A 117,749-nucleotide genomic window follows, 5' to 3' on the forward strand; every position below is an offset into this window, starting at 1 on the left:
AATTCAGGTAGACTGGCTGCCTCTCTGCCAACATGGAGGAGGAGGGGTGAAAAGTTTTCTGTGGCTCCTTATAGACTCATCCCCCAATCTCTCTCTTAATTCTTTGTTTAGGATGAGCCTTTTTTACGTTTGTCATGGGTCCACCTGGGGGATAAGCTAAGGCCAGAAACTAATGAGAATAATATATGTGGTCAAAGCTGCTCTGCTTAGCATAGCAAGGTCATGGGGGGTGTCCTAAAGTGAGGGGCCAGCAAGTGTGGTGCCACCGAGGGGGCCTACTCTAGGGGCAGTGTCTCCCTGATTCCCTGCATGACCCCATATGTTTACAGAAAAGGGAGCAGGTCCAAGTACCAGTTGGTGGGGCAGGAAAGATGAAAGTAAAAGGGCAGGGAACTCATCTCTGCACTGTCTCCTTTTTATAACCAAGGGAAGAATAAAGCAGAACAACCAACACCCCTTAAGAAAAAGAAGCACCTGCTTCAAAACAAAGGCCTGGAAAGCATGGCCATGTAATCCACTTGGCCTGGGTGATCTTCATTGAGGCTGGGCTCTAGGATCTTGCAGGGGTAAGTGTGTGCAAGAATCCAACCTCAGGTCCCACGTGGCTCCCTATAGGACATCTGGTCCCAAACCAGATTTCTTGGGCTCCTGAGCAGATTTATATAAGTGATTGTCCATGGGTAGTACCACGGCTCTCTCCTTTTATTCCCAACAAAGTGTCACTACCCTTCAGTTCAAAGCTTCCCCTGCCCCCATCCCACCACATTGCATCCACCCTGCCCATGCCACCTTCCACATCTCTCTAGTCAGTCCTTTATTTTCCTATCTTTCTTCCTGTACCCCTCCAAGCCCAGGTCCTGGTCAATGTTCCTTTGTGCCTAGAGCCAGGAACATGGAGGTACAGAAGGTACCTGTACAGACAAATCAACTGGCTAGCAGATGGAAAGAGGGTTGCATGGATGACTGGAAGGTGGACAGAAGGCAGAGTGATATAAAAGCCTGTCTGGAAAGCCTGCCCCCTTGGTAGGAGAAGAAATGGCAAAAGGCTTAGAAGGTATTTGGTTGATGGCCAGCTCAGCCAGTATTCACTACCAATGCCTAGCCCAAAGCTCCCAGAGTCTACACCATGGCAAGATTGAGGATACAGCCCCAAACAAGATTTTCACTGCTCTCTGAGGTTCCCAGGAGGGTAATGTGATTATGAAAAAATGGCTCCACCTCTCTGGGCCTCAGCTCACTCATCTGTGGAATGGGAATTGCAACAGCCCACCTTCTAGGGTTCAATGAGGCCAAATGAGGGCATGGGTATGGAGCTGCTGACCCAGGAGAGGGAGATGTGCACTGGAAGGCATGGTATGGTATGAAGGTAAGGACAGAGACTGGGGGGATCAAGGGACCATGCCAGACTCTTGGATTCCTGCTCAAGGCCACAAGGCCTGCTGGAGCACATGCTCATCTGCCACCTCATATGGGAGTGTCACCACCAAGCCCTTGTTCTCCTGCATCGTCTCACAGATAATCTCGTAGGCCTTCTGGTTCCCAGACCAACAGCGGCGGGCCACCTGTCAGTGGGATGCAAAGAGAGCTATGCAGCAGCTGGTGCCAACATCATCAGCTTACCAACAAGGCATTCTGGACACACTAGGGCTGGGCTCATATCCCATAGGAGACCTTCTGCTATTGGTGGGGTCAGTCTATCCAAGCCCCATTTGATGCTCAGGCCTCCTCCTCTCTTGGCCCAATTACTATTTACCTGCCTCTCTGATCTGAAATCCTTCTGCTCATTCTCTCACTCCATGTAGGGGCACAGGCCAGGCACCCAGGAATCATCCTCAGTACCCTTCCTCTCTCCCCTCATAGAATGGACACCCACCTCAGATCTGCCTTAAAATCTCTCTCCATCCACTTCCTTCTCTCCATCTCCATTGTCAAGTTTCCCTGGATGACTATCATGGCACCTCCCCCTCCTCCCTGCTGCTATTCTTGCCAAACTCCCTTCTCCCACACTGTCCACTGGTCCTCCCATGCCTCCTCTGGTCCATTCTCTCACTGCTTCACTGCCTTTAGAATGAAGACTCCCCTCTGCTGGTGGCTCCCAGGGAGTCAGATCTCCAAGAACCCCTTCACTTCCATTGTCACATTTACTCTTTAAACCTTCCAACGTCAAACTCTTTGGGCTCTTGTGCTCACTTCCCTATTTCACTCACAGCCTCACATACCCTTCCCCATTACCACCTGACTTCTCATTTATTCCCACTTCCTTGTGATGTGGTCCTGAAGAGCATGGAGCCCCTCCACACACACACACACATACACATTCTGAGAGCCCACCCTGGATCACAGCAAAGGTAATTATAGCTGCAAAGCTAATCAGTCTGTACAAGTTCTGCATTCTATGACCCACCTCAGAGATGGTGGAAATACAAGGCTTTAAAAGGAGGCCTATCCTACCAACAGTGGGGCTGCTCTCACTGGAAGGGCAGGTTCAGATGCCAGGGGCCCCCTGTGTGGATAGAGGCTGGAATGGAGGGTAAGGTCAGAGGCTGGGAGATGCAAAGTAGCCTCTGGAAACAGCCTCAGAGAGATGTGGGCAGCTGGTTAGGAGAGACATGAATAAGCAGGAATGGCATGATGTGCTCCTGACCATTTCTGGAGTAAAAGGGGTAGAAGTCTGTCTCAGGTCTGCATTTGGAAGGGGCAGAATCACAGATAGAAAGAGAAGGCAGGGGAGAGACTTGGGGTGACTTACTCCATTGGAGACATCCCAGCTGAGCATCATCTTGGCTTTCTTCTCAGCCTCCTGGGTCCCATCTAGCACAAGACCAAACCCACCATTGATCACCTCACCCCTGCAAGAGGTAAGAGTTTCCAGGTCACTTCTGGGTCCTGACCCTCAAAGAGCAGGAAGAAATGCAAGTGAGTTTTGGAAGGTTCTGGAAGTGTTGTCTGAGGGTGTGTTGTATTTGGCCCCTGGGGTTGGAGTCCATGTCCTCTTGACAGCCTGTGGATGCAGGAGCCTCACAGTTCTGTGCCCTATATTCATGCCTCTATGATTTACTGCATGGTCCTGAGCCCACCTTCAGAATCCACTCATGTGTCACATCTTGCTTGAAGTTTGACCTCCTGAATGTGACATGACCTCCTTTTCCTCTGATTCTTTGGTGGTATGTATGCTTCTTCTTGTATCACCCAATTCAGTTGTCATTCTTCCTGATTTTATGTTTATACTCCTTATCTTCCTTATTTTTTTCTTTCTACTTGTTTTAGGTATATTTTGGGTTCCTGATTACTTGAATTGAAAGCTGAGTTGCTTTATTTTCAGCATTTCTTGTTTCCTAGTTAATGCATTTCTCCGAATTTTGTTTTGACCACCTTCTCTAATAGGTGTGATATATTCTTGTGTTCATTTGTTTCTTAATAGATGTCATTTGAATCTTACTTGAGTATGTTAATACTATTCCACTGTCCACATATTTGCCCTGCTGTTTTCTCCATCATTCATGAGGACCTTGTCCTTTCTGGCACCCCTGGACTCCCATCCATACCTTTGATGTCATTACCAATGGCTGGTGGACACAGCCAAAGTTCCTCAGCTCACATCACTATACTCCAGGTGTCCCCTTCAGGTACACACTCATGAAAAACCCTGGATCTTGCCAGTAACTTCCAGGGCTCTACTGCCAAACACAGACACTTGGGACCATAACATACAGCTGCTTTTTGGTACCCAGTGCAAGTAAATTTGCTCTTTTTCCTTCCCACACCCAGAAGGTGCATCTAGTGTTTCTAGTCTCAGATCCTAGTCAAGTCTAGACTGTCAGGTCTTACATTATCTGCCCAACCTGGACCCTATTTATAATTTCAATCAGTTCCCACCAAGAAGGTGAGGAGCCCTCTGTCCCAGGAGCCACCAGTGTTCCCACTCTGGGCACTAAAGCTGCCGCTGCCTGAACCTCAAGCCTGGTGTTGATGCCAGCCTGCACCTGGTCAATCCTCTGCCTTTGAGGAGCTCCCAGCATGTCTTCCACCAGCATCTAGAGTGGGATGCTCTGACTAGATTTAAGGTCATGACTGTTCACCTCTCAGAGGCCAATGATGGTTATCAGAGAAGAAAGCAGAAGGCAGCAAAAGTCACCAAATGAGAACTCTCAATCATAGTGGTCTTTCTGAGTTTAGAACTACATCTTTCATTTTGGGATCCAGAAGCTGAGATGGTCAGAGACCAAAGCTGCTCAGCTTAAGGTATCTTCTGCAAACCTTACCTACAGAGGAGCCCTGACCATACTGAGCCCAGGAAAATGGGGTGCTAAAGACTTGCTATCTTTGCAGCATTTGGGGTTACTCACAGGCAGTGTTTGGATAACCAGCCCTTTGAGAAAAACATAAAAGTTGAACCCTACATCACACATAAAAGAAAAAAAAAATCCAGGTGACACTGAGGAAGGAAATATTTAAAATTTGCAAGATGAATAAAGAATGTTTAGGAGAATTTCTTTTAAAGTCGGGAGTGGGGGGAGGACTTTTAAAGTTACATTTAAAAATATGGATAGCCAGAATAGAAAATCCACCGGATAAAGATGTAAAACTCCCCTGTGAGGAGACAGAGCCAGCCCAGGCACCTCTTCCAGAAAGCCCAGCTGTGGGGGAAGGTGGTTCCATTATAGCCCTGGACAATAACTCCTTAGGGTCCTACTTGGGGCAGAGACTGAGCGATACCATGGAATGAGGCCTGCCCACTTCTTCCCAAAGTGGCTCCTACAATGGCTATCTGGACTCTAGAACTCCCTGCCAGCATCAAGACTATCAGGTCAGCATGGGAATGGAGGGCTCCCCTGCCCGATCATCCTGTCTCATATCCACCTTTCCCATCTCTTCATATCTCAGGTAGTCCTCCCCAATAACCCTTTTGCACACTCCCAACCCTTACCCCTCAGCATCTGTCTCCTGGGGAACCCAGTCTGCACAGATGTTTTAAACAAAGTTGAAAGACAAGTGACAGGAACCCAATACATCAATCTTATATGGGAAATAGATTAAGAATGACTGGAAATTGATAAGAAAACCACACAATTCAAAAACAAAAACCTCAGGCTAGATGGCTCAATTGGTTGGAGTACTGTCATGTACGCCAAAAGGTTTGGGGTTGATCCCTGGGACAGGGCATGTACAGGAGGCAATCGATCAATATTTCTCACATTGATGTCTGTCTGTCTGTCTTTCTCTCTCTCTCCCTCCCTCTGTTCCTCTTTCTCTAAAAAAGAAAATCAGAACATATTCTTGGGTGATGATTTAAAAAAAAAAACACCTCAGAGCAGGCAATTCAAACAAAACAAGAATTTGTTACTTCTCCCCTTCCAGACTGGTAATTCCCATGTTAACGTTCAGTGAGTGATCACATTTAGTGTTGATGAGGTTATGCAAATGGGAATTTTTTTTAAAGAAAAATTTTACTTATTTATTTTTAGAGAGAGGGGAAAGAAAAGAGAAAGAGTGGGAGAGAAACATCAGTGTGTGGTTGCCTTTTACATACCCTTTACTGGGGACCTGGCCTACAACCGAGGCATGTGTCCTGACTAGGAATTGCACCAGTGGCTCTTTGGTTCAAAGGCCAGCACTTAATGCACTGAGCCACACCAGCCAGGACCAAACAGGAGATTTGGTGGTAGCTATAAAAGTTTAAAATTCCAAGCCCTGGCTGGCGTAGCTCAGTGGATTGAGCTTGGGCTGTGAATCAAAGCATCGCAGGTTCGATTCCCAGTCAGGGCACATGCCTGGGTTGCGGGCCACATGAGAGGCAGCCACACATTAATGTTTATCTCTCTCTCTTTCTCCCTCCCTTCCCCTCTCTAAAAATAAATAAATAAATAAATAAATCTTTTTAAAAAAAGTTTAAAACCCCCACTTTTTTGAACCCGAGATTACAAATAGCATGCACATGACAGAGATTTACATTTATGGGAGGTACGCCATGTGCCAGGTCCTCTTCTGGCTCATTTACAAGAGATCTGTGGTAGATTGACACATGCATTTGTGCCAGGCCTCCTATAACCCAAACTTGCTGTGACACCTGAGCAAAGATACTTATCTCTGCTGGGTAGTATTTATTTCTTAGATGGGTCTGTTGTGGTGATTAAATGAGCTAGCACACAAATTTCTTAGAAGACCTCGAACATATTATGCACTATATAAACCTTAGCTATTATTAACTAATTTAATCTTCACCACTAACCTGCAAAGCAGTTACTATTATTATGACCATTTTGTGGATGAGAAACAAAGCTCAACAGTTTAAGTTGTATAGACAAATCAACTTCAGAATTCATGCTCTTAATTTTGCAACAAAATTGTACATACAAAAATGCTTCCTGCTGCAGCACTGGGGGTGAGAGAAATGAGGAAGGTCTATGTGCACAGATGGCAGGAGCCCTCAATGCCCTGGCTGCTCAGAGTGCCTTGGGACAGCAGAATGAACATGAAACATGAGCACTGAGAAGTCTCAACACCCAACAGTGAGGCCCTGTCCCTCCCACCCAGCTCCAATAACTGACTGTACCCTCCCTACAAGGGCAGGAAAACTAACCAGTCCTATCTAAAGGAGCAGACAGACAGCAAGGGCAGCTAGACAGACATAAAATGGACAGACACCTAGTGAACAATCAGAAAGAGAGGCTTTGAGGAGACAGAGGCAAGGAAAGAAGCAGAAAATGACACAGCTGATATTGATCATTGGGAAACAAAATATAAAAACAGGGAGCAAATAAACAATTCACAAAACTAAAAGCAAATCAAGCAATAGCAGAGTAAGCTTATAATTTAGAAACATGAATTTCCATACAACAAAGAAGAAAAACAAAGCTGGAGTTGGAAGCAATTTTTTCCTAGAATAGGAATGGTGGTGGGACAGATTGATTTTCTGGCTGATTTTTGCAGAAAGCTTTGTAGGAGTATCTGACAGATTAAATTATGAACGTGTGAACCTAATGAATTCCGACATGAATCTGAGGTGTTCCCAAAAGAACCCTCAAAAGCACCAGGATACAAGGTATTGATGCCCACATTTTACCAGCTTGCATTTCTGTCCACAGAGCCTGGGGACAGCCTTGGGGGTGGGAGAAACTTGGGAATTTACAGTCCCTGTCCTGAGAGTCCAGAGTATAAGAGGTTAGGGTAAGCAGTGTTCTGCCTGAATTCTGGTCCAACTGCCCCCTGCTCTTAGGCCCTCATGTTGTTGACTCTCAGCTGCTCTGCTCTGTCCCTTCTTGCCCTCTGTTGTCCCATTGGCACTGATGAGTGGATCCTGGGAGGCAACAGATCTGGTTCCAGATCCCAGCTCTACCACCAGTTCTGTGGCCTTGGGCAAGTTACTCCCTGTTCAGAATCTCTCTTCATCTCCAGAACCTTCTCAGTAAATCCAGTGCCAAAAGGCCAGGTACCCAATAACTAGGCATTCTTCTCGTGTCCTGATGTTCTCCATCCTTTGCATCAGAAAGGACATGCATTCCAGTTACATTTTCCATTCATCAGAGCCACCTGATGGAGCTGCAGCTTGAAATTCCATCCAAGCCGGCCCATCATAATGCCCTGGGAAGCTCAAGTGCTGAAACACTTGGCTCTGGAGGGCAAGGCCAGTCTTGATCTGGCTGGCCAAAACAGGCTCAGAGGTCAGTTCCAAGATAGCCAGGCCCAGGGAGCTATCTTCTTTTCTGAAGCTGCCATACCCGCTGCTGCTCTGGGTAGCCAGGAATTGAGCTTGTCCTGGGAGCTGTGGGGTCCCCAAGTGACCCCACAGAGGCAGACACTGCAAGTGCAGTTCCTACAGCATCATAACCTCTTGGTGCCTCAGTCTTCTCATCTGTATAATGTGTTTTCCCTCTAAAATTAAGTATAAGAGTGGATTCAAAGAGTCTAGAAAATGCTTGCCACAGTGTCCATGTGCAATAAGTATGTTATTTATTATTCTTAACAGCAGATGTGAAATTGTAATTTATAATAAGAAATATATATTTGGTCTTCATACCAGTTGCAGCACAGAACTCCTAAAACCCTTGGAACTCCTAAGGTTGGAGAATGATAAAGATTTCTTTTGTTATTTTAATGAGGTTACTTGTGGGCCCCCACATAACAACGGGGGTTTGTTGCCAGGGAAAACAACTGAGAATAGAAGGTGGGAACTTTCAGTCCCACCCCCAGACTTCCAGGGAGGGGGGAAATGGGCTGGAGGTTGAATTGATCACCAATGGCCAGTGATTTAATCAATCACACCTATATAATGATGCTTCCATAAAAAACAAAAAGATTGGGGTTCAGACAGCTTCCAGGTTGAGGAAACAGAATGCTTCCCTGTACCACTGTGTGGGCCCCAAATTCCATAAAGATAGAAACTCCTTTGTTGGGACCTTGTCCAATGTATGTTTTCATCAAACTGTTGATTTGTATCCTTACATCTCTCTTGTGATAAATCAATACTCTGGTTAGTAAATAGGTTTCCTGAGTTCTATGAGCCATTCTAGTAAATTAATGGAACTCAAGGAAGATGTCTTGGGACCCTCCAATTGGTAGAGGATCAGTCAGAAGCAGGCAACAACCTGGGCTTGCGATGTGAAGTGGGTTAAGAACAGTCTTGTGGGACTGAGTCTACAACCTGTGGGATCTGAGGCTATCTTCAGGTAGTTAGTGTTGGAATTGAGTTGAATTACAGGTGTTGGAGAAAATTGCTGTGTGGTGTGAGAACACCTGCACATGTTGGAAGTACAATTATAATGGACATCTTCAGTCAGAATGAGGCCCTCCCAGAAATCACAAATTTCTTAGAAACAGAACTGGCCAGGGCAGAGCCCTCAGCCAGCAACCCAGGGGAGCCAAGAACCCAAGTCTCCTGCCCCCTTGTCTGTCTGCCCTGGGAATCATGGGTGGAATAAAAAGACAGCATTATGAGGATTTCTGAGGAAATATCTGTGAATGCAAAGTGAAAACTGACATAAAAGGGGCAGTCATGATTCTTACAGCCTTTGTGTCCTGTGTGAAAGGTAAGACCCCCGAAGGAAGAGTGGTTTGTTCAAGCCACTTGGTTCAAGCCACCCATCCCCCTCAATGTTCTGTCACTCCAACTTTCACCTTATAGGAGGAAAACATCACAGCAAAGCCCTCAGCAAAGGAAGCTTGGGGGAGGCAGGGCCCAGGACCCTCAAGGGAATCCCTGTGCCTTCCATAGGAGCCTGCACCCTCACCACCCTGTTTTCCAAAACTTTCTTACCAGCCCACGCCTCCACCATTGTGAAGAGCAACCCAGGTGGCTCCTCGAAAGGCATCACCCACAAAGTTCTGCACGGCCATGTCTGTGGAAACAAATGCCACAACCTGTCATTCCCTGAATGAGGTGGGCCAGGGCAAGGCCATGCTCCAACCAGTATACAAGTGGGCCCCACTGGATGAGACAGTGCCATTCAGGCTTGAAGGACAGATAGGGAACTATGGACAGATGACTCTAGAAACAGCAATAATTTATGTTTGCAAAGCTGAGAAAAAGCAAAGAAATTGACAAATGCTCACTCACTCACTATTATTCTTCCCTATGTTTATGCTCTCTAACACTGAATGCCAGACAAAGTGCCCCAGAAGTAGAAATAAAATAGAATTAAAAGGCAGGTGGTAGTGTTTTTAGCTTAGAAATGTAGAAAGACAAAGAATATCACTTCCACCCTTCAAACAAACAAAAGAATGGATGGGGCAGGGTCAAATTGCACATTAAGGATTTATCTTAATCCCATCAGAGAACTGTGGTACCAGGGCAAGTAACTAATTTGGAATATGGGGAGAGATAAGCATTTGCACAGAGAAACAGAGCCCAAACTGGTCACCTTACGAGTGTTTAACAAAGTGCTAAAAGATAAGCATGAGCCCTGTGACTATGAGGCCCATGGGACATGGATTTAAGGAGGTTTGTACTCTCTGGCAGACTCTTACTCTAAAAATTCCACTGGGTGCTCACAGAGAAGATCAAGGAGAATCCTAACAATCCTTTTTTCTTGCTGCTGGGCTGTGAAGATTAGAAAATGCCATGAGCCAAGAAATCCAAGAAATGTAGTTCTAGAAGCTGGAAAAGGCCAGAAAACAGATTCCCCTCTACAGCATCCTACAATATCATGGTCTGGCTAACACCTTGACTTTGGCCTATTAAAATTGACTTTAGACTTTTGGCTTCAGAAGTGTGGAAGAGTACATTTTGGTTATTTTATCCACTAAGTTTGTGGTGATTTATTATAGTGACCCTAGGATACAAACATAAACTGTATTAACATCAGAGAATTTCAGAACCAGGAATATTATAAAAAAATAATAGGGGATATTACATAATGATAAAGAGGTCAATTCTCCAAAAAGATATAATAAACCTAAATGAATGTACACCCCATAACATAGCTTTAAAATATGAAGCAAAATGCTTAAGAATTGAAAGAAGAAATAGATGAATCCACAAATAGATTTGAAAACTTCACTGTTCCTCCTTCAGTAATTTATGGAATAGGCAGAAAATCAGTAAAGATAAGTGACCTGAACAGCATTACCAATCAACCTGACCTAACTGGCATTTTAAGAACAATTCACCAAAAAGCAGCAGGATATATGTTGGCAAGTGCTCCAAGATAGACAACATTCCGGACCATAAAATCCTTAACAAATTTAAAAGAACAGAAATAATACATAGTAAGTTCTTAGACCATAATGGAATTAAATCTGAAAAATCCTCCCAAACTTGAAAATTAAAAAACATACTTCTAAATAACCCATGGATCAAAGAAGAAGTTCCAAAGCAAATTTTAAAATGTTTTGAACTGGGTGAAAATGACAATATATCATATAAAAATTTGTAGTATGCAGCTAAAGCAGTGTATAGAGATAAGTTTATAGCATTAAATACTTATATTAGAAAAGAAAGAGGTATCAAATCAGTAACCCCAGCTTCTACTTTGCAGAGAGTAGAGCAAGTTAAACTCAAAGCAAGCAGAAGGAAGGGCTAAAGATTAGAGCATAAATCAATACATTTGGAAGCAGAGAAGCAATTAAAGGGAAACCAAATAAACTTAAAGTTCTTCCTTGAGAAAAATCAATAAAATTGATAAACTTCTAGCCAACTGATCAATAAAAAAGAAGACACAAATGACCAATATGAGGAGTGACAGAGAGGACATCACAACTGACCTTACAAACAGTACAAAGCTAATAAAGGAATACAACTCTATACAATAAATTAGGTAACTTTCATGAAGTGGACCAATTCCTTGAAAAAAGGATGGTGTTCCTGAATGTTCACCTCCTTCCCCTTGGAACCTGTACATAATGGAAGGAGCCAGGAATAAGAAAGTTACCCCAGGAATAGAACTCATCAGCCATGTGTTGATGATAATTATGGCAGTTGTACAAGCAGTATCAGTGAAGAAAGCAGCAGAAGCTAACTTTCACTGAACACTGGCCATGGGACCTTGAGGTAATGCCAGATATGTATAAATTTATTTTGTTCTTCACAACAAACCTTTGAAATAGGTACTATTGTTGTTTCCATTTTACAGATGAGGACGTTGAGGTTCAGAGACTTTAAGTACCTCACAGAAGATCACCCAGCAATTGATGGGGCCAGAAGCACACCCACATCTAGGGCATCCAACTGTCCTAGTTTGCTTAACACTGGCCAAATTTCAAAACCAGAGGTTCATGTCTCAGAACCCCCTCTCTCTGTCCTTGGTTGGTCACTCTACATCATGCCTCTCAAATGCTTGCACATTTTTTATATCATGACTAACTAAATGAATCAACTGATTTTTAAATAAAATCCAAATCCAACATTAAAAAATTTATAATAATTTTTTGTTTTTCTCACCTGCACAGAAGGCAGAGCCATCATAAATGTTGGAGGTCTCCCTAAAGGGGCTGTCTGTGCCACTCACATCATGGTGGTCTCGGCTCAGGACTACTGGTGCCTACAGTATGCAAGGATACGAGATGTCAGCTTGGATCAGGCCCTACCAGAAGCTCATCAGATATACCTCAGTGGGAAAACAGACCTTTAACAAGAGGAAGTATGGATGTTTTCTATGTCTTCCTGCAACTACTAATAGATTCTACTTATTTTGACCCTTTCTATTCTTTGTGCCCAGAAACCCACATATACTGTACATGTGTTAGTTCACTGAGTCATCTCAACAACCCTATCCAGCTAGACATGACTGTTATCATGATCATTTTGTAGAGAGGAAGACTGAGGCCCAGAGAGGATAAGTAACTTGCCCAATGTCACAGAGCTGGTAAATGGGTAGGCTGAGATTTAAAGACACACACAGCATACTAGGGTTGGTTCGTCCTTCGGGCAGCCTGGCCCCTGAGTCTGTGACACTACTGGGTGCCAGTTTTCCCAGCCCTCCTCAGTGGGAACAGAAATCCATGGACTCCCCAGTAGGAAGAGGTAGCCTGCCAAAAGGGTAATTCCCCACTGCTCTGAATCAAGAGGACCTTCTCTTCTTTCTTTGAACAGACCAAGTTTGCTTCCACCTCTCCACCTGCCTTGGAATCACCTGCCCCAGGTATTCTGGCACCTTCTGGATATTCAGGCCACAGTTCTATGCCAGCAACTCAGAAAGGCCTGTCCTGGCCACCCCATCTAAAGTCACTGCTCACCCTACCCCATTACCCCTACCTTGTCACCTCAACTCATTTTCTTTAACAGAGCTCATCACCATCTAAAATTCTCCCTGAATTTATACATTTAGTTAAAATATATTGTTAGTTTCTTTTTACTATTAAATAGGTTAAGGCAGAGACCCTGTCTATCTTGTTCTTTTCTACATTGCCCTCAGTGCTTAGAACAAGACAGGCACAGAGGAAGTGTTCAATCAATTGATGAATAAAAAAAGGAGGGAGGGAGGAAAGAAGTGAGGGAGGATTAAAATACCCAGTTCTCAGTGCTGATCTCTGACCCCAGCCTGGGTGTGAGTGTGCCCAGAGGGACACATTTGGCCAAGTTATGCCGGCCTTCCCCATGAGAAGATGGGCTTTTGAGAAGTGTCAAACAGTGGTATCCACTGGTGGTGCTCCCTGAGAAAGATCGGGGCTACTGGCCTTGCTACCAGTGCTACCCAGAACCACCCACAGGGACACCCTTCACTTTTATCTACTTTGATTTCCTTTTCATTTCTGATCATTAATATTCCTGGTGCCTTTAAATAAAGGGCTATCATAAGAACTCTGCATGTAAGCCTACAAAACAGAGTGAGAGGCCCCTCTGAACAAGTGTGTCCAGGGGCTCATGTCCTCCAAAGTTGGCAGGACTGATTCACAGGAAAATAAGAAGTTTATTATGATTTTAAAAAGATAATTCAGCAAAGATATATAAAATACTCAGGTGGAAACTAATTTAATCCTCACATCCATGCTTTGAGATTAATATTGCCTCTTTTGCCCTGTCTGACGTGGCTTAATGGTTGAGTGCCAGCCTGTGAACCAGGGGGTCACCAGTTCAATTCCCGGTCTAGGGCACACGCCTGGGTTGCGGGTCAGGTCCCGGTGGGGGGCATGCAAGAGGCAACCACACATTGATGTTTCTCTCACTCTCTTTCTCCCTCCATCCCTTCTCTTAAAAAATGAATAAATAAAATCTTTAAAAAATACGATTGTTTTTTAACAGGAGGGAAACTGAGGCTCAGAGAAGGGACTTGACTTGCCCAAAGTCACACAGGGACCAGTGGCAGAGCCTGGGTTTGAGGGCAGACCCTCATCTCTCCCTGACCCCAACTATTGACCATCAGTTGACACAAATGCAGATGATAGGACCTTGGGGCAGTGATGGTGCTGACAAGAAGGAACCAAAGGGAGGCCCCCACCAGCAGCATGGGAAATGTCACCTTGATCTTCCCATGAGCGATGGCTTGGTTAAAGGCCACAGCCATGGCCACTCGGCCTTTTTGGTCTGAGTATAGGATCCGTGCCTGGGAGCCCACCACCTGTGTAGAGAAAGATAAAAGGAGACACCTCAGTGACCTGATGATACATGGGAGAGACTTGGGTGATATGTACTACTAGCCAGATGGTTGCCTCCAGGAAGGTCCTGAAGGACCCACAAGGTATGTGGTAGCCCTAAAATTGGCAGGCCTGAGGCAAACCCGCACACCTACCCAGCAGGTGGCCACATCAACTCCTCACATGTCCACCTGCAATCTGCTTCTGAGACTCTGACTTATCCATCTCCAGGGATGTTACCTATTATGAGCATTACCCTATTCAAGTCTTTCCCATAATAATATTAACACTACCTAATGCAGTTTTTGATTGTGTCTGGCACAACTCTAAGAACTTTACACCGGCACACATTTGTGAGTTTTATGAGGAACATGCTATTGTTCTAATTGTAGGCTCTATTTTACAGATGAGGAAACTGAGGCCCAGAGAGGTAAGCAACCTGCCCTGGTTATCCAGCCTGTAGGTGGCATGGCTGAGTACCTACATACTCAACCACAAGGATGAAGCACCTATGGGAAGAAGGGAATAGGGAATTGTTCTTTAATGGACACAAAGTTTTAGTTTGAGGTGATAAAAAAGTCCTAGAGATGATGGTGGTGATGATTGCACAACAATGTGAATGTATGTAATGCCACTGAATTGTACCTTAAAAATGGCTGAAATGGTAAAATTTATGCTAATGCATATTTTGCCAGAATTGAAAAAAAAATCTGAAACCAGATGTCTGTAGTGCTGAGGCTCAGAAACCCTGGATTCTTCAAAGAGGATGCAGGTGTTTCCCTTGGCTGTTTGGACAACCTGTCCAGGAATGGGGTGAAAGGTTGGAGGGGCCAGTGATGGGTTAACCTTGCACCTGCCCATGAGCCTCAAATGCAGAACTCAGTCTTAGCTGTTTTGCTTGCAGATGATTAGCCTCTTTTTTCCTCCTGACTTTCTATCCAACGGCCTTACTTTAATCATACCAGTTGCCTTAAATCCTTATGGGGGAAACTGTACTATAGATAAAATACAAATATAAACAGCCAATAGCCTTGGACATCTCATACTCTGGCTGGTCACAGAGACTCCTCTCAGCACCAGGGACTTTATTGCCAAAACATGCATACAAATCACTGGGCATGGAGACAGCAATTTGGATGGACGTCGTTGGACCACAGAAGCACTGGACAGGGAGCAGTGCTCCTCCTGGTCATGTCACCCCCAGGCCAAGTACCCATTAGTCAGATGTGGTGGAAGTGTCTGGCCACTGGGGGCTATGGCCAAAAGCATGTGAACAAAATATCTACTTTTTATTTTGTCCTTGGTACACAAAACCTGCTCTCCACATCAGGGTTTGTGCATTGGCTGGTTTCTCTGCCTCCCCTGACTATCACATGGCTGCTCCCTCATTTTCCAGCTCCCAGCATTTAGATCTGAACTCACAAGGCAGCTCCTCAGAGATACCTTTCTGATCCCTACCCCACATCACACTAATTTTTACACTCACCAGAGCACGGTCACAGTCACAGAAATGAAGCCAGTGCAACCCTGGCCCTGTTGGTGACTCATGCACTGACTGCCATAGAGGGCCCACCCCAAGTACTCCACCACAGCCAGGTGCACTTATCATCACCAGCATCTCCATGGTATGGCTGAGAAGCAAGGTTCAGAGAGGCTGAGCCACTCACCTAAGTCACACAGCTGAGAAGCCAGGAAGCCTGCCTCTTGGGCCCTTCAGGGTCTGCCTCTCAAGAGAACTCTTTGTAGAGTAACTGGGTGAAGAGTGACTTGACTGGTCCTGGTCACTGTCCCAAGCCACCTTTTGAAGGGCCTCCAATTTCTCTACCCAGCAGCCCCCTGGAATGAGGTAGCTGCTGACTCTAGTGGGTCTGCCACTTACTGGGCCTCATGGTGTATGTTGGCACCCTTTGGATCTCTCTTCTACTGGCCAGGCAGGCAGTCTCATGGCCCGCCCGACCCCTACCAAGCTAAGCCCTCACCAGCTGGTGCTTGGCAGCCTCCCGAATCCAGTGAATGTTGTCCTCATACTGCAGCTTCACAGCTGGGTTCACTGTAGGGAGAAAAAGGGAGGGATGTCACAGGCACCAGGAGCTCCTGACCTGAGGTGAAGTGCAGAACCTCCCTCTGTCAGACTGCTCAACACAGGCACCTGTTCTTCACCCATCACTGGAGCCCAGACTTAGGATCAAAGAGACTCTCTCCTCAGCACCACACTAGACCATCTGATTTTTGGAACAAGCAATGCCAATAGTCATGTGAATTAATGCACGTAAGTGTGCAGCCCCCTGCCTGATATATTCATTCCCTCGATAAATATCAATTGAGTGCTATACCAGGCACAGGGAACAGATTGCTGCGGGCTATGAAAAAAAATATGAGTGTGGTGAGGTAGTCACTAGATTGGTTAGTCAGGAAAGCCAAAGTTCTCTCTGGGGAGGTAATGGTCAAGATATGTCCTAAATGCTAAGGAGGAACCAGCTATTGTACATAAGGATTTGAGGAAATAGCACTCTAGGCAAAAGGAACTTGGCTAATGTATGAATGGTATGCAGAGGAGGGTGGTAGCCCTGGAGCTCAGGTGCCACTCCTACTAGCTCATGAGAGCAGACAGTTAAATCTTCAGGAATTGTGTGAGCCAGTGGTTAACACAAACATCATTAAATTTCAGTTAATGAATTCACACTTTAAAAAAGACTATTAAAAAATAAAAAGATTTAAAAAATAAAAAATACAATAAAAATAAATAATAATTTAAAAATTTAAAAATAAAATGTATATTAAAATTATGATAATGCTTTTAAGTTATTACTACTTAATTTACTACCATTTAAGAGGATCTATGCTCTCAAGGTTATCTGTCTAGTGGAAATACTGCTACTATTCCAATGGGAGCCCCATTTGAAATAAGCAACCCTGAAAATATTCAGACCTTGGCCATCAACAGATGCAACACCTCAGGGCTTCTTCCTTCAGGTCTGGTTGTCGAACACCCATCAGCCACCTACTGCGGGCTGTGCAGTTGTTCAACACCGAGAGGCCTCAGGAAGCTTCTGACAAGATTTCCAGGTGAAGGCCCCTGCTTCCCCTTTTTTCCTCTTGAGCCATCCCACTGCTTGGCCCCTCCCATATAGGTGGCCCCACCCACCCTCAGCCTGGTTCCAGCCCTGGATATCTGTAACCCAGGTTACATCTATCCCCTTGAACCCAGATATGAAAGTAGGGTGAAAATGGCCCCTGGGGATTTAAAACAAGCAGCAAAGACTGAACAACCCATACAGGAAACCATCTGGAGAGAAGGCCATCTCTGTACCTGTAGAAAACCTGTAGAGAATTGAGGGTACTCTGACAGATGAGTAAGTTTCATAAAATAACTGCCTTTTCTTCTCTTCTCCAAATCATAAATAACACATTAAATCTACTACACAAGAAGGGACTATGGTTAAACAACCTCCCCTATCCACGTGAAAAGGCAGAACCAAGGCTCCATATCAGAAAAACCATAGATTGACTGGAGAGGCTCTGACATGAAATATGCAAAGTGGGCTTGGTAGATGTGGGAAGCCAAAGGCTCCGAATGGGCACAGAAGGCAACTATAAAGAATCAGAAGCACTGTTGAAAGGCACAAACTGGAGGCGGAGTACCCATTTGCCCACAAGGGCAAGAAATGAGGAGGCAGGAAATGAGGACAGTGGGTGGGGTAAGGGCTTCCCTGCACTACCAGGCAGACAGGCTTGTTATTGGGCATTTTGGGGGCCACTGACTCTTGAGCATCTCCAACCTGACAGCCTTACCTCCACCAGCAATGGCTTCCTCCAGCACAGATGTGGCTAGTTGATCGGTGACTGCCAGGTCCTGAGGGTCCCCAGATGTGCATACCCAGCGGAAAGGCCCGAATCCCTGGGAAAATATATCCCTGCCAGGACAAAGTGCCTAGTCACCTTCTCAAGCTGGTTGTACCCACTGGCTGGACCATGATCCAAGGAGGGGAAGCTAGCATATGTTCTAGAACTAAGGAGGGGGTGAAGGCTGTGTGTGAGTTGGGGTGTGTTTTGGGGGGCATTGTGTGTGGGAATGTGTAATAAATTGGGGAAGGTGGCTTCAATGTCCAGAATTGTTGGAAGCCCGTAAGTCACTAATTGGACAGGAAGTTTCAGTCAGAAGCCCTGCCACCTCCAGTCCCCTTCCATCCTCTCAGCAACTACTACCCTCTCTTTCTCTCTCCCTTTCAGTTACTAGGTCCTCTCCCTCCTCCTCCACCTTCTTCTCCTTCTGCCCCCTCCCTTCAGTCCCCTCCTTCCTTCTCCACTGTAATCCCCTTCAGTTCTCAGTATCCTCCCTCTCCTTCCCCCCTACCCCTGATTTCCCCTTTCCTTTTCCTCCACCCTCCTACTTCTCTTTCCTCTGCCCCCTCCTTACCCCTCAGTCCTCATTTGTCCCCTCTCTTCCTCCCCTCTCAGAGCTGCAGGGGCAGGGAGCTGGGACACAGACAAGAGAAATGTCTTAAGCTGTTGTTATTGAGAACCCAACAAGCAAAACTAAATAGTTGGGAGAAATAGTAAATGTGGGGACTTGGCCAAATTTGCCTTAGGTAAACTGACTTTCCTATGTGAACTCCATGCACAAAGAGGCAGCAGCCTATTCCTTCCCTGGGCTCCCACACTAACCCAGCCCTCTACCCTCCTGCTTCCCTCCTCAGAGGGCCCAGTGGCCCAGCCCACTCTGGCTCTGCCCCCACCCACAGTGAATCTGAGAAGATGTTTGCCTTCTTGCCTCCTTCCCTGTCTGGTCCCATCTTGCCGCACTAGGGGAAGGGACTCTTCCAAAAATATCCTGAGATTTTCCCTCCCCTGCCCTGTATTGCTTGAGCTCAAATTCCTGGCCTTAGTGCTCAAGCCTCTACCCTGAGCCAGTCTCCCTCTGGGTACATTCCACTCCTCTCTACTTGTCCTAGGCCACTGGCCTCCCCAGGCCTGTCTGGCACAGCCAGGTAGGTACAGGGGCTGCAGGGAAAAGCAGGTCTTGGCCTCCATAGATCAAACCATCAGCCACCCACTTGGACCTACAACAATGACTATGGGATGGACAGCATTTAGGGTTATGGGTACTGAAGACTGACGAGTTCACTAGAAAGTAACCTCAGCTCTAGGCCCCTGAAGCCTCCATACCCTCTCATTAAAGCCCTGTACAAGGTCTGTCACGATTTCAGTTTTTTTTCACCAGCTTTTTGTGGTGGAATCCCATGACCTGGTGTGGCCACCATTCTGTGGCCTCACAGCAGAGGTCAGAGGAGCAGCTTTTCTGACCTGAATGTCTAGGACCCAGACACTGGAAAGGGGCTCATCACTTACCCCATAATGTGCTGGACATACGAAGGGTAGCAGAACTCTGTCCTTTTGGCACCTTTCTTTTCTACATCAGCTCCTGTGGACAAAGCACCCACACAGTTTTACCTGAACCGGCTGCAAGCTGGCAGGTTCCACCCAAGGTGAGAACATACACCACCATCCAGATGACAATTTAAAAACAGCCCAGGGAAAGACTGTGGAAGTGCTCTGTCCAGATAGTGAATCATCACCAGGTGTCTTTTCAGGTAAAAGAAGAGAAAGCAAGTACAGGCTGGAGCCCATAAGTTCTTGGCATGGGGCAGGGCAGCATGTACACATGCCTGTGTCTGCTGCAAGTATATCCAGACAGGCACCACAGAGCCTGCAGACTCTGAGGCAGGGGGAGAATTGGTTCCAGAGATGGGGCTGGGAGGGAGCCTTTCCACTGAATATTTTTTATACCTTCCGAATTTTACAATCTATGAATGAATCACCTATTTTACAGAAAAAAAGTCTCCTCCACAAAAAAAGTAAAGCTGCATTTTTTGCAATGGAGCTTGTACATAAGTATTGTGCCTACTCTCTTTATGGTGCTTTATATTCTTAAGGCAAATGGAGAAACTGAGACTAGAGAGGTCAAGCTGGCAAGACCAGCTTCCAGAAGGCCAGGCAGGGGCATAGTGAAACCTACATGCCCTGGTTCCTGCCTGCCCCAGGTCCCTGCCAGGATAGCCCTGGTTGGCGGGGGGGGGGTGGGGGGGGGGGGCCTGCTGCCAGCCCACGGAGGATGGGACCCTCAGCAAGCCACCCTTCTCTCACCTGCTCTCTGGGCTTCCAAGAGGAAAGCATTGCCATAGTCCCAGAAGAAGAAGTTCTCCTTGGCTAGTCGGTTGATGGCTGAGACTTGCCTCCTCAGGCTGCAATGGGCCAGCAATCAGCTTTCAGTTCCAGCTACTGGTAAGACTCTGAAATGGGCCCTCTCTGCCCCATCACTGTCATCCCCAGTCTCACCCCATGGAGGTCAGCCATCTCTGCTGACTTCCATTCAATCTGACAGAGAAGACAGAAACTTGGAGAGGTTAAGTGTCCTAGCCAAGGCCACACAGCTACCGGCTGTGGTCACTGGAGAACCAGGAAGAGGCCACAGCTGCTCAGTCCAAAGCTCCTTCCAGTGTATAGCCCTCCCACCTTGTGCCCCTACCTCACACCCTGAGCAGCCCTGGGACCTGCATCACCTTTCTTGGACCAGGCCCTTGAATGTGGCAGGATCAGAGGCCATGAGGCTCTGTGCCTCTGCAAAGCCAAGCTGCACAGGATAATAGCCACCATTGAATGGGTTGTGGCAGGATGTCTGGTCCGACCCCAGGTCCACCAAGAGCTCCCCTGTCATGTCCAGTTCATGGACCAGGCGCTCCCTGGAGAAGATGTGGTCTAGTCAGTACAGAGCAGCAACTGCCCAGAGCAGGGGCAGGAAGCATCTGGGGCCTGAGTTTAGGGCCTAGCTTGAAGGGGATTGCAGCATGTTATCCAGCCCACATGTCCAGTAGCCAGAGACTGAAGCTAATCATACATGCCTCCCCATACCCCTCTTCCCTCAAAGAACACCTATGGGAAGGCTGCTATGAACTCAGGCCAAGATACAGGTCACAAAACCTGGAAGCAGAACTTCAGTCTACACTTGAAACTGCATTCCAGGAGCACCTGGCCACCACTGGGAATTTGCCTTGAGGGAAAGGTTCACCTGGGGTCCCCAAGGCTGCTGACTCCCACCCCTGTACTTACCAAAGATCCACCACATTGCCATGATAACCAAGACTGAGCACCTCCTTTTTTTCCTTCGCTTTCCTAGAGGACAAAAGAGCAGAACAAATGGTTCCATCACACCTGTCCACAGCCATTTACACTGGCCAACATCCAGGGGACATCCAGATGGCTAGAATGCAGAAGACCCAAGAGGCCACCAAAAGTATCATGGGCAAGTATAGGGCCTGAGATTTAGTGACCTATGAGGTGTGTCCTTTGAGGACCTAGACCATAAGGGAAATGGCAGACTTGAACACCCTAGACAGGAGAACTGAGGTGACAGTGGTGACAACCCTTCCTGAGGCAATACTTAGAATTAGGGCTATTGCTATTAGAACTCTAATAAGGACCATCCTAGAACTCACTCAAGGTGATCCTCAAATCATAAAAGTCACTAAAGTGACTTTTGATTCCACATTGGAAAAATAAAAGTACAAAAAAAAAGAAAATATTTTGGAGAACAGAAAACTTGAATATATAAAGCCTCTCACAGATATGAAAGGTATCAAAAAGCATCAATAAATGGGGCAGTGGGGCACCCACTCAAAGATACAGATCAACTGAAGTCCTTGTTTCGCAGAGAGATGCCAGCAGGGTCCAGACACACTCCTCTCTCTCGGGCACACCAGGATAACAAAACAGGAAAAGGACACTTGGTCGCAGAACAGTGAGGGACACTGGGGAAAGAGGATTGCATTACAGCCTAAGGGCAAGAACAGGCACCGTGAGTCCCCCCAAAATAACTCCATTCCCATCTGTGTCTTCTGCAACTCAGGGAGCAGAAATATGGTGAGACAGGCTGCTTAAGGCAGTTTGTTAAACTGATGTGAAATGATTGTGTGTATGTGTGTGTGGCAGTAGAAGTTAAGGAATTAAGCTGGCCCAAACTTTGTGTGAGTGAAAAGTAAAAGAAGGTAAATGGAAGAGGTATATTTAGATAATGGCAAGAATATCAGAGTGGTTGGAAGTGTGTGAGTGTGTGTGTCTGAATGTGTATGTTGCAAGTAAGTGTAAATGGGTATGTGTGTGTGTCAGAGTGTACAAGTGCATGTGTTCAGGATGCTAGCCAGCATTAACAGGGACAGTAGTCAAATCAGGCAAGAACCTTTAGTGGCACAGTAAGAGTTTGGAATTTTTCCTATAATTAATGGAGAGTTAGTTATCTGGGAGTTTTACACAGGGGTGCAATGTAGTCAAAATAGTACTTTAGAAAGATCTATGTCAAATAATATCCCATCTTCAGAACAGGAATGTTTCTCAAAATCTGTGTGTACTTAAACATTTTCATACAAGCCCCCAATGATTAGAATATTGTAGCCGGGATGGAGAATTATGGTGGCAATGCATCCTCCCCTCACAGGCTCAGTACTGCAAAGCAAATCAATTGAGAGGATGCTTTCAAAATGGCTTTTGAGCAAAAGCTTTAGGGCAGTCCACGTCCCTGCTCCCAACCCATTCCCAATAAAGTACCTCAGAAGACATCAAGCAGGAGGGGAAAAGCTACCCCTGATACCACACAGGCAATTACAATGAAGAGGAAGATCAACTTATATTGAACCTGATGGAGTCACCCTGAGGGAAAGCTCCATCACTCAAAGGTTCATGTTTCCCCAATAGATTCAGTGAGCATCTAGTATGTAAAAGGCTCTGGAATGAGCACTGAGGTCACAAAAGTGAGAGACACACACATTCTTTGCAAAACTATGGCTGAATAGCCCTGACAAGTGTGGCTCAGTTGATTGGGCATTGTCCCACAAAGCAAAAGGTTGCTGGTTTGAACCCCAGTCAGGGCACATGCCTGGATTGTGGGTTCAGTCCCCAGTTGGGGTAAGTATGAGAAGCAACCAATCAGTATTTATCTCTCATACCAACATTTCTCTCCCTCTCTTTCTCCTTTCCTTCCCCTCTCTCTAAAAATAAATAATAAAATCTTTTTTTTAAAAAAAGCTATGGTTCAGTGTTGGGGGGGAAAGTAAGAGGATAATTGAAAATCTATTAGAACCAAGTGTCTGACCACCAAAGTGTGCAAATCCAGGGGTTTCCTACACATCAGCAAGTAATAGTTATTACAAGATCCTTCCTGCTATACTGCTTCTGAGTGTTAACGAAGTGTGGTGGCCATCTGTGGCCAGGTGTCAGACATTGGCAGACCTATTCTGAGCAACCCAGACTCTGGGTCCCCTTCCATGGTCTCCCTATTTTCAATGCTCACTTGTCAGATGTTGTACCTGAGTCTTTCAATGCAGTGGTCCAAGCTGTCAGTCATTTCCATCAGCCAACCTTGCTGGTGGCGTTTCACAAGGGCCGCTTTATCCACCTGTGACCAAGAAACATAAGCCACCCAAGTCACCAATCATCCCAGGGTGTGTCTCCACTAGGTAGGTGCCATACTCTGATATAAATCACCCACTTTTATTTCCTTTTTCTTTTTTTGTGACATTAACCATAGTATTTTAATTCCTCCCCTATGACTCCCCTCTGCCCCACCCGTCCTTACCTCACACCCTCAATCCTTACCCCGCTTTGGCTTTGTCCATGTGTCCTTTATACATGTTCTTTGATGACCCTTCCATTTTCCCCCCTTATTTCTTCTCCCCTCCCCTCTGGTTACCATCACTTCATGTATTTTAATGGTCTCCAGTTATATTTTGCTTGCTTGTTTTGTTGATTAGGTTCCACTTATAGGTGAGATCATATGGTATTTGTCTTTCACCACCTGGCTTGTTTCACATACACTATGCTCTTCAGTTCCACCCATGCTGTTGTGAAGGGTAGGAGCTCCTAGGCTGATTCCAGCACTTGGCTATTGTAAATTATCTGCTGTGAACATTGAGATGCATAGGTTCTTTTGAATTGGTGTTTCAGGATTCTTAGGGTATAATCCCAGCAGTAGAATTGCCATGTCAAAAGGCAGATCTGCTTTCAGTTTTCTGAGGAAATTCCATACTGTTTTCCACAGTGGCTGCACCAGTCTACATTCCCACCAATAGTGTACTAGGGTTTCCTTTCTCCCACAGCCTCACCAGTACTTTCTGTTGGTTGAATTATTTATGATGGCCATTCTGACTGGTGTGCAGTGGTATCTCATTGTGGTTTTAATTTGCGTCTCTCTGATGGCTAGTGATGCTGAGCATCTTTTCATATGTCTCTGGGCCCTCTGTACATTCTCCCTGGAGAAGTGTCTCCCTAGGTCCTTTACCCATTTTTTAATTGGATTGTTTATTTTCTTCGAGTCCTGTGAGTTCTTTATATAGTTTGGAGATCAAACCCTTGTCTGAGGTATCATTGGCAAATATATTTTCCCATACAGTTGGTTCCCTTTTCATTTTGCTGATATTCTTTAGCTGTGCAGAAGCTTTTTATTTTGATGAGATCCCATTTGTTTATTCTTTCCTTTATGTCTCTTGCTCTAGGGGACATATCAGTGGAAATATTGCTGTGCGGAATATTTGAAAATTTCCTGCCTATGTTCTCCTCTAGGACTTTTATGGTATTACAACTTATATTTAAGCCTTTTATCCATCTTGAGTTTACTTTTGTGTATGGTGTTAGTTGGTGGTTGAATTTCATTTATTTGCATGTAAGTGTCTAGATCTCCCAATACCACTTGTTGAGGAGGCTATTTTTACTCCATGTTATGCTTCTGTCCTCTTTCTTGAATATTAATTGACCATAGAGACTTGGGTTTATTTCTGGGCTTTCTATTCTGTTCCATTGTTCTATGTATGTGTTCTTATGCCATTTTTTGAAATGATTGTTCCATATCTGTAAAATATGTCATTGGTACTTTAATAGGAATTGTCTTGAATCTATAAATTGCTTTGGGTAGTATAGACATTTTAATAATGTTAATCCTTCCAATCCATGAATATGGTATGTGCTTCTATTTGTGTCTTTCTTAATTTCTTTCTTCAGTGTTGTGTAGTTTTCTGAGTACAGGTCTTTTGACCTACTTGGTTAAGTTTATTCCTAGGTACTTTATTTTTCTTGTTGTTATATCAAATGGGTTTTTCTTCTAATTTCTGATTCTGATATTTTGTTGTTGGTGTATAAAAATGCCTTTGATTTCTGAATATTGATTTTGTGTACTGCTGTATTGCCAAATTCACTTATTAGGTCAAGTAGTTTTTTTGGTGGAGTTTATATGGTTTTCTATGTACACAATCATGTCATCTGCAGACAAAGACAGTTTTATGTCCTCCTTTCCAATTTGGATGACTTTTATTTCTTTTTCTTGTCTGATCACTGTTGCTAGGACTTCCAATACTATGTTGAATAGAAGTAGTGAAAGTGCACATCCTTGTCTTATTCCTAATCTTAGTGGGAAAGCTTTTAGTTTTTGCCCATTGAATATGATGTTGGCTCTCTATTTCTCGTATATGGCCTTCATTATGTTGAGAAATGCTCCCTCTATGCCCACTGTGCTGAGTGTTTTTATCATAAATGGGTGCTGTACCTTATCAAATTCTTTTTCTGTATCTATTGATATGATTATGTGATTTTTGTCTTTCCTTTTGTTTATGTGATATATTATGTTTATTGATTTGCGAATATTGTACCATCCTTGCATCCCTGGGATGAATTCCACTTAATCATAGTGTATAATATTTTTAATGTATTGCTGGATGCAGTTTGCCAATATTTTGTTGAGGATTTTAGTGTCTATGTTCATCAGTGATATTGGCGTACAGTTTTCTTTCTTTGTTGTGTCTTTGTTTTGGATTTAGGATGATGCTGGCTTCATAAAAAGAACTAAGGAGTTTTCCATCTTCTTGGATTTTTTTGAATAGTCTGTGAAGGATAGGGGTTAACTGTTCCCTAAATATTTTATAAAATTCTCCTGTGAAATCATCCAGTCCAGGGCTTTTGTGTGTCAGGAGTTTTTTGATTACTGCTTTGTTTTCACCATCTGTAACTGGTCTGTTCAGGCTTTCTGCTTCTTCTCCATTCAGTTTTGGGAGATTCTATTTTTCTAGAAATTTGTCCATTTCACCCAGGTTTTAAAAAATCTTGGCATATAGTTCTTCATAGTAACTTCTTAAAATCTTATTTCTGTGATATCAGTTGTAATCTCCCCTCTTTCATTTCTGATTTTGTGTTTTGGGTTCTCTCTCTTTTTTTTCTTGATGAGTCCACTTAAAGGCTTGTTGATTTTGTTTATCTTTTCAAAGAATGAGCTCCTGGATTTATTGATCCTTTGAGTTGTTCTTTTAGTCTCTATGTCCTTTAATTCAGCTCTAATCTTGGTTATTTTCTTCCTTCTATTTGCTCTGGGCTGTCTTTGTTGCTGTTCTTTAAGTTCTTGTAGGTGTAGGGTTAGGTTGTTTATTTGAAATGTTCCTATTTGTTTTTAGGTAGGCCTGTATAGCTATGAACTTCCCTCTTCAGACTACCTTCACTGTGTCCCATAAGTTTTGGGTTGTTGTGAGTTTCATTTTCATTTGTTTCCAGAAGGTTTTGATTTCTCCCTTGATCTCATTATTAACTCACTCATTGTTTAGTAGCATGCTATTCAAGTTCCATGAAAATGAGTGTTTTATGTTTTTTTCCTTGAGTTTGGTTTCTAGTTTCAGGCCCTTGTGGTCTGAGAAAATTCTTGATATGATTTCAATTTTCTTGAATTTGTTGAGGCTTATTTTGTGTCCTATGATGTGGTCTATCTTTGAAAATGTCCATGCACATTTGAAAAGAATGCGTATTTTGCTTCTTTAGGATGAAAGGTTCTGTATGTATCAGTTAAGTCCATTTGATCTAGGGCATTGTTCAATGATGCAATATCCTCATTGATATTCTGTTTGGAAGATCTATCCATTTTTCACAGTAGGGTGTTAAAATCCCCTAATATATATCTAACAAAAGTATTGCTACCTCAGTTTTTTTTCTATCCATTTGCTTGGAGCATTTTTCCCCCAACCCTTCAATTTCAGTGTGCGTAAGCCTTTTGTTCTGAGATGGGTCTCTTGTAGGCGGCATATGTGCTGGTCATGTTTTCTTATCCATTCAGTACCCTATGTCTTTTAATTAGACCATTTAATCGATTTACATTTAAGGTTATTATTGATAGGTACCTCTTCATTGCCACTTTACCCCTTTTGTACCTGTCTTCCTCTCTCTCTCACTGTTTTTCTTCTTCTTCTTAAAGTAGTCCCTTTTGCATATCTTGCAGAGCTGGTTTGGTAGGGGTGTATTCTCTTAGCCTTCTTTTGCTGGGAAACTCTTTATTTTGCCTCCCATTTTAATTGAGAGCCTTGCTGGGTAGAGTAGCCTTGGTTGTAGGCCTTTGCTTTTCATTAGTTGGAATATTTCTTGCCATTCCTTCTGGCTTGTAGTGCTTCTGTTGAGAACACAGCTGGTAGCCTTTTTGTGTGTTTCTCCCTTGCTGCCTTTAAGATTCTCTCTTTGTCTTTGAATTTTGCCATTTTAATTATGATGTGTCTTGCAGTGGGCCTCTTTGTGTTCCTCTTGATTTGGATGCTTTGTGCTTTCCAGATTTGTGTGACTTTTTCTCACATCACATTACAGAAGTTTTCCATCATTACTTTTTCAAATAGGTTTTCTATCACTTGCTCCTCTTCTTCTCCTTCTGGTATCCCTATTACACAGATATTATTCTGTTTCATGTTGTCCTCCAGTTCCTGTAACCCATCTTCTTTCTTTTTGAGTCTTTTTTCCTTTTCTTGCTCTTTCTTTTTTCTACCTTGTCCTCCAGCTTGCTGCTTTGATCTTTTGCTTCACCTAGCCTGATTTTGATTCCTTCCACTGTGTTCTTCAATTCAAAGATTATGTTTTTCATTTCTTCTTGGCTCTTGTTGATAGTTTCTATGTCCTTTTTCATGCTGATATAGTTTGCAGTAAGTTCCTCATAGTTTCCCTGTAGTTTTTGGTAATTCCCACTGAGCTCATAGAGGTTTCTTACATCCACTATTTTGAACTCAATATCTGATAGCGACTTGCCTCTATTTAATTTAGCATTCTTTCTGAGGATTCTTCCTTTCCTTTCGATTGGGGACTGTTTTTTTTTTTCTCTTCCCATTATTTGTGAGACTCTTCTCGATTGCTTCTGCTACTTAAATTGGTCCACTTTGACTCCTTGAGTTTGTAGTGTGAACTTCTATGGTAGGAGGCCTGTGAGATTCAATGGCGCAGTCTCCTTGATCTCCTGGACTTGATGCTCTTGGGATGCCCTTTATGATGTTTATGTTGGCTCTCTGGTTGTCATTGAATTTTGATTGCCCTTCTTTGGTGGGTCTTTCCCTCCACCTGGTTGACTGAGGGTCACTCTGCTGACCACATCTTAAATGTTGTTTTGCAGGTGCTGCCAGAACAAAACCACAAAGCCCAGGAAACAAACCCACATCTGTAAAAATAACTACCCTCCCCTATAATCCCACTATCAACAGCAAATGAACCAGCATTAACAAGGGTGTAAAGAGATTAAGACTATTATTTGAAAGGAAAGAAATAAACTATAGTATCAAGTCCAGTGCCTTAATATGCACAAACTTGATGGACAAGATCACTTTTGTCAGGGTAGATGCCTTCCAATATTCATTCTCCCTCCTTCTTATTTTAAATCAACGGAAGCTGGATTGTGTTTAGAGTGACACTGTGCTCAGCCCCAGGAGATGAGCCATGTCCAAGCTAACAAATATCCTTTCCACTGTCTCCAGCTCCCTTGTAGATAAGAATATCTATCTGATCCAATACTGACCAGAATTTTAAGATATTATTTTTTTTACTGATATAGTCAGCTATAGTTGGCACTGCCCTTTCTCTTTTCTTCCTTTCTTGACTATAGATGGGTTGGCTAGGGCTGTGGCAGCCATTTTGTACCCACAAGGGAAGCCCAAAATAATCTAGAGATATTGGCTCTGGGCTGCTGAACCAATGCCAACACTGTTGGTTATATGAGAAAAATAAAATCCTATTTATGTGACCTGCCATATGTTGGTCTCCTGTTATCTGCAGTCAAATGGGGTCTTAACAAGTACAGCTATGTATGTTACAGGTTTAGTATCAACTAAGTGTAAATCACACTGGCATGTATCACCAAGGCTTTTCTTAGAGTCACTCACCTTCTCTTCTTGTTTCCCTGCATAGCACTACCAGAGAAAGCTGTGACAGCCACTGAGGAAAAGCCGCTACACTCCCCTCTACTGATGGGCAGCTCATCTGCTTCCTACCCCTGATTGTGAACTGTCTGAGTTAGAGGTATCTATGTTCATTTATTCATAACCACTCATTATCTCCCAGCTATATTCCACATTTTCAGTGCAGTAATGGAAGCTTAACCCACAGAAAGTCAGTTTCATGGGATAACATCAACAGGCATTGACCATGGAAAACAATGAGCACTTTGAAGGCAGAAGGGGTACACTGCCCTGGGAACCCACCCTGGAAAGTTTTGTAGAGGGGACAAGGAAGGGCCTAGAGACAAGAGTGTTGTGAGTGTGAGTGGCTCTCAAATGAAGAAGGAGGGAGGTGAGCAGGGATGAGGACTCAGTGCTCCTCGTGTGCTCACCTCTGCTATAACACCAATGCATCCCACGATGACTGAGGCTTTGGCCTGAGCCCCACTCATTCCACCCAGTCCAGAGGTGACAAAGACTTTCCCAGCCAGGTCATTGGCGCCCAGGTACCGACGACCAGCATTCAACAAGGTGAGCTGCAGGGAGAGGAGTTGGGAGCTCACTGTCCACTTCAGGCATGTCCACTTTCCATCCCCTGAGGCCAGGCATGACCTCTGCCTCTTACCACTGTGCCATGGACGATTCCCTGGGGACCGATGTAGCAATAACTGCCTGCTGTCATCTGGCCATACCTGACCACAGAGAAAGCAAGCAAGGGGTAAGCCCAGTGCCAACCCCCCACTTTTGATGGTTTAAAATTCATTTTAATTACTTCCAAATGCATTAATACACTCTTTAAAAAAACAAAAGAAAATATTTTAGAAAAGCTTACAATCCCCCATTTTTGGTACCCTCTGGCCCCTGAGATCTCTTATAACAGATTTCATTCTCTTAAAAACTGTAGTATTATTGGTAAAATCAATAATACTACAGAGAATACTGGAGAATATTTAGCCACATCGACAAAAGTTTAATGTGACCTAGCACTTCCACTTTCCATGCCTATGCCCATATGAAGACATACACAACATTGTTCATAGCAATTTGATTTGCAGTGGTCAAACCCTGAAATGCCCATCAGCAGGAGGAATGAATTGCAGTACATGAACACAATGGAACTCTACACAGAAAAAAAGAAAGAATATATTCCTCCTGTGTGTGATGGCCCTAGCATTGAAGCCTGCCAAGAAAGAGTACATTCTGCAGGATTCCATTCATTTAGTGACCTTCATCTGGGGACTTTACCTGCTGCAAGGAGGGCTGGGAGCTGTGGGAGGCAGGGGTGGAGTTTGGTCTCCAGCAAGAGGTGCCGACACAACTATGCACACTCCAGATATGCACACTGTACTATGTGTAAGTTAGATTCCAACAAACCCATTTAGAACACTGTTTTGCATGAGGAGTTACTATCAGTATTAGTTACATAAATGGCCTCATTCAGTAGGTGTTGTTTCTACAGCTTGTTTTTCCCCTAAACACAAGGGCTGTGGGATTCTTTCCACATCAGCACTCACAGATCCCACTCACTCCTTTGGTGGCTCCAAGTATGCAGTATCAGAAGCCACAGAATGTTCTCTCCCCCATCGATCATCAGGATGGCTCCAATTTTGCTACAGGAACAACGTTGCAGTGAGCCACCTCTGATCTGCCTCCCACGGTAGAAACCAGGAAGCCGGAGTGCTGGGTCATCAGGTACACACATTTTAAACATTAACAAATACTGTGAGATTCCTAAGTGACTGTCCCCAGCAATGCATGGGCATGCCTGTTTGCATTCCTTGGTAATTACCAAACATTTGAATTGCTGGCAATGTAATGGGGGAATGACAACATTGCCTTAATTGTACTCTTCTTTTTAAAAAAATTTTTTAAAGATTTTATTTATTTATTTTTAGAGAGGGAAGGGAGGGAGAAAGAGAGAGAGAGAGAGAAACATCAATATGTGGTTGCTGGGGGCTGTGGCCTGCAACCGAGGCATGTGCCCTGACTGGGAATCGAACCTGCGATGCTTTGGTTTGCAGCCCGTGCTCAATCCACTGAGCTATGCCAGCCAGGGCCTAATTGTACTCTTCTTAAGGTAAGGGGAGTCTCAAGGGAGATCACCACTTACTTTTCTCTCTTATAAATTTTAAGTTCATATCTCTTTTCTACTGGATTCCTGTTGTCCAGGAATTTACCCTTCTGTCTTCTGGATCAGAAGTGGATCCTGATTCTCATAGATCTGTATCTAAATATCAAGTATATCCCATAATTTAGGCAAGGCACTGGAACACTCAGAACCTCTGTTTCCCCTTCTGAAACATGAGGATGCAGTACCCTTACCTTGAAAGGTCATATGACAATTATAAAACAACAGAATAGTACTGATATGATAAACACCCATCCAGGGAGACAAGTGAGACCATTAGAACCCACCTCAACCCCCAGTGTGGGTGTGTTCCCTGGTGGGCCTGCATCCATTCAAGCAGAGTGCCCAAGGGTTCCTTTTGTGCCCCATGCTAAGGGTGTCACCTTTGTCATTTAATTAACTCTCACACTCATTAATATCTCCTCTTTACAGATACAATCTAAGTTTCCAAGGTTATACTAGGACACATAGCAGAGCTGGCTCAATCCTTTGTGTTTAAGTGATCTGCTGCATATTACTTCCAAGATAACTCTTGTAAGTAAAAGTGTGGAGTAAAAGTTTCTTTATCCCAGTCACTAAATGTAGCCCACCCAGCTACCTCCAGCTCCCTCTACTGACCTAGACCCCACCCACAATCTGTGATTGCCTGTTTTCTCACATCCTCCCTAGCACTGGGTATTATCTGTAGTTTTATTTTTGTCAGCCCAACAGTGAAAAGGGCTTTGCTTTAATTAGTAGTTCTCAGGGGTTTTTTATGCAGTACATGTAAACCTTTTCCTATCTCTACTGGTGATCTGCATCTTTTCTTTAGTTAACTGCCTACAGCATCTGGGGCCAACCTTCAGGGGCAGCCAAACCAGGTCCGACTCTGTAGCTTCACCCTCTTTAAACTTCCATCCTGTATCTATGAAACAGAAGCACAGTGACTTGCTGGAGGTCACAAAAGGCAGAGGAGCCAGGAATGGATCCCATCCCTCTGACCCTTGGGTGCTTCCACTGGTACAGCAGAGGTCTTTAAGGCTCATAGTAATAAGAGCAACTATGACTACTAACGACAAACAAAAATAAGTAATTTGATTTCTGATCCTCAGTTTCTTCCTCCACAAAATGGGATAATAAGAGTACCTATATCAGAGGATTGTACAGAGGATTAAACCTATAAATCCTAGAACAACAAACAGTAGTGACTATTATATTATAAAGCCTTAGTCTGAGGCTTGATTTATTGGCTCCCAATACTATGATTTGATTATATTTTACATGGTTATTATCACTCCTAGAGATCCACAAAGATGTATAGATCAGGACATTCACTGTAACACTGAAAACAACCCAAATCAGGAGGCAAGTGGGCTAAATGAATTATGGTGCAATTGAATACTGCAGGTAAAGCAGGAATAAGTTAGATCCATGTTTCCTGAAATGGAACAATGTCCAAGCTATATTGTCAAAGGAGGAAGGCAAGTGCGGAGGCACATAATGATCTGCTTTGTAGCCACTCACATAAGAAATTTGTTTGAAAGGATGCAAGGGAAACTATAAATTGGGGATCTAGGGTGGGAGAGGGATTTCCTTTACACTAGCCACTTTTATAATGTTTGAGGAAAGTTTGCAGCCCAGAGCATGCATTAACTTTATAACAACTGAAATGGCAGTAGTCTGTATCTTTATGGGGTTTGAGTTGCTTATATGCAGGCATTTGTTAGAGCTCATGTAAGATGTGTACATTTCATTTTGTGCAAATTTCACTTCAAAAGAAAAGCCTATAAACAAATATTGAATTCCAGACTATAATATTTACAGCTTACTTTGAAATGCATTAAAATCCAATTGGAAAGATGGATAGACAGAGGGACAGACAGAAAGACATAGATAAAGTGAGTTTAATAGTACATTAATCACAGAATTGTTGGTGTTTATTGTTAATTCTTTCAATTTCCTGTATGTTTGAAATTGTTCATAATAAAATATTAGAAAAAAGCAGGATTCAAGTAGTAGGTTCATTTGCTTATAAGTATATAAAAATTGCAGGCATGTTCATAAAAACTGCTGGGAATATGTAAATATGGAGTTGCTATAGCACAGTGATTGTATTTTTCAAAATTCTATTTAATATTGCTACATTGTTTTATAGTAAAAGTAGAAATATATGATATTTACTGGAATGATATGATGTAAACTGAAATAGAGACTTACATTGTAACCCCCATGGCAAAGAGCTTCTCATACTCGGTTCTAGAAGAATAGTTGGGAATGACCTGGAAAAGATGGACAGGAGCCAAGGGCTAAGGGCAGCATAATGCCCTTGGAAACAATAGGTAAGCAGGTGTCAGGGGCATCTGGTTTTCCCCACTGTCCCTGGGCCAGAACTGTGTCCAGCTGCCCCAGCACCCACCATCCCATTGGTAATGACCAGCCTCGGGGCTTCGGGGCAGCTTGGGAAGAGGCCCAGGGGGTGTCCACTGTACATGACCAGTGTCTGCTCCTCTGTCATCTGTGACAAGTAGGACATTGTCAGCCAGAACTGCAGGGGAGAGCAAAACATGGAAAGCTCTGTAAGTGGCGGACCCACAGTGGGCCCCAAGGTACCCCCAGGCTCCAAGAGCTTCCCAGACCTCAGAAGTCCTGCCAAGTGCCCCATCCCTCCAGGCCTCTGTTATACTCTAATGGCTCCTGGTGCTTCAAGTTAGGCCACTCCTGCCCTTAAGACCTTCCACATCCTCAAATTGTCTCCAGTGCTGTAATCTCAGGCAACAGGCAGGCAGAGACCTGAGTCCCAAGCCCTAGGTTTGTAACCTCCTTCTAGGCCAGAGGACATGATCATGGGTAGGGCCTGAGTATGGAGCCAGGCCTCATAGTCTAATGTACCTGAGCCCAGTTGCTGAACACTTGTCCATTTCCGCCGTAGGTCACAAGCTCCTGGGGAAACTGAAGAAGACAAAGTGTCATCTGAGACAGCAGTCTGGGGAGCAACAGCACCCACCCCTTCACTGGGCTGTATGGGGCAAGGTGGCCGATGGGCCTTTATGAAGGAGTGGTGGGGGCAATGGGAGAAGCTAGAGGGTGTGTCCCACCTGTGATTGGGATAAGGGCTCAGCTTGGGGTGAGGGATAGAGCTGGGTCTGGAGTCACTTTTGGAACTCAGCCTGAGGTCAATGCCATGTGTACATTTGTGATCAGGTTTTGGGGCTAAGGCCAGTGCTGAGGAAGCTCTCACCACCACACAGGGTGGTTAAATTCTAGGACCATATCACCCTCAAGTATAATACTTAGAGATTCACCTTGCAAAGCCTATCTTTTCTCAAATATGGGGTCTGATATACAGACTGGCTCTCAAGGAGGCCCGTTACAGGCACGTGTGGCCAGACCTGAGTCTTGAGCACTTGAGTCTTGGCTTGTCTGACATGCTCTAAGTGTAAAACTTACTCCAGATTTAGACTTAGTGGAAAAAATTGTGAAATAGCTCAATAACTTTTTTTAATGATTACATGTTACAATGATAATATTTCAGATATATCAGGATAAACAAAATATAGTATTAAATCTTTTCTTTTTTACTTTTTCATGTGACTATTAGAAAATTTTAAATTACATGTGTTTTTACTATACCAATATTGGTGTCCTGACGTTGGTGCTGTGCTATAGTTACTGGGAATCTATCATGACTTCTAAATAAAAAGCTTAAACGCATTACATGGGTGTCTCACGTTACAATTCCATTGGACAGTCCTGGTCCCTGTGCTTCAGTTTCCCTAGCTATTACCTGGGCCACGGCAGGATCCAGGTTGTTCATAATCATGTGCATGATGGCTGCTGCGGCTTTTGTCCGGCAAGGGTACTGCTTCATTGGGTAGGCCCTGCAAGGGGAGTCCAGCCACTAGGTATGATGATGGGAGGGTACACAGGTGTGAACAGTGAGACCCAACATCCTGCTGCAGAAGTCACCCAGGAGCTCCCAGTAGGAACCAAAGCCAAATGTCTCTGGTACTCACTTTATGCTTTTTGCCCTCTACCCTTCCAGGTACAGGCAGTTCAGCCCCCACTCCACCCCAGGCCACCCTTCCTCCCTTCTCAGCAGGCTCCCACTGAGAGAATGTTGACTTTGAAGCAAAGCTGATGTCTACTTTCCAGAAGCCTCTACTCTGGGTACAGTTTATTTTTCCTTCTTTCCTTCACACCACCTGTGCCCCTAGGCACCAATTCTACAGCAAGTGCTAGGCAGCAGGCCCCAAAAGGAATGAGGAGATGTGGTTCCTGTTTTATGGGGTTCAGGCCATTCCTTGTGGTGGTCCCAAACAAGTCTGGGCTTTTGGCATATCCAAGAACAAAGATACACAGTGTGATACCTGGGTAGGGCAGCAGCATCTGGGAACTGTGACAAGCACATCCTTCCAACCTACTCCAGAACTGCTGACTGTGCAATGTGGGGTGAGGCCCAGTCATTCATGGCTTCACAAGGCTTTCAGTCATCACAGTTCAGCTTGTGAACTTTGATGGAAGCCTGAGCTATTTGAAGACACTGGCAGAGCACCCTTTAAACCTCTCCTTGCCTTTTGGCAAGACACACATACACACAAAAGCATGAGGTTTAAAAAGGGATTTTGCATATAGTTTGGCTTCAGAATTGCACAAGACCCACACCCCAAGACATTGAGCCAGAGGGACCCATTTAATAAGGATCACTCCATCTTCTGGCCAGTCTTCTGGGCTTCAGCCAGCTCTAGGCTGCAGACTCCCACAGATGATAACACTGTTACCTCCTCTCTCTGTGTGAGGGACAACAACTTAGCATGCCACATCCTTGGGACTCCTAGTGTGGACAGCCTTAATTTCCCCTTCTCTGCTGACTGGAGTTCCTGACCTCCATCATGGTCCCTCCTATGTCTCTCCCTTCCCACTCTGGGCCCCTTTGAAGCTGCACCCACCCACCAGCACTCACCTCATTTCAATTCGGGGGCAGAACCGGTACATATAGATGTGTCCATACAGCCGCAGCTCCTGGGCAAACTCAGGAGCCAGTAGCTCCTGCACATCCGGGGGGAAGTAGCGCAGGGCATTCCTCAGTGCTAGCTGCAGAAGGATAGCAGTGAGGTGCAGCAGGGGTGGGAGCTCAGAGCCAAGCATCTTGTGGCTTCCATAATGGGCCATCCTCCCTACTTGGATTTGCCCCTGCTTCATTTAGAAACCTATGATCCCACCCAGAGACTGCCTCGTTTTCACCCTGGGCCCATCTACAGTGTCACCTCTTGCATTAAGCCTTCCCAAGAGGACTTGCTCACTGGAGACCAGGCTGTTTGACTCTAGGCAAGGACCAGAGTGGGCCCTCCCCTGAGGTTTGTGGCTATAGTGTGAGATGCAGAATCCAGGGGAGCAGGAATAGACCTGCCAGAAGCTCATAGGCCCTTTGTACAAGTGCAGAGAAACACTCTCCATCAATGACCAGCTTGGCAAGTAACCTCAGGCTACATGTGCAGTTCTGGAACTGAGATCCTGCCAGATGTGGGAGGCCCAGCATAGAGCCTAAAGCCAGAGACAGGACAAACCTTCTAAGGGCTCCTATCCAATTAGGGAAAGCAACCCAAACTCCCACACTCCCCCCAACCCTATCACTTTTTTCCATACATCCCTGATGTTCCTGGTCCTACCTCAGGACCTTTGCATGTATCCTCCCTTTGCCTAAACCCCCTTCCCTAATCTGCCTTCTTTTGGAGGGCCCCTCCCTTCACTCTAGTTTCAGGCCAGATGCCCACTTCTCAGAGGCCTGCCTGACATTGCCTTCTTGACTCTTAGCCTCTCTTCCCACCTTTGTTTTCTTCTGGAACTTTTTGCCATCAGACACTGTGATTTGTTTGTTTCCTTCCTTGTTTATCATCTGTCTTGTTAAGATCAAGGAAGCCCGGAGTCCTGGCAGACCCTTTCATAGCTCTCCTCCTTCTGACACCCAGACTAGAGCCTGAGGGTGGAGGCAGGCAAAGTGGAGGAGGTTACTAGGGTGAAAGCCTGGTGTCTAGGTGAACATTGAAGCCATTTATTCACCCAATGGCCATGGAGAACCAACCACTTTGGGGGTGAAGAAAGATGAAGAGCTGGTTGTGGTAAATTTACTCACTCATTCATTGAAAAAATGTCTATTGAAGGGAGAGGTGGTGTGGACTCGAAGAAGACAGGTAACTTTGACACTGGAAGGCAAGAGGTGACAGGAGAAGAAAAAAGGGCCTAGGAATGGGCCCTGAGGACACCAGCCTTTGGGTAGGGGCAGAAGTACCACCCAGGAAGACCATGAGCTAGGAACCCAGCCAGGAGCCCCTGCAGGCCAAGGGCAGAGGCCTAGGAAAGAAAGGACAGTATGTCCAATGTGCCCAGAGGTCAAACACAGTGGGCTAAGACATGCCCTGAGGAGTGAATGATAGGGGTGTCACTGGGGCTTTAGGGCAGGTGGAGCAGGAGGGAGAGAAAGAAAGGGACAGTTCAGGAAGGAACAGAGGGCCAGAACAGGCAAGGGAGAAAATGCCGCCAGTTCAGGTTGTCTCAGAACCTTGAAAGGGTTTGCAGAGCCATTCCCTCACTTAATTTTCACATGGAATAAAAGCACATAACCCCTTCCCTCCTAGCAAAAAAAACGATCAGAAATATGAGTTTCTCCAGAACAGTGGTTAAGAATGTGTCCCAATAGGAGTCTCTCAATCCTGATGGCCAGCAGGCATCACAATCACTCAGAGTGCTGGGTCCACCCCCAAAGTCTCTTCATTTCTGACAAGTTTCCAGATGCTGCTGCTGCTGGTCTGGGAGCCCCACCCTAGGGAACCACAGCAGGAGAGCAAGGAGGATGAAACAATCCAGCAGCTGGGATGACTCTCCCACCCTCACATTGTGTGAAGACAACACAAAAAATGTACTGCATAATTTATCCTTAGACACAAAGTTGAAGCGCAGGTGTGGTTAAGATACACTGTGAGAAGTCAGGACAGTGATTACTGTTCAAGGTCAGGCCCTGTTCTTCCACCTGTGCACGTGGCATTTGGACTACTTTCTGTGAATTTTACACCTTGGCACAAAGGTTGCTTTTTTGTTTGGTTTTGTTTTTTTACTGGTGTATGGCTTCTAATCAGAGCTTGCCAGAGAAAGTGGACATTAAGGAAAAAGTTTCAAAAGTAATATAAATTACACATACACACACACTGCACACATATACCACACAAGACTTAACCTTATTACAAGGCACCTAATATATTCTATCCTAATTCCTTTTATTTAATTTTCTGATGAATATTGGTTGCAACCCCCTTGGTTGATTTTATAGCCTGCTAAAAGGTGACAGCTGCAGTCTGAAACCACTGTATTCACTGTTCTCACAGAAATGTAGGCTTCATTACTGGGACTAACCATGATATTTTACCAAGGTGCAAGATGAAGAAGGCAGGTTTAACTATCAAATGCTTTTGCAAAATTTTGTTCAAATAATCACAGAACTCAAAAACACAACAAATGTTCCTGTCAAAATTAATGGTTTTTAAATTGTGTCAGTTGATAAAAGTAACTCAGCCATTCTATAAAATGTATCTGAAGCCTGTACAAAATTCAATCTGCTCTGAAATGAAGTGTTCATACACATGTGCCATAAATGTAAAGGGAATTCCAGCAATTTCCTGAATCCTAAATGCAGCACAAAAGCTATTTGCCTATTTTTTCCTTGTGTAAGATTTCCATTTTATCACCATTGAATGTTTCATTATTATGTAACTTTGTCTGGCTATGACTTAATGTCAACTATTCTATATCAAGTTTTTTTTTTCTTTCAAGGATAAACTGTACCTTTTTATCTACAATTTCTTGTTTATACTTAGTTTAAGAAAGTTGTCTTCTATTCCATTTTTGTTCAATAACTTTATTCCCTATGTCCATAGTTACATAATAGACATGTGATAATTATTTTTTGAGTGAAAAAATAAAAAAGCAGCAGCTCTGTTTGTTGGCCTGGATCTAATATTCCAAGTTTCTGATGGGGGTTAGTTCTCAGCATTAAAATGAGAAGATGGTGTTCAGATAGGTTGTGTGAGTTGCCCACAGTCCTGCAATAGGCAGGCTTGAACTGGCCTGGGCGATGGCTCAGGTTCCCATGGATCCTGGGAACCTCGGTATAGGAGAAGGCTCAGCAAGTGGAGTGATGGGATCAGCCACTTCCTTAGGAGCACAGAACAGTTGGCACAGCTGAGTCTAGTCCTTGCCTTGCTAACTACTAGCTGTGTGGACTTGGATAGGTCACCCCTGTCCCAGCTTCTTCATCTGTCAGCATGGACTACTCGGCTGCATAGTTGAAAGGATTTGAAGAGATAATGTGCCCTACCTGGCACAGAGTACCAGGCCTCTACCCACCTGTTCTTAAAGAAGCAAAGCAAGGAGCTGGGGAGTATTTCTTGCTTCCTGCTCATGCTCACCTTTGCAACTTCCTTGTTTGCAGGTCTTCAGTTTAATATCAAGTGCCACAGTGGAGAGCCAGAGAGAGCCCTGCTTGGGAATTCACGCTCTGCATGGTCAGCTGGCGTACTAATCATACAGTGCTACCACAAGTTCTTCAGCTCTCCCCGTCTCAGTCTACACCAGTGGGCATGCTATCCAGCATATAGAATGTCAGAGATATATTTCCACTGGTGAAATTGAGGCCGATTAATATGTAATACATGGGACAAATGGGTTCTTATTAGGAAAGCCAGATGTATTCAACACATAAATTGGACAGAATATTCTAGATATCCCTGCACTCCCCAGCTTGCCTAATAAGATCAGTGGCCTGTACTGTTAGAAGCAGAGAACTAATTCATAAAAGGTCCTGTGTTCAGCCATTGTATTGGAGGATTCTGGGCACCTGATGGTGTGGTAAGCAGAATTATGGACCCCAAAGATGTCCACATCCTAGCCCCTGAAACCCGTGAACATGTTACATTACATGGAAAATGAGACTTTACAAGTAAAATTAAAACAATGCTTTTGAGATGGGAAAGCATCCTGCATTATCCAGTGGCCCCAGTGTAATCATAATAGTTATTATAAGAAGAAACCAGAGGGACAGAGTCAGAAATACAGATTTGAATTTGCTGTGCTGCTGGTTGTGAGGATGGAGGAAGAGGCCATGAGCCATGCAATGCAGAAGTCCAGATGGTCTGGATGCTCCAGAAGCTAGAGCAAGGAAATGGATCCCACCGCCCCCCCCCCCCCCCCCCCCCCCAGGAACCTCCAGATGAACACGGCCCTGCTGCATTTATTTTTAAACTTGATATTTTATAATATGTGTAAATGCTACTAAGAGTGTATTTTGAACTTTTAAAACATGTAAACATAAACTGAGACATCTATGTCATTATTTGTACCCCCAAAATGAGAGTCATGATATTCAATAAAACAGCAAAAGAACAAATATGATTTCAATATCAGTGCATTTGCACTAATATTTCTTGCTTTTAGCCCAGTGAAACAGATTTCAGATTTCTGATACCCAGAATTATAAGATAATAGATTTGTGTTGTCTTAAGCCACTATGCTTGTGGTGATTGGTTACAATAGCCCTAGGAAACTAAGAAGGTGGAGACAGAATCCTATCTTAGAAGTAATATTACTTCTGCTAAGACCAAACCTTTCCTGTGTGACAGTTGACAACCTATGAGGATACCACAGCTTGTGACTCCGTTAAGCTCCCAGAACAGGGTGTGTGTGTGTGTGTGTGTGTGTGTGTGTGTATGAGATTTGACCTCTACCTTACTTTCTTTCATTCTAACCTAGCAGTGATCCTATGGGGCAAACTCACCTGCTTGGAAGTTTTCAACTCACCAATTCTGCCAAAATGATAGCCATGATCCAGTTGGTTCAGCCTTGTTTGAATCACCCCCATCCCTGCACCCCTCTAACCCAGCCTCATTTGGGCCCTCAGTCAGCTCTGGCCCAAACTGGAGCCAGACTTCCTGGGTCCAAACTGTGGCTCAAGCTCCTCCAGCTGGAGGAATGGAGCTCCTCCAGGGGCTGCTGCTTCTGCATTCCTCCTCTCCAGGCTTCAGTCTGCACCAGAGCATCTGCTATACAGCACATGCACACACTCCCTCTCTGAGCTTCCAATCCCTCTCTGCAAAATCAGTGTGAGGATAAGCACACACCTCATAGTGCTGTCTTAGGGACTAACTTAACTGACATGCCTAAAACAGTGTCTGGCACACATGCATGCCTTGTGAGTCCTAGCTATCAAAATGATCATCTCCCACACTCATGGCCCTCTGTGCTGCCAATTGTTTCCTCCAGCCTTCCTGCCCCTCTAGGAACTCTGTAAATACTTCTACACTCTCTGGGAGAGTGCCCAGAAACCTTCATGGGATCCTCATTACTCACCTGATAAAGTCCACAGTACTCTTGGCATTCAGGGTCCTCTAAAATCAGGCTGGGCCTGGCTCTCTCTGCATCTAGTTCAGATTTACATGGGGCCACGTCCACCCCTAATATACTCTGGAAATGCCAGCCTCTGCATCTTCACTCACTGCCTCCCATTATGTCTAAGAGACCTTCTCAGATTTTGCAGTCTAAGAACCTTGCCTATGTTACTAAGACCACCTCCTCCCAGAAGCCCAGCTATGTTTCCCCTGTCTACTGAACTCCTGTAAGATGTTGGTTTGAGTACTTAACTCTTATACTCTTGCCCACACATTCGACAAACAACTTCTGGTGTTATTGAAGTCCCAGAAATGAGCCCTCAAAAGTCCCACACTCAAGAAGCTCAGGATAGTGTGTTAGTAGTGATGGGAACCCAGACACATGTGGGAAGTCTTCAGATCTGCTATCTGATGCCCAGCAGAGCCCCTTTAGGTAGGGCAGAGTTCAGAGACAAGGTCAGTAAGAGAAATTGTGTATGGCAAAGGGGAAGATGCTGAAGACATTTCTAATAGAGGAACTGGCCACAGTATGTCACTAAATTTTCTTTAGCACTGTAGTTGTCCTATGCTCATAATGAGAATACAGTGGCTAAGATGTTATACATAGAGCATACTGTATATTTAAACAGAGAAATGTACTTATAGAAGAGCAAAGAATGAAACACATTTTAGTTCATCCAAATGAAATATTATGAAACAGTTAAAAGAATGGGGCAACTTTAAATACATCAATAATGAACAATCTTAAAAACCCTCTAACATGTATAAAATGTTTCTACTTATATTTTTAAGGGCCCACACATAAAATGTGTCTGAAAGGATACACCAAAAAAAAATCAAACTGTGACTTGGAGAGATGAAGTGGGAAACTTACTCTTTTATATTTAACTTACTTATCTCCTATCATAAAATTACCTTTAAAGTTTATATCAAAAGTCAAGGAGACACATTTAAATAAAAACATAGAAAACAAGCCAAAGGAAAAGTATAAAGTGAGCTGCTGATGAAGCTGTTATTGGGTTTGGAAACTCTCTAGGAAAACACTCTCATGTTTCCCCTCTATAAGAGAAACTGTTCTCACATAAAACCTTCTGTGACCAGATGTGCAGGGTTTTCCCACACTGACCAAGTCTCTGATACCAGCTGGGTGTCCCACAGTTCAACTTAATTCTGACACTGTCTACCTGGAGTCACCACAGACCCTACAGGTTAAGGGCTCAAGCCCACATGACTGCCCCCTTCCACACATACTTCAGATGCCAACTGCAAGTCCAAGTTGTCACCTAAGGTGACAGCCAGCCATAAATCGGGATTCCTAAGGTCCCCTCCAGGGGTTTGATAGTTTGTTAGAGTGGTTCACAGAACTCAGGGAGACACTGTGTTTACTGGTTTATTATATTAAGAAAAAGAATATGATAAAGGATACAGGTGAAAACCCAGACAAAAAGATGCAGAGGGCAAGGTCTGGGGAAAGGTTGCAGAGCTTCTGTGCCCTCTTCAACCCTGCTCCCACCTCCACCCCCCAGGTAAGGGATTTTTATTGAGGCTTCAACACATAGGTATGATTAATTATTAATTCATTCTGCAGTCCCTCTCCTCTCTCTGACTATGTGGGGTAAGACTGAAAGTTCCACACTTTGCTAATTGTAGCTTGGTCTTTCTGGTTACCAACCCTCATCCAGGAGCCCACCTAGAGTGGCATCCTTAGAACAAAAGATGCTCGTAACTCCTATCATGCAGGAAATTACAACTGATTTAGGAGCTCTTGTCAAGAACTGGGATCCAAAACCAAACATTAGCAGGAATTGGATAGGGAGGCAGATATACATGCATGTATATTTCTTATAATTTCACAGGCACCAGCTGAAGTCTGGCTAACCCTGGCATCCAGACAGATTTAGTCCCTTCAAAAGCTCAAACTCCCCAGACCAGCAAGTCACCCCTACTCAAGAGCTTCGTGACCCTCAAGCAGATGGCAACAAACACAAGCAAAGCTGAGGTGGCCCCTGCTCCTCAGGCTCCCAGGTGCCCTCCTCCCAGCACAAGATACCATGGAAGCTGACTACCAGCATAAAATCATAAGGGTATCATCAGAGATGTGCAGGTGGTGGAGCCCTTCAGACACTCTTGGTCAAAGGTCGAGGCACTGGCAGCCAGCAGGGAAGCAACTGAGTGGGAGAAAACATGAACCTTTGTTTTGACAAGGCTGAGCTGGGCCAGATAGAACAAGCTATGATGACGACGATGATAGATGGGGGATGGGAAGGGCAGAGTTCCCTGCCCCCACCCTTCACCAAAGCCCACTCCTCTCAGCCCTACCTGCAGCTTCCTACCTCCAGTGCCCACCAGCACCTGCCCCCACCATTCCCTAGTGCCCCACAGTGCCCTGTTTACCCCTTTGTGGGAGGCACTTAGCAGAAAGTGGAGGGGACAATCTCCCTAAGGGTAGCAGTTTTTATTCAGGGTGGGGTGGTAGAATTTCTCTCCTAATTTCTGTGCTTAATATTTTCTACTTTCCCTCTACTCTTCCCAAAATTCTTAAGTATTTTGAGTAAAGAAGATGTAGGGGAAAACTATTTATATAACCTTGTACTTTGTTTCATCTGGTCTCCTTTACTACCCTGTGGTGTAATTATTTTCTTCCCCAGTTTACAGAGGAGACAAGTGGGATTCCCAGACAGTCTGATTGCCTGAGGTGCTGGCTGGAGGGACTGTGGGAGATCAAGTAGGGGTGCCTGGCCTCCCAACCAACTCTCACCAGTAACTTCCCCATAAACGAAAATAAGAGCTGACCTACTATAGGGTAGAATTTCAAAGTTATGTGCATTTCTGGGTCAGGAAGGTACATGTTTTGCTTCTGCGTATTTGGGGCACTTCACACTGGCCCCAGTCCTCCTTGGACTGGAAGCAGTCATGGCACCACCACTTTCTACAGACTGAGTGACCTTGAACCTCAGGGTCCTTATAAATGGGGACCATAATCCCACACCCAAGGGTGGTCACTAGGGAGAGACTGAGGGATATGGGATGTCATGGAGTCTGATACAGATGGGTTCCCCCACCCCCACTGGGATCCCCCCACCCTAGTGGAAGCTCCTAGAGACTTTGGGCCTCAGCTCCTACAGAGAGAGGAAGTAGGGAATATCCACCAAGAACCACCCAGAGGGCAAAGGGTCCCGGCAGGAATAGGGCTCAGCTTCTTACCTGCTCCTCTGCAGGGCTGAGGCCAGGGGTCCTGACAGGGGCATGGGGTACCCCAGCCCAGCGGCCCTGGTTCTCCGGGAGGGGCCACAGGGGCAGGCCAGAGCACAGCACCTGGAGGCTAGACATGTCTGTCTAAGACTGAGGTGGAGGTTGGTTTAGTGGAGAGGTCAGGGAGAGACTGGGCAGTCAAGGTCTAGCTAGGAGGGAACCTCCAGCCCTAGCCACCTTCTCCAGCCCCTCATTGGGCCCAGGGCCTGAAGTCACATGTAGGTCACAGAGTCACTGGCCGCTAGGCTGACTACAGTGGGGAGGGGCAGTGTTCTAGGGAGAGGCAGGCTTAATACAGGGGAGATGGCTAGGTGGGGGTTCATTTGCCCTATTAGTGGGGCTTGAGTGGGTTGTGAGTTTAGGATATGACTTTGGGGGCTGGTGGGGCTCTAATACGTATTAAGCCAAGGAGACAATGCTGGGGTTTGTGTCTTTATGACGGGGATATGATACTGAATGTGGCACAGAGGGAGGAATATGTGTAGAAAGCAGGCAGCGCCTCTTATACCACTTCTCCCTGCCTCCTGTTTGTGGCAGGGCATGGTGGGGGCAGTGTGTGACAAACCTGGCAGCAGCCCACCCAGCAGCAGGTGTATCCTCCTAGTCTTTCATTCTAGTGCACGCTGTCTCATCCCTTCCCAAAGCTCTGCAGATGGCTCTCATCCCAAATCCCATTAATGACTCTGAGAGAAAGTACCCCTCCTTAGTGCTGTGTTATGGACAGAAAAGTAAGGCCTAGTCTCACTCATATAGCCAGGAAGTCACTGCACGCGAATCCCAGTGGTCCTGGGAAGCAGCACCCTTGGATGGGAACCTAGCTCAGCTCCAGGCCAGTCCTGTGGCCTTGGGACTAATCCCAATCTACACAAATGGGTGATAATTAACCACCCAAGCTGTGGGAGGTACAAACTGGTTATGTAAGCACCCAGGGCAGGACCTGAACCAGAAGGTGAAAAGATCAGCTAACACCTTCCAAGTGCTCACACTTCTGAGCACACCACATGAACCAGTTCATTTTGTCCTCTCATGGACTGTGGGCTTCACTGTCCTATTTTATGGATGTGGAAACTGAGGTCTAGAGAAATGATAGGACTTTCCCAAGGCCACACAGCTAGTAATGAGTAGAGCTAGGATTTCAACCCTTGGATCTCAGAGGCCTGGCTATAGCCCTTCTCTAGGCTACTCCTGCTCTGGCTGGCACAGTGATCCTGTGATTGCTGGGGTCCCCACCAGCAGAGAGGCTGCTTTGAAGGGCAAGCAAGCAGAAATACACTCTTGTTTGCTTCCCACCATTCATTCATTCACTCTGTCTTTCAAACAAGATTGACAGAGCACCTTCCTGTACCAGGCCCAGTTGATCTCCCCACCCATTCTTGGCTGCTCCCTACCCCACCCCTCATGGCATGCACTATACACATCTTGACTGTCAGTTGCTGGCACTTGCATCTTTCTGTTGGAGGGATGCTTCTGGTTACTTAAGGCTTGCTCATCCAGCTCAGAGGTGGGCTGGAAGGGCTAGAGAAGTGACAGCTCTTCCCCAGTTGCCCTGGGAGTATCCAGCAGACAGTGACAGGGGAAATGGAGGTAGTGGATAAATATCCCAGCTCCCTCGGCTCTCCCCAGGGTGTGTAGGTGAGTGGGTAATAAGTCTGGGGAAATGTTCTGTACTGTCTCCAGTCTCCCAGCAGAACTGGACTGAGTCCTGCCACTCCCAGTACCACACCCTTAACTGGTGACTCTGCCCTCCTGGCCCCACAACCTACTAGCTGACTAGACAAGCTTCAATAAACTAGCTGTACTTAAACCTCCCCTCAGGACTTGTTTCTGGGGAAGCTTCTTCATGTGAAGCTTCTTCAAGAGAAGCCAAAATTCTAAGTTTGTGTGAAATCTCCTGACTTTAAATGTTTGTAACCAATTAAAAAAATTGTAGACTTTGTATTGAATAAGGTGAGTGGCATGTATCCAATGCCCTGCCTGTGATAATGTGCTATATACTCCGCAAGAAGTCATCACTGGGGGAACAGGGCACATGGGATTTCTGTGTTATTTCTTACAACTGTATGTTAATCTACAAGTATTCCAAAACGAAGAGTTTAATTTTTTTTAATTGCACAAGCTATTTAAAAGAATGAGGATCTCACAGATGGTAACTATGGCCAATTGATAGATTCAAACCCTGGCTACACCACTCACTAGCTTACGTGTCCTTCGGTTAGTTACTTAGCCTCTCTGCCTTGGTTTCCTCATTTATAAACTGAAGGTCTTAGAATAGTGACTGGCACAGAATAAGTACCAGAGAAGAGTAAAGTATTGTTATTTTCTAATTGTTGCCATTATCAAAAGAGCAAGGAACAGAGTAATGTATGTAGTACAAAATACACAGGAAAGAAAAATGTATATATATTTACCTCTGAGCAACACACAGGAACTGGAGAGAGATGGGGAGGGAAGGAGATTTTCACTGTAAAACTCTAGTGTTTTCAACATTGTCAATGTGCTAAATAACATGGAAGAATACACTTCAAAATAATTTTGTTATGTATATATGACCTCAATTTTTTTAAACAACTGGTGTTTTTAAAGTTGGAGCCTTGGATGAACCAAATAAATAAATCTTAAAACTGGTAAGGAGTAAAGAAAGGCAGGCAGGCACTTCAAGCTAACCTCATGTACCCAGGACTCCAGGCGACTCAGATCCACTGACCACTGAGCTCCAGTGTGAAAGGGTTCCCTCAGGGAAAGCCATGCAGGCCAGCCCAGTCCCAGCTGCCCTTTAGATGTAGCAGGATGAGAACCCTAGTGAAAAGCACCCAACAGATCCACTCCCCAATTCCTTCCCCAAATTTGACCCACAAAATTGTGAGCAAAATATAAAATGGGTTTTTTTAAGCTGCTAAATTTTAGGGCAGTTTTTTACTTAGCAACAGCAATGGATCCCTGCCTCAGGGCCCCCACAAGGGCCATTAGTCTTTCTGGAAAGCTCCCCCTCCCTGCCCCTATATCTGCATGGTCCTCTTCACCTGATTCACATTTCTGCTCAATGTCACCTCCCTGAAGCCTGCCACTACTACCCTTGTGTGTGCAACATACACACTGCCCACTTCTTTATTCTGCTTTTATTTCCTTCACAGTACCATTTACCACCTGTCATAATTTTATATATTTATTCTTATTTTCTATGCCCTCCCCCATCTATAGAACAAAGCAGAGTGTATCTGCCTTTTTCTCAACATTGGAGCCTTAGCACAGGGTGGATATTCAATATCTGTTGAGTGAATGAATGCATATGAACCCCTGTGAGAGGGCAGAGGCTGCAGAGGGCTCTTTCTTAGGCAAGCTACTTAGGCCCTGGGCTTCTGGTGGGGCATTTTCACCCTCCTACCCCAAGACTCAACACTAGGGCTCCATCCACCACGGCCCTCCAAGGATTTTTCTGGACAAGGATGAGCTGAGATGTTGTTCTCAACTTTGGCCACCAGGTGGCAGCCCAGGAAGTCAAGACCTGTGCCGTAAGCACCCCAGGGGCAGGGACTCCTTATAGAGAATGCCTGTCTAGCGGGAGGCTCCAGAATGCAGGTGTAGATTAGATCTGGGGCTTGCTGAGGGTGTGGATGACTGGGAATTCCTGGGTCCCGGGACCACAGTAGCAGCAGCGTTGGCTGAGGGCTAGTCCAGGAGTGAGTTAGAAGCTTCCCAAGGCTTTCTGTCCAAGTCCCCTGGAAAGCCATAATAAAGAGCTTCTGGATTTATTTGAGAGCTGTGTTTCTCATCCCTCTGCTATTTAAGACCTATCATCAACGTTTGGTGCCACATCCTTAAGCCAAAAAAAAAATCTGAAAACAAAAAAACCAACCCTACTATTTACTTGATGTACTTCCTTAAACAGACCTTTAAAACTTAAATAAAGATAACAGGAAGGAATTTTTATATCACCACTGTAACTTACCAGAAATAGGCAGTAACTATAGAAGTTAATAATCACTAAGATCAAGTACTCAGATGGCACTCACTGAGTGTCAGATGTTGTTCCAAATTTGTCCTATATCTCATTTAGCCCTCATAACACTATGAGATGTGTCCTAGTACTATCCCATTGTTCAGGAAACTGGGGCACAGAGAGGTTAAGCTATTTTCCTGATCTCACACAGGCATCAGCAGGGTTTGGAGTTAGCAGATTTTTCAAGAGCTGTTTAAAAACTGGAGTTTACTGCAGCAGCCTTTCCCACACACTCACAGGGCTAAGTGCTGGCTCAAGTGCTCAAGCACACATCTGTGCACCTACCATCAGCTGTACCCTTCCATCCCCTGCTAGCCTGCCTTCTGGGCAGCAAAATCTTGGGGTCAGTCCTGGTCTCCTCACCCCACAAGGCTAGCTGGATGGGTTTATCTTTCCAGGGCTAGACTTTACTCTTATCCTCTCACACACTGGAGTCCTCAGCAAGTTCTGAGTGCTCGCCTGGAGTCTGGAGCAGTTGTGAATGACCAGGTGAGGCACAATGGTCCTGTTGCCCATGGGAGACATAAACTGAGACCTTCACTTCTCCTTCTGAAGTCTGGCTAGGACCTCCATGAGTCAGAATTCAGGCAAGACCTAGAGCCACCTGTGGAAAACAAGGCTACACGGTGGCCTTGGGGGGAAGGAAAGGACACCCTTAGATCCAATCCTAAGGATGAGGGTCCCTGGACAGTCCTTTACGGAGCCTGGCCTGTACAGCAAAAAGAGAAGGAGCTACAGAGCTCTCTCCACCTAGGCTCCATTCTTCGCACCCTGGACGGCTGCTCCATTTGATCTTGACGGGTGGGAGTTGTGAAGACTGGGCAAAGCCCGCCGACCCTCTCTCGCCAACCTCCCCAGTCCCCAGAGGGTAGTGTCCCGTCTGAGTGGCCTCCGCGACCCTCGCCACCCCGTGAGAAGTCCCTCGCACCCCCGCACCGCGCGCTTTGGTTTGTGCCGCCTGGAGGGCGGGGCGTGTCTTGGGCAGGCGCCACCGCCGCGCGGGATACCCGTAGTGTTGCACAGAGCTCGCTCAGGATGGGCAGGCGCTGCTGGAGGCGGCTAGTGCTGGTGGCAGCGAGTCTGAGCGCTGCACTTCTGCTTCTGGGTGCCGTGACCCGCGCCCTACTCCCGGGTGAGTGCCGGACGGGCGGTGGTCCTCCCCACCCGTGTCCAGACCCCTCGATGAGGCAGGAGCACCTATAGTCTGTTCCCGGGCTAGGGGATAGGGATGGGTGGGCCCAGAAATGCTCCAGATACTCTTCCTGTGCCCAGCTTCATACGGTCTTTCTCCTCGAGAGTTGGTATCCCAATGCCCGGGAGTGGGGATCACTTGGGCCTCACAGCCTGTGCCTGGGGACCCTAGTCAGTGGTGGGTGGCGGAGTGCCCAATGAGGAAGGCAGTTTCCTTTACCTCGCCGCCGCATCCCCTTATCTCCCGGAGTCCCTGAGTCCCCGCTGGGGCAACCTTGCACTCGTGGGAGAGAGCTCGATGCTTCTGCGTCCCCATGGTGGTCCCTCTGTGCAACTGGCGCTGCTCCCTAAAGCGCCCTGCTCCACCCTGAAGTTCACACTGACAAGGACTTGAGTCTCCTTTGCATCTATTTCATGGTCTGGTTGGAGAAACTGAGGCAACCAGTCAGGACCCCACATGTGCTGAGACTCCACTGGTGTCATCTCAGATCCTCCCCACCCAGGGTTGTCAAACTCTTTTTCACTGGGGGCTACAACAGCCTCCAGGTTACTTTCAAAGGGCTGAATATAATTTTAGGACTGCATAAATGTAACTACTTCTTAACAGTTAATCCAGAGCTTGGTGCTGTTGCCAGGTAGAAACAAAGTGCAGAGTGGCAGGTGGGGGGATGAAATTAGGTGGAGGACTGGATTTGGCCTGCGGGCCTTGTGTTTGCCATCTATGCTCTAACCCATTTCACAGAGGAACAGGCGGGAGAAATGAAGGGATGGGTGTGGATGGCTAACATGCTGGCTGCACAGTCTCCTACTCTTTGCAAGTGTGCTCTGTGTGACACTGTTGACCACATATTTGCTGGGCACCTCCTGGTGCCAGGCCCCTGTTTAGGGCTGGAAACACCATTTTGTAATATCCCTGCCCTCACAGATCTTATGTTTTTCATAATAAAACCCACATCTCCAGACTCCATCATCCGCCACTGAGGCACACCCAAGGAACACCACTGTGCTGCTACATTAGATCCCCCACCAGCTAACTAGTCCACAGGGTCTTGTGGGGATGCTGCAATCTACTGCCACCCCCACCTCACCCCATTCTGACCTTCCATCCCCTTCCTAGCTTCTCAGGGCTTGAGCATCTTTCCTGATGTTGGAAATAATGGTTGTTTCTCCTGAGCCTAGCTGGGCCTCTGTCCACTTCCAGGGAACCTTAAGGTTGGGGTTGTAGAATAAGGGTGTGGAAGGAGGTTGAGAGGGAGAAAAGGACTTGTTCCCAGGGGAGCCCACCACCTCACTTCCAGGCTGGATTGCTGCCCTCCCCTTCCTCCAGGCCATGTCTGTTCTATTAGAGTCCAGAACTTCCTGTCTGAAGTTCAAGGGTGATGTGTATTAACAGGTGGGAACCCTGACCCTCTCCCAATCTCCTTCCTCTTCCCTCTACATCCTTCTAACCATTCTGGCACCACAACACCTGAAGACACAGTACTTATAGACAACTATAGGCCAGGCACAGAGTCAATGATGGTCACAGCATCCCCACAGTTGTGCAGCATTTTGGCCCCATAGGCTTCTAATGTTTATAATGAAATACCAGTATTTTGGTCCTATGCAGAATAAATGCAGAAGTGCCCAATGACTATTAGGTGCCAAGGTGCCAGAGCTAAAAAGGGTGGGTGAGGACTGAGATTGGCTTGGCTTAGGAGCCAAGCAGGGCCCTTGAAGACTCAGTAGCAGCCCCTCAGTGCAGAGGTCGGGGGCCATTTCAGAGGCAACCAGAGGCCTAAGCATACTTGCCTTGCACTGAGCCATCTGCAGGGACCCAGTCCATAGACTGTCCCTCAATGTCTTGCTTCAGGCTCCCCCAGTGCCCTACTCTGCCCACCCTGACTCCTACCCCAGTTCTGGTCCCTGGTTCTTCACAGGCAAGAGAGGAATGAGAGACTGGGAGCTACCCAGAGGACTGTGTCCCACTGAGGACAACCCAACTCAGACTGATTTAACCCAGATGTGGCTGCCTTCAGGCATGGCTGGATCCAGGGTCTCAAATTATGTCTCCAGCTGCAAGTTTGACTTTTCTTTATAGTGATTTCATTCCTAGCTCCCACAGCCAAAAAGAGGGCTCTTACCAACAATTCCAGCTAAAGTCCTGAAGATTTGTCTCTTTGGCTTAGACTGAGTCGCATGATGCCCACTCCTGAGATAATTGCTGTGACAGAAAGGAACAGAAGGCTCTGAACGGTCAGGCCTGGTCACATACCCATTCCATCAGGTATGGGAAAAAGACAGCCTATCAGAACCACATGGACTGAATATAAGTGGGTTTGCTCCTGGAGGGAGATAGGTAGGCTAGCAAAAGAAGGGGAAGAGGCTGCTGAAAGCCCAATCAATAGATGCTTATTATCCTGCTGTCCATTTCCTGGTACTGTCAGAGTGTCCACAGCTCCAAAGTACCTTCCAGGCCTTCAGAGATTGAGAAAAGGCAGGCTGGCACGATGGATGGCTCACCAGAGAGGGGATTGGAAGTCCAATTTGTAGAGGATAAAACTTAGACCAGATGAAATGAAGTGCTTCGCTCAAGGTCACTTAGCTAGGAAGTGTGGGACCAGGCTAAATTCTAGGCTAAATCCTAAACCCTTGTGCTTTCCACTCTACAGGGCTCTATTTCTCTCCCCGCCACCAAAAATAGGCAGAGTTGCATTTTACTTATGAAGGGTTTGTAAACGTGTTTCTTGCTCAGCCCGATCACCAGTCAATGTCCCTGACCCAGGGACACATAGGTCACCCCAGAAGGCCTAGCTTACCAGAGGAGCTGAATGGGTTAGGGCAGACTCCAGCAGCAAGGCCGGGGTCTCCTGCCTGTCTGATCTTGCAACACTAGCCCAGCTAGAACTTATTAACCAGAAACGATGTGTCGTAATCTTTGCTTACCAGGCTGAGGATCATCATTGTTCCCTGCAAATGGTGAAGCTTCAAACCCCCCATTCAACAATTTGCACCCCACCCTACCCCCTGCATGGAGAGACTGAACTTTCCCTTGGAAGTGAGCATGCAAGGGCAATTTGTCTTCTGTGTGGCATTTCACCCACCAGCCTGTGGGTGCTGAGAGGATGGGTTTTGTGCAGGGTGGAGTGGGTGCTTGAGAGTCAGGATGGCATGGCTTGCCTTAAGGGTGCACATATGCTGTGTCCTGGGGTAAAGTCCTGTTTCTGGCCCTTACTTGCTGGAAGTCCTCAGGTATGTTTCTTTGCCTCTCTGATTCTCAGTTTCCCTGTCTGTTAGGTTGGGATAATAAGAGTTTCTACCCAATAGGAGAAAGCATCAATGGGCACAAATCAGAGTACAAGGCATGGTATCCACCTGGAATTTTGTGGGCCTGGCTCCCCTAACCAGGCCCAAGCCTGGCCTCCTTTGCTGACTGCTGCACAATCCTAGGAGCTTCTGGCCGACATGAAGTGGGCACCATACGGTGTTGGATTGATCCTCATGCTGGCCCACTGGGCTAGGACCACAGCCTATCTGCAAGTCTGGGCTACATGGTGTCAATGGCCTAGACCCCATGGGCATGGGCCCCTGGCTCTCCCAGAATGCTGGAAGCTCATTCCGCAATGCTAGTTTGTCTGAGCTATTTCGAAATCATTCTGTTTCATGGCTGTTATCTCTCTGATTCTGTCCATTTCTTTTTCTCCCAGGCTCTGTCCATGTCATTGTATGTAGCTCCCTCTCTGTCTTGGTCTCTGTCTGTGTCTTTGGCACCCAGCCTCTCTTCCTCCCCCTCCTATTGCCTTCTCCCTCTTCTCTCTCCCCCTCTCTCCATAACCTCTTGCTATTTGTGTATTCTTTTTCAAAGCAGAACCCCCATATGGTTTTGTCTGTGGTGGCTCTGGGATGGCCGAGTTCTTCATCTTAGGCCCAGGCCTCTCCTTGACCATGAGGCTGGGCCTCCCCACCTGGCTCTCTCTGGCCTGTCTGATCCACAGTGCCCTGGGCAGGGTCCTGGGACCTGGAATCCAGTGGAAGGGCTGAGGGGAAGAGAAAGAGGCCAAGGCCGGGTTGGGCTTAGGTGATGGCAGTGGAGATTGGGGGAAGCCTTAGGGCAACCCTGTTTGGGGCCAGTCCCTACTCTAGAACCCCAGAATGGGGGTCTGGACCCTGTGATCTTCAAGACATTCCCCTCTGACCTCCTAGACACATCTGTCCCTCTGTATGGCCAGCCTGCCCATCCCGGTGGACTTGGGTTCCTCTGATCTGTGTGGTGGGGCTGAGTGGGTTTGGCTGGGCCCTGTAATTACTGGCCAAAGCTACTCTGGGCCTCTCTCTGGTTTCTGCTTCCTCCTTCCTTCTACCCACTGGCCTCTGGGGTCTGGTATGGGACCCACTCTCCTGCAGGCTGTGGTCTGCCCAGGAAATAACAGGCCTTACCCACGGGCTAGTGTTTTTGGAAGGTTCTGAGTTATGGGTCCTGGAGTAAAGAAGGCCTAGATTTTCTTTCTCTCTGTCATTTGGGGTTCATCCTCCCACAACCCATGGGCCACCAGCCCTTCCTCAATCCTCAGCTATGGTCCTGAGAAGAGCTCATCACTGGGTGACCTCCTGCAAGAGGTAACACCTCTTGGAGCCTCCAGTTTGCCATCTGCAAAATGGTGGGAAAGTTTCTCTGCTCCATTCAGGCCTGTGAGAAGTGTTGTGTCACTTTGGTACCAGCAGCTTCTAGTGGCCGCTGCCACAGTTAGACCAGCAGTGGCGGAGAGACCCACTAGCCCCTAACTTCCCTTACTTTGAGGGACTAGTCAACATTCTACCCTGTCCTGTCAGCTCATTTTCTGATGCCAGTGGCATTCTTGGGACATGTCCAACTGCCACAGGTCCCTGGCCTGGGTTTAGAGACAGAGTTTCAAGTCCTGGGACCACTGATGAACCCCAAGACATAGGCAGGCCCTGAGGGCCTCATCTTTTGACATGCCCTGGGGACACTGGAGTGGCAGAGGGCCTGGGGCTGTCAGAAGTGTGGTGGGGGCCCTAGACAGTGGGTTTCAGATGCACACAGAAGGTCTAGAGGCCAGGGCAAATCCAGTCTGGCTGTTATACATTCATTCAACCAGCCTCTCTTTATGGAGCACACCCTCTGTCAAGGCACTGTTCTACCCACCAGGCATTGCTGTAGTGCAGCGGTTCTGTCTGTACCCCAGCTCCCTAGCAGTAGCAGCAGCATCACCTGGGAACTATAGAAATGCAGATTCTTAGGCCCTGCTTCAGACTTATTGGACTAGAAACTTGGCGTGGGGCCTTGCAATGTCTGTTATAACAGGTCCCATGCATGCCAGAGTTTGAGAACCAGTGCTCATGGTCAGTTTGTGAACAGATCAGTTTATCAAATTATACAAGTTTATTTGTTCACCAAAAGCTTATCTTAAGGAAAACTCTTAAATTTTTTCAATGAATACATTCTTCTTAGTAGCATTTTAAACACTTCATTTTGTTGAAACCAAGGGTCATGGAGAGCATTCATTCTGCCTATGAATACATTCTTTTCTCATATGTTCCCAAATTATTGAAGATACTATTCTTATGAATATTTAATATTATTTTCTCTTTTTTATTATTTTATTGTTGTTCACTTACAGTTATCTGCATTTTCCCCCAGTACTCTCCCTCACCTCAGACAAACTCACCTCCCTCCCTTGCTTCCACCCTCCCCCTTGGTTTTGTCCATGTGTCCTTTACAGTAGTTCCTGAAAACCTTTCCCCACACTGTCCCCTGCTCCTTCTCCTCTGGTTACTGCCAGATTGTTCTTAATTTCAATGTCTCTGGTTATATTTTGCTTGCTTTTTTCTTTTGTTGATTAAGTTCTGGTTAAAGGTGAGATTATATGGTATTTGTCCCTCATCACCTGGCTTATTTTATTTAGCATAATGGTCTCCAGTTCCATCCATGTTGTTGCAAAGGGTAGAAGCTCCTTCTTCCCTCTGCTCCATAGTATTCCATTGTGTAAATGTATCATAGTTTTTGGATCCACTCATTTACTGATGGGCAGTTAGGTTGCTTCCAGCACTTGGCTATTGTAAATTGTGCTGCTATGAACATTGGGGTGCACAGGTTCTTTTGGATTGGTGTTTCAGGGCTCTTAGGTTATAATCCCAGCAGTGGAATTGCTGGGTCAAAAGGCAGTTCCATTTTTATTTTTTTGAGGAAATTCCATACTGTTCTCCACAGTGGTTTCACCAGTCTGCATTCCTACCAACAGTGCACTAGGGTTCCCTTTTCTTCACATCCTCTCCAGCACTTGTTTCTTGATTTGTGTATCATGGCCATTCTGACTGGTATGAAGTGGTATCTCATTGTGGTTTTATTGGAATCTGTCTGATGACTAGTGATACTGAGCATCTTTTTATATGTCTCTGGGCCAACTGTATGTCTTCCTTGGAAAAGTGTCTGCTGAAGTCTTTTGCCCATTTTTTAATTGGGTTTTTTTGTCTTTCTGGAGTGGAGTTGTGTGAATTCTTTTTATATTTTGGAGATCAAACCCTTGTCCAAGTTATCATTGTCAAGTATGTTTTCCCACATAGTTGGTTCTCTTTTCATTTTAATGCTATTTTCTTTAGCCATGAAGAAGCTTTTTAATTTGATGAGATCTCATTTTTTTATTCTTTCCTTTATGTCCTTTGCTTTAAGAGACATATCCATGAAGATGTTGCTGTGTGGAGTTTCTGAGATTTTCCTGACAATATTTTCCTTTAGGACTTTTATGGTGTCATGACTTATATTTAAGTCTTTTATCCACCTTGAATTTATTTTTGTGTATGGTGTAAGTTAGTGATTGAATTTCGCTTTTTTGCATGTAGCTGTCCAGATCTCCCAACACCATTTGTTAAAGAGGCTATTTATCCTCCATTTTATGCTTCTTCCCCCTTTTTAAAATATTAATTGACCATAGAGACTTGGGTTTATTTCTGGGCTCTCTGTTCTGTTCCATTGGTCTATATGTCTGTTCTTATGCCAGTACCAGGCTGTTTTGATTACTGTGGCCTTGTAGTACAGTTTGATATCAGGTATTGTGATCCCTCCTACTTTGTTCTTCTTTCTCAAAATTGCTGCAGCTATTTGGGGTCACTTATGGTTCCATATAAATTTCTGAAATGTTTGTTCTATATCTGTGAAATATGTCATTGGTACTTTAATAGGGATTGTGTTGAATCTATAAATTGCCTTGGATAGTATGGACATTTTGATGATGACAATTTTTCCAATCCATGAACGTGGCACATGCTTCCATTTGTTTGTGTCTTCCTTAATTGAATATTTAATATTCTTATGAAGTCAAGAATATTTTAAGATAGCCATTGAATATATTTAAACTTTTAACCCTGACTGGCATGGGTCAGTTGGTTGAGCATCATCCTGCAAAGTGAAAGGTTGCCAATTTGATTCCGGGTCAGGGTACACACCAGGTTTGTAGGCCCAGCCCCCAGCTGGAGTGCATGAAAGAGGCAACTAATTGATATTTCTCTTAAACACTGATGTTTCTCTCACACACTGATGATTCTCTCCTCTTTCTCTTTCCCTTTCCTATTCTCTAAAAATAAACAAATAAAATATTTACAAAATGTTTTTAAACTACATTCACATAAAATGTTCTTGGGTATATTCTTTTTTTGTGATCAATATTTTTATTTTCCCTCTGGTAACCACCATACTGTCATCTGTGTCTGAGTTCAGTTTTATATACCACATATAAATCATATAGTTTTATATGAAATCATATGGTTCTTAACTTTTTCTGACTGCCTTATTTCACTTAGCATAATATTTTCAAGGCCCAACCATGTTGTTGCAAATGGCAGTATTTCATCTTTCCTCATGGCTGAGTAATATTCCATAGTGTATATGTACCATATCTTCTTTATCTAGCCCTCTATCAAAGGACACTTTGGTTAACTTCATGTCTTGGCTACTGTGAATACTGCAAATGAACATAGTGGTGCATATATCTTTGCAAATAAATGTTTTTCATTTTTTGGATAGATACCCAGAACAAGGATTGCTGGGTCATTATATTACTTTCAAGTGTACCACATAGTGATTAGACATTTATATAACTTATGAAATGATCACCCCAATAAATCTAGTACTTATTAGTTATTACAATATTATTGGCTAAATTCTCCATAACTATTTTGTAACTACCAATTCATACTTAATCCCTGCACCTTTTTCACCCATCCTCACACCTCCCAGCTGGCAACTATCAAAATGTCCTCTGTATTTATGAGTCTGTTTCTGTTCTGCTTCTTTGTTTTTTGTTTTTCAGATTCCACATAGACAGAAACTCATCTGGTATTTTTCTTTGTCTGATTTTACTCAGGACGCTACCCTGTAGGTCCATCTATGTTGTTGCAGATGGCATGATTTTATTTAGTCATATTTCATTGTATATATACACCATTTCTTTATCCATTCATCTTTTGATGGTCACTTATGTTGCTTCCATATCTTGGCTATTGTAATAATGTCACAATGAAAATATGGATGCAGACTTCCAGCCAAGATGGAGACAAAGGTAGACACATTGTGCCTCCTCACACAACCAAAAGAAGGACAACAGATTTAAAAATAAAACATAAAAAAACAGAACTGACAGGAAATCAAACTGTATAGAAGTCCAAAAACCAAGGAGTTAAAGTAGAAACATTCATCCAGACTAGGAGGAGAGGTGGAGATGGGCAGCCATAGGAGAAGATGTGCAACAAGGCAGTGGCTGGAGGACCAGGGCAGGCAGCAGCTGGCGGACAAGGTGATTCCACATTCCAGTGTATATAAACCGGGAGGAACAACTGGGGAGCAGGATAGACCACACAACCCAGGGTTCCAGTACAGGGAAATAAAGCCTCCAAGCCTCTGACTAAAAACACCTGTGGAGGTTGAGGTGGCAGGAAAAACTCCCAGTCTCAAAGGAGAGTTCATTGGAGAGACCTGCAGGGTCCTAGAACGTACAGAAACCCACCCACCCCAGAATCAGCACCAGAAGGGCCTGATTTGATTGTGGGTAGTGGGGGAAGTGACTGAAAACTGGCAGAGAGTGGAGCAAGCAGCACTGTTCCCTCTAGGAACCCTCCCCCACATACAGCATCACAACACAGCCAACTTGGGTTGTCCCACCCTGGTGAACACCTAAGGCTCTGCCCCTTATAAGTAACAGGCACATCGAGAGAAAAAAAATGGCCCAAATGAAAGAACAGATCAAAGCTCCAGAAAAAATACAACTAAGTGATGAAGAGATAGCCACCTATCAGATGCACAATTCAAAACACTGGAAATCAGGATGCTCACAGAACTGATTGAGCTCAGTTGCAAAATGAAGGAACAAATGAAGGCTACCCAAAGTTAAATAAAGCAAAATATAAAGGGAACCAATAGTGATGGGAAGGAAACTGGGACTCAAATAAACTATTTGGAGCAGAAGGAAGGAAGAAACATTCAACCAGAACAGAATGAAGAAACAAGATATCAAAAAAATGAGGAGAAGCTTAGGAACCTCCAGGACAACTTTAAACATTCCAACATCTGAATCATAGGGTTGCAAGAAGAAGAGGAAGAGCAAGAAACTGAAAACTTATTTGAAAAAATAATGAAAGATAACTTCCCCAATCTGGCAAAGGAAATAGACTTTCAAGAAGTCCAGGAAGCTCAGAGAGTCCCAAAGAAGTTGGATCCAAGGAGGAACACCAAGGCACATCATAATTACATTACCCAAGATTAAAGATAAGGAGAGAATCTTAAAAGCAGCAAGAAGAAATGAAAGAGTTACCTACAAAGGAGTTTCCATGAAACTTGCAGCTGATTTCTCAAAAGAAACCTTGCAGGCAACAAGGGGCTGGAAAGTATTCCAAGTCATGAAAGGCAAGGGCCTACATCTAAGATTATTTTATCCAGCAAAGCTATCATTTAGAATAGAAGGGCAGATAAACTGCTTCCCAGATAAGTCAAGTTAAAGATCATCATCACCCAGCCCTTATTCTATGAAATGTTAAAGGGACTTAACTAAGAAAAAGAAGATCAAAACTATGAACAGTAAAATGACAACAAACTTACAGTTATTAACAACCAAACCTAAAACAAAAACAAAAACAAAAACAAACTAAGAAAACAACCAGAACAGGAACAGAGTCACAGAAATGGAGATCATATGGAGGGTTATCAGTGGGGGAGTGGGAGGGGGAGAGAAGGGGAAAAGGTACAGAGAATAAGTAGCATAAATGTAGGTAGAAAATAGATAGGAGGAGGTTAAGAGTAGTATAGGAAATGCAGAAGCCAAAGAACTTATTTGCAGGACCCATGGACATGGACTGAAAGAGGGGAATGCATATGGGAGGGGGTGTGCAGAGTGGAGGGGATTAAAGGGGGGAAAATGGGACAACTGTAATAGCATAGTCAATAAAATATATTTTTTAAAAATTTTAAATAAAGTAAGGTTAACAGAAAGTTTAATAAAGTGGGATTGTCTAGTCTGCATATATAAATATTAAAAATACAAACACAATAATAAAAAAGAAAAGAAAATATGGATCCATATATCTTTTCAATTTAGTGTTTTGGGTTTCCTCAGCTAAGTGCTCAGAAATCGCATTGCTGGGTCCTTCCTTGTCTCTTGTAATAGCCTTTGTTTTAAAGTCTATTTTGTCCAATACATGTATTGCTACCCCAGCTTATGCTTGTTTCCATTTCAGTCTGTGTGTATCTTTTGATCTGAAGTAGGTCTCTTGTAGGCAGCATATATATGAGTCTTGTTTTCTTATCCATTCAGCCACAGTATGCCTTTTCACTGGAGCATTTAATCCATTTATACTTAAAGTAATTGTTCATTAGTATGTAGTTACTGACATTTTATTATTAATATTTTTATCTCTTCCTCATCTGAAAGAAGACCCTTTAACATTTCTTGTAATGGTTTGGTGGTGATGAACTGCTTTAGCTTTTTCTTGTCTGGGAAGCTCTTTATATTTCCTATGATTCTAAATGATAGCTATGCAGGGTAGGGTAATCTTGGTTGTAGGTCCTTGCTTTTCGTCACTTTGAATATTTTGTGCCAGTTCCTTCTGGCCTGTAAATTTTCTGTTGCAAAATCAGCTGACAGTCTTGTGGGAGCTCTCTGGTGGTAACTAACTGCTTTTCTCTGGTTACTTTTAACGTTTTATCTTTGTCCTTAATCTATGGCATTTTAATTATGATGTGTCTTCATGTCAGTCTCTTTGGGTTCATCTTGTTTGGGTTCATCTCTGCACTTCTGCGGCTTGTATGTCCTTGTACTTTACCAAGTTAGGGAAATTTTCCATCATTATTTTTTCAAATACGTTTTCAATATCTTGCTCTCTTCTCCTTTTGTTGTCCCTATGATGCAAGTGTTGGTACACTTGTCTCATCTTCATTTTGGGGGAATTCTTTTTTGGTTTTGCTGTTCTCTGCTACCTTATCTTTCAGATTGCTGATTTGACCCTCTGTTTCATGTAATCTGCTGTTAATTCCCCTAATGTATTCTTCATTTCAGTTATTATATTCTTCATTTCTAACTCTTTTTAATGTCTTCAATCTCCATTTTTATGTTTCCTATCTTTTTGTAGAAGTTCTCACTGAGAGCATTTAGCATCCTTATGGCCAGTGTTTTGAATTCTGCATCTGATAGATTGCTTGCTTCCAGAGCTTTGTTTAGCTCTTTTTCTGGAGTTTTATTCTGTTCTTTCATTTGCGCCATGTTTCTTTGTTTCATCATTTTTGGCAGCCTCCCTGTGTTTGTTTCTATGTATTAGGTAGAGCTGCTACATCTCCCAGACTTGGTAGAGTGGCCTTATGTATAGGGCTTCCTGTGGGGACCAGTGGTGCAGTTTCCTGGTCACCTGGGCCAGATGTTCCAGGTGTGTTTCTTTTGTGGGTTGTTTGTGTCCTTCTGTTATAGTTTAGCCTGATTGCTGTTTGCACTTCAGTGGGGGGAACTGACCCTCAGGACGATAGGTTATGAAGATTGGTTGTGGCTGCAGTAGAGGAGCTGTTGTGTAAGGGTTGACCCTACAGAACAAGATTCACTTTAGTGGGCCTCTGGTGCCTGCTGAGTATGCCCTTTGAGTATGTCAGTTGTGAGGTGGTTGGGTGGTGCTCTTATTTGATATGAAGCTGGCTAATGGGTGTGTTGGTGCTGGGGCCTATTGAGAGATGCATGCCAAGGTCAGCTTATATATGCAAATGGTTGCCACTGTGCTGGTGTTGGAGGTATCTGGGAAAGGCTAAGCTACAAACTGAAGCTGGCTCTGCTAGTGCCAGGCTTGGGGCTCCTTAGCAAGAAGTATGGGGTGTGCTAATGCCAATTGCTGTTTTTTTTGGCATTTGTGAATATTTGAGACATTTTTGGAAGGTCCATGGCATGAACCAAGATAGGCTGCCTATGTGGAAAAGCCAATAAAAGCAGTTTGGGTGGGCTAGAAAGTTGAATGAGGTGTGGTCTCAGGTAATCACCAGGGTGGGGTGAACAGTGCCATCCATGTAGATGATATGGTAGAGGCCCACATCTGCAGGGGGAGGGCTCAGTAAAGGCATGATGACTTCTGTCAGCACTCCTGTCTGGGAGAAAAATCCCTCTCCAGCCCTTTCCCTGAATCAAGACAATTCATTTCCTGTTTATATGTTCTTGGAGCCTTTCAAGCTGCTGCTCCAGCACTGGAGCTCAGAGTAAGTGAGTCTGTGAGCCAGTATGTCCACATGTGAGCCCTTTAGGAAGAACACCTAGACTCCAGCCACAATCTCCACTGGTTTTCACAGCCAGAAGTTATGGGACTTCCCTTCGCAGCACTGGAACTCTGAGCTGGGGAGCCTGGTGTGGGGCTGGGATACCTTGCTCCTCAAGGGGAATCCCCAAAGCTGAGATATCCCTCCTGATTTTCAACTGCCACACATGGGTGAGGGACCAGCCCATCCTGTGTCTCTGTCCCTCTTGGTATGGCTTCTGTGTATTCCTAGTTCTTGGACTTCTGTTCAGCTAAATTTCAAGTAGTTCTCAGTGATGGTTGTTCTGCAGTTTAGTTGTGATTTTGATGTGGTTGTGGGAGGAGGCAAATACAGTGTTTACCTAGTCTGCCATCTTGACCAGAAGGCTTCGGTTATGGCATCTAATCTTTTTAATAAGCTGCTGAATTTGGTTTTATATTATTTTGTGGAGGATTTTTACTCCAATATTCATAAGGGAATTTGGTCTGTAGTTTTCTTTTCTTATAATGTCTTTGTTTGGCTTTTAAAATTAGGGTTATGCTGGCCTCATCAAATGAGTTAGGAAGTGTTCCTTCTCTTTAATTTTTAAAAAAGTTTGAAAAGGACTAGTATTAGTTCTTATTTAAATGTTTGATAGAATTCACCACTGAAGCCATCAGGTCCGGGGCTTTTATTTGTCAGGAGATTTTTTTTTCTTTTTATTACTGATTCAATCTCCTTACTAGCTATAGGTCTATTTACATTTTCTTATTTCTTTGTGATTTGGTCTTGGTATATTATATGTTTTTAGAAATTTGTCAGTTTCATGTAGATTATCCAGTGTGTTGATGTACAATTGTTTACAATACTCTTTTATTTTTTTTATTTTGTAGAGTCAGTTGTAACATCTACACTTCATGATTTTAGTAATTAAAGCCTTCTTTTATTCTTAGTCCCTCTAGCTAAATGTTTATCAATTTTATAGACCTTTTTGAAGAGCCAACATTTAATTTCATTAATTTCTTTATTTTTAAGGTTACTTTTATTTTACTTTATTTTTATTGTATCTTTTCCATTACCATTTATCCCCCCATAACCTCTTCCACCTTCACCCACCCACCTCCCCCAACAATCACCATACTGTTGTCCATGTTCATGAGTTCTTTTTTGGTTTTTGCTGAGGTTCTCTCCCCACTATTTTCCCAGAGCTGTCAGCCTGCTAAGAGTCTGTCTCTATTTTGCTTGTTAGTTCAGTTTGTTCCCTATAGTACACATATGAGTGAAATCATATTGTATTTGTCTTTCTCTGACTGGCTTATTTTACTTAGCATAACATTCTCCAGGACCATCCATGCTGTCGAAGGATAAAATGTTCTTTTTTTACCCCAAGTGGTACTCCATTGTGTAAATGTAACGTAGCTGTTTTATTCACACATCTAGTGATAGACATTTGGGCTGTTTCCAAATCTTGGCTATTGTAAATAATGCTGCAATGAACAGTATATATACTCAAATTAGAGTGTCAGGTTTTTTCAGATAAATTCCCAGAAGTGGAATTTCTGGTTTTGACTGAAATGTCATGCTTAAGACATTAATAGACTGAAATATGACCAGACAGCTTTAAGGAATTAAGATTCTATTTTGGAAGCCAATAAAAGCCTCTTGGGAAAACAGTCTGGTACCTTCCTTACATGGTTCATGGTGTTTATTCCAGGTAAGAAACAAAGATTTCTTCCTTGAGATGCAAAGAAAGAAACTCAGAATATGTTTGGGACCTTGAAACCTATACGTATGGCAGGCAATGTCTGATGGCAAGTCCTCACCTTGGCTTTTCTGGCCTTAAGAGGTCTTTTTAAGTTCAATCTGAAGATTCCTTATAAAAACTTTCCAGCAAAGTAGATTTAAAAGAGCAGATATGGTTAATTAATATTGTTGCTGAACTTATGCAAATAATGAGGTCAAGTTTAATTGAAGCTAGGCTTATTTTGCAAATAAATTTGTCTTAATTTGGCTATATTTGGTAAAAATGAAATTTATTTTAGAGAAAAAAATTGTTTCAATAGAAACTCTAATACCCACTTGTGGATATTAGATTCTGAATGCTGTTCATTATCTATTGTGTTTTTAATTAGACTCTAAGTACTGTTCATTGTATTTTGCTTTTTAAATATTTTCTACCTATAAATTGAACTGGATCCTGAATTTTTCTAGTTTTCTTAAATATTGTGCAGCAATCTTCAAAACTAACATTTTCATTTTTCCATCCATTTATTTAAAATCATTGAGGACTAAAACTGCCTTTTTTGCAAGGTGATGCAAACTAAAGTAAGACAGCATGATAATAAACTTCAGAAAAATCACAACAGCTCATCTATGAACTATATTTGTGCCTATTGCTGAAATAGCCAGAGACATTCAAATGGCAGACAAGAAGAATCTATGAGACCCTGACTCTCTTCACTCCATCTGAAGATAATTTGAGACAGAAATCTGGAAATCTTGATTGCCTCCATAGAGATTCCTTCTATTAAATACCAAATTGCTTGCACCATAGGTTTAACTTTGGGAGCCTACCAGCATCACCGCTTCCTCACATGAGCTGTCATGCTTCTCTGCGGCCAGGGCCAGGGATTTCTGAGGAGGGGTCCAATTAGCTGGCATGGCCATGCTGTGTCTCATCCTTTATTTTCTACGGATCCCAAAACTTGGTGGACATTTGTGAACTCAGGAGAGCTAATGAGGAGAGGTAGGGTAGAGTCTGGAAGATCTGGGCCAGGGGCTCCTCAGAGACATCAAGAAACAGTTCTGTAGATTGAGAAGTCCAAGATGAAAGAGCCACCCTGATTGTGTTTTGGTGAGGTCGCTCTTTCTGGTTCAGAGCCAGCACCTTCTCAGTATGTCTTCATATGGTGGAAGGGTAATTTCCTTTACTTTTTATTATCTGTTTTATTTGTCTCTGTTCTATTCTTTTTTGTTCTCATCCTCTGTTCACTTTGAATTTTCTTCCGACTTTTTGTTGTCCCTTAATTTGTAAAGTTAGATTGTTGATTTGAGATCTTTCTTGTTTTTTTTTTTAATTGCAAGTATTTATAGCTATAAATTTCCCTCTTAGTACAGCTTTTTCTATGTTTCATAAGTTCGATATGTTGTGTTTTCATTTTTCTCTAATTATTTTTTATTTCCCTAGTGCCTTCTTTGATCCATTTGCTTAAAATATATTATTTAATTAAGTCCTGCTGGTGTAGCTCAGTGGATTGAGCAGGCTGGGAACCAAAGTGTCCCAGGTTCGATTCCCAGCCAGGGTACATTCCTGGGTTGCAGGCCAGAACCCCCAACAACCACACATTGAATCTGTCTCTCTTTCTCTCTCTCTCCCTCCCTTCCCTCTCTAAAATTAAATAAATAAAATCTTAAAAAATAAAATATATTATTTAATTTATAGAAATTTGTGAATTTTACAATTTTCCTTTTGTTATTAATCTCTAATTTTATCACCCATGTGGTCAGAGAAGATAATGTATAGGATACCTACTTTTAAAAATCTATTGAGGATTACTTTGTGGCTTAACATACTGTCTATTCTGGAAAATGACCCATGTTCGTTTGAGAAAATGTGTATGCTGTCATTGTTGGACAGTTGTTTTAAAGTTTTGTCTACTATATCTGCCATAATATCTTTTTCAGGGAAAGTTTTTGTGAACATTTTTTTTTCATTTGAATGGGCCATATGTTTTTTTCTTTATATACCTTATTACTTTCTGTTGAACACTGGACATTTGAATCTAACAATGTGGTGACTGTGGAAAGCCGATTTTTCTCCCTTCTCAGCGATTGTTGTAGGTAGTCTCTGGGCCTGGGATCAGCCTTAAGTATAAATTTTCCAAGCTTTCCCTGGATATCCAGGTCACTTTCTAATTTTCTCCACATATGCAATTCTTTTTAATATTCGACTGTTTAATATCTGGCTCCCAAAAGGCAAAAGAGAAAAATGAAGGGAGGAGGAAGATGCCAGTCTCTTAAGTGCCCTGCAAGTCACTTTGGCAGGAAGGGAATGTGCTTTCAATAATGAGGGGGAGATACAAGGACAATGGCTGCCTGCCTTTATCTTCACCTCTCTTCAGGAGCAGCAATCAGTGATTAGAACACATATGTCTGGTATTTAGATAACTGAGTCCTTTTGGCACACCCTGGCTCCTGTGTGCTGCATGTAAACTGCTCCAGGAGGATATGCACAGCTGCCTGCCATGTGGCTGGGGGTGGCAAATGGGTAGCTGCTACTGTACTGTGCACTGAAATTAACTGCCATTTATCAACTCCTCCCCTGGAAGCAAGCTTTCAAAGGATTCCAGAATTCCAAAAATAGTTGCGTCATATAGATTCTGCCAGTATTATTGTTGTCTAGGTTGAGAGACAGGTCCCTTGTGCTTCCTACTCCACCACTTTCCATAATCCTGTATGCTTTGCTCTTAAGGAAATGCCAAACTATGTTTCATTGCAGCTGCTCCCATTTACATTCCCAGTATCAATGTATGAGGGTTCCAATTTCTCCACGTCCTTTCTTTTTTAAAATATATTTTATTGATTATGCTATTACAGTTGTCCCATTACCCCCATTAATTCCCCTCCACCCTTCACACCCACTCCATCCACATTCCCCCCTTTAGTTCATGTCCATGTAACATAAGTTCTTTAGTTTCTACATTTCCCATACTATTCTTATCCTCCCCTGACTATTTTCTACCTACCATCTGTGATACTTATTCTTTGTACCTTTTACCCCTCTCTCCTCCTCCCACTCCCCTGTTGCTAACCCTCCATGTGTTCTTCATTTCTATGGTTCTGTTCCTGTTCTACTTGTTTGCTTAGTTTGTTTTTGTTTTTGTTTTAGGTGTGGTTGTAAATAATTGTGAGTTTTCTGTCATTTTATTATACATGTTTTTTATCTTCTTTTTCTTAGATAAGTCCCTTTTACATTTCATAAAATAAGGGCTTGGTGATGATGAACTCCTTTAACTTGACCTTATCTGAGAAGCACTTGATCTGCCCTTCCATTCTAAATGAAAACTTTGCTGGATAGAGCAATCTTGGATGTAGGTCCTTCCCTTTCATGATTTGGAATACTTCTTTCCAGCCCCTTCTTGCCTGTAAGGTCTCTTTTGAGAACTCAGCTGACAGTCTGATGGGAACTCTTTTGTAGGTTACTGTCTCCTTATTTCTTGCTGCTTCTAGGATTCTCTCCTTCATTTTTACCTTGGCTAATGTAATTATGATGTGCCTTGGTGTGTTCCTTCTTAGATCCAACTTCTTTGGGACTCTCTGAGCTTCCTGGACTTCCTGGAAGTCTATTTCCTTTGTCAGAACGGGGAAGTTGTGCTTTATTATTTGTTGAAATACATTTCAATCTGTTGCTCTAGCTCTTCTCCTTCTGGTATCCCTATAATTTGGATGTTGGAACATTTAAAGATGTCCTGTAGGTTCCTAAGCTTCTCCTCGTTTTTTTTTTTTTTTTTTTGAATTCTTATTTTTCCATTCTTTTCTGTTTGGTTGTTTCTTTCTTCCTTCTGGTCCACTCTATTGTTTTGAGTCCCAGTTTCCTTCCCATCACTATTGGTTCCATGTGCATTTTCCTTCATTTCTCTTATCATAGCCTGCATTTGTTCATCTAATTTTCAACCAAAATCAACCAATTCTGTGAGCATCTTGATCATCAGTGCTTTGAGCTGTGCATCTGATAGGTTGGCTATCTCTAGGTCACTTAAAAGTATTGATTCTGGGGCTTCCAATTCTGTTTGAGCCACCTTCTGTTTGAGCCATCTTCCCCCTCACCCCCACCCTTTTGGTCTGGTTGCGCATGTTACAGTAAGGGGCGGAGCCTTAGGTGTTCACCAGGACAGGGCACCCCAGTCGCTGGGTTGTGACGTTGTATGTGGGGGCAGGGTCCAAGAGGGAACAATGGCACTTGCTCCGCTCTCCCTTGGACCTCAGTCCCTTCCACCTCTTCCCCCAAGCAAACTGGGCCCCTCTGGTGCCGATTCCCGTGTGGGTGGGCTTGTTCACCCTGTGGGACTTTCCAACGACCTCTCCTGTGAGGCTGGGAGTCTCTCCCAGCGCCTCAACCCCCACAGGTGTTTTCAATCAGTGCCCCAAGGCTCTATTTCCCAGCACTGTGATCCTGGGTTGCGCGCAGTGCCTTGCTTCATAGTTCCCTCTTCACTGGGTCTGCTGTTTGCCACCCTTCAGCCAGGGTCTGCCAGCTGCCACTTGCCCGTTCAGGGTCCACCCACTGCCGTCTTGCATGCCCGATGCCTTACACTCCCAGTCCCAACGCTCTCTACTCTCTGCACTGGGACCCGCACCCAGCCGCCCAATTCCACCCCTCCTATGGGTCCAGATGAACAGGTCTATTTTAACTTCTTGGTTCTCCGACCTCCATACGGTTCAATTTTCTGTCAGTTCTGGTGGTTATTCTGTTTCTAAATTATTGTTGTCCCTATTTTGGTTGTGCGAGGAGGCACAGTGTGTCTACCTATGCCTCCATCTTGGCCAGAAGTCTCTCTCCACATCCTTTCTAAAAAGACAGATTTTATGTCTGTCTTTTCTATTACACTCATCCTAGTGGGTGAGAAGATATATGTCATCAAGGTTTTGATTTGCATTTCCCTAATGACTAGTGATGTTGAGCATCTTTTCATGTTCTGTTAGAATTTGTATTCTTTGGAGCAATGTCCATTTCTCTACTTAAAAAATTGTACATTCTTTGTTCATTTTAAGAATGTTGTTATGCCATTTATTCTTCAGTTATAGGTGTTCTTTAGATATTCTGGATACTAGTCCCTTACTAGATATATGATTTGAAAATATTTTTCTCCTAGTTGCTGGGTTGTCTTTTCACCTTCTTGATGGTGTCCTCTGAGGCATAAAAGTTTTTAATGTGGATGTAGAGTTGACCCACATAACAATGGCGGTCTTATAAAATTATAATGGAGCTGAAAAATTCCTATAGCCTACTGACATTGTAGCTGTCACAACTTCATAGCACATGCATTGCTCATGTGTTTATGGCAATTCTGGTGAAATAAACTTATTGTGCTGATGGTTGTATAAAAGCATAGCACACAAAATTATGTATAGTATATAATATTTGATAATGATAATAAACAACCATGTTAGTAGTTAATGTATTTACTACAATACAATTTTAATTGTCATTTTAGAGTATACTTTTTTACTTATAAAACATGCTTGATATAAAACAATATGCTGTGTTACACCAGCAGCAGTCTCTTACATCTCAGTTTACTGTGTTTCTTGATTGCTTGATTTCTCTTGTCCTTGATTTGATCATGTTGTTTTGTACACTAACATGCTGCTGTACAGGCTTGTAGCCTAGGAGCAATAGGGTGTACCATATAGCCTAGATGGGTAGTAAGCTACACCATCTAGGTTTGTCTAAGTGTACACTATGATGTTTGTACAATGATGAAATTGCCTAATGACATATTTCTCAGAAGGTATCCCCATTATTATGCAATGCATGATTGTAGTCTAGTGTATCTCTGTTTTTTCTTTTGTTACTTGAGTTTTTGTTGTCATATATAAGAAATCATTGCTGACCCTAAGATCATGGATATTCATCTATGTTTTTAATAAGAATCTCATAGTTTCAGCCCTTGTATCCAGATCTATGATCCATTTTGAGTTGGTTTTTGCACATGTTTTGTGGCAATTTCATTCTTTATATGTGGATACCCAAGTTTCTCAGCATAATTTATTGAAAGACTATTCTTTCCCTATTGAACTATGTTGGCATCCTAATTAAAAATCAATTTACTATAACTGTAAGGGTTTGTTTCTGAAGTTTGAATTATATTTCATTGATGTATATGTCTCTCCTATCCCAGCATCACACAATCCTGATTACTTAGTTTTATAGTAAATTGTGAAATTGGGATTGTGAACCAGTCAACTTTGTTTATTTTCATGATTGTTTTATATGTTCTGAATCCCTTGAATTTCCACATGAATTTAAGGATTGTCAATTTCTGCAAAAAAAAAAAAAAAAAGCAGCTGGTATTTTGATAAGAATTGCATTGAGTTCAATTGCATTGAACTACTTCTGGTAGTTTTTTTTAAATATTTTATTTATTTTTAGAGAGGGAAGGGAGGGAGATAGAGAGAGAGAGAGAGAGAGAGAGAGAGAAACATCAATGTGCGGTTGCTGGGGGTTCTGGCCTGCAACCCAGGAATGTACCCTGGCTGGGAATCGAACCTAGGACACTTTGGTTCCCAGCCCACGCTCAATCCATTGAGCTATGCCAGCCAGGGCTTAATCTAGTTGTCTCTTGATAGACACTTGGTACCATACCTCAACTACTGTAAATAATATTGCAATAACAATAGGGATGTGTATATATATATATTTTTTTCAGATTAATGTTTTAGATTTAATCTAAATCATTAGATTTGTTTTGGATTTTGACAGATAAATATCCAGAAGTGAGATTGTTTGGTCATATCATAGTTTTATTTTTAATGTTTTGAGGAACCTTCATACTGTCTACCATAGTGGCTGCACTAGTTGGCTATTCCACCAACAGTACATGAGGGTTCCTTTTTTTCCACACCCTCACAAACACTTGTTGTTTGTTGGTTTACTGACAATAGCCATTCAGACAGGTGTGGGGTGATATCTCATTGTGCCTTTAACTTGCATTTATCTGGTGATTAGTGATATTGAGCACCTTTTCATATGTCTATTGGCCATCTGTTTATCTTCTTTGGATAATGTGTATTTAGTTCCTTTGCCAATTTTTTAATCAGGTTGTGTGTTTTTTGGTGTTTAGCTGTATAAGTTCTTTATGTGTTTTGGATACTAACCCCTTATTAGGTGTTTCATTGGCAAATATCCTCTTGTATTCAGTAGGGTGGTTTTAGTTTTGATGATGGTTTTCCCATTTTGATGTAGTCCCATTTGTTTACTTTTTAAAATTCCCTTGCCCAAGGAAACATATCACAAAAACCATTACTAAGAGTGATGTCAAAGAGTTTACCACCTATGTTTTCCTCTAGGAGTTTTATGGTTTCAAGTCTTACATTTAAGTTTTCAATCTATTTTGAGTTTGTTCTTGCATTTGGTATAGGAAAGAGGTCTTTTCATTTTTGTGCTTATATCTGTTCATTTTTCTCAATACCATTTATTGAAGACACTGTCTTTGCACCATTGTATGTTCTTGCCTCCTTTGTCATAGATTCATTGACTACGTAGGTGTGGGTTATTTCTGGACTCTATTCTGTTCCACTGATCTATGTGTCTGTTTTTATGCCAGTCCCATTGCTTTGATTGCTATACCCTTGTAGTATACTTTGATATGATGTAGTGTGATACCTTCAACTTTGTTCTTCTTTCCAAGATTGCTTTTGTTGTTCAGGGTCTTTTGTGGATACATATAAATTGTAGGATTATTTGTTCTAGTTCTGTGAAAAATGCTATTGCTGTTTTCATAGGGATTGCACTGAATCTTTAGATTGCATAGACCTCTTAAAGATGTTAATTCTTTTTATCCATGAGCATGCTACATACTTCCATTAATTGTATTTTCTTCAACTTCGATCTTCAATATCTTATAGTTTTAAGAGTTCAGATCTTTTACTTCCCTGGTTAAATTTATTCCTAAATTTTTTTTTGTACAATTGTAAATGGAATCGTGTTCTTAATTTCTCTTTCTGATAGTTTGTTATTGGTGTATCAAATGCAACCAATTTCTGAAATGCATTTTGTATCTTGCTACTTTACTAAATTCATTTATCAGTTCTGGTAGTTTTTGGTGGCAATTTTAGGATTCTCTATATATAGTGTTATGTCATCTACAAGTAATGAAGTTTTACTTCTTCCTTTCCAGTTTGGATGCCCTTCCATTCTTCTTCTTGTCTGACTTCCAATGGCTCAGACTTCCAATACTATTCTGAATAAAATTGGTGAAAGTGGACATCCTTGTCTTGTTTCTGATCTTAAGGAAAATGCTTTTAGCTTTGTACCATTGAGTACAATGTTTACTATGGGTTTGCCATATGTGGCTTTTATGTTAAGATATGTTCCCTCTGTTCCCATTTTGCTGAGAGCTTTTGTGATAAATGGATGCTGGGTTTTGACAAATACTTTTTCTGCATCTATTGACATGATCATATGATTTTTACTCTTCATTTTGTTTTTGTGGTTTATTGCACAAATTGATTTATGGATGTTGAGCCAATCTTGCATCCAGGAATAAAACCTACTTTCATGGTGTATAATCTTATAAATGTACTGCTGAATTTGGCTTACTAATATATTGTTGAGGATTTTTACATCTATGTTTATCAGGGACATTATGTATAATTCTCTCTGTCTCCCTCACTCTCTCTCTCTCTAATGTCTTAGTTGGGTTCTGCCATCAGAGTAGTGCTAGTCTCATATAATGAGCTTGGGCGCTTACCTTCCTCTTCATTTTTTGGGAAAAGTTTGAGAAGGATATATGTTAATTTTTCTTTAAATAGTTGGTAAAATTCACCTTTGAAGACATCTGGTCAGGAATATTGTTTGTTGAGAGTTTCATTGTTGTTGTTGTTGTTGTTGTTGTTACTGATTCCATTTTATTAGTAGTCATCCCTCTGTTCAGTGTCTCTGTTTCTTCTTGATTCATTCCTGGAAGGTTATATGTATCTAGGAATTTATCCATTTCTTCCAGGTTGTCCTGTCTGTTGGCATTAAATTGTTCAGACTATTTCCTTTGTAGTTCTGTGGTATCAGTTATCAATCACTTCTCTTTCATTTCTGGTTTATTTATTTGGTCCTTCTTTTTCTCTTTAAGAGTGTGGTTATTCCAAAGAGGGAAAAGACCTGTATTCAGAAAACTACATAACACTGAGGAAAGAAATCAAGGAAAACACAAACAAATGGAAACATATACCGTGTTCATGGATTGGAAAAATTAATATCATCAAAATGTCCATACTACTGAAAGCAATTTACACATTCAATGCAATTCCTATTAAAGTACCAATGGCATATTTCACAGACATAGAACAAACACTTCAAAAATTTATATGGAACCATAAAGGACCCCGAATAGCTGCTGCAACTTTGACAAAGAAGAGTAAAGTAGGAGGGATCACAATACCTGACACTAAACTATACTACAAGGCCACTGTGATGAAAACAGCCTGGTACTGGCATAAAAACAGGCACATGGACCAATGGAACAGAACAGAGAGCCCAGAAATAAACCCAAGTCTCTATGGTTAATTAATATTTGACAAAAGAGGCAGCGACATAAAATGGAGTAAAAATAGCCTCTTCAACAAATGGTGTTGGGAGAACTGGACAGCCACGTGCAAAAAAAATGAAACTTGAACACCAACTTACACCATATACAAAAATAAATTCAAGGTGGATAAAAGACTTAAATATAAACTGTGACACCATTAAAGTCCTAGAGGAGAACGTAGGTAGGAAAATCTCAGATATTTCATGCAGAAACTTTTTTACTGATTTGTCCCCTAGGGCAAGGGACATAAAGGAAAGAATAAACAAATGGGACCTCATCAAAATTAAAAGCTTTTGCACAGCTAAAGAAAACAGTATCAAAATTAAAAGAGAACCAACTGTATGGGAAAACATATTTGCCAATGATATCTCAGACAAGGGTTTAATCTCCAAAATATATAAAGAACTTACACGACTGCAGTCTAAGAAGACAAGGAATCCAATTAAAAAGTGGGCAAAGGACTTGAACAGACAGTTCTCCAAGGAGGACATACAGAAAATCCAAAGACACATGAAACGATGTTGAATATCGCTAGCTATCAAAGAGATGCAAATTAAAACCACAATGAGATACCACTTCACAACACTCAGAATGGCCACCATAAAGAAAGCAACAAACAACAAGTGTTGGAGAGGTTGTGGAGAAAAGGGTTCCCTAGTGCACTGCTGGTGGGACTGCAGACTGGTACAACTACTATGGAAAGCAGTATGGAACTTCCTCAGAAAACTAAAAATGGATCTGCCTTTTGACCCTGCAATTCCACTGCTGGGACTCTATCCTAAGAGTACTAAAACACCAATCCAAAAGAACCTATGCATCCCAATGTTCATAGCAGCACAATTTACAATAGCTAGATGCTGGAAGCAACCAAGATGCCCATCAGTAAATGAATGGATCAAAAAGCTATGGTACATTTACATAATGGAATTCTATGCAGCAGAAAGAAAAAAGGAGCTCCAACCCTTTGCAACAGCATGGATGGAGCTGGAAAGCATTATGCTAAGCGAAATAAGCCAGGCAGTGAAAGACAAATACCATATGATCTCACCTTTAACAGGAACCTAAAGAACAAAACAAAGAAACAAGCAAAATATAACCAACGACACTGAAATAGAGGACAGGCTGACAGTGACCACAGGGGAGAGTAGAGGGAATTTCAGGGGACATTGGGAAGGGTTCACAGGAACAAACTTAAAGGACACATGGTCAAAAACTAGGGGGAGGGTGGTAATGGGAGGGAAGTGGGGAGGGGTGGGAGAGGGGGCTGGACTGGAGTAAAAAGGAGAAAACTGTATTTGAACAATGATTAAAATAAAATTTTAAAAAAGAGTGTGGTTATTGTTTATCATTTCAAAGATAAACAATTTTCTATATTTTATACTATATTTCATTTATTCCTTCCAAGATCTTCCTTTTACCCACTTTAGGCTTTGTTCTTTATCTAGTTGCTTTAGGTGTAAGAATGGATTGCTGATTTGAGATTTTTCTTGTTTCTTAAGGTAGGCCTATATTCTATGAATTTCCCTTAGAACCGCTTTGGCTGTGTGTCATAGAATTGGGGTATTGTGTTTTCATTTTCATTTGTTCAAGGTATATTTTGATTTCTTTCTTGATCTTGTCATTAACCCATTCATTGTTTTATAGTGTGTTATTTAGCCTCCACATGCTTGTGTGTTTTTAGCTTTTCTTCTTGTAATTGATTTCTAGTTTCATACTCTTGTGATTGGAGAAGAGCTTGATATGATTTCAGTCTTCTTAAATGTATTGAGCCTTGTTTTGTGAACTAACATGTTGTCTATCCTGGAAATGTTTCCATGAGCGTTTGAAAAGAATGTATATTCTGCTGCTTTTGGGTGTATTGTCCTAAAAATATAAATTAAATCCATTTGGTCTAATGTGGATTTAAGGCTGCTGTTTCCTTGTTGATTTTCAGTGTGGATCATCTATTAATGTCAATGGGGTATTAAAAGACCCTACTATGGCTATATTACCGTTGACCTCTCCATTTATGTCAGTAGTTACTTGTTTTATATATCTAGGTGCTCCTATGTTGTTTTGAAAATGTTTACAAGTATTATATTCTCCTGTTAGATTTATCCCTTTATCATTATGAAATTCCTTCTTTGTCTCTTGTTATACCCTTTGTTTCAAAGTCTACTTTGTCTGATATGAATATTGCTACCCCAGCTTTTTTTCATTTGCATGAAATATCTTTTTCTATTCATTTACTATTAGGCTTTGTGTGTCAGTCTGAAGTGCAGCATATTATGGCTTCTTATCCATTCAGCTCTATGTCTTTTGATCAGAGCATTCAATACCATTATTTAAGTAATTATTGATAAATATATAGTGATTACCATATTCTTATTTATATTTTTATTGTCTTTTCTTCTCTTTAAACAAGTTCCTTTAACATTTCTTATAATACTGGCTTAGTGTCAATGAACTCCTTTAGCTTCTTCTTGTCTGGGAAGCTCTTTATCTCTCCTTCAATTTTAAATGATAGCCTTGCTGGGTAGAGTAATCTTGGTTGTAGGTTGTTGCTTTTCTTCACTTTGAATATTTCATGCCAAAACCTTCTGGCTTATAAAGTTTCTATTGAGATTTCTCTGACAATCTGATGGGAGCTCCCTGTAGATAATTAACTGCTTTTCTCTTGCTGCTTTTAATATTAAATATCCTCATTTAAAAAACATTCTTTTTTTCTTTTTGCTGTTCTGATTGGTCTTTCTCTACTACCTTATCTTCCCAATTGCTGATTTGATCCTCTGCTTCACCTAATTTGTTATTGATTCCTTCTACTGTTATTGATTCCCTCTTCATTTCAGTTATTGTATTCTTCATTTCTAACTGGCTCTTTTTAATGATTTTATATCTCAAGTTTTATGTTTCCTATCTCTTTGTAGAAGTTTTCACTGAGAGCATTTAGTATCCTTATAACCAGTGTTTTGAACTCTGCATCTGGTAGATTGCTTGTCTCCATTTTGTTTAGCTCTTTTACTGGAATTTTGTTCTGTTTTCATTTGGGCCATGTTTCTCTGTCTCCTCATTTTGGTGGCCTCCCTGTATTTGTTTCTATGCATTAGGTAGATCTGCTACATCTTCTGGTCTTGGTAGAGTGACCTTATGTATAGGGTTTCCTGTGGGGGCCAGTGGTACAGTCTTCCTGGTCACCTGAGCTAGGTGCTCCTGGTGTATCCTTTGTGTGGGTTGTGTGTGCCCTTCTTTTGTAGTTAAGCCTTGATTGCTCTTTGGCACATCAGTGGGAGGGATTGCCCCTCAGGCTGATAGGTTGTGAGGACTGGCCTTGATCTGTTGTGTGGGGTCTGATCACGTGGAGCAGAATTCACTCTAATGGGGTCTGGTGCTTGCCAAGTTCCCCTTTGGGTGTATCATTTGTGGAGCGAATTAGCTTGTGCTGTGTGTTCTAAATCCAGCCACAAGTTATATTGGTTCTAGACCCTTTTTATAGGGGCTCTCACATGTGCCCAGACTAGCTACTGCCTGTACCTGGCACAGGGCCACCTGGTAGGAGCCACAAGGTAGCCTTTGGATGGTAGCTGCCTGTATTTTGCTTAGAGGTGCCTGGGAAAGGCTATGGTAACTGAGGTTGGCTGCCTCAGGTGCTAGGATTAGAGCTGCTTATCAAGAGCAATAGGGCATGCCAGGAACAGCCACTGCTTATTTCAGGTTTTTGGACCTTTGAGATATTTTAGGAAAGTTTGCAGCATAGGGCAAGGCCAATGGCTTTTAAGGAATAGCAACTAAAAGAGGCAGATGCCCCAGTTGGGTTGGTGGGGTCTCAGGGAATAACAAGGATGGAGTAGTGATGTGAGGCAGATTGATGGAGACTCAGATTTTGCATCAGCCTGCCCTTTTAGGATGGTGGGGGTGGGGTTAGGTCTCAACAAGGAATAACAGTGCCTGACAGCACTTGCCAGCTGTGAAGGTGGGAGGAGGGCTCAACAAAGTAACAATGGCACCTGCCAACACTGACCTGCCCCTCCAGCCGTTACCCTGAAGCTAGACAATTCAGTTCTTCCCCATGTGTCCCTGGTGCTTTTCTAGCTGCTGTCCCTTCACTGGAGCTTAGGGCCAGGGTTTGTGAGTGAGTGGGTCTGTGCTTGGGCCTTTTAAGAGGATTCCTGGGTCTACAGAAGCCCTCTGTCTCACCCAGAAAGAGTCCCCACTGATTCAGTCACATGTTGTGGAAAATGTTCTTCTTGCATGGGAATGGGACCCTCTAGTTCCTCACTGATTACCTTTCAGCCGACATATCCCTCCCAATTCTGAACTTCCACAGGTGGTTGTTGGATCAGACCATTTCATGTCTCTCTCTGCCTATCCTACTAGTCTCAACAGGGCTTCCTTTTAAAAATTACTAATTAAATCTCTTTACTTGTTATACTGAAATTTTGTATTTCTTCTTGAGTCAATTTTAGGCATTTGTGTTTTTCTAGGAATTTTCCATTTCATACATGAATTTTCTATTTCATGTACTCTTACACAGTTGTTCATATTATACTGTTATAATCCTTTATTTCTTTAAGGTTTAGTACTAATATACCTTTTTCCATTTCTGTTTTTAGTAATTTGAATCTTCATTTTTTTCTTCATAGCCAGGCAGGTTAAAAATTTGCCAATTTTGGTGATTTTGTAAAGATTATGTTATACTTCATGAGTTTATTAATAAGTATAATCATATTTAAGAAAAATATGATCAAGAAGGTCCTGAACCTTTCCTTACCTGTATTGATTATACTACCAAGAATATACATATATTAATTAAATATGTTTAAAAAGATATCCCTTAAAACACATTTTGAGTGAATAATAAACTTAGCAAGCTGTGTTTTTGATAGTTTTAGGAAGATTAAAGAATTCAGCACTGAGACAGGCAGATACTATTTCTGCCCTCAGGGGCATCCAGTCTGGGGCAGCTAAAGCTGTATTTACCATGAGGAATCATGTACACTGCTAAGGGAACTAGAGGCTGCCGTAGTTCATTGTGGTCAATAGGAGAGCCTGCAGTCTGGTTGTGCTACATCCACCACTGCCCAGCCCTCTCTGGACAGACTAGGGGCTTCTTGAGCCCCTCAGGGCTCCTCAGTCATGGGGCTGGCAGGAGCAGGCCATGAGATGAGGGCAGATTGAGGAGGGTGAGGTTGGTCAAGGGCAGGCTTTTCCGAGAGTGCTGTGGCCTGGATACCACCTTCCCTCTCATCCTTTCCCACCTGGCATTCTCTAACTCTAGATGGCAGGACATAGGAGCAGGAGTGACACCAAACATAGATTAAGGGCCCTGTCAGTATTTCCCCACACTCCACCACTGCCCCCCCCCCCAATCCTGAGGCAGGTGGGACAGCAGGGAAACTGATTCTCAGAGATGGATTACCTCTGCCCTAGGTGAGTTGCTCAAGCCCCCTACCCCAATGCCAAAGCCAGTTTTTCTGCTGGAGTGATAACGCCTCTCTCTTTATGCTCCACAGATTCTGAAAACAGGGTCCTAGGTTCTGGCTGGCTTGGTGAGAAGAGAAGGAGTCCCTTGCAGATGCTCTATGACCTGGATCAGGTAGGTGGACCCTCCCACACCTTCTGCCTCCAAACATGGGAACCTGAGAGCCCCAGTGTAGACTGGCTGTCCTGAGACTGGAACCCACATGGGCACAGAGACTCATCCTCTGCAAATCCAGGCTCTGTTCAGAAACTAGAATGCCTGGGGATGTGACAAGGGAAAATCTCAGGGGCAAGCTGAGAGAGCTGGTATCTCCACCCACTCCCAACCCCATCCATAATCCTCTCAACAATAGACTGTGCCCAGCCTGTGCCAGTTCTATGTGCTATGGATATGAAAGAGAGTAAAACACACACTCAGCCTGCACTCAGAGAGTTAACAGTCTAGTGGGTAGACAGTAATTAAATTTAGTACCAGCTGCAAGAGAGAAACATGAAGGAGCCCCTGCCTCACTTGTTCTTAGGTAATGGACCAGGCAGCTTGCTGGTCTATGAACATCTCTTCTGTTTTGGCACCCTAGGACCACACACTACCCTAAATACACACATAGTTGTACCCCACTGAGAGCCATACCCCTGGCTCACATATAGCCAAACAGCCACACTCAGGGGCACCCATTCAGGCAGCATGTGTTGAGTACCTACTGTATGCAAACTGTGCTCAGGAACCTATGGATCCAGCCACAGCCAGGTAGGCTGGTTTCCTGACCTTGTGCAGCTGACAGTCCAGTCCAGGGTAGGAAGACATTAACTGATCACCACCTCCAACTGTGATCAGTCTAACTGATCACCACTTCCAGTGACTGATTTATGTCTAAAGGGAAAATATAAGGTACAATGAGAGCTCTACCAGGAGATTCCTAGTTTAGACACTCTCTGAGAAAGGGACATTGCAGCTGAGACCTGCAGAGGATGAGTTAAGAAGCAAACAGTAGGGGCCAAATAGCTGGAAATGAGCAAAAGACAGAAGAAGGTATGCAAGGTGAGCCAGGGGTGGGCAGTGGCCTTGTGTGGCCTGGTAAGTGGGGCAAAGACTATATGGAGCCATGGAGGATTTTAAGCCAGAGAGAATAATCAGACTGTGTCTGGGAAAGTGCTGCTTACTGAATTACCAAGGACTGAGCCAAAGGGGCAAGTGGAACTCATCTGTCATGTCCTTGTATTTCAGGTGGGTAGGCCTTTGTTCAGAGAGGGTAACTGGCTTGCCCTGGGCCACACAGAAAGCTGAGGGCAGGCCAGGCTGTCATCAGGCCCTTGGTTCTACTAGCTGCACAGACTTTGAGGGACAGATAGGGCTGGCTCAGCCCCCTCACAGCCTGAGGACCCAGTGACCTTGGGGTGTCAAGGCCCTGGAACCATATCACCTTGCAGGTGGAGAAATAATAGTAATGAAAACAATCTGGCCAAAAGTGCTAGCTGTGTACCAGGCTCTTTAGTTCTGTGAAATTGCTTAGTCCACTCAGCTACCCTATAAGGTGGGGCTGTTGTTATCCATGTTCACAGATAAGGAAACTGAAGCACAGGGAGGCTAGAGACCTTGAGAATATCACAGAAGTCATAGGGACTAGAGCCAAGCTAAGATCCAAGCAGCTGAGTATAGCTGGGCTAGGAGGGATGAGGGTGTTGCAGCTCGATGCAGCTCCAGACCAGCAGGCACAGCTGACTTCTGAGTCCCAAGGGAACCAAGCTGGAGCTTCCCTATCAGAGAGCTGTAGACCACTAATTTCCTCTAAGCCTCAGTGTTCTAACCTGTAAAAAGGAGATAGCATTGACTATCTAGGTATTCATGGGGCTGCAAACAATAGAAAAGCCGATTGAGACTACATTAAGCCACTGGAATAGTCAACGTGTGCTCCCTGTGATACTCAGAGACCGGCATTCCCATGGACAGCAGCAACACTTTGCCCACTCACATCATGTGGATGTTGGCTCCTGTGACAGCCTTATTGCCTTATGGCTGTATGATGAATGCCAGGGCCCTGACATCTCCTTACAGGAGAACATACTAAGCAGGGTAGAGGTGAAACAAAAGGTTTTCTCCCTTCAGGAGCTCTCACTTTTTCTCCTGAAGGAAAGTCTTCTCTGGGAGCCATCCAGCAGATTTCCCTTTACATCTCCTTGGACAGAAACAGGCCACATGCCCACCTCTGAACCCATCACTTTAATGAAGGTGTGACTGTTTCTTCCTCAGGTTGGCTACATGGCCTAACATAGTTGAGGTTTTCTGGCAAGGAAGGAAGGAAACACAAATAAGTGGATGGGCAACATTCCCTGCCACGAGGAACATGTTGGGTTGTCTGGAAGCTGAACGCAGAGCTTGGCCTGGTTACAGCCCTCTTGGCACTCACATGGAGCCAGGTTTCTGAGGTCAATCCTGTGAGTCAGTGCCTTGCAGGGTGGGAATACAATCCTCTAAGTGCTCTCAGGACCCCCTACAGCCATGTCTGAACTTGGCAACCACCCCCACAGTAATATTTTTGAAAAAGTAATTAAGCACCGTAGAGCATTCTACACTCCCAAAGAGTTTACAGTGAAGAGCACCTCTCCTTCTCACAATGGCCTCCCATTACCCCTGAAATCAACCAGTTCCCTGTGAGGACATTGAATGCTCTATCATGTGCTTATGTTACTTTTTCAAAATCTCACCTCCATGTACATATGTCGTTACTCTCTCAATTTTAACTTTTCATTTTGAAAAATTCAAACATATGCATAAGTAGAGGGAATAGTATGGTGAACACCCACATTCCCATCACCCACTCTGAACAATGATTAATTTTTATTCATTCTTGTTTCATACTGACCCCTCAACTTTTACCTCTTCTCTTTGAAGCAAATCTCAGCCTTGTTGACCCTGTGATTATTTTAGCATATATCTAAAAGAGAGACTACCCACAATTCATCCTTTTTGAAACTTTTTTTTTAGAATTTATTTATTTATTTTTAGAGAGAGGGGAAGGGAGAGAGAAAGAAACATCAATGTGTGGTTGCCTCTCTCATGCCCCTTACTGGAGACCTGGCCCACAATTCAGACATATGTCCTGACTGGGAATCGAACCAGCAACCCTTTGCTTCACAGGCCTACACTCAATCCACTGAGCTACACCACCCAGGGCTTGAAACATGATTTTTAATTTCCTTCTCTACCCTTTAAAATTTTTTAATTGATTTTAGAGAGAAGGGAAGAAAGGCAGACAGAGAGAGAGAAACACTGATTTGTTGTTCCATTTATGCATTGGTTCATTCTTGTCCTTACTGGGGATCTTACCAACAACCCTGGCATATTGGGATGACAGTCTAACCAACTGAGCTACCTGGCCAGGGCTCCTTTACTACCTTTCCAAAACCCAACTGTGTCATGCTAAGTCCTGTTCTTTTTTTAATTTTTTGCACTTAAAGTATCTTGGATGTCTGCAGGATATTTTTAAAGGCACATGTACATATGCCCACACATGCAGTCTATTCTCCATCCTCTATCCCTGCCCAACAATGTCAGATATTCTCATGCGGGCACAGAGTGTATAGTGTCCTGATATTTCAGATGCTGCTTTGGTATCCTCTGAAATGGAAACATTCTGAAGGCTTTTTCTTAATTGGGATATAATTCACATACTACAGAATTCATTCTTCTGAAGTGTGCAATTCAGTGGTTTTAGTATAGTTACAAGGAAGCACAACCATCACCACTATCTAATTTCAGAACATTTTCATCACTCCAAAAAGAAACCCAGTGCATATTAGCAGTCATTCCCCATTTTCTCCACTCCGAGGCCCTGACAACCACCAATTTACTTTCTGTCTCAATGGATCTATTCTGGACATTTTTTGTAAATGGAATCATATATGTGGCCTTCTATGTCTGGCTTCTTTTACTTAATGTGCATAATGTTTTCCAGGTTCATCCATGTTTTAGAATGTATCAGAACTTCATTCTTTTTTATTGTATGGATAGACACATATATACTATTTATCTACTCACCAGTTGATGGACATTTGGGTTGTTTCCACTCATTGGCTATTATGAATAACACTGCTATAAACATTTGTGCACAAGCTTTTGTGTAACTTATGTTTTCAGTTACTTTAGGTATGTACCTAGAAGTGGAATTGCTGGATCATGTGTTTTACTTTTTTTGAGGAGCTGACAAGTGGCTTTCCACAACATCTATACCATTTTACTTTCTCACCAGCAATGAATGAAGTTCCACTTTCCCACATCCTCACCAATATTTATTGTCTTATTACCTAAAGGTTTTTAAAGCAATTGTTAGAAATTAAAAACACTTTTTTCTAAGAACTCAGATAAGAAAAAAACACCAAAGAGAGGGGCAGGGGGTTTGGAGTGTTACTATTGGAGGTGAAAACCCTGTTGAGGGCAGGAAAAGCTTGAGGAAAGGAAGGGGGGAATCCCTGGAGGTACCGCCCTGTGTGTTGGTATGGCTGTGGAGGGATAGGAAGGGTTGGGCCCAAGTGACCTCCTTATAGTACCCAGTTCACAGAGTTGTAAAGGCCATAGTGGGGTGCCTGGTACACAGTAAGTACAAGATGAATGCTGGATTTTATTATTTCACAGAGAAGTAACACACTTCCTGCCCAAACACTGACAGAATTTGTTGCGGGGGGGGGGGGGGGGGGGGGGGGGCGGCGGGGATAGAGGACTTGGTGGGATAAAGAAATCAAGACCCAAAGGAACATGCCAATTCATAAATATAGAATTAACTAATTTTATTATTAAACAAAAATATCCCAATGGCTTGCAAGTAGCTGCATCTTCAACTCTATATGGAATTAAAGCCACCATTCTTAGACACTATACTACTTCTAGTAAACAGTAGATACTCAGTTTGCACTCGCGGTGGGTACTTTGAAGTCATACCTCTTTATCAGGCTTACTCTGACCATTTCATATTTGTTATCAGGACCTCCTCAGACCTGAATGTCCAAGTGACTAGTCACATCGTTTCACGTACCTGTGCAAAGTTAGATTCATTCCCCCAAAATCCAGGTCCTGGACAAATGCCTGAGCCCCTAATCATATACAGTGATCATGGCAGCGCTGGGATCCCAGTCCAGGACCCCTGTCTGCTGCTTGGCTCTGGCTAACACATGTCACTGGGCGGCAGCCCTGACCCCCACCCCTGTCGTCCACAGGGTCCAAGCTCAGCCCTGGCTGAGGTGCATCGGGAGCGGCGCAGTCTGCTGCGCCGCGCCTGCAGCCGCCACACACGCAGGCAGCGCTTGCTGCAGCCCGAGGACCTACGCCACGTGCTGGTAGACGACGCACATGGTCTCCTCTACTGCTATGTGCCTAAGGTGGCCTGCACTAACTGGAAGCGTGTGATGCTGGCACTGAGCAGCCCCGGGGGCCAGGACCCCCAAGCCATCCCAGCACAGGAGGCGCATGCACCAGGCCGCCTGCTGTCTCTTGCTGACTTCGGCCCCAACGAGATCAACCGGCGCCTGCGTAACTACTTGGCCTTCCTCTTTGTGCGGGAGCCCTTTGAGCGCCTAGCCTCCGCCTACTACAACAAGTTCGCGCAGCCCTACAGCGCTTTCTTCCAGCGGCTTTACGGCACTCGCATCGTGCGGCGCCTTCGGCCCCACCCACAGCCGGAGGCGCTGGCCCGTGGCCACGATGTGCGCTTCGCTGAGTTCCTGGCCTACTTGTTGGACCCACGCACGCGCCGTGATGAACCTTTCAATGAGCACTGGGAGCGTGTCCACGCGCTCTGCCACCCGTGTCGCCTGCGCTACGATGTTGTGGGCAAGTTCGAGACCCTAGCAGAGGATGCGGCCTTTGTGCTGGGCCTGGTGGGCATGCCTGACCTGCGCTTCCCTGCACCACCATCCCGTACCAAGGCAGCCACCATGCATGATCAGGCCATTCGCCTCTTCCAGGACATCAGCCCCTTCTACCAGCGACGCCTCTTTGATCTCTACAAGATGGACTTTCTGCTCTTCAACTACTCGGCACCCTCCTACCTACGGCTACACTAGCCTTCAGTGCCCCTGCGGGGCCTGGTACACTGCGAAGGCTCCGAGGTCAGGGCTGGGGGTTGGGCATCGGGATTGTAAGTTTCTGATGGGTCCAGGGTACCCCACTCTCACAAACACTGCATTGGGCTGGCATCACACCTGGCCGGGTTTGGGTGCAATGTACCTTGGGTGCTGTACAATTGTGTGCTTGCCACCTGTCCTGCCCATTGCTTGATGCTTGCTTCCTCTAACTGCTGTAGCTTTCCAATGCTTCCTTAGGATCCTTGGGTAAGTGAAGACTGGATGATAGCGTTTTAAGTTGCAAAGTGGCCTTTTTTTTTTTTTTTGGTCAGCTCTGTCCCTGAACCTGCCCATGGTGCAACAGAGCAGAATGCTGGCTCAAGGCAGCCTGTGGTCCATCCCAGTACCCTCCCCACCTCACCCACCCTGTTAAGGACAGTCCTGGCCAAGGAGAGAAGCCCTTCCCTGCAGGGACTCAGGCTGGGGCCATCCTTACCCATGGGCATGGCACAGATCCAGCTGTAAGCTGCCTTCACTCTGCCAATCACAGAGCAGGGCCACCTTTCCTCTTGCTGGCTTGGCCCTGGCCAGATGCTAGGTGGTCTCTGTGTGCCCACAGAGCCCAGGATGCAATATTATGGCAGGTTTTGTAGAACTTTGATGAACAGGGGAGTTCATATACCAATAATTGAAATAAATGTTTTGTTACTTTCTGACAGTTTGGAGTTTTTGCCATTTGCTCTGGGGTGTGGGGCTGTCTGATCTTGGCATCTCACTGAGTCTCTGTCAGTTTCCACTGTTACCAGATGGCCTAAGAATGCCAGGTGGTTATGAAAATCAGATAAGAGAGATTGATTACCTTCACAGCAGCACACAAATGTGAGGGGCTCCATGGGGAATAGTGTATGGAGGCAGTACATCATGTGGAGGGCACTGAACTGTAGGATGAGGAAAACAGTCACAACTTGAGGAAAATGTAACCCTTCATTCTTCCTGGGCCAAAGATTAAAACCTAAACCAGCTCAGTGGAGCCTTGGGCCTTGGGCTGCCTCCCATTCGTGTGTGTGTGTGTGTGTGTGTGTGTGTGTGGTTTGCAGCATGTGTTGGGTACTTGATGGTGAGGTTGCACCCTTCTGGCTTTGGGGAGACAGCCAGCCATGGGAGTCCCTTAGGAGGGACTGAATGTCTCCTTAGTGACTAGTTGAATATATAATGTCCCTTCTGAGTGTCTTTGGATGATAAATAAAAATGTCAGAACTTTGGGAAGAACAGGACAGGGTATGCTTGAAGTTTTGAAAAACAGGAATCAGAATACAACTGAGGAAGGGCAGCTTGGCAGCAATGAGGCCATACCAGCTGTGGTACCTCTACACACTGTGGTGAAGACCTGTGAGTACCCTGGTGGCCTGTGGAGGCTAGGCTGGTCAGAGACTGGTCTCTTAGTGACATTCATGCCCCAGTCTATGCTGGTGTTACCCTCCTTACGATGCTCTCCTTCTCTAGGCTGGTCCTTTTTCCCTTCTCAGGAGCCTGCCCCAGTCCTTCAGTGTGATCTTCTCAGAGCTTCCCCACATTATGTCCATAGGTTCTCTCAGTGTGGGTCAGCAGCAGCCAACTCCTTTGGACCTAGGAAGAGGCTGTCACTGAGCTCCTCATGAAGCCTCCCCACCAGAGGGATGTAGAAAACCTAGGGCCTGGATGATTACCAGGACACCCTGGACCACAGCCATACCATGCTGAGCTAGGCTTAAGGAGGGTGGGGCTGGTCCTGTCAGCACACCCAGGGCCTACCATCTTTCTTACAAATCCCTGTTACCCACATACTCCCTCTGAAGCTATGTATACACCATGTTGTTGCATGCCATTTCATGCTCAGTTGTTAGGCATTTGCTTCCATAACACATCTTTGTGCCAAGCTCACTCAGCGCACACACAGCCACTGATATGTCGTTTGCTGAAAGTTAACCCGCATCCAGATGTCACACCCTAGATGCATCACAATTAGAAGTCGCCTTTTGCCATCACACCATCAGCTGTCACCCCTTCAGAGTCTCCTGAGTGCTGATATTTGTCACTCTCATTTGGGGCAGGCATTCCACAGTCTTGCTCCCCATTGGATGTCTCCTGTGCAATCTGAGTTTGCATGCACTCACCATCACATGCTTAGCTCTACCCTGACCACAAGAGCCCTCACCTCTTCCATGAGTGCAGGACCCACAGCCCAGGCCTCCACACACTGGAAGCGCTTCTTGATCCTCATGTCACCAGCCTTGGAGCATTCTGTTCTGGCTCTCCTCTAACTTGCTTCCCATCTGGCTGCACCAGAATGTGTCTCCTCACAGATTAGACTTACTGCCTGCCCCCCAGTGGTGTGGTCCTGGTTGGGCCATGGGATGACCTGAGAAAGACAGGGTCTTACAAAAAGAGCTGGACAAGACATGAGGGTACCCAGGTGGGTTCATAATCTGTCACCCTCTGCAGACCTGTTATTTTTCTATTAAAACCAGTTCCTAAAGGGATTAAGAGTGTGAACTGAGGATCATATGACATTTTAATTTATTGACAATTGTCATATTTTTCAGTGTTCCAGTCTCTCAGAACTGGGTAGTACTGGTCAGCACCCTTCCGAAAGGAGGATTGGGTTACAAAGACTTGTTTAAGCCAAGTGTCAATGGTTTTTTGCTTTTTAGGGATTTTGCAGGGGAGAGGATCAAGAAAGTGTTTATCAGATTTTTGCAGTTAATGATGTTGGTTTGTTTTCATTTGTTTTGTTTTATTTTTCAGTTTTATTTTGTGGCTTTGCCATCTAGGCAGTTTCCTGGGAGGTATAGTTCCATGGTTTAAAATTTTGCTAAAATAAAATCCCTGTATTGCTTTTTTTTTTATAACATTACTTCATGCCTTATTCAATTTCAGAATTGCTGCCAATTGCATCTGCTGATATCAGCAACTGGCCAAATGGCCTTGGAATAAAGGTGAGGCCCTGGCCTTGGAATAATTTTGCTCACATTGTGTCACCAAAATACTCTGAGAGATCAGTAGTCCCAGGTATCAGGGCACTGCTTTTGCCAGTGATGCCATAGCTCTCTCACTAGGATACAGGTGAGGCTGCCTGTGATAAAGGTTCTGTAATGGCATCTTCAACAAGATTAAGATGGTCTGTCTTGTCCAGAAAAAGATAGCCAGAACTGGTGGGAAGGCTGCTCCATGGAGCCATTGGTGGTGGCACAGGCTCCTTCTTTCATGTTGCTCCTTCACCCCTAGGACATAGCCCTCTTCCATGTGGTCTGTGAGAGTAGCAGTTCACTTTCTAGAATGCTGGTTGACCCCTGATTACCTGTTTTTAGTAAGCTTCAACCATATGTTGATTTTTCTTAACTGCTTATGGCATCAGGACAATCAAGGGTATGGTTAGCTGTTCTTAAATGCCTGGTCCATGTGCCCCATGTTGCTAAATGGGCTCCAGGATTGTTTCTAATGTTTCTGGAATAATTTCACATATAGAATACTGCTAAGCTATTCCTTTGTTGGCAAACAGGTTATTGCTCATTTCTTCTTTGAGGACATTGAATACAGAAACACTCAACACATAGGGAGGCCAAAACAAGTAGTTCCTTACTCCCTTCATGCTCTTCTTTAGAATAAACTTGCAGGGGTGGAACCACTGAAGACAATGCACGTTTTATGACTCTGTATTCTGGGACAAGTATGAGGTTTTTCTACCAAGAGAGCAGCCAACTTTGTTGCACCAGCTGGAGGAGCCCTGCAGGCTCTCCTGCTTTGTTTCCTCAGCAGTAGACCATGGTAAAGTGTAGCCTGATGGTGTAACAGTGGAAAATTGTAATGGTGGGAAATTGTAACCCACCCCACCATTCTTTTGACATTGTTTCTGTAAGTGCTGATGCTGACTAATATGTAGCTTGTAGATGAACAGCATGTTTGTATAAGAATCAGAGGAAGTAACTTCAAAATATACAGACTGCTACATTCAGGCATCCTAGCCCCATGAGATTTACTGTCCTTCAACCATGGAGCCAGGATGACATGAAACCATGATGAATAAACCAGGATGAGGCACACTGGACCATCACTTGGCATATTGAAAATGACTGTGCAGGTCTGCACCTAGAGAACTTGCAACCCTCTCCCTTGATCTCTTTGTTTTGTTTCCCTCTCCCTCCTTATAAAAACCTCTGCCTCCACTGAGAGGTGGAGATTGGCTTTGTGACCTGAGATCCCATCTTCCAGGAGCTGGGCTTTGAGACATGAATCCCCCACCTTTCAGATGGCCAGCACCTGCAAATAAACCACTTTCCTTTATATCAGCACCTGCCCCTCAACTATTGTGTTTTGTAGTAGCTGGACCTGCTTTCTGTTACAATGGTAGATCTAAAGGAGCTTCTTTCTATAAGCTACTTGTGCCCATGTGCAGTGGGGCCACTTGGGAAAACAGTGTGGTGCTGGCTGATAAGGGTGAATGCTCAGAAACCCTCTAGTCAATAACTCTGGGGACAACATTACCAGGGAACGGGGCAGGAATACTCAGAGCAGTATTGTCCACAATAGCAAAAAGTAGAAATAACCAAATGTTTAGTGGAAGAAGAGGACAAATTGTGGAGTATTATACAGTGAAAATTAAATGACTTAAGTGAACAACAACTATGTGTGACTCTTAGCAACTTGCCATTGAGTGGAAAAGAAAGTTTCACGTAGTTTCATGTATACAACACTATATCACAAAAAATCCCCAATGTATTGTTTGAGATACTATTCTTAAAATGGGAGGAAAGAGATGTGGTCATCTAATGGTAGGGGGAGGCAGGGGGATAGGTTGGGAAGGATCTCCCAGGCATGTGTAAAGATCTGTCAGATGTATCTCTTCATTATTAGACTGGATTATGGAGACATGTTACTGTATTTTGCATATATCAAACATGACATGGTTTTAAACATTGGAGAAAATCTCCCTGAGACTTCCACAGTCCAAATAGAAATCAATTTGGCTCCAACCCCAAGACCAAGGGATCCCAGAGAATTCTGCTTCCTTCAGTCCTGAGAGATTACTTCTGGAAGCTGAACTCCACCCACAGACAGACCTGTGCCATATCCCAGGGCTGCTCCCCACCTGGGCTCTGTGAGTCTGGAAGGAGTAGGCCTGGATCCCTTTGCTGGGAAGTACTCTGTGCTCTTTTTCCAGGCCCCAGACACCCAGGAGCACACAACAGAACTAACTTCTGCCTCATGCAGACTGGGAACTACCATCCAGTCCTTCTCCAGGGCCCAGGCAACTCCCTATTAATTCTGACTCCACAATCCTCCCTGCATTCATTTCACCCACTTTCCAGAACACAGGACTTCTTGCCCACCTTGCTTATTGTGGCTGCCTTGGTCATCTCCGAGGTGATGACCATCTTTCCTCTAGCCAAAAGCCAGTTGGTGTCCTTAATTTTATTTACCTTCCCTGGTACTCCAAGATGCATTTCTATCCCCTTTATTTGTAGAGCAGAAAGGAAACCCCTTACATCTTCAGCAGTGTCCTACATGGTGTTGCTATTCCACATTCCAAAGGGATTTACTAGTCTCTGATTTTTCAGTAGGCCATGAGTATGATTGCTTTATTTCATGCTACTTTTCTTTAAAGGATTGTAGTACACCAAAAATATGGTTCATGTATTAAAAATTTAGAAAGTATGCATCCCTCAGGCCTATCCCCAAATTCCCAAGGTCTTCAACCAAAAGGTAATCATTGTTACCTGTTCCACACATGCATGCACACATATCCACACACATACATGCATGTCTACACACATCCACATATGTGCACACAAGAACATGTGTGCACAAACAGAACATAGACGCACAAACACATATCTTTTTCTAATATACATAAGATGGTAGCATATTAGACACACTCTTCTGTAGTTATTAAAAATATCTTAATATACTTCATAAATTGTTTCAGATCAGAGCCATTTCTTCATTTTAATGGATGTCTAGTCTTTCAGGGTGCAGCTGTGCTATAATTTAATAGTCCTTTATTAATGGATATTTAAGTGGTTTCTATTCCTTGTTTTTATTTTTATTGAATTTATTGCAGTAACATTGGTTAATAAAATTATATAGGTTTCAGGTGTACAATTCTGTAATACATCATCTGTATATTGTGTGTTCACCACCCCAAGTCTCCTTTCATTGCCTCAAGCTAGTGGTCCAGCTTCTCTGTGCATCAGTGTCCCATTTGAAACGGGACACCATGAGTACTGCCTGTCCAGTGCTCAGAACACTCCTGGTATCCATGAAAGCCCCATGAGTCTAAGAACTAGGTAGGTTACTGCTGGCCTACCTGCCTCTATGGCACACAAAAGATGGCCTGGATAGGTGATAGAGAGCCTTCCCAGGTCAGGACCAGTGCCTTGAAAGTGGGAGAAGGAGGAGAAGAGAGGAGAAAATGAAATAAAATGGATAACCTCTTTATGCCCTGATGTCGAAAAACTTTACTTACTGGTGCAAACATAAGGAATCTGTGATAGATTAGGGTCACTAGAAGCAGGACCAAGATGGGGATTCTAGCTAGTCAAGTGACTAGCTGAGGGAGTGCCCGCAGCAGAAGGTCAATGAGGGACATCGGACAGGGCAGAGAAGAATGGGGTGAGGACATGGTCTCAGCAAGAGACTGGTACCAGGGGAATTCTGCAGTGAAATTGCCCCTGAGCTATTCCCACCCTGAGACAGGGCTGACCTTACTTGCCCTGTGGCAGTCCCTCTTAAGCCACAGGAGGGTAAGGCTGAAGGTATCCCTTCCCTGGTGCCCAGTGAACTGTCAGCATCTCTCATGGCAGCTAGGCTGCGTCTCCAGCCTGGAAAGAGGTCTGGGCAGGGCACCAAGCTTGCTATTAGAAAGTAAAAACAGCTAGAGAGGGAGACAGTGAGTTAAATGGAGGAAGAAGCCTGGAGAAATGGCCGATGCTGTCAGGAGACTCAGTAGATTTTAAAGGGAAGTGACAAAGGTTGTGGCAAGTGACCTAACGTGGGCTATACAGGAACCAGAGTTTCAAGCAGGCTGTCCAAATCCTTAAGCCTAAATTTAGATTTTCCCTGACTCTTCTCTGGGCCAGAGCATTTTGCCATCTTCTTGGACAATGACTTAAAATGAACATCAGTGAAGGTGTGTGTCTGGTGCCATCAGTACTGGCTGAGGTCAAGGACATTGAGAGTTTACCTATGAGATGGAGTTCCTCTGAGTTCCTACAGTGCTTGGGGCTATGAAAAGACTAGATCTACAGTAGGCACAGGGAGGTAGTAACACCATCTTAGCCCCATCTGATGTGTGGCCCTTGGCAAGCCTCCAATTCCATGTGTCTAAAAGGAAAACTATTTCTCAGCCAGGTGGCTATGTGGAAGAGAGATGAGGACTTTCTAAGATCCTTGCATCACGTTGGCACAGTATAACAGATGCTGACGAGATGTGACTTTGCTCTAAGAAGTGACAAATGTGGGGCTGGGTGGGGAGCTCAATCATCTTTGTTTTGTATACATCTTTCCCCTCTATTTCAACCTGAATATCAAGATGTACAAGCAGTAACTCAGTTGAGATGGTGATGCCTTGTATTGAGATGTTGATGGAAAACAGAAGGAAGGAGGTGGATTTGAGAGATGTTTAGGAGAAAATTAGTAAATATTGGTGATTAGAGGCTTCTTGGGGACCACTCTGTGTGGTTTCTGAGACTGTAGCCCCACAAGGGCAAGCCCTGAAAGGGGCTAGTAAGTCTCCCTGGAAAACCAAGTAAAAATGCAAGTGGCAAACATGACTTGACTCTAACATCCAGAGTTCCCATGGGAATCAGGCCTGATAAATATGTTGTATCCTTTGAAGCTTACTCTGTTTTGTTTTGTATAGCCCTGGTGATATAAACCAGATGTTTAAATTCAAGGCACAAGGAGTAAACTCCTTATCTCATGAAATACATCTTAAAGACCCTCTGGCGTCAGCATGACTAACAGACCCTGACCTGTGACAGATCTCTGTGTTCCTTCGATTGTTATCTACAGATAGTACCTGCTTTTGTATAGTCTTTTGACATTGATTGATGAGCTATGCATGTATGCTGTGTATGCCTACACATACCTTTCCCAATAAAAGCCATTTGGGAGAAAAGCTCAGGGCATTTTCCACTAAAGGGAATTGCTACTCCCTTTCCCACTGGAACAGCAAGATTGTGTCCAGGACAATTTATTTCTCATCTGCAGCTGGGAGGAGCATGCTGCTGGATGGATTTGCTCCCACAGAGGCTATGGGAGAGTAAAAAATGATACTAGGTTTTTTTCATTGCCTCTAGATGGGGCTGGATAAAGCCTTGGAGAGAGACCATGAGTTCAGTCTTGGTCAGGTTGAGTTTGAGATGCCTTTGAGACATCTAAATGGCAATTATACATCTGAGTCTGAAATTAGATGGGTGAGGTCTGGTCTTAAGATAGTAGTTTGGGCATCATTGGTATACCAACAGTAATTAAAGACAGCCGTCTGAATGGAAGAGAGTGTAGAAGGAGACAATAAGAGGGCATCAGGCTGTGTTAAGATACTCCGGAATTTCATGATTAAGTAAAGAAAGATGAGCCCGAGAACCAGATGGAGGCATGGACAAAGAAGAAAAAGTGTTTGTGTCCCAAAAGCCAGAGGATGACCACATCTCAGGTGGCATAGGGTTGTCTACAATGTTAGTGCTACCAATGGGTTAAACAAGGTGAGGACTAAGTCATAACTGCTGTTTTAGGACTGTTTAGTTTTATGTGGAGCTGTTTCTATGGAAGAACAGATGCCAGATTTCAGGGTGTTAAGAAATAAAAAGGAGGTGAACCTGAGGTGGTATGGCATGTTACCTGTGTCACATGTCCTCAAGCCATTCTCTGTCATACCCTACAACTTTGATGAATTAGTTTATTAGCACTAACAGTTTGTTTTTTGTGTGTGGATTCTTTATGGTGTTCTATATGTAAGATCATGTCACCTATTTACAGAGCTAGTTTTATTTCTTCCTTTCTAATTTAAATGCCTCTTATTTATTTTTCTTGCCTAAATATTCTCTCTAGAATGTCCTATACTATGTTGAATAGTACTGGGCAAAACAGGCATCTTTATCTTGTTTCTTATATTAGAGAAAAAGTCTTCTTTGCCCTTTGATATTTAGTATGGCTCTATCTGTAGGTTTTTTCATATATGGCCTTATCCTGTTGAGGAGTAGAGTGTTTTATTATGATGGGGTTTTAGTTTTTGTCAAAAGACTTTTCTGCATCAATTGAAATGAGCATGTGTTTTTATTCTTTCATTCTACTGTATATTATATTGATTGATTTTCTTATTATGAGCCACCTTTGAGTTCTGTGGGTAAATTCTACTTGGCCATGATATATAATCTTTTTAATATGCTGTTGAATTTAGTTTGCTAGTATTTTGTTGAAGTTTTTGCATTTATATTTATAAGGGATATTTATCAGTAGTTTTCTTTTCTTGTAGTGTCTTTGTCTGGCTTTGATATCAGGGTAATGTTGGCCTTGTAGAATAAGTTAGCAGTGTTCTTGTTTTTTTGGGAGAGTTTGAGAAGGATTGGCATTAATTTTTCTTAAGTGTTGATAGAATTCAGTAATGAAGCCATCTTGTTGTAGGCTTTACTTTGTTGTTTTTTTAAAATCAACTTTATTAAGCTATAATTATATACAGTGAAATGCATTTTTTAAAATGTGGTAAGGATATCCAAGATGGTGGAGGAGTAAATGGAAGCTACACTAACCTCCTACCCGGACAAATCTGGAATTACGACTAAATTGTAGAGAAATCAACCTGAATAACCAACTGAACACTATCTAGAGAGAAGTCTTATAACCACAGCCAGATGGAAGAACCACTTCACCACAGTAAAACTGATAGGGAGTACAGAGAATGTGCAAGAGGGCTGGCTGGGCTCCCATGGGCAGCAGCTGAAGTCCTGGGGGAATATTTCAGCAGCCAGAGTAGGGATCCCCCTGAGAAGTTTGCAGTCTAAATGCCAAGCTGGGGTCCCCAGACTATTGCACCAGAGCCAGAAAAGTAACCAAGATAACATCCAACTGAGAAAAACAGCAGAGTTTCTCTTTGCCAGGGACAGATGGCTGGGTACACAGAGAGCCTCTTAAAGGGCCAACACACAAAATTTCATTTGCAGCCATTTACCCTAGCCTCTGGCAGAGGGAGGGCAGAGTGAACTAGAGACATTTGAAGAGAATCTAGGGCTGGAGGCTCTGGGGAGAGAACTGAAGGAACAGCCACTAGGATCCTTGTGTTGGTTCATTCCCCATACTGAAGAAGCCAACTTTCTTAGGCATAACTTTTCTCCAAATGGCATCAGCCTGAAGGGAATCAATAGCCCCTCCCAGGTATTACTCTGCCCCACCTTCGGAGCTTAAGTTGAGCTGATTATTACAGCTTGAGGATATATCATTGATTAGTTTAACAACTAAGGCCCATCTCTGGGAGCTCCATGAGACTTCAGTGGGTCCACCCCTGGGGCCTGGTTCTGATAAAAGCCAGGCTTGGAACTTTGACTTCTAGCCAAGATGGAGGTATAGGTAGATATACTGTGCCTCTTTGCACAACCAAAAGAAGGACAACAACAAATTTTAAAACGAAGAAAGAACCAGAACTGACAGAAAACTGAATTGCATGGAAGTCAGACAACCAAGGAGCTAAAGAAGAAACATTCATCCAGACTGGTAGGAGGAGCAGAGACCGGGAGCTGAATGGAGAGGACTCATGGCAAGGTCATGGCTGGAGAGCTGGGGTGGGCAAGGTAGTGGAGGACTGGGAGAGGTGGCAGCTGGTGGAGTGGACAGTCCACAGTCACTGCAGATAACCCAGGAGGAACAACTGGGGAGCAAGACAGACTGTGCAACCCAGGGTTCCAGCGTGGTGAAATAAAGCCTCAAAATTTCTGACTGAAAAAACATGTGAGGGTTGTGGTGGCAGGAGAAACTCCCATTGGAGAGACCCACAAGATCTTAGAATGTACACAAACTCACCCATCCAGGAATTAGTACCAGAAGGGCCCAATTTGGGTAGCAGAGTAAATGGCTGAAAGCTGGCAGAGAGCTGAGCAAGCAGCATTGTTCCCTCTCAGACCCCTCCCACACATACAGCATCACAATGCCATCATGTGAGTTGCCCCACCCTGACTAATACCTAAGGCTCCACCCCTTACTATGTAACAGGCACAACGAGACCAGAAAAAAAAGGGGGGGGGGAGGCAAATGAAAGAACAGATCATAACTCCAGAAAAAATACAACTAAACAATGAAGAGATAGCCAACCAATCAGATGCACAGTTCAAAGCACTGGTATTCAGGATGCTCACAAAAATGGTTGAGTATGATCATAAAATAGTGGAAGAAGTGAAGGCTATGAAAAGTGAAATAAAAGAAAATGTACAGGGGACCAATAGTGACAGGAAGGAAAGCAGGACTCAATGGAGTGGACCAGAAAGAAGAACTAAACATCCAACTGGACCAGAATGAAGAAACAAGAATTTAAAAAACTGAACAGAGGCTTAGGAACTTCCAGGACAACTTTAAACATTCCAACATCTGAATCATAGGGGTGCCAGAAGGGGAAGAACAAGAGCAAGAAACTGAGAACTTATTTGAAAAATAATGAAGCAAAATGTCCCCAATCTGGCAAAGGAAATAGACTTCTAGGAAGTTCAGGAAAGCCCAGAGAGTCCCAAAGAAGTCGGATCCAAGGAGGAACTCACCAAGGCCCATCATAATGACATTACCCAAGATTAAAGATAAGAAGAGAATCTTAAAAGCAGCAAGAGAAAAGGAGACAGTTACCTGTGAAGGAGTTCTCATATGACTAGCAGCTGATTTCTCAAAAGAAACCTTGCAGGCAACAAGGAACTGGAAAGAAGTATTTGATATCATGAAAGGCAAGGACGTACATTCAAGATTACTCTATCCAGCAAAGCTATCATTTAGAATGGAAGGGCAGATAAAGTGCTTCCCAGATAAGGTCAAGTTAAAGGAGTTCATCATCACCAAGCCCTTATTATATGAAATATTAAAGGGACTTATCGAAGAAAAAGAAGAAGATCAAAACTATGGACAGTAAAATGACAACAAACTTTAAACTATCAACAACCAAACCTAAAAAAACAAAACAAAACAAAACAAAACAGGAGTGAATGGGAAGGAGTGAAACCTAAAAGTGCAGTGAAATGTAGGTAGTTACTTACAAGGGAGCACCAATGAGACTGTCATCTGATTCCTTAACAGAAACATTTCAGGCCCAAAGGGAGGGTCATGAAATATTCAAGGTGATGAAAAACAGGGACCTACAACCAAGGCTACTTTACCCCAGCAAGGCTATCATTTATAACTGAAGGAGAAATAAGGAGCTTCCCAAACAATAAAAAGCTAAAGGAGTTTGTTAACACCAAACCAGTAGTGCAACAAATATTAAAGGGCTTGCTTTAAGAAGAAGAAAAAGAGAAAGACAAAACACAGAGGAAAATAGTCTAACAATAAAATGGCATAAAATATGTATCTATCAATAATCACCTTAAACGTAAATGGCTTAAATGCTCCAACCAAAAGACATAGGGGAGTTGAATGGATAAGAAAACAAGCCTAATACAAATGCTGCCTCCAAGAGATCCATCTCAGATCAAAAGATACAAACAGACTAAAAGTAAAGAGAATGAAAAAGATATTGCATGCAAATGGAAAGAGGAAAAAAGCTGGAGTAGCAGTGCTTATATTCAACAAAATGGACTTTAAAACCAAGGCTATAGTAAGAGACCAAGAAGGGCACTACATAATGATAAAGGGAACAGTCCAACAAGAGGATACAACCCTAGCAAATATTTACACACCCAAGACAGGAGCACCTAAATACGTGAAGCAAATCTTAAGGGACATAAAGGGAAAGATGGACAGAAATGCAGTCATAGTCAAGGATTTTAACACCCCTTTGATTTCAATGGATAAATCCACCAGGCAGAAAATCAACAAGGAGACAGCAGCCTTAAACAACATACCAGATCAAATGGATTTCTTCATTTAGTGGGTATTTTCAGAGCATTCCATCCTAAAGCAACAGAATATACATATTTTTCAAGGGCACGTAGAATGTTTTCTAAGATAGACCACATGTTAGCACACAAAAGAAGTCTCAATAAATTTTAAAAGATTGAAATCATATCAAGCATCTTCACTGAGTGCTATGCTAGGAAACAAGAAGTCAATCACAAGAACACTGAAAAACACACAAAGACATAGAAGCTAAGTAATATGTTTATTAGCCACACACAAGAATAAATTAAAAATAGATGAGAGACTTAAATGTTAGACCCAAAAACATAAAAATCATAGTAGAAAACATAGGCAACAAAGTCTCAGACATTGCTCATAGCAATATTTTATTGGATATATCTCCTCAGGCAAGGAAAACAAAAGAAAAAATAAACAAATGGGAGACCATCAAACTACAATGGTTTTGCACAGCAAAGGAAATCATCAATAAAATAAAAAGACAGCCTGCAGAATGGAATAACATATTCCCCAATACGTATAATAAGGAGTCAATATCCAAAATTTATAAGGAACTTACAAAACTCAACACTAAACAAAACAAAACAAAACAAAACAAAAAAACAACCTAATTAAAAAATGGGCATAGGGCTTGAATAGACACTTCTCCAAAGAGGTCATACAGATGGCCAGAAGACATATGAAAAGATGCTCAATGTCACTAATCATCAGAGAAATGCAAATTAAAACTGCAATTAGATATCATCCCCACTTGTCAGAATGGCTATCATCAATAAATCAACAAACAACCAGTGCTGGCCAAGATGTGGAAACAGGGGAACACTTTTGCACTGTTGGTGGGAATGCAGATTGGTATAGCCACTGTGGGAAGCAGTATGGAGATACCTCAAAAACTTAAAAATGGACCTGCCTTTCCACCCAGCTATGACACTTCTGGGAATATATCCAAAGGAACCCAAAACACTAATTCAAAAAAACAAACATCCCTATGTTCACCATAGCATTATTTATAATTGCTATGATAAGTATGCAGCCCAAGTGTCTATCAGTAGATAGACACTTTAGTGAGTATAGTAATAAAACTATGGGGGCAATTATACAATGGAATACTATTCTGCCATAAAAAGGAAGAAAATTTACCCTTTGAGACAGTATGGATGGAGCTATGCTAAGTGAGATAAGCCAGTCAGAGAGAAACAAGTACCATATGATTTCATTCATATGTGTAATCTAATGAACAAATTGAACTAACAAGTAAAATGGGGACACAAACTCATAAATGGAGAGCAGGATGACAGCTGGAGGTGAGCGATCAGGGGGTGGAGGGATTGAGGAAAAACTAAAAAGGATTCATGAACATAGACAATAGTGTGGGGATTGCTGGGGGAAGGGGTATATGTATAAGGGGAATAAATAGCAATGGAAAAAAAACAATAAACATTTTCTTAAAATTTAAAAGTGTGGTAAAATCCTCATAACATAGAAATTACCATCTTAACTATTTTAAGTGTAAAATTCAGTACATTGATATCTTTGTGCAACTATCACCACCATCCCTCTCCAGAGCTCTTCATTGTGCAAAACTGAAACTCTATACCCATTAAACACTAACTCTCCATTCATCCTTACCCAAGCCCGTGATAACCACTCTTCTATGTTCTGTCTCTATGAATTTGATTACTTTAGGGACCTCATATAAATGGAATCATAGAGTATTTGCCTTTTTGTGGCTGCCTTATTTCACTGAACATAATGTCCTCAAAGTTCATCCATTTTGTGGCATGTGTCAGAATTCCATTCCTTTTCAATGCTGAATAATATTTCATTGTATGTATAGACCACAGTTTGTTTATCAATTCATTCAACAATGGACACTTTGCTTCTGCCATTTAGTTATGGTAAATAATACTGCCATGAGCATGGGTGTACAAATGTCTCCTTGAGACCCTGCTATCAATTATTCTGAGTATATACCCAGAAGTGGAATTAGATCATATGATGATTCTGTTTTTAATTTGAAAGCCAACCACCATACTGTTTTTCACAGTACTGCACCATTTCACATCCCTTACAACTGTGCACATGGGTTCCAGTTTTTTCACATCCTCACCGATACTTCTTGTCTGGGTTGTTTTTATAATAACTATTTTAGTGAGTATAAAGGCACACCTTATAGTGGTTTTGATTTGCATTTCCTGGATGATTAATGATGCCAAGCATTTTTCTATATGTCTACTGGTGATTTGTATATATCCTTTGGAAAAATATATATTAATATATAGACATTTGTATAAATGTCTATTTGCTCATTTTTAAATCATTTGTTAGTTTTTATGTTGTTGTGTTTTAGAGGTTCTCTATATATTCTGGATATTAACCTCTTATCAGGTAGGTGATTTGCCAATATTTCTCCCATTCCATGGTTTCCTTTTTACTTTGTAGGTAGTGTCTTTGACACACAAAAGTTTTACATTTTCATAAGGTCCAATTTTTCTTTTTTGTTACCTGTGCTTTTGGTGATATCCAAGAAATCAGTGCCAAATCCAATATTTGTGATGCGTTTACCTTGTGTTTTTTCTTCAAAGAGTTATAGTTTTAGCTCTTACATTTAGGTCTTTGATCCATTTGAGTTCATTATTATTATGGTATTAAACAAGGATCTAACTTCATTTGTCTGAGGATATCCAGTTTTCCTGGTACCATTTCCTGACAAATTGTTTTTTTCCTCAAAATCATTTTTCCCCCATTTAAAATGGTCTTGGCAGTTTTGTCAAAATCATTTGACCTTATATGTGAGGTTTTATCTTTAGGCTCTCTGCTCTCTTACATTGATCCATATGTTTAGTACTGAGTCAGTACTTCATTGTTTTGACATTGATCCATATGTTTAGTACTGAGTCAGTACTTCATTGTTTCGATTACTAAAGATTTGTAATAAATTTTGAAAATAGAAAATATGAGATTTCCAGATCTGTTTTCTTTTTTAGATTGTTTTGGCTATTGAGAATCTCTTGAGATTCCATACAAACTTTAGGATGAATTTTCTATTTCTGTAAAAATAGTTGTTGGGATTTTACCAGAGATTGCACCGAATCTGTAGATGTTTTGGGTGGTATTGATATTTCAACAACATTAAGTCTTTCAATCATGAACACAGGATGCATTTAATTTATATTGATGTGTTCCTTGATTTCTTTCAGCAACATTTTGTAGTTTTGATTGTTTAACTCTCACCTGCTTGGTTAACTAAATTCAGAAGTGTTCCTTTTAATTTAATTTTTATTGTTGAAACTATTATAGATGTCTCCCAGTTTCCCACAACCCCAACCTTCCCCACATTGTTGTCTGTGTCCATGCATTGCAAATGGAGTTGTATTCTTAATTTCCTTTATACAGTTGTCATTGTGTGTTGATTCTATATCCTGCTATTTTGCTGAACTCATTTATTCATTCCTATTTATTAGTTTTGTGTATGGGTGTATGTGTATAATCTTTTGGATTTTCTACAATTAAGATAATATATATGAACAAAGATAGTTCTACTTCTTTCTTCCCAATATAGATATGTTTTCTTTCTTTTTCTTGCCTAATTATTCAGACCAGAACTTCCAGTAATATCTTGGATAGAAATGGCAAAGGTAGGCATCAATCAGCACCTAGAAATCTTCTCGGATTTCTGATCCTAGAAGAAAAGCTTTCATTCTTTAACCATTGAGTTGGATGTTAACTGGGGACAGTGGGGTGTTGGTACATGTATGGCTTTTATGATGTTGAGATAGTTTTCTTCTATTCCTAGTTTGTTGAGTGTTCTTTTATGAGAAAGGTGGTTGAATGTTTTCTAATGATTTTTTTCACCATCAACTAAGTTGATTATATTTTTCCCCCTTCATTATATTAGTGCAGTGTATTATTATATTCATGACTCTCATATTTTGAACCATCCTTACATTCCAGATAAAAACTCAGTTGTTCATGGTGTATAATTCTTTTAATATGCTGTTGAATTCATTTTGCTACTGTTTTGTTGAAGATTTTTGTATCAATATTCATAATTGTTATTGGTATGTGCTTTTCTTTTCTCGCTGTGTCTCTTTGCCTGACTTTGGTATCAGAGCAATGCTGACCTCATAGAATTAGTTGGAAAGCATTCCTTCATCTTCACTTTTTGGAAAAAGCTTGAAAAGGATTGATATTAGCTCTTTAAATGTTTGATAAAACTTACTAATGAAGCCACCTGGTTTGGGGCTTTCCCTGGTTAGGAGTTTTTTGATTAGTAAATTAATGTACTTACTATTTATGGGTCTATTCAGATTTTCTATTTCTTCATGATTCACTTTCAGTAGGTTGTATGTTTCCAGGGATCTTCTCATTTTATCCAAATTATCCAATTTGTTGCTATACAATTGTTCATAGTATTCTTTTATAACCCTTTTTATTTCTGTATATTCAGTAATGTCCCTACTTCTGATTTTAGTAATTTGAATTAGTCTTTACTCTCTTTTTTTAGTCAATCTAGGTAAAGGTTTGCCAATCTTACTGGTCATTTTAATAGTCAATTTTACATTTTGTTGATTTTCTATACCATTTTTCTGTTCTCTTGTTTTTCTAGTTCTTTTAGGTGTAGTGTTAGACTGTGTATTCATTTGAATTTTTTCTTGTGAACTGGGAAGCTGCTCAGCTATGGGTGGTCCTGGAGGGAAGATCAACCTACCAGAACAGAGCTGAAGAAGAAACTGCTCAAGCAAAGGCAGGTGTTAGGAGCTGTGATAGAAGAAGGGCTGATCACACACCACCACCTCAAGAAGCAGGTGTCAAGTGCATGTACCAATATTACTCTGTCTGGGAACAAGTGCAGAAAACTCCTCCAGCAGAAAGAGAAGGCAGCTATGAGAATGGAAGTCCAGGCAAAGTCAATCAAGACTAGTGAACCACAGCCCAAATCACAAAAGAAAACAGAAGCCCTCCTCCCTACACCCAGGATATAGATATGGAGGACCTTGAAGATTGGAGTTCAGTCTTACCCCTTTCATCAGAAGATTCTCAACTGAAGCCAAGAGGATTCAGTGGTTGTTTCAGAACACTCTAAACTAAACACTGCACCTTTTTACTCTCTCCAGACTCCTCTTGCATAATGGCCTAGTGACTTGCCATGGAAGGATGTGTTGAGAGGAAGAATAGGAAGGAAAGATCAGAGAGGGGGCTTCTTAGCAGTCAACTCCATTTGTAAAAAGGACCTAGAGTTATCAAGGAAAAAAATGTCTTGTTTCTTTTTTTATTGTTGATACTATTACAGATGTCCCCCATTTCTCCCTTTATATCCCCCACCACCCAGCTCCTGCCCCCTTGGCTTTCACCACATAGTTGTCTGTGTCCATGGCTATGTACATATTTCTTCCAATCCCCCCCCCACCCTCCCCTCTGAGATCTGTCTGTCTGTTCCATGTATCCATGCTTCTGGTTTTATTTTGTTCGGTAGAACATGTAAGTGAGATCATATGGCATTGGTCTTTTTTTGACTAGCTTATTTTCCTTAGCATAATATTCTCTAGGTTTATCCATGCTGTTGCAAAAGGTAAGAGTTCCTTCTTTTTTATAGCATGTAATATTCCATTGGGTAAATGTACCACAGCTTTTTTTTTATCCACTCATCTACTCTTGAGCCCTTGGGCTGTTTCCAGATTTTGGCTATTGTAAATAACACTACTTTGAACATAGGGGTGCATATATTCTTTCTGATTGGTGTTTTGGGATTCTTAGGATATATTCCCAGAAGTGGAATTGCTGGCTGAAATGGCAGTCATTTTTAATCTTTTTGAGGAAGCTTCATACTGTTTTCCACAGTGGCTGTACCAATCTGCATTCCCACCATCAGTGCAAGAGGGTTCCCTTTTCTTTACATCCTCACCAGCACTGTTTGTTGATTTATTGATGGTAGCCATGCTGGCAGGTGCGAGATTATATTTCATTATGATTTTAATTTGCATCTCTCTGATGATTAGTGACATTGAGCATTTTTCATATGTCTATTGGCCATTAGTATGACCTCTTTGGAGAGGTGTTTATTCAGGTCCTTTGCTCTTTTTTAATTAGGTGGTTTGTCTTTCTGGTGTTGAGTTGTGTAAGTTCTTTATATACAATATTTTGGAAATTAATCCCTTATCAGATATATCATTGGCAAATATGTGCTAACATACAGTGAGTTCCCTCTTCATTTAGTTAATGGTTTCTTTTTGCTATGCAGAAGCTTTTTAGTTTGATGTAGTCCCATTTGTTTATTTTTCCCTTTGTTTTTCTTGCCCTAGGAGATATATCGGCAAAAATATTGCTATGCAAGATGTCTGAGATTTTACTGCCTGTGTTTTCTTGTAAGATTTTTATGGTTTTGTGACTTAAATTTCAGTCTTTTATCCATTTTGAGTTTATTCTTGTGTATGGTATAAGTTGATAGTCTGGTTTTATTTATTTATTTTTTGCATGTGCTTGTCCAATTTTCCCAACACCATTTTTTGAAGAGACTGTTTTTACTCCGTTATATGCTCTTGCCTCCTTTGTCAAATATTAATTGGCCATAAAAGTGTGGGTTGATTTCTGGCATCTCCATTCTGTACCATTTATCTTTATGCCTGTTCTTGTGCCAGTACCAGGATCTCTTGATTACAGTGGCTTTGTAGTATAGTTTGATATCCGGTATTGTGATTCTTCCCACTTTGCTCTTTCTTAAGATTGCTAAGATTATTTGGAGTCTCTTTTGGTTCCATATAAAATTTTGGAATATTTGTTTTAGGTCTGTGAAATATGACATTTGCATTTTAATAGGAATTGCATTGAATCTATAGTATGCTCTGGGTAATATGGGCACTTTAATGGTATTAATTCTTCCAATCCATGAACATGGTACATGCTTCCACTTATTTGCGTCTTCTATTTCTTTCTTATAGTTCTATAGTTTTCCAAGCATGGCTCTTTTGGAATCTTTTTGTTTCTTTTTTTAAAAGTATATTTTATTGATTATGCTATTACAGTTTTCCCAATCCCCCCCCTTATCCCCCCTTTGCCTTGCACCCCCCCAACCCTCCAGCATCCCCCTCCCTTAGTTCATGTCCATGGATTGTACATGTAAGTTCTTTGAATTCTCTGTTTCCTACACCATTTTGGCCACTCCCCATCTATTTTATGCCTACCAATTATGCTTCTTATTCCCTGTACCTTTCCCCGCCATTCCTCCCCTCCCACTCCCCACTGATAACCCTCCATGTGATGTCCATTTCTCTAATTCTGTTCCTGTTTGAGTTGTTTGCTTAGGTTTGTTTTCATTTTTTCCTTTAGGTTCATTTGTTGATAGTTGTGAGTTTGTTGTCATTTTACTGTCCATAGCTTTTTTATCTTCTTCAATTTCTTCGATAAATCCCTTTAACATTTCATATAATAAGGGCTTGGTGATGATGAACTCCTTTAACTTGACCTTATCTGGGAAGTACTTTATCTGACCTTCTATTCTAAATGATAGCTTTGCTGGATAGAGTAATCTTGGATGTAAGTCCTTGCCTTCATGATGTCAAATACTTCTTTCCAGCCCCTTGTTGCCTGCAAGGTTTCTTTTGAGAAATCAGCTGACAGTCTTATGGGAAGTCCTTTGTAGGTAACTCTCTCCTTTTCTCTTGCTGCTTTTAAGATTCTCTCTTTATCTTTAATCTTAGGTAAGTTAATGATGATGTGCTTTGGTGTGTTCTCCTTTGTGTCCAAATTCTTTGGAACTCTCTGGGCTTCTTGGACTTCCTAGAAGTCTATTTCCTTTGCCAGATTGGGGAAGTTTTCCTTCATTATTTGTTCAAATAAGTTTTCAATTTCTTGCTGTTGTTCTTCTCCTTCTGGAACCCCTATAATTTAGATATTGGAATGTTTAAAGTTGTCCCACAGGTTCCTAATTTTTCTTTATTTTCTTGAATTCTTGTTTCTTCATTCTGTTCTGTTTGGATGATTATTTCTTTTTATTGTTTCAAATCATTTATTTGAGTCCTGATTTCATTCCTGTCACTGTTGGTTCCCTGAATATTTTGCTTTATTTCCCTTTTGGCATCTTTCATTTGCTCTTTTATTTTGCAACCAAGCTCAATCAGTTCTGTGAGCATTTTGATTACCAGGGCTTTGAACTCTCCATCGTATAGGTTGGCTATCTCCTCATCACTTAGGTCTCTTTCTGAAGTTTTTTGCTCTTTTCTTTCATTTGGACAATATTTCTTATCTCAGCACAGCTGATAAGTTGTAAGGAGGCAGAGCTTTAGGTATTCACTAGGGCAGGGCAACCATCCTTCCTGTGCTGTGGCACTGTCTGTTGGGGAGGGACCAGAGAGGAACAATGAAGCTCCCCTGCTCGGGTCTAGCCCACTTTCCAACAAACTTGTGTGAGACTGACAGTTTCTCCACTGTGGCAACCCCCGCCATAGTCCACAGCCAGCTCTGAGTCTCAGTTTCCTGTTCACCCAGACCACCTGGCACAGTCTACCACCTCACCGCAGTTTCTCTCACCAACCTCACCTGTGCAGTCTGCCACCTCACCCTGGGTTCTCTCTGCCCACCTGTCTTACCAGTCTGGTTGGTCTGGTTGACTGTTTTTTGTTTTTGTTTTGTTCTTTAATTCCTTGATTGTTGGAGTTCCATGCAGTCTGATTTTCTGGCACTTCTGGTTGTTTATTGATTCTAGATTGGTTGTTATCCTCCTTTTGGTTGTGTGAGGAAGTGATGGGTTTCTATCTGTGCCTCCATCTTGGCCAGAACTCTGTTTCTTGAGATAGGCCTATATAGCTATAAAATTTCCTCTTAGAAGCACTTTTGCTATATTCCATGAATTTTGAAAAGTTGTGTTTTTATTTTTATATGTTTCAGATATACTTTTCTAATTTCCTGTTTCATTTTCTCTTTGATTCATTGGTTATTTAGTGATGTTTAATCTTCATATATTTTAGTTTTTTCCAATTCCTGTCATTGGTTTCTAGTTTTATGTCCTTGTGGTGAGAAAAGATGCTTGTCATGATTTTAATCTTCTTGAGTTTATTGAAACTTATGTGGCCTAAAATGTGATCTATCCTGGAGAATATCCTATGTGCACTTGAAAAAAATATGTGTATTCTGCAGTTTTAGGTGAAATTATTCTATAAATATCTATTAAGTTCATCTAGTCTTATGTGACATTTAAAGCCATTATTTTTTTAATTAAATTGTCTGTTTGGATGATCTTAGTCATTGATGTGAGTAGGGCAAAAATTGCCTAGTGTTACTATATTACTTTGGATTTTTCCCTCTATGTCCATTAATCATCATTTTATATATTCAGGTTTTTTAAATTTGCATTGCTATTGGGTGTGTAAATATTAACAGTTGTTATATCCTCTTATTGAACTGACCACTTATGTAAATCCTTTTTGTTCTTTTTTGTACACTTTTCATTTTTTAAGTCTTTTTGTCTGATAAGAACAGTACTACTTCAGCTCTCTTTTTGTTTCTATTTGTATGAAAAATCTTTTTTCATCTGTTCACTTTCAGTCTGTGTGTGTTTTTCTAATTCAAGTAAGTCTCTTGTAAGAAGCATATAGATGGGTCATGTTTTTAATCCATTCAACCACTCAATGTCCTTTTATTGGAGCATTTAATCCATTTCAATTTAAAGTAAATATTAATAACTATATACTTATTGCCATTTTGTTAAGTTTTTATTGGTTGTTTTTAAAGTTCTCTTCTGTTTCTTCTCTTGATCTCTTCCCTTTTGGTTTGCTGCTGTTCTTTAGTGTTTTCCTTGGGTTCTTTTTTATTTGTTGTTTGTATATCTTTTGTAGGTTTTTTTTGTGTGTGGTTACCATGAGGTTTATGTATATCATTTAATACTGATAGCAGTGTATGTTAAGCTGATAGGCATTTAAGTTTGAATATGCTCTATAAGGACTACATTTTTACTCCCCTTCTATACTCTGTTATTGATTTCATGTTTTAGATATTTTTGTGTGGTATATATCTTAACTACTTATAGTTTTAGTTGAGTTGATACTTTTTTCTTTTGACCTTTGTCATAGCTTTTTAAGTGTTTTTATTTGCTGTACATATTAAATATTTGGCTTTATTGGTGCAATTTTCCCCTTTCTCGTATTTTCTTATCTATGGTCATGGCTTTTCCTTTTTTGCTTAAAGATGCTCTTTAACATTTCTTGTAAATCTACTTTAATGGTGATGAACTCTTAAGTTTTTCCTTGTCTGGGAAACTGTATTTTTTCTAGAATAGTGAATGATAACCTTGCTGGGTAAATTATCCTATATTGTAGTTTCTTTCATTCAGCATTTTATAGATCTTGTGCAGCTCCCTTCTTGCCTGTAAAGTTGCATTTGAGAAATCAGTAGATTTATGGGGTTTCCTTTGTATATAACTTGTTATTTTCCTCTTGTTGTCTTCAAGTTTTTCTTTTTTTTTTTAACTTTTGTCATCTTGATTACAATATGTCTTGGTGTGGATCTCTTTGGGTTCTTCTTATTTGGAGCTCTCTATGGTTTCTGGAAAAAAAGATCTGTTTCCTTTCCCAGGCTAGGAAAGTTTTCAGGCATTATTTCTTTAGGTAAAGTTTCCATTCCTTTTTCTCTTTCTTCTTTTGAGATCCCTGTAAAGTGACTTGAGCAATTGATATTACCCTGGAGGTCCCTCAAATTATCCTTACTATCCTTGTTTGTTTTGCTGTTCTGATTTGTTGATTTATACTAGTCTCTCTTCTAGGTTGCTAATCTGTTGTATTAGATAATCTGCTGTTGATTTCTCCTGATGTAATTTTTATTTCATTTACTGTATTTTTCAAGTCTTCCTGGTTCTTTATTATACTTTCTAACTCTTTGTTGAAGTACACTGTAAGTTTCTGTATACCACTGTCAATTTTGTTGAGCATTCTCATGACCATTTCTTTGAATTTTCATCAGGCAAATTACTTATCTTCATTTCCTTAGGGATTTTTTTCTGGGGATTGTTCTTGTTCCTTTATTTGAAAGATATTCTTCTGCCTTTTCCTCTTCTTTGATTTCCTATGTTTGTTTATATGAATTAGACAACTTGTCTTTCTCTTCCAGTCTTAAAAAGTGGACTTCTGTAGAATTGGCCTCTGTAAAGGCTGTATGTGCTGTGTGGTTTTGGAAGGCTGGTAAAAGCCAAGCAAATGCTTAATGCATCCAAGTAACTGACTTTATGAGCAAGAACAGCTCCTAGTGAGAAGGCCAGATGTATGTAGTAATGCCCTATTTATCTTGCCTGCTCCCGTTTGGGGAACGAAACAGGCTTGGGTAATGTGTCTAGGAACTATTGTAGTAATTTTGCAGGTAGGGTAGAGCACTTGGGTTAAGCCCCTACCCAACCTATGGAGATCAAGGGAGATGTAAATAATGATGCTCACTGGCACTTTTGGCCCTGGAGAATCTTTGCAGTCCCCAGAGAGCCTCCACAGTGCCCCAGCCTTCTTTATGCAGTCTCTTTCTTGTTTGTTGTAAAGAAAATGGTTATCTGGAAAAGAAAGCACTTTGTAGCTTTTATGTGCTGGATAGTTTTCAGAAGCTTATTGGAACCAGACAGGTACCTATTATGATGCCGGGGCCACTGGCTTGTCAGGCTGGAATGACTCTTGTCAGGAAGGCCAGGGGCATGTCCTAATGCCCTGCTGTTCCTGCTAGCTCCCTTTGCTTCAACACTTCAGGCAATGTAGCTGAGAACATGTTGCAGTGATCTTGCAAGTTGGCCAAAACTCTCAAATATATCTCTTGCCCCCATATCCAGGTGGGGGGAAACATAAACATGATGTTCCTTGGTTCTCCCTGCTCAGAGAGTTTCTGCAGCTCCCAGAGGGTTTTTAAGGTTTTCCCAGCCTTTTATTTTCTATTTATTTCTCTTATTTGTTGTTTTTAAGCTGTTTATTCAGCCCTAGGTTGTCAGATTATATATATAATCTGTACCATTGAGTTTGCTCATGGGAGGGAGTAAGTTCAATGTCCTTCTACACCACTGTTATATTGTACCTCTTCTCAATTTTCTAAATTAGTTTTCTATTCTCTATTGATCTATCTTTGTTCTAGTCTTTATTATTTCCTTTTATCTGTTAGCTTTGTATTTGATTTGTTCTGCAAGTTCTATTTCTTTAAGTTGTATAGTTAGATTATTAATTTTTTATTTGCTCTTATTTTGAAGTTAGGCATTTAAACATATAAATTTCCCTCTTAGCCTTGCTTTCACTACAGTTTTTATGTTTAGTATGTTGTGTTTTGTTCTTTGACCCAGTGGTTTTTTAAGGATGTTGGGTTTTAGCCACATATTTGTAAATTTTCCAGCTTACCTTTCTTCATTTATTTCTAACTTAATTCCATTGTGGTCAGAAAATATGTTTTGTATGACTTGGATCTTTTAAAATGTATTAGTTTTCTGGCCTAATATATCCTGTAAAACATTCCATATACACTTGAGAAGAATGTCTCCTCTACTGTTTGGGGTGAAATTTTCTGTGTATCTGTTAACTCTAATTGGTGGGTAGTGTTATTCAAATGCTTCATTTCTTTAATGATCTTATTTCTATCTGGTTCTATCTATTATTGATAGTAGTGTATTGAAGTCTCCAACTATTATTGTAGAATTATCTATTTTCTCTTTTAATTTTGTTAATTTGGGGTTCTGTTGTTAAGTGTATATATTTTTATATTATATCTTCTTGATGGGTCGATACTTTTATCAATATTTAACAGTGTTCTTTATTGTCTCTTGTAACCCTTTCACTTAGAGTCTATTTTGTCTGACACTAATATAGCTATCCAGATCTCTTATGGTATTTTTATGGAATCTCTTCTTTCATCCTTTTACTTTCAACCCTTATGTGTTTCTCTTGTAGACAGCATATAGATGGATCATTTTTAGTACATTCTGTTAATCTCTGCCTACTAACTGGAGAGTTTAATACATTTACATTTAAAGTAAGTACTGTAAGGAATGACTTCTGTCATTTAACCTTTGCTTTCTTTATGTATACATGTTATTTGTTCCTCAATTCTTCTATTCCTTGTTTTGTATTTAGTTGATTTCTTGTATTGTACAATTTTAATTCCCTTCTTTTGTCCTTCTCTGTATACTTTCTAGTTACTACCTTAGTGGTTATCTTTGGGGGTTACAATTAAAACCTTACATATATAAAAACCTTGTATGAATAGCTAAAATTGTGTACAAACACTCTGATTTTATATATCTTTGTCCATCTTTCTTTATATTGTTATTGCCACACATTACATCTCTATATATTATGTTCCCATTAACTTAGATTTGTAATTACTGCTTTACTCATTTGTCTTTTAATTTGTATATAAAAATAGAGGATTTATAAACAAAAATACAATCATACTAACTTTAATATCTACGTAGTCACCATTACCAGTGTTCTTATTTCATATTATACCTTTGAGTTACTATCTAGTGTCCTTTCATTTCTGTCTAAAGAACTCCCTTTAGCATTTTTTGTAGGGTACATTTACTGATAAAAAACTCCCTCAGCTTTTGTTAATTTGTAAATGTATTATTTTTCCCTTTACTTTTTATTACTGATTTTAGAGAGAGAAGAAGGGGAAAAGAAAGAAAGGGAGAAGGAGGGGGGAGAGAGAGAGAAACACTGACTTGTTGTTCCACTTATTTATGCATTCATTGGTTGATTTTTGCATGTGTCCACTGGGGATTGAATCCGAAGCCTTGGTGTAATACATAACACAATTGAGTTACCCAGCCATGGCCTCTCTTCATTCTTAAAGAATAGTTTTGTCAGATATAGACATCTTTGTTTAGGGCTTTTTCTTTCAGAACTTTAAATATGTCATCCCACTTCTTTCTGGACTCCATGGTTTCTCACAACAAATCAGCCGTTAATCTTATTAAGAATTCCTTGTACACCTGGCATAAGAACAGACACATAGAGCAATGGAACAGAATAGAGAGCCCAGAAATAAACCCAAGTATCTATGGTCAATTAACATTCGAGAAAGGGGCAGAGCATAAAATGCAGTAAAAGTAGCCTCCTCAACAAATGGTGTTGGGAGATCTGGACAGCTACATGCAGAAAAAGGAGACTCTATCACCAACTTCCACCATACACAAAAATAAATTCAAGGTGGATAAAAGACTTAAATATAAGTTGTGACACTATAAAAGTCCTAGAGGAGAACATAGGCAGGAAAATCTCAGATATTCCATGCAACAATATTTTTACTGATTTTATGTCCCTAGAGAAAGGGACATAAAAGAAAGAATAAACAAATGGTATCATCAAAATAAAAAGCTTCTGCACAGCTAAAGAAAACGGCATTAAAATGAAAAGAGAACCAACTGTATGGGAAAACATATTTGGCAATGATACCTCAGACAAGGGTTTTATCTCCAAAATAGATAAAGAACTCACACAAGTCTACTCCAGGAAGACAAAAAATCCAATTAAAAAATGGGCAAAAGATTTAAATAGACACTTCTCCAAGGAGGACATACGAAGGCCTCAGACACATATAAAAAGATGCTCAGCATCACTAGCCATCAGAGAGATGCAAATTAAAACCACAATGAGACACCATTTCACATTGATGAGAATGGCCATCATAAACAACTCAAGAAACAAGTGTTGGAGAGGATTTGGAGAAAAGGAAACCCTAGTGCACTGTTGGTAGGAATGCAGACTGGTATAGTCACTGTGGAAAACAGTATGGAATTTCCTCAGAACACAATATGGAACTGCCTTTTGACCCAGCAATTCCACTGCTGGGATTATACCCTAGGAACCCAGAAACACACACCAACAAAAGAACCTATGCACCCCAATGTTCTTAGCAGCACAATTTACAATAGCCAAGTGCTGGAAGCAACCTAAATGCCCACCAGTAAATGAATGGATAAAAAAACTATTGTACAGCCTTGGCTGGTGTAGCTCAGTGGATTGAGCATGGGCCTGTGAACCAAATGGTCACCAGGTAGATTCCCAGTCAAGGCACATGCCTGGGTTGCCAGCCAGGCCTCCTGTAAGGGGCGTGCAAGGGGCAACCACACATTGATGTTTCTCCCCCTCTCTTTCTCCTTCCCTTTCCCTGTTCTCTAAAAACAAATAAATAAAATCTTAAAAAAAACTGTGGTGCATTTATGAAAGAATACTATGCAGCAGAAAGAAAGAAGGAGCTCCTACCCTTTGCAACAGCATGGGTGGATCTGGAGTTCATTATGCTAAGTGAAATAAGCCAGGTGGTGAAAGACAAATACCATATGATCTCACTTATAAGTGGAACCTAATCAACAAAACAAACAAGCAACATATAACCAGAGACACTGAAATAAAGAACAAACTGACAGTAACCAGAGGGGAGGTGAGAGGAGACAATGGGGGAAACGGGGAAAGGGTTTTCAGGAACAACTATAAAGGACACATGGGCAAAACCAAAGCGGAGTAGGATCAAAGGTGGGAAGTGGGTATGGCTGGGGTTGGGGGAAGCAATAGGGGGAAAATGGAGACAACTGTACTTGAACAACAATAAAAAATGTGAAAGAAAGAGAATTCCCTGTACACAATGAGTAGACTCTCTGTTGCTGCTTTCAAGATTCTTTCTGTGTTTGATTTTTGACAATTATAATGTGTGTTAGTGATCACTTAGAATTTATCTTATGTGGAGTTCATTGAGCTTCTTGGATGTGCATTGTCATGGTTTTCATCAGTTTTGGAAATTTTTGGTCATTATTTTTTCAAATATTTTTCTTTCTCTTTCTCTGTTCTACTGGAACTCTTTGTGTTGGTTTTCTTAATGGTATCCCACAGGTTCCTCAGGTTCTGTTAATTTTTCTTCATTATTCTTTCTATTTCTCTACATAATTTTGATTACCTTATCTTCAAGTTGTAGGTGGAATTGTGTCCTTCCAAAATTCATATTTTAAGTCCAAACACCATAATGTGAGTTTATTTATATATAAGGTCATTGCAAATGTAGTGAAAATGAGGTCATATGGGGTAGAGTGTTCCCCAATCCAATATGACATTTGTTGTTATAAATGTCATAACATTATAAATGTCACTATAAGTGGAAATTTTGGATGCGGACACACAAATAGAGAGATCTACAGGTCAAGGCATGTTAAAGTTTGTCACCAATAGCTAGTGGAGAGAGATGACACAGATTCTCTGTCATAATCCTTAGAATGAGCCAATCTTGCAAAAACCTCAATATCAGACTTCTAGGCACCAGAACTATGAGCCAATAAATTTCTGTTGTTCAAGCCACCCACTTGGCAGTACTTTAGTTCAGCAGCCTTACCAGACCAATACATATGCTTTGTTATTTTTGTTGACAGCTGAACATTTTGAGCTTTGTGTAATGTGATAGCTATGGAAATCATATATTCCCACTCCTTGGGATTTCTGTTTTTTGCTGTTGAAGGTTAGAGCCATCTGTTTGTGACCTTTCCAAACTATTTTGAAAAATATGTATTCCTTATCAAGGGTGGTCACTGAAATTTCTATTCTCTGAGGTCAGCTAGTGACTGAATAAAGACTTCCTTTAATGTCTGGCTGTCAAAGAGAAAAATATAAAAATAAAATAAATTTGCAAAAACAACTGTCTTTTTAAATCCCCTGTGGCAGGAAAGCTGCTTCTGACTATGGGAGTTTGAAAGAATGATCAGACTCTGTACCATCTTTTGTAATCAAAAGCACTGAGCAACAGTCAAAATACAAAATCTCGAAGTGTAAAGGACAAGGTCCTATAGTCCAGTCTGGAACCAGTAAGTCACACCATGAACACAGGCCACTGTCCCCATGGCTGCCTTGTCTAGGTGCTGGAGATGCAGGATGTTAGCCTCCGCAAGAAACATGGAAATTCACTGAAATTTCTCAGCCTCTTTCTCAAATTCTTTACAAGATGCTGCAAGTGTTCAACTAGACTCTAGAGTTCCAAAAATAGTTCTTTCAGATGTTCTTGCCAGATCAATTTTTTTCAATGTTCACTTTCCTTTAATGACCCTCAATCTCCCTGAAGGACAGGTGAAGGCAGCAGATAGGTGATGGCAAGAGATGTTCACTTGAAGATCTTTCTCTAATTGAAGTCTTTACCCACATCCTAGACTTCCATCTCCCAGCAAAAGTACTTTCAAACCGGTGTCTGGGTCTCCTCACTGCCTGGATCTAGTTTCTGCCATGTATGGCTCGTAGTCCACCTTCATGGGAAGCTTCTGGCCTTGGAAGGCTCAGACTCCAGAATTGGAACTGCTATTGTTGGTTCCAAAGATGATACTGGCAAAGGCATTCTTCCTCAGCTTGTCCAATCACTGGAACATTCCAGTGATGAGGTTGCAGCTTATGATGGTCTGGGTGAGCTCTTTGAGGAAGTAGTACTCAGAGTACCACAGAGACCAGCAATCCTTATCAAAGTGCTCCCCAAAACATGACAGCACCACTACGAGTATGTCCTCATTGGAGTCCTTGCCCCTAAATTTGCCCAATACAAAGGTAATCTTGGGCAGGTGAGCAAAGGCTTTTTGGCCTTTGACTCAGCAGCCAGCACCTGCTTACATTTGTCCATCTCCACCTTAGGAGCATGAACAGCTAGCTTCCTTTCTCTCCTGTTTCTGCTCAGCCTGGGGTTTCTGCTTCTCCTCTCAAGATCCTTTATCCTTCCATGGGCTGTCCTTTTTAGTCTGGCTCTAAACACTTTTTAGCATCTAACTGAGCCATCTTCTCACAGAGTGTCACCTCCCCCAAGACAGCATGGAACTGGGGCTGGTTAATACAGGATAGGGACCAATGGTTGGTATCAGGGAAGGCCTGGTGGAAAGAAGGCTCCAGGGCATGTTTATAGGGCCACAACATGGTGCAGAAAATTGTGATGTCACCAGTGTCACATGTTCATCCACCAAAGAAGTCCATGTCTTTAGGTGAGCATCCAGCAGCCACAGAATTCACCTAGCCTCACCCTTTGCATTCTTTGTGGTCTGCTTGTAGTGGAGCATGATACCCAAGGTGAGGAGCACCCAGGTTGTTGTCAGCATAGCTTATCCTCTGTACCACCTGGGCTGCTGCCTCTGCACTACTTCCCCACAGCTCCTCATTGTTCACATAGTAGGTGATGACATGGCTCTCGAACACACAGAATCCATCGTCATCTTCAAATACTGGAATCTTGCTGGCAGGAAATTTGTGGAGAAATTCAGAGGTGTGATTGATTTGGCCAAATAGAAGTGGGGTGTTGTGGAGAGCATGTGGACCTGAACCACACTGTCCTGAATGCAATGAGGGCCTTAAAGGCCCTCTAGTATTCTGGATATGTGTCCACAGCCCCAGCTGCCATGGTGATCCCACAGAGAAAAGGGTACTGGCTCAATTGTTTTAGTGGAGAGACAGATTCCTAAAGCTTCCTACTCTATGATACTCCTGTTCATCCATCTTTATTGCAGAATGATATTCCATGGTGTGGATGTACCACCATTTGTTTAACCAGTTACCTATTAAAAGGCATTTCAGTTGTTTTCAGTGTGGGGGCTGTTAATAATAAAGCTGCTATGAATGCTTGTATATATACAGAACATGAGTCTTCATTTCTCTGGAATAAATGCCCATTCATTGGTTTTAATTTCTTCTATCATATTTTGTATTTCTAATAGTTGTCTTTTGGTTCTCTGATGTTCTGATCATATATCCTATTATCTGTTTATGATTGTAAACCATTATCCCTAAAGATATCTGCATTATTCCTGTTTCTTTCAAGTCTGCTAATCTTCGATTTTCTACTCATATTAAATGTTGAGAATTAAAAAGATGTCTGATTTGGGGGGTGATGGAACTATTCTACATCTTGAATATAATAGTGGTTTTATAACTGTGTTTGTA

At 42.6% G+C, this 117,749-nt stretch overlaps 2 protein-coding genes and 2 pseudogenes across 7 annotated transcripts; 2 read left to right on the forward strand and 2 right to left on the reverse strand.

Annotated features, from left to right (window-relative positions):
* Positions 1 to 428: 428 nt before the first annotated feature.
* On the reverse strand, positions 429 to 45,186 carry UROC1 (urocanate hydratase 1). Of its 6 annotated transcripts, none has more exons than XM_036009388.1 (20): positions 45,006 to 45,186; positions 36,332 to 36,462; positions 35,156 to 35,249; positions 34,261 to 34,320; positions 33,806 to 33,916; positions 33,589 to 33,650; positions 29,890 to 29,956; positions 29,657 to 29,800; positions 23,364 to 23,452; positions 21,115 to 21,177; positions 20,568 to 20,747; positions 20,152 to 20,249; positions 19,357 to 19,429; positions 17,800 to 17,921; positions 15,987 to 16,057; positions 13,893 to 13,991; positions 11,876 to 11,975; positions 9,254 to 9,335; positions 2,750 to 2,849; positions 429 to 1,562 (listed from the first exon to the last, which is right to left on the reverse strand). In XM_036009388.1, exons 1-20 carry the CDS (start codon positions 45,129 to 45,131, stop codon positions 1,422 to 1,424), a joined length of 2,013 nt encoding a protein of 670 aa, XP_035865281.1. In that variant the 5' UTR covers positions 45,132 to 45,186; the 3' UTR covers positions 429 to 1,421. The 6 variants fall into 6 exon arrangements, with proteins under 6 accessions (XP_035865281.1, XP_028380424.1, XP_035865282.1 ...); XM_028524623.2 differs by having other exon boundaries at positions 33,788 to 33,916; positions 45,006 to 45,131; XM_036009389.1 differs by lacking the exon at positions 34,261 to 34,320 and having other exon boundaries at positions 33,788 to 33,916.
* A 4,871-nt stretch (positions 45,187 to 50,057) lies between these two features.
* CHST13 (carbohydrate sulfotransferase 13) lies at positions 50,058 to 86,497 on the forward strand. The gene is made up of 3 exons (XM_028523565.2): positions 50,058 to 50,182; positions 79,758 to 79,840; positions 84,934 to 86,497. Exons 1-3 carry the CDS (start codon positions 50,086 to 50,088, stop codon positions 85,777 to 85,779), a joined length of 1,026 nt encoding a protein of 341 aa, XP_028379366.1. The 5' UTR covers positions 50,058 to 50,085; the 3' UTR covers positions 85,780 to 86,497.
* A 16,380-nt stretch (positions 86,498 to 102,877) lies between these two features.
* Positions 102,878 to 104,098, forward strand: LOC118496897 (annotated as a pseudogene).
* An 11,378-nt stretch (positions 104,099 to 115,476) lies between these two features.
* LOC114506031 lies at positions 115,477 to 117,225 on the reverse strand (annotated as a pseudogene).
* Positions 117,226 to 117,749: the final 524 nt, after the last annotated feature.

This window comes from Phyllostomus discolor, chromosome 9, assembly GCF_004126475.2.
Source record: "Phyllostomus discolor isolate MPI-MPIP mPhyDis1 chromosome 9, mPhyDis1.pri.v3, whole genome shotgun sequence".
NCBI lineage: Eukaryota > Metazoa > Chordata > Mammalia > Chiroptera > Phyllostomidae > Phyllostomus > Phyllostomus discolor.

What these genes read in the sequence shown, in the direction of transcription:
- UROC1 (XM_028524623.2), bottom strand. Translation starts at nt 45,131, where the DNA reads ATGTCTAGCCTCCAGGTGCTGTGCTCTGGCCTGCCCCTGTGGCCCCTC. An exon ending in GGAAGCCATTGCTGGTGGAG is followed by an intron (nt 16,058 to 17,799) that starts GTAAGGCTGTCA and finishes TTCTCCCTACAG; the next exon opens with TGAACCCAGCTGTGAAGCTG. An exon ending in AGGCTGCCAAGCACCAGCTG is followed by an intron (nt 13,992 to 15,986) that starts GTGAGGGCTTAG and finishes TTCTCTACACAG; the next exon opens with GTGGTGGGCTCCCAGGCACG.
- CHST13 (XM_028523565.2), top strand. Translation starts at nt 50,086, where the DNA reads ATGGGCAGGCGCTGCTGGAGGCGGCTAGTGCTGGTGGCAGCGAGTCTG. An exon ending in GACCCGCGCCCTACTCCCGG is followed by an intron (nt 50,183 to 79,757) that starts GTGAGTGCCGGA and finishes TATGCTCCACAG; the next exon opens with ATTCTGAAAACAGGGTCCTA. An exon ending in TGCTCTATGACCTGGATCAG is followed by an intron (nt 79,841 to 84,933) that starts GTAGGTGGACCC and finishes TGTCGTCCACAG; the next exon opens with GGTCCAAGCTCAGCCCTGGC.